The sequence below is a fragment of the Pinus tabuliformis genome, chromosome 3_2 (genome assembly GCF_031772625.1).
Source record: "Pinus tabuliformis cultivar Carrire ecotype Pingquan chromosome 3_2, CPIR1, whole genome shotgun sequence".
Classification (NCBI taxonomy): domain Eukaryota; kingdom Viridiplantae; phylum Streptophyta; class Pinopsida; order Pinales; family Pinaceae; genus Pinus; species Pinus tabuliformis.
This window is the reverse complement of record NC_142302.1, coordinates 1,096,739,877-1,096,884,055: the sequence shown is the minus strand read 5'-3', so window position 1 is coordinate 1,096,884,055 and position 144,179 is coordinate 1,096,739,877. Positions and strand designations below refer to the sequence as shown.

Genomic DNA, 144,179 nt, shown 5'->3' with positions numbered 1-144,179 from the left:
GAGTTTCGGGAGTTGCCCCTCCCTTTGTACTTGATTATTGTTGATGTTCTCGGTTTATTGTACATGGTTAATAATTGAGAATGGTTTTCACTAAAGTATAAAGGATAATGCTTTATTTAGTTACAAAATTATAAGTTAAGGATGTTCATGTTGAAGTAGGCGTAGTCCACGGGTGTTAGTATTGTTAAAAAGAAAGCGCTCGGTGGTGCCGCACCTCGCTACAAGTGGTTGGAAGATCACCGCAGGTGTAGGGGCGTGACATTTGGTATCAGAGGAAAGGTTGCTCGAGACAGAGATAAGGGTACTTGCAGGTGAAGGAAACCGTTTCACACGAAGTGGAACAAGGGTTGGTTCAGGTTGCAGGATACTCGGTGGAGTTCTTGTATGGTCGAGACTAGATCACAAAGGAAGAAGAAGCTGGTCGAGATGGCAGCCGGGTCTCAAGCCGGGTCTAGTCATGGTGGCAAAGAAACTCCTATGGAGTTCATTGAAAGGGTGTTGGTAAAGTTTGAAAATATGGAGATTTCTTTTGAAGAGAAACTCGATAGACTTCAAATGCAGAATGATGAGCTCAAGACACAAAATGAGTACACTGAATATAGGTGTGCACAACTCGAACAAAGGGTCAGAGAAGTCGAGGAATCAAGGGATCAAGGTCTTGCAGAAATTGAGAACTTGAAGAAGACTCTTGAAGATACAAAGAATGAGCTTACAATTGTGAAGAAGGTCGTGGGGCATAACTCAGGTGGAGGAGTGCCTCATATGAAGGTCAAGGAACCGTAATCTTATGATGGAACAAGGAAGGCAGCAATTCTTGGAAACTTCTTGTGGGACGTGGAGCAGTACTTGGAGCGGTTGAACCTGGTTGATGGTGAGACACAAGTCAAGGTAGCTACTCAGTTCTTGACAAAGGATGCTAAGATGTGGTGGAGAAGGAGAGTATACCAGATTGCCAATGGCAGTGCTGATGACATTACTTCGTGGAAAGACTTGAAGAAGGCCTTGCAGACCCACTTCAGTCCTCAAGATGACACATGGGAAGCAAGGACCAAACTCAAGTAAATAAAGCAAACAGGAAGCCTACAAGCATACCAGCAAGAGTATTCAAGTGCAGCTCTAGAACTTCATGACATGGCAGAGAAGGACAAGGTGTTCAACTTCATCATGGGATTGAAACCTTGGGCACGCAATGAGGTAAGGAGGCAGAAGATCAACACACTTGAAGAAGCTTTCGCTGTAGTTGATAGGATGGTGGATCACTTTGAGGAAACTTCTGATGACAAGAAGAAGAAGTCTGAAAAGCCAAAAGAGAAGAAGAAAGATGATACTCCAAAATCAGATGATGGTGCAAAGATGAAGAAACCTTTGAAGTGTTGGTTATGTGAAGGACCACACACAGTGAAGAATTGTCCCTCTAAACTAAAGGTGGCTACGGTTGCACAATCTGATGATGAGGATAATGATGCTTCTGTGGGGATGATGCAGATACTTGGTGCTTCTGCTACTACAAAAGCAGTCTCTAAGGACGATCCAGAAAGAAACAAGTTAGAGTATGTTCGAATGAAGATTGGAGATACTAATGTGCTCACTATGGTGGATAGTGGGGCTTCTCACAACTTCATGGGAGAAGATACTGCAAGAAGAATTGGGCTGAAATTTGTACCGGCAAAGGTGCAAATGAAGACAGTGAATTCTCCTCCTATGAACATCCTTGGTATAGCTGAGAAGGTGGATACTACACTTGGTGAATGGACCGGGAAGGTGAACTTCACTATAGTACGGATTGATGACTATGAGGCTGTATTAGGGATGGAGTTTATGAAGCAGTTTGATGCTATGATTGTACCACATTTGAAGAAGCTCTACATTTATGATGGAAGGGAAGATGTACCTATTGGTGTGCCTACCATTGGTGCAACAAGGCCTCATTGTAAAGTGGGAGCGATGCAAATGGAGGATAAGGAAAAGGAGAACAAGTGGTTGTCCACTGTTGAGGCAAAGCTTGTGGAACAATCATTGGTCATTAGATCACTCTCAGATAGCATCTTGGACTTAACAAGAAGGCTAGCGTTGGTGGAAGATGATGAGGTATATGTGAGGCCGGATGTCCAGAAGGAAGACCGGGTTGCTTATCTACAAAGGATGGAGATTGAGGATCCTGATAGATGGATCGAGTTGATTAGTGAGGGAGAGCCTTCAGGCTCTACTCCCTCTACATCTTCTTAGATGAGTAAGAAGATGGGCTAATTGTTAGCTGCTCATGGCAGTGAGTCCTCAAGCATATGGAGCAGGTATGATTGATGATGGCATGTTGCAGATGAGATGGATGGAGTTTCCATGGACCTGGGCATAGATCGTGGAGATACGTACTTTGGCATGGTGAGCTTGGTGGCAGTTGGTCACTAGGCCGAGACATGGTGGAGACAGTGGTTCTACATATGTTGCAGTGATGTTTGCCTTATGTGGAGGAGTCAACATCATGGATGATGGTATGTTGTCGAGGACGACAACGATTTCAGGTGGAGGAGAATGTAAGGCCTTCGGGTGACGGTGCGACGGCGCCGGGCACGAACGCGGGCGGACGCGCACACGGGCGCGCTGAACGACAGTTTGCGACGAGCTGCGGGAGAGGCGCGACATAATACGACGTAACCATGCTACGTTATGGAGTACATGAAAATTAACTAAGTGTCATGTACGCATGTTATGTGAGCGCACATGTTATGTAAACATATAAAGGTTTATATGCGTGGGATAATAAACAATAAAGTATAATCAAGCCGACATCATAAAGTATGACGTGGGGGTTTCATGATGTAAGTTAAAATGGTCGGCTTAAAAGTAAGTACACATTATGAGGAGCGTATATATATGGGAGGTTGCTCCCCATTCGAATCATCAATCTTCGCACAAGTCTTGAACACTCATACGCACAAGGGAAATCTACGCTAAGGGTAAAGGGAGGTTACGCATATCTCATGCGTAGTCCTTCTAAGGTGCAGATTTGGACTGTTAAGTGTTGTTTTGGATGAGGCAAGCGTGCTAAGGTGGAAATTGTGTGCAGGACTTGGCAGAGTGAGATAGGTAACTCAGGTGAGCATTCTTCTTTGTGCAAGGGTGCACATAATTGTAAAAGGCTACTCTATGCCTTGAATATAAAATTATTCTAAGTGTAGACTTGGTTTGGCAAGGAACACTTGTACGTTGTAAAGCTGATATTCTTAATATATTGTTGGGCAGAGTTTCGGGAGTTGCCCCTCCCTTTGTACTTGATTATTGTTGATGTTCTCGGTTTATTGTACATGGTTAATAATTGAGAATGGTCTTCACTAAAGTATAAAGGATAATGCTTTATTCAGTTACAAAAACATAAGTTAAGGATGTTCATGTTGAAGTAGGCGTAGTCCACGGGTGTTAGTATTGTTAAAAAGAAAGCGCTCGGTGGAGCCGCACCTCGCTACAAGCGGTTGGAAGATCACCGCAGGTGTAGGGGCGTGACACCGAGGACTGCTCCCGCCAAACTCAAAAGGACAAAGCCTTGTGTCATTCATGTAAAATCACTGTAATATGCTTTAAAAATAAACTCTCGTTCAGAAAGATTTGTATTGCATTAATGTCCCAAAGTGCTTCAATTAAACGTATATCCTAAGTATATTCGTAAAACATATGCAATGTAATTATGCTAGATAATATTCTTTTTATTTTTATTTTATTTTGTATATTAGAGAGATGAGACATTTAATTTATATAAATGTGCTAGTTATAATTTAGTTGTTAAATTAATAGTAAATCAATTGTTATTATGAATTATTTATAAACATTAATTAATTTGTCTCTATTAAGAATTAATTTAATACTAAATCAAATCATCCCAACTCAATTTTATTCTAATCACATCATGGCAACTCATTTTGCTCTTCAAATGAAAGAGTCATCATTTGAGAAATAACAATTCACAAACACAAATATCAATCATATTCAATTCCCATGATCTTTGTAGGAGACAATTGGTTGTGCAAAACAAGTTCATTGGAATTGACATCTCATTATTGTTGAAACTAAGTTTCTCCATATTAATTTGAACCAAACTGCCAAAAAAAAGATAAAAGTTTTAAAACTTCATTACAACCAATGAAATAGTGAGCTCACCAAAAACACAACATTTTAGTACTACTACAACATGTTCACTTTCATTTCTATTTTTTTATGAAAGTTTTAATTGATCATCTCACAATGTTAGTTGTTCATACTCTAATTAAATATATTTAAAATATCACAAAAAATAAATATTTTTAATTATTAAAAATATTTTAATATATTAAAGAACTAATAATTTCAGTGATAATTACCCGGTTTAATTGAGTTTTATTTTTAAAAACAATAATAAATTGTGTAACAAAAAATTAAATAGGTTAAAAATGATGATTTGATATTCTCTAAAACAACATTCTAAAATTCTCAATTCACCATCTGAGTATATATATATATGGTTAAATATATGTTGTGATATATGGTTAAATATATGTTGTGGATATCAGTTTCAAATGTATAATAACACTATACAATTTAAATTTAAATTTTATTTAATGATGAGATCAGATAATTTCATTTAAATTTTTTTAAACTCCAATTAATAAGATAATAAAATTTAATAACTAAACAAAATTATATTAAATAATGTAAAACTAAAAACTTCATATAATAAAACATATTAATTAAACTAAAATAAGGTTCGAATAAAATAAGATTCAAGTAAGATAAAATAAAATTCAGTAAACTCAACGGAAGAAAATATATTAAAAATAAAATGAATCATATAAATTATTCGAACTATATTTATTTCAAGTAAAATTACTTAAACTAGTTTAAATTAAAAGAAATAAAATACCATTAAAATAAACCTAAAATCTCAATAAAGGAAAGTAAAAACATTTATAAAAAATACTTAAAACTGCTCAATTAAGTGAAAACAAAAAAAATTAAAAACCCAAACCTAAAGTACAATAATTCAAGATAAAATCAGAGTGCTTTATTTCCGAATTAGCTCCTTTCGTGATATTATTACATCGGGCTTTCCCTTCCACGTCGCTTTGAACTCTGGTAATGCAACTTTTGCGATTAGTAATATTCATCTATTTTACTTCATCTGGTAACAGGAATTTTGTTACCCTTAACGAGGAGCCCTATTTTCATGTTTGTTTGTCTGATCTATTTCCGTGTGGTATTGATTTGCTGAAAACTATTTCAACTTCTAATGCTTATATTTATGGATAGTTTGAAAAATAAAAAATTTAAAGTGGATGGTTTCTTGTGGTGGAGCGCGCAATGCCCCTCCTGGCGTTCTCTTTTCATTATTGCTTGCTGGTTCTTTTGGAAGTGGAGGAATGAACACACCTTCCAGAATTCCTGTTTGCCTCTTGAATCCATCTTGATCAAAATCTCGGGATATATGCCTCCTGTGGATTAATATCTGTCTTGGCATCTTATGTTTCTTTCCCTCGTGGCATTTTTGTTGAACCCAGATTTTTTTATATCTTGCCTTTGCTGGATTCCTCCCCTGGAGATTTTGTGGCGCTATGCGCTCAATGTATTCGATCTTTCTTACAGATCCATGCGGTTCTGATCCCATGACAGTATCAGGTTTCTGTATATCTGCTCCTAAGGCTTTATGTCTACTCTTGTATCTCGACTTTTATATCCTCTTAATATAAATCATGAAGTTTTTTCTCTCTGAAAAAAAAAAAAAAATAAATAAAAAGTTTTCACTCACCTTATAATGATTTGATAATTATTTTCAAGTAATATTACATTAAAAAAAATCACATAATGATTATTATCATGTAACAATATAAAATTCGCTTAATAATTATAGTCATGTAACAAAATATATTATTATTTATATAATGAAAAATAAAGAATAATAATGAATATCAATTTCATTAAATTTTTTTAATAAAAGCCACATATATATAAAAATATTATTGATGTTAAAAAAAAATAACTATAGACCAAAAAAATATTAAAAAATATGTTTAAACTACGTAATAAAAAATAAAGAATAATAATAAATGTTAATTCCATTAAATTTTTTAATGAAAAAACTCCTAAATAAATATATATATTAAACTCGTATATAACTATAGACCAGAAAAAAGTATTTAAAAATATGTTTAAACTAAGTAATAAAAAATAAAGAATAATAATAAATGTTAATTCCATTAAATTTTTTAATAAAAAAAACTCATAAATATATATATTATAAATTATGTAATTCGATATGATAATTTAAGATATCATATTTGTGCAAGTTAAATTTTAATTTTATTAACCTGGAAAATAAGTACTTAGGTGAGTTTATAGCATAACTACAATGCTTGCTGTTACTATTGTGTGAGTTCAAAAAAAAATCACATTGACAACTAAAAAAGTTATTTTGTGTCAGTTTAAGAGAATTCAAATGTTTGCTTTTATGAGCTCAGAAGTTGAAAGAAAGAAACAAACAAAATATTTTAATGTCTACGAGGCAATAGCATATAAAATAAATTGGTTATTCATCTGCTTAATATACTTCGGTTTTTTAATAACTACAAAAATTGTCTTTTGTATGAGTTCAAGATGTTATATTATTCAAATTAATATAACAAGTTATAATATTTATGTAAGATAATCCAACGAAAAATTAATAAATGTTTCATTTCACAGAGACATTTTAGTTTGTGCTGCGAAACATTGTACATGTTCGAAAATTGTAACAGAGTCTTGTAAAGAACAGTTAGACATGTACTTCTCCAAGTTAGAGATTCACCAATTTCTTAACCTGCGCTCAAAATATCTATGAATTATTCTCAGACCTTAACCACGCAAAGAAAATTCAATGATAGATATTGCTAAACATGCAATGCCATATAGGCGGTAGTATTAAAGATTACAAAATAACATTACAAAAAGGGCTGCGAATTTACAGAGTTCGCATAGGCTAACCACGCAGAAACCTAACATTTGCGTTCCAAAATTTGGAAGAAGTAAAGCCTACTCTAGTGTTATGGATATAAACAGAAAAAGTTGGGTTTCATTTATGCTGTGAGAAATTCATACAGACAACGTAGGATTTCCAATGTAATTCCGACTCGTCTGTGTCCAGATTCCCTCACACTCCCAAGGCTTTTCAGGTAAAACTAAGCGGTCAATAACGACGGGGAGGGTTTGGTTAGCAATTAAACTCATGGAGGTTTCTTGCCAACCCACCTCATCATCTACAACTACAACTCCCCCGTCCCTACAATATTTCAGACGTATCCGTTCGCGTATGCCAAACGCGCGCCTGATATGCTCCGTAAAGCTCTCAAAAGTCATTGTGGTATCAGAGTTCTTGCGAACGAGAACTCGCCTCGTCAGCCCTTCGAAATCTACAAACTGACAATCACATGCAACAAATTACAAGGAATGTTAAACCAGGTTGTATTTTCTCAGTAAAACAGACCTGTGTTAGAGTAGAAAAAATAGAAACAAAAAAAACAGTGCAAACTGAATTTATATATCCCACATAGATGCCGGGAAGAGCAACATCCAACCTTTATCATTCCACGATCCACAGCCATAGCTTTACTCTGTTCGTCTCGCGTTACCATTTTGCCTTTGCCAGAGTGTTAATTCAAGAAGAAGTCGGGAGAATGTATATAGGAGCATCAAAACTCGCCAACGAACAAATTTTGAAATAGGTAAACCACTTTACAAAACAATGGGCCACAAAACAACTTCTGAAAACCAGGTAGGAAGAAGTTTTTTAAGTTGTTCGTGGTCACATTAGCGGTTTGGTACCAGCGCCGCCGCGTGCGTGTTTTTACAGCGGCGGCCGTGGACGAGACAGAATTTATTAAGACTAGACCCATATTTAAAATCTTTCGTAAAGAAAAATTATAAGTTTAAAGCATGGATGACTATGATGTTTTTCATTTATGGCCACAACTTAGCCCAGAAATTAATGGAAATTGATAAAATTTCCTTGAAAATTTTGAAAAGTTGATAGGATTTTGTGTCTCCCAAGAGATAGTGCGAGGGTTTTTGATATGGCGCTGAAAGGAAAAAAACTCAAACACTTAAACCGTCAAATTCTTGGAATTTGAAAAGATTTGTATAATTTTGGGTCCATCCTTCCATCTGAACTCACAACAACATCAAATCCCATAACATTAGTGATTGAGATAGGGCCATTAATGACTTATCAGGTCATTTATGACACTTTCGTTGGCTCGAGGGTTTAAATTCAGATCCATGGCAATAAGAGGAAATTGCAAAGTAATTGATGTGTGGGGGTAACTAAGTAGTAAGAGCATGATGATTACAGCCCCGACGAATATCAACATAAGAGAATAAATAAATACAATTTATTTAAGCTCGAGTAATTATCTCACATGGTGGAATAAATTGGGTCTACAACTTAGCTAGGATTGGCGTTAGCGTTAGGGTTTTGACTTTGGGTACCACGGCGGAACGCGCAAGGGGGAGTGCTGCTGCCTCCTATAGTCATGTAGTTACAGATAGAAGTAAGGAGGCGGGAAAGCAACGTTTCAAAAAACCTATGGAGAAGGTAACATAGGCAAGAAGCACAGGTACATTGGGAAGAAACGGACTTCAGGAACAGAAAGGGGATCAGCAAGAAACAAGTAAGGAGAAGGAGAATGGAGGCAGCAGTGAAAAACCTACTTCCATAAGGTCAACTGGGGTCTGTAAACCCAAGTCAAGCATTATTCCCCCGGTCATCTTAAGCGATCCAGTGCTTCAAGCGCATAGGGATCACATGACGTAACATGTGATAATATGCAAATTCATGGGGAGATGGCTGACGAAGAGGGCGCTGCATGTGTGGATAAGGAGCCATTGGAAACGAAAGGGGGAAATACACCTCCATTTGGGATCTAAGGGCTTCTTTACAGTGGTGTTCACGACCCTAGAGGATAAAGAAAGAGTGTTTGGAGGGGGACCACATTTCTACATTGCTGTAGGATTCTACATGTGGCCATGGATGATGAACTTTGTCCCGGAAAGCAAAACATTCACATCGGTACCATTATGGATTAGACTATACTCCCTTCCTTTGGATTATTGGTTACCGGAATCTCTGAAAACAATAGGCAACAAGCTAGGGCATTTTCTAAAGATCTTAGAGGCAACTTTGAAAGGAAAATATACCTCCTTCGCCCGAATATGTGTGGAAATGGACTTATCTTGAGCCCTTCCAGAAGCGATAATTTTAGAAGTTTATGATGAAGAATGGGTGTAGACTGTGGACTATGAGAACATCCCATTTAGGTGTCGTAAATGCCATGAACATGGGCATTTATTCAGAGACTGCCCAACAAACAACATGGAAGGAAATGTGAAAACTACTGCAGATAAAAATCACGAGGGTTTCACCAAGGTTGGGGGCAAAGGGAAAGGTGAAAAGCGTTCACAAAAGAAGATCAATGAAGATAGACATACAAGACACAATAGCTTCAAGATCCTAGAGGAAGAAGAGGGAAACAAAGAAACAATTCAGGATATGGAAAACACAATCAATGAGAAGGAAAAGGAAGCTGAAATGGAGGATATCATAGTAAACAACCAGCAAAAGGATGATCTGCCAAGCAGTATGGAGATAAGTAGGGACCATGAGATGACTCCAAGTGAAGCGGGAATGTAGGACCATGAACTACAGGAGATTCTAGATAGAGAAAAACTAGATCTAGAAAAATTTCTGGAACAAGGGATGACCATAGGAGTGGACTCCCTGCCAAAAGAGGATTATGACAGAGTTCAACAGCTCTTTCTGTGGAGATCACAATCGAAGGGAGCGGGAGTCAAAAGAAATCATGAAAGCCAGGAGCACAGTGGGGTCAAAATGATGGAGAATATACAGACACAATCTCCAAAGAAATCAGGTAGGAAAAGAGGAAGGAAAAGACAGGATGAGTTACTGAACGAATGTGGGAAACTCTTGATTAACTTAGGTAAGATGAAAGATCTCACCAGTTATTCTTTTACAAACCTTTCTTAATGAAGCTCACAACCTGGAATATTAGAGGCATAGGAAATAGAAGGAAACAAAGAAATCTCAGTAATAGAATAAAAGAAGAAAAACCAGATATGGTCTTTATTCAGGAGACAAAATGTTCGATGGATAAGATAAGAAAAATTCATAATAAATGGTTACTCAAGTATGAGTATCTGGAGGTTAAAGAAAACAACTCAGTGGGGGATTCTCACGCTGTGGGATCCCCAGAAATTTGGAATCGTGGATGCTGAAGCATCCAAGAACTATCTCTCGTTGGTATGTCAACCTTTAGGGGATCAGAAGATATACATGATCACAAATGTCTATGGACCTCAAAAGCAAGAAGACAAACTCAAGCTTCTCACCCCCCTTGAGGATCTAAGAGCAAGACACCTCAATATGCCCTGGATTGTGGCAGGGGATTTCAACATGATAATATCTCTTACAGAGAAAAAGGGCAGTATTAGACAGCTTGGCAAAGATTCCATGGCCTTCCAGAACTTCATAATGAACATGGGGTTAGTGGACACTGAAACAATGAATGGGACCTTTACCTGGAACAACAAGAGGGGAGGAGTTTCACAAGTAGCCTCTAAACTAGACAGATTCATTATTTCAAAGGACCTCTTTCTCTTAGGCCCTACCATAACAGCTTCTATTCTCCCCTTTGGAGGTTCGGACCATTGGCCTGTTTAGCTGGAAGCCACTTTTATGGGTACACCAAGAAACAGACCTTTTAGGTTCGAAAATGCTTGGCTCTCTAACCCTGAATTCACCAGCAATATTGACAAATGGTGGAAAGAGGATTTGAATATTCAAGGCACTAGAATGTTCCTGCTCCAACAGAGACTTAAACATATCAAATCTAGGCTTAAAGACTGGAACAAGAAGGAATTTGGAAATATATTCAAAGCCAAGAGAGAAGCCGAGAAGAAACTACAAGAGATTAATCAGACCTACATCACAGATGGCTTTACCGAGGAACAGAAAAAGCTAGCTGATACTCTGTAGGAAGAATGGGAAGACCAGTGCTTGCAAGAGGAGATTTTTTGGAAACAAAAATCAAGGGTGAAGTGGATTAGAGAGGGGGAAAGAAACACAAAGTTCTTTCATAAATCCACCATGGATAACAGAGCACACAATAGAATCACAAAGCTCAAAGATTCTCAAGGGATAGAACTCGTCTCTCACAAAGATATGGAATCAGTTCTTGTACAACACTTCATCAATATATCAGAGGAGCCTCTAGAGGATAGATCCAGATACATCAACCTTTTCACTCAGTATATCCCTCGGTTGGTTACCAGAGAGGACAACCACAATCTTAACAGACCAGTGTCAGAAGAGGAGGTCAGTGAAGTGCTCAACGAAATGCAAAATGGAAAAGCCCCAGGCCCAGATGGGTTCAATGTTGACTTCTTCAAAGCCTGCTGGAAAATAGTCAAACAGGACATCCTTGAGGTTGTGGAAGACTCAATAAAGTCGAAAAGAGTTCTGAAGGCTCTTAATGCTTCCTTCATAGCTCTGATCCCAAAACAGTAAAAGGTTATGAGTCCGGATGGTTTCAGACCCATAGCCTTATGTAATGTGGTGTATGAAATTATCTCTAAGGTGATTGCTAATAGACTCAAGCCCCTTTTACCAGCTCTCATCTCAGAGGAGCAGACGGGCTATGTGGAAGGAAGACAAATCCTCAACAACATTATACAAGCTCATGAGGTGGTACATTCTCTCAAAAGCAACAAACAAGCGGGTATGATCATTCAACTGGACCTAGCGAAAGCTTACAATAAAATAAGTTGGTCTTATATAAGGGTAGTTCTAGAAGCCTTTGGCTTCGACCAGAACTGGATAAGATGGGTTATGGCACTAGTTACCACAACCAGTTTTTCCATCCTGCTTAATGGCGCTCCTTCAAGAACCTTCTAACCCTCCAAAGGTCTTAGACAAGGGGATCCGCTCTCACCCTTCCTCTTTGTTCTCATGATGGAAGGGCTAGGCAGAGGGATCAAAATGGAAAATGTTGAAGGAAGAATTCAGGGTATCAGACTCACCTTGGATGGAGCGGCAAATACTCATCAACAATTTGTGGATGACACAATGTTGCAGGGCACACCCCTAGTCAGGGAAGTAAGAGTGATCAAACATACCTTGAATGATTTTGCTATGGTAGCCGGCACAGAGGTAAGCCTCAACAAATCAAAAGTTTTTTTCTTTAACACTGACCTTGCTATTCAGAGAAACATCACCAGAATTCTTGGATTTCAAAGGGGACAACTACCTTCCAAGTATATGGGCATACCTCTTACAGATAAACCTCTAAGTAAGGGAGTGTGGGAGCCAATTATAAATAAAATTCAGGACAAGATCAGGAAATGGACATGTAGGTATTTAAATTTGGCGGGGCATCTTGTGCTCACACAGGTTGTCTTGCAGGCAATTCCCATTTTCATGTTCTCAGCTCTTCCTGCTCCTAAAGGAATCAAGCAACAAATCAGGAGCATTCAAAGGGATTTTCTATGGGGCAGAGGAGAAGAGAAAAAGAAATGGGCTTTAGTGGCCTGGGAAAAGATTTGCAAACCCAAGAGCCACAGTGGTTTGGGGCTTCATGACCCTGAAACCCTCAACAGAGTTTTGGGAGCCAAACTCCGATGGAGGTGGATCGAGGAATCGAGTACTCCCTAGGCTAAGATTTGGAAACAAAAATATGCCAAGCATTGGCAAGAGAAGGATCACATTTGAATGTCTGGGAACATTAAGGGCTCCCACATTTGGAACCTTGTCTGGGAAAATAAAGGTATTTTTCAGCAACATAGTTTCTGGGAGATTCGAGCTGGGAACTTCGCGCGTTTTTGGGAGGATAACTGGCAGCAGGAACCCAACCTGTATAAGGATGAGTTAGCAGCTCTCAAGAATGATACCAATAACAAAGGTCTACTTTTGGTAAATGACTTCTGGGATCCGGTAAGGATTAATGGAAAATGGAGAATATGGAAGGATCTAGGCTATAGTGAAGAGAGCCATCTGAAGGCCCAGGCAGACTCTCTCACTCAGGATCTAGAGCATAGAAGGATTCTAGTATCCTCCTTGCCTGACCAACTAAGATGGGGAAGGAACACCGAAGGAAACTTTAACCTCAAAGAAGCTAAACAGATAGTCATAGGATTTAACTACCTAAACCCTGACCAAGTTTGGAAGAATCTTTGGCGAAGCCCCCACTAGATGAAAATAAAGTTATTTATTTGGCTAGTTCATCAAAGGAAAATTTTAACTTGGGAGAATCTCCTAAAAAAAGGTTTCACTGGACCATCCAAATGTTACCTTTGTGGCTCTCAAGAGGAAACAATGGATCACCTTCTCAACCTCTGCCCTTTCACCTCCACCGTGTGGGAGTGGGTGGCTTCAATCTTCAGGCAAACTGATAGGGACAGACTCAGCATCTCCAACACTTTGAAGAATTGGAGGAAAAACTTCTTAGGGAATGAAATCATTAATAAAGCCTGGAATCTGGTTCCAGGCTTTGTCATCTGGGATGTTTGGAAAGAACGCAATAGTCGAATCTTCAAGAACAAAGCAAGCAAACCCCAGAACATAATTGATCAAATCTTAAGGCAGCTCAAAGACACAGTCAAAAGCTTGTTGAGGAATCTTCCTAAGGACCCTCCTCTGCCCCAAGATGCGTGCATACTACTACATCTGGGTCTCCAGTCTATAAGCCCACAAGGCATAATCAAGGGTGTGAGCCAAGTAAATGAAGATACAAATATTTGGAAGCCTCCTCCACATGGCTTTTTAAAAGTCAATATAGATGGAGCTTCTAAGGGCAACCCAGGGTTAGCTGGTTTTGGGGGTGTTATAAGAGATGAATAGGGATGAATCAAGGAAATTTTCTATGGCCACTTGGGGAAGGCCGCCAACAACATGGCAGAACTCATGGTCTTAGAGCAATGCCTGGAAATCCTGGTGAACTCCAATTCACACAATGTCATCGTGGAAGTAGATTCGAAATTGATAATTAGAGCAGCCAAGAAAATATGCAATGGAACGTCACCAGACAAAGCTTCGAAACACTAGAGGCTTTCGCAGGTCTTTAACCGTATTTATACCCACCTGCAAACACTAAAAGCGGTAAACTTTATCCATGTGAAAATAAAAGCTAACATGTTAGTTGATTGTTTGGAAAATGAAGGAGTGATTAGTAAGGATAGGGACACTCGGCACATTTGGGAGCTCTTGCCCCCAGGCAAACTGTTTGAGGATTGTCTCTGCCAAGCAGCTGAAGATAGGGATCGATGGAACAATAGGATGGACTGATGAGGCTTAGAAGACAGGCAGAAGCGCAGGGAGGCTTAGGGAGCCAGGCGGGAGTCCTCGGTCTCCTTTGTGATTGGCAACAATCCACTGATTGCACTGATACTAGCATTACTGTTTTGCTAGGAGCTAGCATATTTTTCTTTCCAGATATTTGCCCATTGAGTCTCTGGATGCTGAACCCAACGCCACCAAAGTTTGGCCCCTAGAACTTTGTTGAGTATCTCCTGATCATCCAAACCTAGCCCTCCATGGTTCTTGGGCTTACAAATTTTTTCCCAAGACACTAAGGCCCATTTCTTCCTAGTCTCCTCCTTGCCCCAAAGGAAGTTTCTTTGAATATTTCTGAATTGCTGAAGGACTCCTTTTGGAGCTGGGAGGGCTGATAACATAAAAATAGGGATTGCTTGCAGAACAGCTTTAGTAAGAACTAACCTGCCAGCAAGATTTAAAGATCTGATGGTCCATTTACTGACTTTATCCTGCAACTTATTGATCAAAGGTTCCCAAATACTTTTGAGCATTGGTTTAGCAGTGAGAGGAACTCCCAAATATTTTGAAGGAAGGGAATCCCTTTGAAAGCCTAGAATTTTGGAGATGTTTTTCTGAATAGCAATATTGGTATTGAAGAAAAAGATTTTTGATTTAGAGAGATTTACTTCCATACCTGAAGCCAAGGCAAAGAGATTTAGAATTTTTTTGTAGGTTGTAGCTTCTTTGACTATGGGGATTCCCTGTAACATGGTGTCATCTACAAATTGTTGGTGAGTCAGGGCCTGACCATTTTCAGTTAGTTGTAGACCTTTAATCTTTCTTGTTGCTTTCGCCTGCTTTATTTCCCTACCCAGTCCTTCCATCATGATGATAAAAAGAAAGGGAGAGAGCGGGTCTCCCTGTCTGAGGCCTCTTGAAGGACTGAAAATCTCTGAGGGGGAGCCATTTACTAATACAGAAAAACTAGAGGAGGTCACCAGTGCCATTACCCATCTAACCCAATTATGATCAAATCAAAAAGCGATCAGCATTTTCTTGATGTAGGCCCAGTTTACCTTGTCATAAGCTTTGGCAATATCCAATTGCATGATCATGCCCACCTACCTCATGCTACTTAATGAGTGCACCAACTCTTGAGCTTGAATGATGTTATCAAGAATTTTTCTTCCTTCCACATAACCTGATTGTTCCCCTGAAACAAGAACCGGAAGCAAAGGTTTGAGTCTGTTAGCCACAACCTTGGATATAATCTTATAGATTACGTTGCATAGGGCTATGGGTCTATATTTATCCGGTGTATGAGCAATGTCCTGTTTGGGGATCAGGGCGATGAAGGATGTATTGAGCGCTTTCAGAATGGTTTTGTTTAACCTGGAGTCCTCCACAACATTCAAAATGTCTTGCTTAACAATATTCCAGCACGCTTTGAAAAAGTCCACATTAAAACCATCCGGGCCTGGTGCTTTACCATTCTGCATTTCTTTGAGGACTTCACTAAGCTCCACTTCCATTACTGGTCTATTAAGGTTGAAATTGTCCTCTCTGGACACCAGTTTCGGTATATTACTAGTTACCTCCCTGATGAATTGCTCTCTATCTGAATTGTTCTCCTGAGTTATACCTTGGAAGTGGTGGACTAACACAGTTTCTATAGCTTCATGGGAGATCTGAAGCTCCCCCTCCTCATTCTTGATCGAAGAGATTCTATTGTGAGTTCTATTGGCCATGGTGGCTCTATGAAAAAACTTAGTGTTACGCTCTCCTTCTTTGAGCCATTGAACTCTGGACTTTTGTCTCCAAAATATTTCCTCTTGTTTACATAGATTCTCCCATTCTTGAAAATGTTTATCTGCTTGATCACTAATGCCTTTATCAAAGCCTTCCTTGATCAGAGCTTGGTTGAGAACCTGCATTTTGTTCTCAACAGCTTTTTTCTCCTCAAAAATATTGCCAAAATCCTTCTTGTTCCATTCTTTAAGCCGAAGCTTGATGTGCTTTAGTCTTTTGTGAAGAAGGTACATTCTAGTCCCCTGAATCTGCAAATCTTCTAACCACCATTTTTCAATGTTGCTGATGAAATCTGGGTGTGACAGCCAGATATTTTCAAATCTGAAAGGTTTGTTCCTGGGAGTGCCTATACCCTTAATCTCCAACTGAATTGGCCAGTGGTCTAAGCCTCCAAAGGGAAGAACTCGCGTTGTTACCTCTTTATCTGTCAGCATAAGATTCTCAGAGATGAGGAATCTGTCTAACTTTGAGGCAACATGGGAATATCCTCCTCTTTTGTTATTCCAAGTAAAGAGGCCAGTATTCCAATTAGTGTCAAAAATATTTACTTAAAAAAAAGAGAATATTATTAATAATAATAAATTTCCCTTTTTCTTGGTCAAACTAGTCGTTATCATAGCTGTTATTTTTAGCCGTTGAGTCATGGATTCTCTGCCATGTCTATTTAATGTGCTAAATGTGATCTGCTCATTCAACTTGTCCTGACGATGAACCACACTGGATGGTTCAAAACACGTCGACATAAGTTTTTCTATGTGATTTTCGCCGAAGATTCTTCAATAAGATTCATATTGTCTGAAAAGGTTTAGAAAGCTAAGGAGTCTTTACTTAGAGCTCTTGTTCCTCCTTTTTTCTTTGAAAGAGATTTGATCATGTTGAAATCCCCTCCCATGATCCAGGGTATATCTACATGTCTGTCCCTGAGATCCACCAGGGAATCTAGAAACCTGAGTTTGTCATCTATTCTCTGAGGACCATAAACGTTTGTGACCAGAAAGGTGTCCCTTTCTCCTACCAGTTGAATAACAACTGATAAATAATTTCTGGAAGCCTCAGCATCCAGAATGCCTATTTTGTGGGGGTTCCATAGGGTGAGTATGCCCCCTGCTGTATTCTCTGCTTTGACTTCAAGAAACTCAAATTTGCTGAGCCATTTGCTATGAATTTGTCTTAATTTTTGAATGGAACATTTCGTTTCTTGGATGAAAATTATATCCGGCGTTTCTTGTTTCATTCTGTTACTAAGCATTCTTTGCTTTCTCTTACTCCCTAGACCTCTAATATTCCAAGATGTAAACTTCATTATTAAAGATTTGTAAAGGAGTAGCTGGCTAGATCTTTCATCTTACCTGAATCAATCATCAGCTTTCCACACTCCATCAAGAGTTCATTCTGCTTTTTCCTACCTCTTTTCTTGCCTGGGTTTCTAGTAGCTAGTCCAAGAGTAGTTTTCATCGTTTTCACCCCTCTGTTATCCTGCTTATTGATGGTTTTTCCTCTTTCCATCGCTTTAGCCTGCGTTTTCCATAGAAACAACTGTTGTATTCTGTTGAGCTCTTCTTGAGGTAATGAATCCACTCCTCCCGTGGTTCCCTGCATCAAGAACCCTTCTAGATCTATGTTTTCTTTGTCAAGAATTTCCTGTAGTTCATGGTCCTCCATGTCCATTTCATTTTAGGTCATTTCCTTATCCATTTCTTGTTCAACATCACTCATTGTAGCTTCTTTCTGGTACTTGATATTTTGTGTTTGTTCTCTGAAAAGGTGTCCATGTTCATGGCATTAGCGACATCTGAACGAGATGTGTTCATAGTCAATTGTTTGCACCCATTCTTCATCAAAAACTTCCAAGATCACCTCATCCGGTAGAGCTCCTGATAGATCCATTTCCACACATATTTGGCAAAGGAAGTATATTTTCCCCTTCTAGTGGCTGCAAAGGCTTTAACATAGCGACCTAATTTATTGCCTATGGCAGCTAACGATTCATTTTGGCAGTAATCAAGAGGTAGAGAATAGAGCCTTACTCAGACCAGTAATGAAGTAAAAGTTTCCCTTTCTGGAACAAAATTCATCATCCATGGTCTCATGTAGAGTCCCGCTGCAGCATAGAAGTAAGGCCCTCCTTCAAATATTTTGTCCTTGTCTTCAATATTCATGAACACCACCGTAAATAATCCCTTAGACCCAAGATGTAGATCTATGCTCCCTTTAGGTTTCCAGTGGTATTTAATCCACGACTGTAAAGCTTTTTCAGTGGGCCATAGTCCCATGAACTTACAGATGATGGCATACGTTCGCATGTGCTCCCTATGCGCCTGCAGAGCTGGATCATTTAAAATGACCCTGGGTGTTATCTCTGCTTTGGGTTTGCAGGGTCCTTTTTGTTTTTTGTCTTTAGTTCCCTATTTTTTGTCTTCTGCCTCTTTGTCTTTTGTGCCATTCTTTTCCTTATTTATGGCTTCTTCTGTTTCCTCTTCCATATTTCTTTTCCCTTCCTCCCCAATTCCTCTAGCATTTTCTAGAGGTTTCTTGCCTCTGCTGGCCATGACCTCCTTGTAGGAGGGAGTGGAGCTCCCTCCTCTATAGCCCTCCATAGGGTTCACCGACTGCAACTAACTGCATGATTTGTTGTTCGCCCTCTCCAATCAAATTGATCAAAATGGAAATTCATTCCTTATTCTTCCCAAGAATAACATCAACTACAACTCTTCTAGAGAAAATTTTCTATGTTTCTCTTTTGACTATTGACTCACCTATGTATTATTTCCTTCATGATCCTTGAAACTATTCAAAAGATCACATTGCTCCTTATCACTAATCTCCATGGTGTTTGCCATGTTCTTATTTTAGTCCAATAAATTCTGCTTTAGAAAATCTAACCCATGTCATAGAGTTGAAAATAATGTAGAGATCATTCAATATCATTTAAACCATTTTATCTTGAAAATCAAGCAAGTGTGGTCCATAAGAACTGCAATGAAAATACTATTTTTTTACATCAAAAGACCACACCTCACCTTGGTTTTAAAACAATGGCCCCAAAATCTATCAAAACTTTAAGAAAGATTAAGATCTAACCATTTTCTATTTTGAATTCATGTTTAACTTACAATCATGCTTTTTTAGATAGCAATAGCTTGAATATATTTTATGTTACAATGATGCAGGCTGTTATATATATATATATATATATATATATATATATATATATATATATATATATATATATAATTTTTTTTTGGAATCCAAAAAAAATGATTTTCTTCATTCACTCCCTCCCTCTCACTGTAGCATAAAAGAGGTGGTTAAGATTCCACATAAATTCTTCCCAATAAATATTAGTAACAATATCTTAAAAATATTTTCTACACTAATCTACATGTCTGCATCAAATATATTCATCATAAATCATGGTGGTGAACACTGAAAAAAAAAAAAAAAAAAAAAAAAAAAAAGGTTCTCACATTTTACGAAATAATATCATCAGTACATGCTTCACAAGATATTAAAATCTAGTTTCAATGCTTCTGAAGTCAAACCCATATTATCATACATCATAAAGTCGAAATAATATTAGATCAAAGCATGCATAATATCCAAACCCTTCTCAAAACATTTTGAAGCTAAAAAAAATATGCAATTTGACACTTTACAGTCAATGAATCCATCATGTCATGTGAACCCATAAAAATGTACGCTGGCAGTCACGTCATGAATATGAAATGTGGTATATTCTTTGTATATATAGAATAATTTGGTGCATTTTAGGGCTCACAAGGCATTTAGAGTGAATATCAAGTCCAACACACTTAATATAAACTCATAATATATAAAAGGTATCTCTAGAGATTCACATTCATTACTAACTGAGAAGATACTCCAAATGCACAAAATATCAAGAGAAGCGCAAATACCAATCACCTTCGCCAATTAACCTGAACAGGGATTACCTTTTTTGAAATAAAAAAATACAAAATGTCATCATTTAAAGAAATTTCTCCAAAAAAGATGAATAAAGATAAATCTCCAAATCAATTGAGAATTGACTTCCTACCAATGCTAAGAGATCAATCACTTTTTATGTGCCCCCTTGTTGATTGAACTTGTGGAAACAATCTCTAAGTCCTTGGTGATATATAATTTGGTTTCCCATTAGGAGCTCTTGGAAGACAATGTCTCCTTATTATAGGAGTTCACTTCTCCTAAACATTTGGACATGACCTTGGAGAATGATCACGAAGCTTTGCTTTTTTCGACTCAGTAGCAATCATGTAACTTGGAATCGATGGACTACATTGAGAACCATGTTCAATATGCTCAACCTTAATAGATCTAAATGAATTGCATCTTTTGGGTTCCTCGTTCTATAACATTATTTCACCTGTTTTCCTGCTTTAATAGTAATTAACACCTAGTAATAGCAACATTCTGAGCTATACAAAACATAGTATCTAAATTCCCTTACCCTTTCAAAAACATCCTCAATTCTCGTACCCCCCACCTCAACATCCCCTCTAAACATCTTAGATTATTCTTAACTGATCAGGAGTATAATTTTTTTAGGGTGGTGTTCTATGTGCTCTAAAATACCTGTGAGGTCCAGCACTATGTACAGGGTTTCGTTTTGCTTGAATACATCCCATGGGCTGCTACTCCTCCACTCAAACACATGACCAAAAAAATGACTCCAATCATCGATTATGTTATCTTAAAAAAGAAATTGGTCCTCAAGTTCTTTGCCCTTGTATATTAGTTGTTGTTGATCTACATGGATGCTTTGTGGGAGATCCAAATTTTGCTTTCATTCTTCCAGATATTCAACAAAATTTACGCATGGGTGAGGTTTTCTCAATGAGTGACTTAAACATGATTAGAAAAGTATTTCTTCAAACAATTGGCAACCAAACACTCGACATGTACCCTCTATTATTATGATCACCAAATTTGAGTATTGACATAGCCGTTGGAGATAGTCCATTTTGAACTTAACTATCATAAACAAATCCAATATGGTTTAATCCCCTCAATGGATTTCGATGACCCTTCATCACAAACATTTTCATGTTGGAAAAAACCAACCACATCTAGACTTCCATAACGAAGAAAATCACATTCTTTAAGGAAGAAAAGTTTAGTTTGTTCATGTTTCCTCTCCAAAACAGAGTTTATAGTTTTTGGCCAAGATAATGGATGGTAAATAGATGCATGATTTTATTTTCATTTGTTGTTATATTAACTTAATTTACAAATTAGGGGAATTGTAATTTCTTTTTATCTGATACTACTTACAGCATAGAATTTTTATAAAAATTATCCATCCAACAAGCTATGTAAACTTTAAACAATTTAGATCTTCAGGCTTTATTATTTTTTTCCTTGTTTACTGTCAATCCTTGTCTTTTAAAGTTGTAAAACAACTTTCATATAACTACATGTTTAGAGGCCAAACTCAACGTGCTATATAAACTATTCAAATCTTCATCCTTTATTAATTTTTCTCCTAACTGATATACAACGCATCACAACATAACATTCACTGCACCATCAACTTCTCCTTGCCTAGAAATGAAGCATAGACTTTTCTTTATTTTATATCTTTTTATCTCCTTGTTTCCATTGCTATGTCAGAATATGTTTCTCTATGTTATCTTTTCTTTAAGTACTCTTCTTACCAACCAGAAGAATCTTAAGATTGCACTATAATGAACATAGCTTTTGTACAAATCCTACTTCCATATTGATAGGGTTTTATATGGATGTCATTAACCATTTTATGTTGATTTGATTTCATACTCACTGAGTATGATTTTTCTTTTGTGGGTCCTCGACTGATTAAAGATTGTTTAATATACTAAGTTTTCGTTGTATTTTTAGTGCCTTAAAAGGGGCTAATTTATATTTCAACAGTTGGTATGATGTTGGTCACTTTTTTTATTTGTGTAGATAGTGAAAACACATCTGGCACTGAGAGAAATTTGGTAGCAGTTGTGCAATTGGCAAACATGTCTTGCTCTATGGTGTTGGCTACTGGGCATAACTTTCTTGATCTTGTATAGAAAAAAGTAAATTTGCATTTAGCTTATACTACATTAACCATGAAATTGCCAAAATTCAGGGCACACTTGCCATCACATTTATAGAGCAAACTATAAATGAGTACCACATTTTTCTTATAAGATCTAAATGCTCCTATATGCAACAGCGGTGGCTTTCATTACTTTAAGAGCAGTAAAAACAAGTCTATTGAGAAAACAACTCCAACACTTAGAGAGATTTGGTAGAAACTATGGAATTGGTGAACATGTCTTGCTCCATGGTGTTGGCTATTGGCCATAGCTTTCTTGATCTTGTACAGAAGACTGTAAATTTGCATTTAGCTTATACTACATTAACCATGAAATTGCCAACATTTAGGGCACACTTGCAATCACATTTATAGAGAAAATTATAACAGATTATCACACTTTTTGTATTAGATCTAAATTCTCCTATATGCAACAACTACCTTATGCTTCATAGTTTAAACTTGTGCAAGGAGGAGGAGTGTCAAGGTGCAAGCTAGAAAAAGAAGAGGGGAAGTCGAGATTGAGTGGTGTATGAGGAATCAACAATGAGAACTTGATTTGTTTAATGAAGGACACGGACCAAATGCCTGCTAGATGTGTAGCGGAAATAAATGTAGATTTTGGGGAAGGAATATCCATATTGGCTTTAGCAGTTGGTCGAGTATATACGAGAAATAAAGAAGCAAAGAAGTGGAGTTGGTTGCTCTCATTCCTCCTAGAATTCCTTACCAATAAAGTTTCCCTGCAAAACAATAGCAGTACAACTTCAAGAATAGGAAAATTCGTAAAAGAAATAAATCTCATAACCAAAAGTCACATGTAAATAAATGGTTAAACAAAAAAGTAAAGGCGGTTTTCTACGTCGCAGCCTAGCGCCATGGACTACGATCCGTTCCAGTTGCTTCAACGTTTCTATGGACTTCAATAGCCATTTCGTCTTGGAACCCTTAACCTTCACACCTATAACAACTTCGTCTCTGAGGACATTACTTATCATAACGTCATCCCCCCTTCCTTTGCACATATATATTTGCAAAAAAAGAGAAAATAAACAAATAAAACCCTAGTGTTAAACTCTACAAACATAAGAAAATCAACAAATAGAATCCTAACATAAGTCCCACATTCAATTCCTGGGTTCAATGTGATTTCCATGAGATTAAAGCTTTTCCCCACCTCATGTACTAGACATTGATGGTGTTGATTCTCCACATGGAAATCTTCTCAGAAGATGTGACAAGCACTACGAAATGTTAGCGAGGGGGATTGAACCACCCATGCGGGGAAAAAGTAAGTGCGATTAATTCAAAGGAAACTCAAAAGAGTGTGGATTCAAGTTAAGGGGGAGACCTCTTCTCTCTCTATAAAGAGTCACATGTAACAATTTATTTTGGTAGCACCCCAATGCACCTAACCCCAAAAACATTAGTGGAAACCCACCAACCCCCCAATCTTGGATTGGGAGATTCTGGGAAGGTAGACATCATTTCATAAAGAAAAGTGCATTTCTGCTATCTCTCGAATCTGTTGGTTGAATTTGAAGGTGCAGAGTGGTGCAAGGTGGCACCAATGGAGTCTTTCTCAAAGGGAACGTCATGTGGCGTAATTAAATAGAAAACAAGGGTTATATAAAATGATTAACAACAATCCATATCGTTTATTTAAGTGCAACTAATCGGCAGATCATGTAATTACTTGAAGAAAGGCTAACATAGATGAAGATTACAATACCATTTAATATGTAAGGATTTGTTGTAGCGGCTACAACCACCCTCCAAAAATCTTCCTTAGCCTGTTTTGGAGCCTCCCTACCAACCTTACACAAAACTTTGTCTTGCTTCGTCAAGTACTCAAGTTTCATATGTTTTTCTCGCACAAAGGCAGCTTGTCGATCACAATTGATCCATTCCCCTCACAGGCTGCTCACCCGGACTTGGTCCAGCTGCAGGCTGAGCAGCTTCCCCTTGAAAATTGTGTATTTCTGGAGGGCAACCAACCTTCCCTCCAAGAATTGTGCAATTCTCTCTAACAGCCTGTTGGGCTCCAGGATTGCACAATCCTGCCTTTCGACACTCCTAGAAAGATTTGCACAGATTTCCCTAGCAAGTTTGCTCAGCCCAGAATTTGTGCAAATCTAGGCGGCAGTCAGCTACTTAGCCTAGAAATTGTGCAAATCTCCTAAGAAGCCAACCCAGCGCCCAGCCAGAAATGCGCATTTTTCTCCAGCAGTCGAGAAGTCTCTTACATGTGTAGCTGAGTTGAACAATTCCCTCCGAGACTGAGCAAAATAGACTTTCATGCATGGGTTGCTTCTCCCAAGGCAACATGCAAAGGCATCCCTTGTTTCAGGGATTTATGTTTAGCAGTTGGAGGTTACATGCAAGGAGCAATTCTGACACCTCCAACCAAGTGTCGCTTCCCCTAAATTCGTGGCATGTGCGTCACAACCTCGATGTTATCAAAAATCATCAACGGCGCTGCAGAGCTCATTCCTCACAACAACCTTGCAGCTCTGACATCCCACATCACATCTAGGAATAATCGGCACATTCAGCTTAGCTGTTTTAGGGTAAGCTTGCTTCCCATGCCTTGTTCTGCATTTCTGTTGCTTTTGATGTTTTCGCTTATGGGAGTACTATTTACTTGATTTATATGAATGTTTGTTGTTTTTTACATATATATTAGCTTTTCCTAGCTCTATTTCAGTTTTCCTTGCTATCTCATTGTTGTCGCATGCATGAAATTGTTTTGCACGGATGTTCGCCCAACTCGAAAACTGCCTCACCCACATGCATGTTGATATGTTTGTTGAATCTTTCATTCATGTTTTGCATGCACTATTAATCACTTCTTCTATCACTTAGTGTCGCCATGCATTCACTGACTTACTTGCTTTCAGTTGCCTGTCGGCGAGTCAGGCCAACCTTGGCCGGACTCTACCTTCACCAAGTCTGCATTGCGTAATCAGGGGAGGGGAGGCTCACCTTCCTATCTAGATTTGTGAATTCCTGCCCAACACTAGCCTCCATGACTGTTTGCGCATTTCTGGAGGACATTGGCTACTTGGCCCAAGAAATTGCGCAAATTTATCCCCAGGACAGCAATCCTTCCCAGCTAGAATTGTGCATTGCGCAATCCCAGTAGGCAGCAGCCTTACTGGACTGTGCATTGTGCAGTTCCAACAGTCAGCCAGTCTCCCAGCAGCCCAGATTGTGCCTTGTGCAGTCTTGGCAGTCGGTCTCCCAACCTCCCAGCCGAAATTGCGCAACCTTCATGATCATTCACCCAAGTATGTTGCAAATCATTTCTCATGTTCATTTTGGTTTTCAACTGACAGATTGCTTGCTATGAGTGTTTCCATGTATCCAAGTATCGCAACTGTTCATTTGCCTCTCAACAGTACATGTACAATGGCTTCCAGGAGAGCAGAGACAAAGACACCGTTCAAAGCACGCTTGGGTATGCATTCAATCAAGTGTCTATGAGCTTGCCTACTCACGAAGACATAAAATTGTTCGTGGAAAAGGACATCAAGCATCACAATAACAACTAGCAGCATCATGAACAGTAGTTGAAGGCAGCATACCAAATGTAGCAAATGCAACGAATGCAACGAACACAACGAATGCAAGAGGAAGGTTGTTGACAACATAGAGGCAGAGCAAAGTTGCAAGATCAAGCAGATCCACTGATAATGAAAGAAACTTTGGAGACTCGGGCTATGAAGTGACGGTGCGACGTGAAGATCGCGCGAAGGAAGAAGATGGAACAAAGAAGGAGTTGCATGTGTTGAAGTATCAACTCAGGAAGAACATGAAGCTTCACAGATAGTCCAATGAGTTGCAGCAGGAACAGGAACAATGGTGGGCGCAACATGCACTCGCGGATGAAACTACGTCAGTATAAGTTAAAGATCCATCCCATCAGCTGACACAGAGAAAACATGGTGAGCAGTGTTGTGATCACATGCAAGGGATCTAGCATCATGCATGTCGTTGAGCACACACATACAATCCAACCCATTCAACACACTCACTAAGGCGAAGACAAGAAGCAAGTCCAACTAGGGGTTGAACAAGTACTTCGATGAGATGATGCGCATGACCACTTGCACACACTTGAAGATCAACATGGACACTATGCATCAACGTGTTGCGGGTTCAACAGTACCAAAGAAGACCATGCACATGTTAGCAAACGAGTTGGATGAAGAGGCCGAACTAATGCACCGGTTGCAACGGAGGCAAGAGTTTGCTTCAGCAAGATGTCACCATGAGGTGCATGCACACCATCACGGACAACTAAGCTTGGCATCAGCTCACCACCTTCACCATCACAAGCATTTCAAAGAGTTGGTCTCATCACAGCAGACCGAGTGTCAGTGATGTCTTGCAAGGCTTGCTCAAGCCATGTTGTCTCACATGAGTACATGTGCATTGTAATGTTGAGACATGTCAAGTGTCAATGGTTGAATGTAAGAGTCATAGAGTAGGTGAAGAGTCATGAGGGTAGTTAAACTGTCACAAAGGGGAATGTCAAGGGTCACCCCACCCTTTGTTATAAATAGTCCCTCATAACTCATTGTATAGGCTTTTGGTCAGCCAAGCTTCTACTAAGACTATTTTGAAAAAGGTTTGGACAGTATTGTAACGCGCCTTGGCTTCTCCATTGCACGGAGCTAGTATATCTCTTTGGAGGAGCAGGCAGATGTGGTTGTAATGTTCCACTGTTGGGGCTAGCAGGTTTACATGGTGTATTGTATGATTGCGACTTACACTTCTTTATATAATAAGAGCCAACACATTTTCATGCATATGTTGTTATTGTAGTTGGATTGTTCTAGTTGCCTTAATGATATATGATTGTTTAACTTACGTACTTGTGTATGAACTGATTTGTATTCAATTATATGAATCTTATTGTTAATGTGTTGCATATGTTATTAATGTTGTCACCGTCTGTGTCAACTGCTCTGCCGGACATCAGACAGACCTTTCTCATGAACCTTGCTATATCAACCGTCACACTCGTCTCACACTGATTCGTGAGTGTTGTTCGTGTTATCTTACATTGTATGTTGTGACTGTCGCATCCAAGTGGACTACTCCGCCGAAATCTGTGCATGTCCTTTGTGTGGTGTGTTCCTAGCCGAGTTGGGACTGATCCCTTTCAACTTGGAACTCACCTTCACCTTCCTCTCCCTTCGAAGTGTTGGAACCTCTCGTACACATTCCTTGACTCTCTGCGTCAGTCACACCGTTGCTACTAACAGAGTTATCTTACCTGCCTCTGTGCGACATCGCGGTCAAGGCATTACCTTACGACCCACTCCTCGAACTCCTACACCAAACGGTCTGAGGTCTAATTGAGACTTCTTACCGGGGAGATCCCCTTGACATGTTGGCGGGTCTAGCACCGTCAAAAGGATTACATTCATTTTTTATACCATCTTTAGTTTATCCATGTCATTATAATAATATTTAATTATGACTAAAAATTTCATATGTTAAATTGACTGACATGTTTATTTGATATTAGAAATGTCAAATTCTATCTTAAAAATCAATAATAATAAAATACACTTAATTTCATATATCGATCTTATTAAACATTTACAAAAATGTTAAACAATTAAATAGAAAATAAAAGTTCTATTTAAATGATTAACTTGTTTTGTAGGACATTATCTTTAATTAATAAATTTAATTAAAAGAGCTAAAAAAACATATCTACTTTGCAGCGTAATTTCATTATTTGGTTTGCGAATATTATTAACAATTAATATCAAATTATTTAAATATATTATTATTATTTAACAATTATTCTCACAATCCATAACACATTATATATAAAAATTTAAAAGAACAAAATAATAATAATGCAACCTCATAACTAACCACAACCACAAAACACATATAGGTATCTTGAGCATTTAGGAACATAGCCCAATTCCCTAAAAATAATTATGAATTTAACTAATATATACATTTACAAAAATAATATTATTTTTACAAACTAATATTATAATTTACAACTAAATTTTAAAAATTATCTTTATTTCTAAATTTTATTGTCATAAAACATTAATGTGTAACTAATCATCCTTGGTATATTTCTCTTGTTTATAATTTACCATAAAATATTTTTGATATATTTTTTAAATGTATATTAAATAACTGTACTTCAAAAAATCATTGATTGTAGTCAAATGTGATGTTATTATTATTTGTACTATTAAAATAATATTAATTAAAAACAAATATGAAAAGTTATGATTTCTAAGTATATTTAATTATGGTGTTATTCATGATCATAGTTACTTGTGATATTATTATTATTATTATTTACACTAGTAAAATATATATTATTTAAAGGAAATTACAAAAACTAATGATATATATATTTAAATAAAATTACTAAATGTGAAAGAAAATATAATTGGTTTTAACTAATGATTCATAAAACAAGCATTTACTAGTTATCTTATTTAATTTTAATAAATAAATAAAATACCCTATATATCCTTGACTTTCATACATAAATAACAAGTTTGTACAATTTGATAACCATTGTCTTTCCAGAAGCACTAATATTCCTTTTGTAATTACCCTATTTAGCTTTCAAGTGTTTTTGACCACTAGTATTCCTTTTGTAATTACCCTATTTTGGTTTCAAGCTTCAATGCAAAGATGCAAGTTTTTTTTCAATATTCCTCTAAGTTGTGTATTGTAATTTGATTTTTTAATTTAATTAAATGTTTTTTTAAGTATAAGATTTGTGTTATGCTAAGAAGTAAATGTATCTTTCTCGTGTTATATTAAAAACCAGAAATTATTTTTTATATTAGAAAATGTTAATAAATTCACCATTTTTAAGATTTTTTTTGTTCTATATCAAATATTTCAATTTTATTTTACACATATCTAAAAATAAAATAAATTCAAATGTTAAGATATAAATGTATCTTTCCCATGTCATATTAAAAACCTAAAATTATCTTTTATATTAAGAAAGAAGAAATAAAGAAATTATTTTAATGTCCACAAGGCTAAAGATAGTCTATGAAACAGATTGTTTTTTCATTTGGAATATTAGTAAATTCACTATTTTAAGATTTTTTAGTTCTATATTAAATAGTTCAATTTTATTTTACACATTTAAAAATAAATTAGATAAAATTGATATATCACAATATGTCATATGTACACTATCTTTTATAAATAAAAAAAAATAATAATAATTATTAATTATTTAAAAAATTGAGTTCTAACACTGAAATTCCATTAATTTTAAGTTAATTTTAAGTAAATAACTTCTTAGTGTTTAACATTTAAAATCATCTAATATTTAGTGTGATTCATCGACAAGAATATCTCCAAAAATATCTTCAACAATAAGAATTACATCTATTCAAATGCTACAAATTATACAAAAATAATAAAACAAAAGATAAGCGTATAGGTACTGCCCAATGTTCAAAGTTCATTGAATCAGGGAAAAGGTCATTACATCGCGCTTTCAAATTCGAACGTGGTGACTTCAAGATTACTGAGAACAAATATTGTTTTATATACTTGAATCGATTTAGAACCTTGATTATAATTTGGAAATATATTTAGAGTTGCTAAGTGGCAAGTGAGATGGCGATTTATAATTATATTTTTTCACTGGAGGCATTTTCTAAGCTTTTGGTTTAATGTTATTTTTTGGATTTTTTAGAATTTAGTATAAAAATTTGAGGTAAAATATTGATTTGTGTTATTTAAATTGGTTTTTCGCTGCCTCTCGTAGGAGTCTTGGTCGTGTCTCAGTGCCAGTGTGGCTGATCATCCTCTCGGACCAGCTACTGATCGTCACCTTGGTAAGCCATTGCCTCACCAACTAACTAATCAAACGCGTGTATATATAGATTTAGCACTTTGAAAAAAATTTAGGGCACTTTAATTGTGCATAAATTATCAATCAAGTCTGTGATTTCAATAAATTCCTATCAAATTTTAAAGAAATTAAACTAGAAAAAAAAAAAAACTCCAAAAAATCTCACTAAAATAAATCGGTATTTTTTAAAATGAACTGTTTTTTGTTTTTTTGTTTATGATTAAAATTGGAAAAACAATTTTTTATTACATTGTGATTTTTTTTAAATGAAACAACTAGATTTAAGACTCTAACGTGTGATTATTATGTGGGTAATCATATTACACCTTTTTTTAATTGCAATACAAATTTTACCGCGCAAGGAGAATCTAAGAAATTTTGAAAAGTAAAGATGTAATTTAAAAAATAGATGGTTTATTCTATTATATTTTTTATTTTTTTAAAGTCACAATACAATTTTTTCTTATAAAAAATAATTATGATTAATTATTAATTAATTAATTGTTTGTTATTAATAATTTATTTATTTATTATAATTATAATTAAAGATTATTTTTATTATTAATTAATATTAATTTTTTATTACTTTATATTAATTAATTAATATTAGATATTAATTATTAAATAAATTAAGTTAAGTTATTTAATAATCAATAATTAATTAACCATGAATTAATCAATTAAGCAATAATTAATTAATTGCAAATAATACCTGGTGTGTTGTCATCAGTATTGATTAATAGTTAAATATAATTAATAATTTAAAAAAATAAAATAATGATTCATAAATTTAAATTTAATCCATTGTAATTTTTTTTATATAAATTTATAATAATTAATGATGATGATGATGGTGGTTAACGTCTGCTGAGACTAATTAAAAATTCATTAAAAACCATAAATAATTATAAGTAATAATTAAAAATAATAATTGATTAATAATTGATGATGATGATGATGATGGTTAACGTCCGCTGAGACCAAACAATGGTCTATCGGACCTAAAGAAACAAATTATTTATTTTGAATTAAGATTTTATTCCTATACTCAAAAAGCTTGGAGAGAAGCCTCCCGAGCTCACTATAATTTTGACATTGTAAAAGGCTAGGAAGGTCAGTATTGTAACAAAGATTGTGAAACTGAGATCTAATGTGGTTGTACGCGGGGCACTCTAAGAGGAAGTAGTTTTCATCCTCGATGTTGCTATTCTCACATATATGGCAGATCCTTTCCATCCATGGCATTTTAGTAACTGCCCAACGACCTGTTTCACTATGGAGCTCATGAGAATTCGTTCTAATCTTTGCTATATTAATTTTCTTCTTTGAGCTAGTTAAAATAGAGAGATACTTTTGATCTTCTAGGGTGGGGTTGATGACCTTCTTATAATAACATAATTTTCTTTTAGTCGCTAAATCTTTCTCACACCACATTTTTTCTTTGAACTTAGAAGTAACAATATCTTTAATGTTATTTATGTTTTGCAATGCATCATTCTCATTGATCTCCCAAAAGGTTAACTAGGCCCTTGTGTCTTTCTGCCACCCCTGATTGAGCCTTAGGTTGTTTTGGCTAGAATTTAAAGCTAGCTTAGGAAGTCTATGATCATCTATGTTATTGAGTTTGTGCTTGTACAGCAGAAACCTAATCATAGCTAGGCTCTCAATAGGGGAAAGACCTGCTTCTATAAGGAGAATAGGATAGGGTGTATTACTTTTAATTTTCAGGTTATAAGTTATAAAACGCTTCTGGATTTGCTCAATCTTTCTCCATGATTCTCTGGAGATGTTGCAACCCAAACCTCACAGCCATATAAGATAACAGGAGTGACTAAAGTTTCAAAGAGGAACTTCTTTTTATCCCACATTACGAGGTTTGTTGTTTTACAATTATTTTCAAGACCAAAATAAGCTTTCCACCCCCCATTAATCCTTTTCTCAATGCTATGGTTCCAGTTGAGCTTGTGATGAATATCAATTCCTAGGTACTTGTAAGAATACACTTCCTCCAAGTTATTATTGTCATACATAAAATTAGCGTAAGTGTCCTTCTTGGATTTGATAATCATAACTTTTGTTTTGTCAGTGTTAACAGTCATACCCATGGTAGAGCATAAATTCTTAAGAACTTGAGTTGCTTATCAAGATCAGATGGGCACCTTGCAAAAAGAACAATATCGTCAGCATAGAGAAGAAGGATGATGACTATCCCAGCTAAGATCGTGCCATCACATCCTGCTTCCTCTAAATAGCCTTCGAGCTTATCGATGTAAATGCCAAATAGGGTAGGGGAGAGGGGGCAACCTTGTTTAACTCCGATGTTACACTTAATATCTTTCGACCACCCCTCATTGCTCTTTAGTTTGGCAATTACATTCTCGTATAACCTTATAGCGGCAGCTCTCAACTCGAGAGGAACCTTTAGCTCTTCTAATCTATTCCAAAGGTTATATCTAGGAACCGTATCGAAAGCCTTTCTAAAGTCCACAAAGCAACAAAATAAATTGGATTTATCATTACGACATTCCTCCGCAATGATCCTAATCGTAACGAGGTGGTCTGTTGTTGAGTGATGCCTTCTGAAACCTGCTTGGCCTTTAGCCCGCTTACCTTCACTTTCAAGCCATATGCTTAACTTCTTTTCCAAAATACTACCATATAACTTGGCTAAGAGAGGGCTGATCATAATTGTCTAATAATTAGAGGGGTTATTTATATCCCCACTTTTAAAAATAGGGATAATGAGGCTCTCAGTCCAAGGTTTAGGGAACCCTTACTTGACTGCTTGATTGAAAAGCTTGTGGATGTGGGGGATGAGGACAGGACCTCCAATTTTTAAGATTTCCGCCTGGTAATCTTCAATGTCCTTAGCTTTCCCATTAGCGAGGCGATTAACCCCAAACTTAATGGCTTCTAAAGAGAAAACTTCTTTCGTTGTGAGCAGGGTTTCCAAATTATCCATGACATTTGGAGATTCATAAAGCCTTTTAAGATAGGAATTCCAATCGTGAAGAGCAATTTTATTATTATCTTTAGTCTTCCTAGTCAAAATCTGCCTCCAAAATTTCTTAGGAGCTACCTTAGAGAGGTGTAAGAGATTCTCCTGTCTTTGACGAATGTACTGCCTCTTTTTCCTTTTAGTTAGGGCTTTGTATATTTTTATCTTGTCCATTTTAAGAGATTCATCAACAACTTCCTTAATTGCTCTCCTCACACTTTTACAATCTTTGTCATACCATGGATTGGTTTTGCTATTTCTTTTATTATTTGAAACTTCAATTGAGAACTTGTTAATAGAATATGAGAGGGTTGTAATAAAATTATGATAGAGGTCTTCTATGTTGTATATACTAGATAACGGAAGCAAATTAGTTTTTAATTCATTTAGAAAGAGATCATTTTTATTTCTATCAAATATTAAGTTCTTTTGGCTGTAAGTATTATTTTCTGTGGGAACTCTATGCATGACAAAATTGAGAGTTATAAGTAAAGGCCTATGATCAGAGTTAGGTTTGTGGTCGTTTAAGATGTCAAAATTTATTATTTTGTTGTATAATGGGAGATCAGAAATAACGTAGTCTACCACGCTGCTACCAAGTCCATGGATACAAGTCATCTTGCTAGAATTGGGCCACTTCTTTAGATCGTTGCAAATTATGAGATCCTGAGCACTACAGAGCTTGACTAGCTCCAACCCAAACAAATTTTCCCTGAGGTCTTCAGCGCTCCTTTGTACCTACTAGCCAGAGTAGGGTCTTCGTCTAACCAAAGATGATTAGGGTTGGAATGATTGCTTAGAATAATATCTTGGTTGTTTGAAGTTCGAGCATTAAAGTCACCTATTAAAAGGATATTACCGCCATTCCTTAGGCTAGAAATATCATTCTCTAAACCATTGTAAGGGTTATTTTTATCTAGATTCTTCTTCTTATAGAAGTTAGAATTGATGGGGGGGAAATAACATATTGCTATGTATGACTTTTTATTATTAATGTCACTGATCTCTATCCAACTATATTGGTTGTGAGGGTCATTTTTATAAATCCTAGCATGGGGGGCGATGTTCTTCTTAATGTAACAAGCTATTCCCCCAATGCCTCTACGGGAGGATCGCTTGTTCCAGGTAGAACATAGCGTAAAGCCATCTATGTTAGGGACCTTAGATTCCTTGTGCTCCAAAGTTTCAACAAGCAAAATAATATCAACATCATTTGAAATCCAACTTAGCTTGGGGCCTTTGTTCCATGGGAAGCCCCGACAGTTCCAAGAAAGGATCCGGAGCATGTTTAATTGCTATTGATTACTATCTTTTTGGTTTCTATCTCGAATAAAGGCTTTTCTATTTCTGATTATTGCCCATTTTCCTTCCTTTCTAGCTTATTTTACCTTTTTAACCTCCTTTCTTAATTCTGCTTGATCTTCTGGAAGGAGATCTTCATTTATGAATATTCCCATTCCTTTTAGACTTGAGGTTTTACTAAGTATGTCGTACTTATGATCAGTGGAGCTCACCTTTATGCGGATTAGTCTTCCTTTATTCTCGGTTAATTTCCCCAACCTTGTTGCTTTTGTGAGACACACTGTTTCAATTTGTAATCTATTATGTAATTCTGTCTGGGCTAAGGCTAAAGTATCCTCATCTACTTCCTCTTTTAAACCGAAGATTATAAGGTTCAAGGCCCTTTTGTTACGTTCGTGGTCTAATTCTATTAATTTTTTCATTTCATCTTTAATTGGTTTGATATCTAACTTATCTACCACATTATTTAGGGTGAGGCGGCTATTAACTTTTTCTTCTAGTTCTTTAATCATGTCTTTCATTTTAAGACTCTCTAAAGTATCAGCATCTCCTTGCTAGGATGGTTGGTTAGTATCTTGGTTTTGTTTTTCTATAACCTGCAATCTAGTCTCCATTGCCTCCATTTTATTCTCCAGTAGTTCTATTTTATTTTCTATTTGTTTTTGGATCGTGTCTTCAAGAGATGCAAATTTATTTTCCAGCATGGCTTCTAACTCTTTTTGTAGCTTGGCTTCTCTTTCTTCTCTACATTTCTCTAAAGACTCTATATACTCATAAAGGCCTTGTAGAGTAACTGTGCTAGGTCTGCCCTTGGTAATCTTTGGTAACTGTGGTGAAATATTCATACTTGAAATTATATGAGCAAATATGTATTAGAAAAAGAAAAAGATAAGGAATGTGTGCACCTGATATCAGCAAACTTGACTGCAGATCGCCCGTGCCCACCGCAGCCCGCAGACCGAAGAATATATGCGAAGAATATATAGAGTATGTTTTTAACTCTTTCACCAAGCCTTAGAACTCTTTCACCGAAGAATATATGTGAAGAATATACAAAGTACGTGTTTAACTCTTTCATCGAGCCTCAGAACTCTTTCACTGAAGTATATATAGAGTGATATGTGTTTAACTCTTTCACGGAGCCTCAGAACTCTTTCACCGAAGTATATATAGAGTACGTGTTTAACTTTTTCACCGAACCTCAGAACTCTTTCACTGAAGAATATATGCGAAGAATATATAGAGTACGTTTTTAACTCTTTCACCAAGCCTCGGAACTCTTTCACCGAAGAATATATGTGAAGAATATATAAAGTACGTGTTTAACTCTTTCACCGAGGTATATATAGAGTACATGTTTAACTCTTTCACCGAGCCTCAAAACTCTTTCACCGAAGAATATATGCGAAGAATATATAAAGTACATTTTTAACTCTTTCACCGAGCCTCAGAACTTGATCCTCTTCCCCAGGGATCCCAGATGAAGTAACCCTAGGAGAGTCGCCAACTCCAACTATCGCCTATGTACGATCTATAATTACGTCTTAATTAATAAATAGTTGGTAATTAATTATTATTATTATTGATATTAATTGTTATTAATAATAATTAATAATTTATTAATCAATAATTAATTATTAATATTTAATTAATATTTATTTTAATTATTGATTGGTGAAATATGTTCAATCATGCTTAACCATGGTCAATTACAGTCAACTATGGTCAATAATAATCGTTACATTGTGACAAAGATTGACTCTCGTTCCACCGTCACATTATGACAACCATGGTCATCCATGGTCAACCATGGTCCAATGTCACATTGTGACAATGATTGTCTCAATATGAAAATCAACCATGGTCAACCATGGCCGAACATGGTCCAACGTCTTATTATGACAAAGATAGTCTCAATATGAAAACCAACCATGACCAAGCATGGTCAACCATCATCCAACGTCGTATTGTGAAAAACATTGTCTCAATATGAAAATCAACCATGATCAATCATGTCAACCATGGTTAACCATGATCAATAATCATGGTCACATTGTGACGAAGATTGTCTCTTGGTCTAACATTACATTATGACAACCATGGACATCAATGGTCAACCATGGTCCAACGTCGCAGTATTGCAAAGACTGTTTCAGTATGAAGATCAACCATGGTCAAACATGGTTCATTGTATTATTGTGACAAGGATTGTCTCAATAATGAAATCAATCATGGCCAATCATGGTCAAAAGTCGCATTCAAACAATCATTATCTCAATATGAAAATAAACCATGGTCCAATGTCACATTGTGACAAAAATTGTCTAAGTATGAAAGTCAATCATGGGCAACAATGGTCCAATGACACGTTGTGACAAAGATTCTGACAATATGAAAATCAACCATGGTCAACGATGGTCAACCATGTTTATATTAGGGTTTATAATATTTATCTCAGGGTTTATAATATTAAACCGAAGGGTTTAATATTATTCCCAAGGGTTTAATATTATTTCCTTAGGTTTTTAGTATTAATCCCTTGCGATTATTAGTCCCTTCGGTTTATAATATCAATCCCTTGGGTTTAATATTACTCCCTTGGGTTTATAATATTAATTCATTGGGTTTATTAATCTAAGGGTTCATTTTCATAGGGTGCAATATTATTCATAGGGTTTAAAATATAAATCCTTGGGTTTATTAATATAAGGGTTAATATTCCAAGGGTATAATATTATTCATAGGGTTTATAATATTAATCCTAGGGTTTAATATAAATCCTTGGTGTTTACAACTATGGTCAACGATGGTCCAATGTCACATTGTTCCAAAGATTGTCTCAATATGAAAATCAACCATGGTCAATGATGGTCCAACACTACATTGTGACAAAGATTGTCTCAGTATGAAAATCAAAAATGAAAAAGCATGGGCAACCATGTATATTTTAGGGTTTACAATATTTATCTTAGGGTTTTTATACCTTGGGTTCATAATATTTATCCATTGGGTTTAATATTATTCCCTTGGGTTTTTACTATTAATCCCTTGGATCTATAATATTAATCCCTTGGGTTTATTAATCTAAGGGTTCATATTCCTAGGGTATAATATTATTTATAGGGTTTATAATATTAATCTTTAGATTTAATATAAATCCATTGGGTTTATAATCATGGTCAACCATGGTCCAAGGTTGCATTGTGACAAAGGTTTTCTTAATATGAAAATCAACCAATGTCGCATTGTGACAATGCTTTTCTCAATATGAAAATCAACCTTGGTCAACCATGTTCCAACATTGCATTGTGACAAATATTGTCTCAATATGGAAATAAACCATGGTCAATCATGGCCAACCATAGTCAATCATGGTCAATAACCATGGTCACCTTGTGACAAAGTTTGTCTCTTGGTCCAATGTCACATTGTAACAACCATGGTCATCTAAGGTCAACCATGATCCAATGTCTCATTGTGACAAATATTGTCTCAATATGAAAATTAACCATGGTCATCCATAGCCAAACATTGTCCAACGTCGCATTGTGACAATGTTGTCTCAATATGAAAATCAATCATGGTCAACCATTGTCCAACGTCGCATTGTCACAAAGGTTGTGTCAATATGAAAATCAACCGTGGTCAACCATGTTTATTTTAGGGTTTATAAATCCCTTGAGTTTACAAATATTGTCTCTTGGCCCAACGTCACATTGTGACCACCATGGTCATCCAAAGTCAACCATGGTCCAATGTCACATTGTGACAAAGATTGTCTCAATATGAAAATCAACCATGGCCAAGCATGGTCAAACATTGTCCAACATCACATTGTGACAAATGTTCTCTCAATATGAAAATCAATCATGGTCAATCGTAGTCCAACATTGCATTGTCATAAAGATTGTGTCAATATGAAAATAAACCATGGTCAACCATAGTCAACCATGTTTATTTTAGGGTTTATAATATTTGTCTTAGGGTTTTTATACCTAGGGTTTAGAATGTTAATCTCTTGGGTTTATAATATCAATCCCTTGGGTTTATTAATCTAAGGGTTCATATTCCTAAGGTATAATATTATTCATAGGGTTTATAATATTAATATTTGGGTTTATAATCATGGTCAACCATGGTCCAGCGTCGCATTGAGACAAATATTTTCTCAATATGAAAATCACCCAATGTCGCATTATGATAATGATTGTCTCAATATGAAAATCAACAATGGCCAACCATGTTCCAATGTCTCATTGCTACAAAGATTGTCTCAATATGGAAATCAACCATGGTCAATAACCATTGTCATATTATGACAAAGATTATCTCTTAGTCCAACGTCACATTGTGAAAAAGATTTTCTCAATATGAAAATCAACCAATGTCGCATTGTGATAATGATTGTCTCAATATGAAAATCAACCAACCATGTTTAACCATTTCGAACATCGCATTGTGACAAAGATTGCCTCTATATGGAAATCAACCATGGTCAATGATGGCCAATAACCATGGTCACATTGTGACAAAGATTGTCTCTTGGTCCAACATCAGATTGTGACAACCATGGTCATCCATTGCAAACCATGGTACAACATCGTATTGTGACAAAGATTGTCTCAATATGTAAATCAACCATGGTCAACCATCGTTCAGCGTCGCAATATGAAAAATGTTGTCTCAATATGAAAATCAATCATGGTCATCCATAGTGTAATTATGGTTTATATACCTTGGTTTTAGAATATTAATCCCTTGGGTTTAATATTATTCCCTTGGGTTTATAATACCTTGGGGTTTTAGAATTGATCCCTTGGGTTTATAATATCAATCTCTTGGGTTTATTAATATAAGGGTTCATATTCCTAGGGTATAATATTATTCATAGGGTTTATAATATTAATCTTTTGGTTTAATATAAATCCATTGGGTTTATAATCATGGTCAACCATGGTCCAACATCGCATTGTGACAAATATTTTCTCAATATGAAAATCAACCAATGTCGCATTGTGACAATGATTGTCTTAATATGAAAATCAACCATGGTCAACCATGTTCCAACGTCGCATTGTAACAAAGGTTGTCTCAATATGGAAATCAACCATGGTTAAACATGGTTAACCATGGTCACATTGTGACAAAGATTGTCTCTTGGTCCAACATTACATTGTCCAATGTCGCATTGAGGCAAAGATTGTATCAATATGAAAATCAACCATGGTCAACCGTTGTCCAACGTCGCATTGTGACAAATGTTGTCTCAATATGAAAATTAATCATTGTCAATCATAGTCCAACGTCGCATTGTGACAAAGATTGTGTCAATATGAAAGTCAACTATGGTCAACAATGTTTATTTTAGGGTATATAAATCCCTTTGGTTTATAAAGATTGTCTCTCGGTCTAACGTCACATTGTGACAACCATGGTCATCTAAGGTCAACCATGATCCATCGTTGGATTGTGACAAAGATTGTCTTAATATGAAAATCAACCATGGTCAACCATGGCCAACCATTGTCCAGCATCCCATTGTGACAAATGTTGTCTCAATATGAAAATCAATCATGGTCAACCATAGTCCAACATCGCATTGTGTCAATATGAAAATCAATTGTGGTCAACCATGTTTATTTAAGGTCTATAATATTTGTCTTAGGGTTTATATACCTTGGGTTTATAATATTAATCCCTTGGGTTTAATATTATTTTCTTGGATTTATAATATCTTGGGGTTTTAGCATTGATCCCCTTGGATTTATAATATCAATCCCTTGGGTTTATTTATCTAAGGGTTTATATTCCTAAGGTATAATATTATTTATAGGGTTTATAATATTAATCTTTGTCCAACCATTGTCCAACGTCGCATTGTGACAAAGATTGTGTTAATGTGAAAATCAATCGTGGTCAACCATGGTCATCCATGTTTAATTGAAGGTTTATATTATTTATCTTAGGATTTATATACCTTGGGTATATTATTCCCTTGGGTTTATAATATCAATCCCTTGGGTTTGCTAATCTATGGGTTCAAATTCCTAGGGTATAATATTATTCATATGGTTTATTATATTAATCTTTACTAACCATAGTCCAACGTTGCATTGTGACAAAGATTGTGTCAATATGGAAATCAATCGTGGTCAACCATAGTTAACCATGTTTATTTTTAGGGTTTCTAATATTTATATTAGTGTTTATATACCTTGGGTTTATAATATTTATCCCCTAGGTTTAAGATTCTACCCTTGGGTTTATAATCATAGGGTTTAATATAAATCCCTTCGATTTATAATATTTATCTTAGGGTTTATATACCTTCGATTTATAATATTTATCCATTGAGTTTAATATTATTCTAGTTAATTATTAAAAAAAATTAATTAATTATTATTAAATTATAATGTTATTAAATTTAATTAATAATAATAATTGAAAATAATAATATTAATTAATAATAGTGGTAATATTAATTTATAATAATAATCATAATTATACGCCTTCGGTGTATACCAACCACATTTACTAGTGTGGTTGTGCTAGTAGATATGTTTATTTTGAAATAAGTTTTTTAGAATTTTAATTTAATTATCAATTATTATTAAATGGATGGTAAGAATTTAACTTCATAAAATATTCTAGAATATTCATAGTATGATTCTAGAATATTCATAGTAGTATGCACAAATTAAAGGTTGAAATTTATCTCCAACATAGTTATGTGTTTTTCCCCTTTTAAAAAAATTGATCAATTAAATAAAATATCATATAAACAAATGTCATATGAAGTAAGTTATGGTTTTTGAAGTATGTAGTATTATAACAAAACGTATTTACAAATTAAGAATCTCCATGATAAAGAGGAGGTAATCCTTCATAATTAGAAGTCTTGTTCCATATTATTTTTTAATGTATATATTAATCCTCCTTGATGGGGTGATATCACTAGTGTTAATGAAGACTTCTTGTGAGGTATGCCCCCTCAACAAATGACTTAAACCTGTTATAGCATGGTAGAGAATTGGTGGAAGGTGTTGGAAGATGTACTACGAGTCTCATTGATTTAAATGTATGCTTGGGTCTTTGGGGTGGTGAGGGTATGTAACTTGTGGGAAAGGAGGTGAGGTTGTATATTCACCCTCCTTTTCCTTAGCCTAGGTGGCATCGATGTTATTTGCACTTCTGTGGAGTGTGGGTGAGGATGGTTTATCTCAGGAGTTTGGCTTTATGATGTCAATTGCATTTGCACTGTGTAGAGTGCTACGTAGCAACGAGATATTGTGGTTCTTACTTCATCAATTGTTCACTATACTTTGAATTTGGTTTTGTGTTTGTATCCCCTGGAGTGTCATATAATTGATGGTTGGCCCTATTGTTGAATTACACCTGTGTTATTATCTCTGTGATGTGTATTGGGGTTGTAACTGGTGCAATATCTTTGTGCTTTTTTATTTCAAATTGTCTATATCTATTGTCTGGCTTGGCTCAATGTTTTTTGTTGTTGGCTGGTCCTTGGTCTTTCCTTTGGGAACCCTTATTGTTTATCTTAGGGTTGTTCATGTTATTTTTTTTCGACCTTGATCTGGGCGAGCCACTTCATGTTGTGGGGATGAAATTGCTTCGATTGTGAAGTTGGGTACTGGTTTTTTTCTTAATCTAGTTAGGTTTTGGGGGTTTTTTAGTCTTATGTCCTTGAATTGTCTAGAATTGGGTTATTTCCTCAAATTTGGCCCTCTGTTGTGGCATTGGGGGGATGATTTGCTAGTTTTGCATTCAGGAGAGCAAGGGTCAGTCATTTGTTCATCCTCTTGTTTTATTGGTCGTGGGTTTTGTACTTGTTTGGTCTACTACCATGTTTTTGGCTTCATGCCTCCTCATCAGAGAATGTTGAGTCAGAGGGATGGTATGAGTTATGTTGGCTTCAAATGCACTCATCTGTTTCCTTTTGATTATGTTGGAACATTCTTTGATGTGATTCCTCTTGAAGTCAGAAGAGAAATGCTTCTCTTGGAGGAAAAAGAGATTGAGGAGCAACCCTATCATTCTGATTATGAGCTTTAGATGTCTAGTTTGGATCTAAAAAGGGTCTTAGAGCCAGGTAGATTTCGTAAGATGAGGTTTCATTACTTGTATTCTCTTGCTTTGCACTAGCAAATGAACACTTTGCTTTGGTTGATTGTCAAAGATAAACAAGTTGAAATATATAATTTATTCTTTGAACTGGAAGACTAAGTGCATGTTGTGCAATCAACTTTTTTGTCTTGATAACATGGATTCTAGACTAGTTCAGGTGGAGGGTTTTCTGGTGTTGGAATCTGCCTTTGGGGATCTGACTAACCCTCCTATTGATCCTGGTGATTATATTGACCCTCTAGTGGATAATGTTCCATATCTTACCATTATTTCATCTAATACAGATTAAGTTCTAAGTACTCATGTTTTTGGACACTTTTTTGCCATTATCATTACAGAGATGTTGTTGGGTATCTCAGAATCCTATTTTGGCTTTTGATGGTTTTACAATGGTCTCTTTTCTTGTCATGGAAATTGATGTGTCATTCTGCAGCTTTGCCGTATTAGAGGATGTTCCCTTTTAGGTGGACCTTCTCGTTTGGTTTGCATGGCGCAAAGTGTTGTCACTCCTTGGCCTCTTTTTGGAGTTTTAGTTGCGTTATATCTAGGTCAAGACTCTCTATGGTCCGATAGTTCAAGCTTGGAACTTGGTTGTTGCACATTTTTCTTATGGCATGAAGGTGATATTGATCGAGAGGGTAAGGCCAATATTAAATCTCTCCCTTTTTGTGGGCTTATTAGATATTTTCGTATTTGTGGCGTGTGCTCATGGGTAGTTTAGTTCTTGGTTCTTTTCATTTTGCTAGTAGTATGGTTGTTGCTCCTTGTATCTGGTAATTCCTTCTTTAGGTCTTTGCGACTTCAAGCAATTGGCAAGAACGTTGGTGGTTGTTATTTCCTATTGTGTTTATATTCACCATCACCAATGGTGGACTTCTGGTGGCTTGATGCAACTATTGCCTTTGGACTAAAACTGATAATGGGCCTATTTTTGGCTTTGTAATGTTATCCTTCAAGGTCCAAATGGTTCTTCTATTTATGATGGTGTCTGTATTGGTAATGTGTATCCGAGATGTACCTTTTTTAAATTAATAAAAAGTTTTGTTCGCAGTTTACAAAATATATATATATATATATAGACACACTTATTATATATATTTTATAATTAATAATAATAATATTAAATAAAGTTAGTCTTTATGATTGTTTTAAAATTTGGCAATATGAAATGTATCATGAAATAAGTGTTTTGACGCTTATTAGGCCGATAGGCCTTTCTTTGAAAGGGACCTTTCGTCGTCCTACTCCTTCTGACGCTGACACCTGGCGAAATTCGTCTCTGTTCAGGAAACTACTATAGGTTGACACCTGGCGAACTTAGTCTTCGTTCAGGAAACGACTACCTCAGACACCTGCCGCTCTTCGTCTTTGTTCAGGAATATCGGCCTGCATATCGGCCTCTCTGCAAAGAAGGGGCGGAGGTATTCATGGATGCCGCCGCCCCACTGACTGAGCCTTGGCATAGTTGAAGGATGCGCCCGCGCCTGGCGGAACAGAAAACACCCGGTTACCACTTGTCACGTTCGCACTATCATCTTCCATACGCCACCTTGAGGCGCCTTAAAGCATTTCTTTATTGATGAGGCGTGGAGAGAAGCGACATCACCCCGCTACCATTAAATCCCTATTCGTATTTCCCTATTCGGTTCCAATCCGATCGTCTTTGTTTGGTTCAGACTAGCAACAAATGATCCCCTGCGATATTAAACTTCATATTTTCTCCGCATCTTTGTGCTCCTCCTCGACCTGAAGCCTGCCACAGCAAATTTGAACTCCTCAGACGTCTCACTGCATCGATATCCGGTATCCAAGGTATGTAGTTTTTGCCTTTTAATGTCTAGCTTCATAATCTCTGAATCTGAAATAGGTTTTTAACGGGTTTTTTTGGGGGTTCTTCTTTGTTTGATTTACTGGTATGTGCACAAACATCAACACTGTTTACCCTGTCACCAAATCAACCTGTTGCTCACATCCTCGTTGCCCGTAATAATCTTCCTGCTGAAAATGCCCTAAAACTTGCTTCCAATATTCCATTTCTTGGAGTGCTTGCTGCTGCTGTAGGAAGACTTTCTTGCTGAAGAAAGTGTGATGAATGAGTCAACACTGTTTACCCTTTCAACTGCAATTTATGCCATACGAAGCTCTTGGCAGTGTTATAAGACTCTTCGCAGTCCAAGTGGAGTCGGGAGTTTGACTATGTTTTAAGAGGAAACAGAGTCTAATCAGCAGAATCTGAATCAATCCCGATACTCCAAAAACATCACACTACGTCCCTGCATTAGCTAACCAATGCCCATTGCTAATTTTCCTGTACATTTATCTCTTAAATTATATGGTTAGCGGGCTTATACCTAAGGTTTCCTCTTTGGGTTCAGTAGCTTTCATTTGGATTCGAAGCTTGACGCGCCAACAGTGCCAAAGGCATTCTTCATTTCTTTTAAAGAATCTTTTTGATGTAAGGGCTGCTTCACACAGACTCCATGTTTACAGAAATGGGAAACAACAGCGTAACTAAAAATGGGGACCAGAGTGTTTTGGGATGAGTAGTTCTTCTTGCACACTGTGTATTATCAATGTAATAGATAATTTAGTGAATTCAAATCCATACAAGACTGAAAAATAATCTACCATATCTAATTTTCTAGGTTTTGGTGTTATAAATCATACCACATTCATTTCTTAATGCTCAGTTATTTTTTAATAAAATATGGTTCTTTTTTTTTATCAAGTGCCGATCCTGTGCAGAGAGATCCCCAAGAAACAACATTTCCGTATCATTTCTGTTCCGTTTCTGTTCCTTAGATAAAGTAGGACACAACACCATTTGTTGTAACATAGCACAGACCTATATTTCCAAGAAAATTACATGAAATAGTTCCAGTTAGGTTCTGTTTTCTCTAATGCTTGGGCTACTTTGCTTACCCATGTTTCCTCTCTGATGCTAGGGCTACTTTGCTTACCTATGTTTCCAAGAAAATTACATTGAATAGTTCTGACAAGTTTCTATTCTTTCTGATGACAGAGTTACTTTACTTTCTGGTGTTAAGGCCGCTTTGCATAGACCAGTCTCTTCAATTTTAATAGATTGAAGGTCTTCACATAGAGATTGAATTAGTAGGCTCACTAAAAATTATAAAGCAAATCATTAGCTAAATTTTGAATGGTTAGTAGTTTCAAGTTTCAACTAACTCCAATGTCCAGTAAGCTACTTTCTGTCAACATTAGCTAAAATAAGTTTCGTTGTTTTATTTAAAGTAGGTCTTAACCTTCTTTAGTATTTGGGAAAACTCGGTTAAACTTTGGCAAACCTATTGGAACTAACATAACTCACTAACAGATGAAATGACAGGTTTTGACTGACGACTATTTTAATTTAAGTTTAACTAATATATAAGTCTGAAATGGCCCTTAGTGCAACCAAACGGATTTTTTCAACAGAATCATGTATAATGTTGAACCTTCTTAAAGGAAATGCTGGGCAGATTCTTGATTAACGCATAAAGTGGTGTGATTCATCTCATTATGATCCGCAGTACATAGTTTTTTATGTTCAATTTTTTTGGTCTATTTATGTTCATTTTTTTGGTTTATTTGATTAAAGAATTTGAGGACTTAAGTATGTAAAACAAAATACTTTGAAAAATACAATACATGAATTTAAAATCGGTTTCAAAATTTTAATAATGTTAATGTTTTACTTCTACTGTCAACCAGTAATGTAAGTGATTTGTTTTAACATTTGCAAATCACAAATTTCTCCACTTTTCATTTACCATGTACAACGTTGTAATTTACTTTTTATTTAGAAAAAAACCGTGCTGCCAATAATCTAATTAACCTATTGAGCTTTAAGTATGAACGCGTTCTACACTTACTATATTAATATGAATGGTTTGGTTTTGGTTCTGTTCTTCTAATATCAAATGTACTGGTACAGGATGGTCAACGTGGTTATTGCCTTCGTCACTACATACCTTTACATATGATTGACTATCTATAGAACTTTCTTCCTTTCTCTAGAAAATGACTATGAAAAACCACAAATGCTGCATAAACACTAAACAGATCTGGTCACCAAATCAACCTGTTGCTCACATCCTCGTTGCCCGTAATAATCTTCCTGCTGAAAATGCCCTAAAACTTGCTCCCAATATTCCATTTCTTGGAGTGCTTGCTGCTGCTGTAGGAAGACTTTCTTGCTGAAGAAAGTGTGATGAATGAGTGAAAGAAGTGCTTTTTTATAGAAAAAGAGGATTTTCGACTGCTTGCTGCTGCTCTACGAAGTTTTTCTTGCTCAAGAATGTGCGAGGAATGTGTGAATGAAGTGCTTTCTTATAGAAAAAGAGGCTGTTAGGGCTTCTAGAGAATTCTAAATTTTATTTTTTAACCGACTGTAAAAGTCAGTTAATTAAGTCTGTTGAGTGATTAGATCTATTTATTAGTTATTATTAAATGATCTAAGGGTTCCATGCCTTTCGTGGGTGCTTGGATGGGGCCCAAAAGCCAAGCAAAAAGTCACAAAAACACATCCTTTTTTGGCTGAAACAGCATGCAAACGCTGCTTGTTGTAGTGTTTGACACTTTTGTTTGACTGATTTCTGGTTGGCAGCAAAGTAAGTTGTCAGGGTTCATGGTCATGGCCAAGGGGATTACAAGAGGATTTCTATTTGTGGAAATTAGGGTTTGAATGAATGTTAAGGTACTTCGTTGATATTAAAATCTCAATGACAATTATGGTTCAGTGATTTTGGGTTCAAATTTCAATTCTCAGTCATAAATGACAATATTATAATGTTCATAACTTCATCTTGGTGGGTCGGTTGGTTTGACATCGGTTGAACATTAGAGTAGAAGAGTTAGAAAACAGAAATTCTGATCCTGGAAATTTGAATTTGCCATTGGCCCAATAAAGAAAATGTTGATTACTGCTTTCTGTTGCTACCTACTACAATGAATATCTTTGTGCCCAAATGAATAAATGGTAGTGGCTGTGGGAGTGTAAAGACAATAAAAATTCCCAATAAAAAAGTTGCAGGTTTCTATTGCCTAAAAATAGGCTACTCAAGTGTTTCTTTTTTTAAGATTAAGTCTGTTGAGTGATTAGATCTATTTATTAGTTATTATTAAATGATGTAAGGGTTCCATGCCTTTCGTGGGTGCTTGGATGGGGCCCAAAAGCCAAGCAAAAAGTCACAAAAACACATCCTTTTTTGGCTGAAACAGCATGCAAACGCTGCTGGTTGTACCAGTTTCTGCATTTCTGGGCATTTCTGGGACTGGTACATAGCCTGGGCAAGCATTTTGTGCAGCTTAGTGCAGAACCAATGCCTTACAGAGAGGAATGACCTTGAATCAATGGCTCATACGGATGCTAAGAGCTGATGTATAGGAAGGATAATCAAATCTATACCTTGATTAAAATGGTGGTTGAAGTTTGTGTTTGACACTTTTGTTTGACTGATTTCCGGTTGGCAGCAAAGTAAGTTGTCAGGGTTCATGGTCATGGCCAAGGGGATTACAAGAGGATTTCTATTTGTGGAAATTAGGGTTTGAATGAATGTTGGGGTACTTCGTTGATATTAAAATCTCAATGACAATTATGGTTCAGTGATTTTGGGTTCAAATTTCAATTCTCAGTCATAAATGACAATATTATAATGTTCATAACTTCATCTTGGTGGGTGGGTTGGTTTGACATCGGTTGAACATTAGAGTAGAAGAGTTAGAAAACAGAAATTCTGATCCTGGAAATTTGAATTTGGCATTGGCCCAATAAAGAAAATGCTGATTACTGCTTTCTGTTGCTACCTACTACAGTGAATATCTTTGTGCCCAAATGAATAAATGGTTGTGGCTGTGGGAGTGTAAAGACAATAAAAATTCCCAATAAAAAAGTTGCAGGTTTCTATTGCCTAAAAATAGGCTACTCAAGTGTTTCTTTTTTTAAGACCTGCCTAAATATTTGAGGGTCCACATTGGATCTGTTAATGGCTGAACAGATGCTAAGAGATGATGTGGAGGACAATAGAATATAATCATTTGCAGTCCAGATTGCATCTGTTGATGGGTGAGCAGATGCTAAGAGATGATGTGTAGGAAGGATAATATAATATTATTATTTGTAAAATAATAAAATTTATTCTTATGTTTTTTCACCAAAAAACTACAATGAATAAGCTATATGAATATGTCAAGCAAACCAGACATCAATTAAAATAGTTGATAAAAGGGTAAGAGCCATTGGTGCTCCCAAACTTGAATGAACATAAGATATGCCCTCTACATATATTTATTTTATGCTCAATTTTTTTGTTTCTGGGTAAACACGACCTTTTACATGTTGATTTACTGCGCTGCTACACACGAGCTGTGAAATCCATATGTCTTCTCTCAGTATAGAAGGTAGTTATCTTATTTTTTTCCTTTTTAGTATTTTATTTTTTCCCCAAAACTTTCGTTTTATTTCAAAAAAATTCAAAGCTTCATTTACGGTGACATGTTCATGTTTTATGACTCCTAACTTTCAGAGCGCTGTAAATCAGAATGTTCCGTTGTAGACTAAAACCAAACAATGTTTATACATCTGTCTCATTTATTAGAAGTTTCAATCTTTATCTACCAAGAGATGTACATTGACATGTTGGTTTGCAGAAGAGCCATGGCCTTGTTCTCAGAATTCTGTTATTCGAGTGTTTTCTTAGTGTTCTCTTCTGTGTTTTTCACTGGCAGGGACAGAGCTGTTTCCAGGTTCATAAATTGTTCGCCCAAGTTCCCAGTTTCTCAGAAATCTTTTGTTTACCTTGCAGGTTAGTGATTACATAAGCTTTATTGTCTCGGATGCTTCTTTACCTATTCTGAAATAAACCTAGAATAAACTATATAATGTATTGATTTAATCTGATTCCTCAAAGCATTAGATGGAAAGTTCTCCTATTTTTACAATTAGGTTATTTCTATTTTTCTCTCAACCTATGCTGTTGCTTTCATGGTTCTATTTCCAAACATTACGGAGACTTTAAAAAGGACTGTTTAATCAATAAGTGTGAATATGTGAACTGAAAAAATTATGCGGTCGATAAAACTGTAATTCGTGGGGTGGATAAAGTGTTAAAATCTGTCAAATTCACCTAAGAGTTACCTAGGAGTGTCGGATGCTTTAATTACCATTTATATACGCCAGTGCTTTCAATGTGATTACGAACCCTGCCCCTACGGTTCACTTTGCACATAGAAGGTCGGAACTTTACTTCTCCCATGGTCCTCAAACTGCACATGGGCTTATCATGTGGATAACTCGCAAAGGCATCGTCTGAAAATTGATTCGGGTGCTTTTAATATTACCTTCTTTGTTTCAATTTCATCTGAAATCCATGTGGGCGTTCGAGAATAAGCTTCTAATTGCTTTGAAATTAATCTGGGTATTTGGGTATGGCCAGCCTTGAAATCTAGTCTTTAAGAAAACAACACTCACAGGCCTTTTGATATCTAGGTGATCGAGATTGTCACAGAGATTTTCACCACTTGTTGGGATTGAACTTGTAGTCCCACTAGAACATATGATGATGTCAAGGGAAGAGAACAAGGATGTACAGGCCCCGGACTCGTCTGCCATTGAGGCTCCATGCCCTCTTGCAGAACCAGGAGATGGTGGTGGTGATAATAATAACGATGGAGATGTGGTTGTTTCTGCTTCTCAAGAAGAAGCCAAAATGATCAATAGTAACATCAAGAAGGATGGGTGGGAAGCAGCTCGTGCATGGTTGATGACATTGCCCAGGCGGAGGAATGTCATGCACAATGAGATCGAAGATTGGCTTCATAACAACAAGCACAATCTCTCTAGAGAAATCATCACAATGCCGCGGCAACATCTTTACCGATACCTTGTCAACCAGCACAAGCTCATTCGCAGAGCTGACCAGCCACAGTCGCCCCAACAACAGGTACTCACTTTTATCTTTTTTGTTTTTTGATAAGTATGCTTTTGCTTAAGTCACTAGGAGATATGAACCCCACTTCATAATACAGGACAATACCCACTTTAACAGGAAGAGTGATTTGAACTTTGTACCTTTACCGACTGATCATGCAGTAATACCTTTAATCTCAATCTAATTCTGAATTTTCATTTATATGGGTGTACTACAGTTCTGATTTTCCATTTATTTGGATGCGGTGTAATTCTGAATTTTCATTTAGTTGGCTTTCACAGGATAGATTTATGCCTTTTCTTTTCCAAAATTTCCATATAATATCTCGTGTGAAACCCAATAATGGTAGATTATGTTTTTATCAACAACCGTTCTATTATTTTTTCAACTCTTTGTGTGGTCATGGAGGTCCTCTTTTTGGTCTTTTTGGTCTTGTGCAACTTAAATCTATTTCAATTTCCAGGTTTTATATTGGCAAGTTTTTGCAGTTTTTTTAAATCTGATTTATTAAATTTTTTAATAGGCAATTTTGAAATTGTGTTCTCATAATTGAGTGATTTAGTCAGATGGGTTAATTTGAGTGGTTGAGTGCTTTACCCTTCTTGCACAAAGTTTTTGGGTAGATCCCAGCTTGGCTGTCTCTGTTGCATGCCTCACTTGATATCTCTACCAGGTCAGGTACTATAATTTATTCTACCAGGTCAGGTACTATAATTTATTTTGATGAATTTATATTATGTACCATCTGCAAAATGCAAGAGAAAGTACCTGAAGTTTCTCTATGAGTTTTTCGAAAAAAACATAATTGCATTAAGAGAGATGAGGTGCACTCTACAATTAATGCAAAAGATTTATTGCTTCTGTGACATGCATGCATAAACCAGGAAAAAAACTGATCGAAAAAGCAAATAAGGTATATCACATATATCATGTGCATACATAACCCAAGATAAAAGTGCTGACCAAACAAACAAAATAAATGGGCATATATCCATCATAACCTATATACTTTAAACATTGAAAATTTTGTGTAGAAGCTTTTTTAGATCTCTTTTTTGTGGTTAAGAGATTTAAGAAAACCTTCGTACTATTCGCCTTGCAGGCATGTAAAGGACAGACTCAGTATTGCATTTCTAAATTTGCACCTTCTGTTCTATTTAGGTTTGAAGCTATTTTGCGTAGACACTGCCTTCTTAAATGAAAGGTTACTTGTCAGAAAACAGTTGAGGATAAATTTTGTGTAGAAACTGTTGAACTTTCCATAAGAAAGCAAAACAGTGAACACTTTGCAGAAAGCGAAAGTGAAGGAAAATCATTCTCAAACATGTAGTGGCAATTTAACTAAGTACCTTGAAATTAAGAGTTATTACCTTGAAATTAAGAGTTATTTGAGGAAACAATTTGCATGTAATGCTCTGTATCGGTGAGAATATGTTTTCACTTGTGCTATAAGTAATGTGCCGAGCTGATTTGGAGGACTCTGGGTGTCACTAGGACCAACAAAATAATACCCATGGTGCCTTGATTGCCAGTGTATATGCCTACAGCCATGCTAGAACTTTTACTTTCACATCAAGTTGATGTAATTCCATGTTTATTAGGCACCAATATGTTCTCACCAGGGCTTGGGAGGTCTGTACTAGCTGCTTAAATTTTTTTGAACATTACCTGCAGGCTGCTCCCTATTTTGTTCAGAGGCATATTTTCCTGTTTTTCTTGGGCACAGCTAGGGCTAGAATTTCGTCACCTAAGAAATATGGTGTATCGCAATGCAAACACAAATGGCAGACAACATTTGTAAATGGATAACCAAGAGATTTTTCTTTCAACTTTCCCCCTTACAGTACGGGGCTTAAGTTGAAACGATTTTAAGTAGTTTCAATATCATCCTCACTTAACACCTGTTCTGTCAGCGCAATTGTTAAGCACTCACCCCTACTTTCCTCTGTGGTGAACATGTCTCCAACATCAACATTTGCTGGTTTTCAAGGAGAACACAGTCCGTAGTAGGGGCATGTTCTCATGATCTATCTATTTATTGGGCTGAGGCTCCTCCCTAATTCTCTTCAACACATGTCATTCACCTCTGAATTCTGCATGTGTGGTGCATAAGAAACTGACATACTAACAACACCAATAGACAAAACATGGTGTGAGCACACATTTTTAGAGCAAATTTCCATGGTCCACACCTAAGGATAGGTAGGAGGCGAGGTCATCGGAAGCCCTTCATTTCAGTGCATGAAATTACATAAGTTAGTAATGCTAAAATTATATTGAAACTGCCCACATCCTTTCCCCTTTCACATCATACTCCATTTGCCTCTTTTTAACTTTGTACAAAAAGAAAATGGGAATTGATTTACTCCTCTTCTCCAGATCGCTGCATTTAGATGGGTTGGCCAAGCTGCAAATAAATATAAACTGCCCATCAACATTTAGCCTTCTTAGATTAGATTCCGCATTCATGTCACATCTTCTTTGACTATAATTCTGTATTGTGGTAAAATTGATGAATTGCAGGTACTCCTATCACAAGAAAAAGAAACCTCTTGTTCTATTATGGAGACAACCTTGACACCGAATGCCATTCCTCTATTGCTGAATGGTTGCACCGAGATTCAACCACAACTTCAGATAATCGATGTGGGTTCCGTTACCTCATTGAAAACAACATCCTCGCACTTCCACATTACTCTATCTGATGGAGCACATCAACATAAGACTTTGCTACCATCCGCATATGGCCCACAAGTTGTCTCTGGAGACATCCAAATTGGATCAATAATTCTGCTCAAAAAAGCAGCTTGCACAGTGCTCCAAAATTCCTCGTAAGACCCACCATTTGAAATCACCCTCTTTTACTTTACCCGCCTAGCCGTTTTTTGCAACAAAAGAAGGAAAATGCAATCTTTATTAATTCATTTCTTACTTGTTTACATAAGGTCCATCCGAGTCGTCGAGCTTGAAGTTGTGAAGCGCTCAGCAGTGTTGATGAAGGACACATCGACGCTGCAACATGCACAGGCGGGTTCAACCCAATTTAGCTCTTCGTCAGCTGAAGATACCTTGCCCTCTTTAGTTACTCCACCACCTACGGCAACAACTACAACAATTCCGTTCACGGCACTCAACCCTTACCGAAAGTATTGGTCTATCCAAGGTCGAGCATCTGCGAAGACATCATTGAAGGCATACAACAATGTGCGAGGCTCAGGAAAAGTTTTCGGATTTGACCTTATCAACCGTGATAAGGAAGAGATCCACCTTTCTGCATTTGCTGAACTGGCCGAATCCCTTTACAATCTAATTCAGGTTGGGCAACTATACATTGTATCAAATGGCACAGTGAGAGAAGCAAATCCAAACTACAACCATCTCAAGAACAAATGGGAGATTTACTTGTCTGCTGCTTCCATTATCAATCCATGTCCTACAGATGATCCAACGTTTCCCTACCAAAGCTTTCACTTCAAGAATATTGCTGAAGTAAGAAATGCAACTCCAAATACAAATGTAGATGTCATTGGTGTTGTTACTTCCACGTCACCTGCATCAACAATTCGACGAAAAGATGGAAGTGAGACATTAAGGAAAACACTCATACTAAAGGACATGTCGGGTTTTAGCATTGATGTAACATTATGGGGAGACCACTGTGACTATATCGGACAACATCTTTCTGAATTCTACTCTTTTGACAACCCACCAATTCTTGCAATCAAAGGAGGCCGCGTGTCTGAATTTAATGGCACCACAATAGGGACAATACCAACGAGCACTCTCACAATAAATCCACAGGTTGAAGAAACTCAACAACTACATGCATGGTTCCGTGAAACCGGCTATAGCTCTTCTTCTCCATCTTTGAGTAGAAACTATGGTGTTGCTTCGAAACGTGCCCTGCCACGAAAGACGTTTCATGAAATTGCTTGCATGCAGCCCTCTGATAAAGCGGTCTGGGTTTCAGTTCGAGCAACAATTACTGCTCTTCATATGGATGACTTCTACTTTCTAGCATGTCCACTAGATTTCAATGGCAAGCAATGCATGAAGAAGGTTGTGGAGCATTCTAACAATCTTTGGCATTGTACAAAATGTAACGGTGACTTCCCAGAATGCGACTACCGTTACAAACTCAAAATTGAGCTACATGACCACACCGGGAATCTACAGAACGTCACAGTTTTCAATGATGCAGGGAACGAGCTCATGGGCATCACGGCTAAAGACTTGTTCCTACTTTCTATCGAACCAACTGATCTACAACAAATTTGTGGCCGGATTTCAGGGCATCGCTTCCAGCTAACACTTTCCATTAAAACAGATTACTTCAACGGTGTTCAACGCTTGCAACCAATACTGATCAATTCAGAGGAAATTCAATATGCCTCTGCATGCAAGGAAGCGCTCACTGACATTCAAGCACTATCCGCTTCAAAACGACCTATTGTTCGCCGCCTGTGAAATTTTTATTAGGGCTTCATCTACCACGCCTGTTTGTACATAAAGAAACATTTCCACACAACTAATTGTCTCATCTTTGTAAATTACACACCCATGTTATTATGATGAACCTTGTAGTTTTTTACAGGTTTCATTGCAAATACTCTCTTCCAGTCATTCCAACATATGTATGTTTGCCATTTACATTTTACGTAATATAAATATCAACATTTGTAAAGAGTCACTATGTGTCTCGTTCGTTCTCTACATGCTAGACACTGATCCCTTGCTTGCTAAGCTATTCATTTTATCGCTCAAACATAAGAAATAACATATGATTTCATAGCATTCCTAATTGCATGTTTTCCCTTCTACCTAATCTACCTATCTTCACCGATGTTGAACTAAGAAACATTTAAATCTATGTTCAAAATATAATGTTCCAATTTCACAATGGATGTGCACCCAATAAAATGAGATACCAAACATGCACTACTTGTTTACGAAAACTAACAACTATTACTTGTACTTGTTTAGATATGCCACCCAACAATCAACTTGCGGCCAAAAACAAGCGGCGGCGTATTCTTTATGCACAACAAAAGGATCGAATAAATGCACGGCGTCGACTACTTTATGAACAGCACAAAAACCCTACTACTTCCTCTACATCCCTTCCCACCTCAAATGCTCTCCCACCTATACAAACCAACCCAGCACACGTTCATCATATCCAATATAACCCTCCCCTTAACGAAGAGCACCGTCGCTTTCGAGAAAGGATTGATGGACTTTCTACCTTGCATGTTTGCACAACATGCAAGGAAGCATACCCAGGAATGAAAACAAAGCTCTTCAACAATAGACTCTCTTGTTTTCGCTGTGCGTCATCTAAATCGACCAATCGTTTTTCTGAACTGAACAACATGGACCCTGGAGAACAACCCTATGTCCTTCACCAATTAACCCAAGTTGAAGAAATGCTCATCGCACGTGTCAACCCCATTCTACAAGTCACTCATTCCCGTGGTGGTCAATATAAATATAGTGGCCATACAATTAGCTTCCCTCAAGATATTACCAGTATTGCCAAATACTTACCCCGGATGCTCTCTGAGTTAGACATCCTCATTGTGAAAAGGCAGAATCCATCTGAAAAGGCTTACGAATTCTACGTTTGCAAATCACGTGTCCTTGCAGCCCTTGAATACAAAATAAAATATGACCCTTACTACCGTGATGTTCAATTGAATTCATCTACAATTTCTACACTGCCAGATCTCCCTACAGACATTTCTTCTCTTCTCCACAGTGTAACCACCTCCTCTTTTGAACCCCAACAAACCACTACTGATTCCACTTATAATCCTGATGATGTCATGCTACCTCCATTAGAAATCCAACCCTCTTCTTTCGTTCCAGTCCTCCCAAATTCATGTACCGAGCGTGACCACATTTGTAACTATTTGCACTCGACCCATTCAAGTTCAACAAGCTCTATCGATTGGCCTCCAATATCTCCAACCGCTATAAATGAATACAACACCATCGGCCTCCTTGCCATGGCATTCCCCACGCTCTTCCCTACAGGCATTGCAATGATCATGCAACCAAGACTTACAAAAGTTGAAATGCATGAATATGCTTTGCACTTGCTTCACTACCATGATAACCGCTTTGGCCAACACCCAAGATTCCGCTACTATCTTTATAACATTCTAATGCGCCATCGTAGCCAAGCAACAGCCAATGTCTTCGTGAAGAAGTACATTGAGAACAACTTGCCAACAACGGTATCAGACCTACGCCAATGTCTTCATGACTCTCCAGATTCAAGGTTGCCAGAGCAAATAATGAGGTTTGGGTCAGCTCTACGAGGAACACGGTCTTTCTGGAACAAACGCCGAGCTGAGCTTACTGACATGATCACGCAAATAGGAAGCCCAACATTCTTCTTCACTCTCAGTGCAGCTGATACTAAATGGCATGACTTGCACACGATCATGCCCACAAGTGTTCATTCCACTCCAGTCAACCCCTTCCAATGGAAAATCCAAAACATAATTAAAAACCCACATCTAACAGCACAATATATGCATTGTAGATTTACAATTTTCCTTGAAGAAATCCTTCAAAAAGGCCTCCATGCAACCGACTACTGGTGCAGGTATTATTTAATATCCATATCCCTCTACGTTAATTTTATACATTGCTTATACATGTATTAACTGAATGAACCCTTCATGTTATATTCAGATACGAATGGCAACATAGAGGATCCGCACACATCCATGGCTTCCTTTGGCTACAAAATGCACCAGACATGGACACACTTAATTGGGACAATGCAATGGAAGTTGCTAATGCACAGAAATATTTCGACCACTACGTCACTGCTTGGAATCCACGTCAGGCAGAACACCGAACTATTCCGCTTCACCAGTCAACAATTCATAACCCGTGTTTCCTTGACACAGCAGCAATATTCGCATCCAATCAATTTGAAGACTACACAGAGCTTGTCAACTGCGTCCAACGACATACAAAATGTCATGAATCTTCCTGTCTTCGTAAGAAAGACAATGTGCTTAGCTGCCGATATGGAGTACCGTGGGAATTGAACTCCACTTCTTCACTTTTCATTGATGATAAGGGTCATAAAACCTATGTCCCTGCTCGCAATGATGAAAGATTGAATATTCACAACGCCGATCTACTCTCTATTTGGAGAGCAAATGTTGATTGCCAACCAGTCCTTTCTCGCCATGCTGTATTGAAATATATTTCAAAATATGCAACAAAAGCAGAGACAAGATCTGAGAGCTACCGTCAAATGCTATCGCGACTATCACAAAGTGCCCTTCCAGAAGCACCTACTAGTGGTGTCATCCGGAAACTCCTTACAGAAACCATTGCAGATAGAGACATTTGTGCACAAGAAATATGCCATATGTTACAAAAGCTACCTCTCTCTCTTTGCAGCCGTACATTCCGTTCTTTGAATGTCAACAGGACTGTTTTCAAACGTGTTTCCCAAGATACTGAAAATCCTGGTTCGACACCAAACTTTATCGTTGCGTATATGAACAGGCCTGCCTCACTAGAAGCACTGCCCCTCCTTGAAGCTGCTCGCTCGTGGTCATATTCTTCCCAACGGAGAAACAACCACTGGAAACACATATTTCCCCCAAGGATTGTACATGTCTTGCCCCATTACAATGTCATTCCTTCCTCTACTAATCCTTCTTATGCCACCTTCTGTTGGAGTGAATTACTCTTGTATTTCCCCTTCCGAACACTCCCTGATGATATCGGTTCAACTGATGCAGAAATTATTGCACATTGGGAACAAAAAAAGGGTGCATATACACCATGGCATGTCCATCGCGAACCCGAAAACCCACAAAGCCCACCTACTGAAGATCAACCTACACCACACACCCCCCCTGATTCCATTCAGCTGGATGAATGGCAAATCCTCTCTCAACTACACCCAGGTTACAATATTGCAATTGATGACCTCGACATGATTGGCTACCGCGACTTCGATGTCAACCACAATTGGTCACAAAATACTGTCCCTCCCCCCTTGCAAGAAACTGCCATCAATTTCATTGAATTCAACCGCTCACCCATTCAAAACCAACATCAATCATTTTCCAACCTTCTCCATGAGCATACATTATCCCCTACCCAAAGAATAGCTTTCACCGCTGTTTTTTCACACTTCAAAACCCCTTCGCCAAAAACCCCACGGAAGATCATCGTACAAGGAACAGCTGGCACAGGAAAATCCCATTTGATTAAATGCCTTCACCAAGCATTTGTGGAAAACTCGCCAGCCAACAAAAACCCTTTATTGTTACTTGCACCAACCGGCGTTGCAGCTTTCAACATAAATGCCCTCACAATTCATTCTGCCCTTCATATCCCTATCCAGACAATGCATCCTCTCGAAGGCCAGCCGCTCCTACACCTGCAAGAGCAACTCCGTCATGTAGAATACATCCTCATTGACGAAATGAGCTTCATTGGTCCAAAAATGCTTTCTCGCATTGACGATCGTCTAAGAGAGGCATTCCCTCTTCATCGGAATACACCATTTGGTAATCGCTCAATTATCCTTGTCGGAGATTTAGGCCAGCTCCCACCTGTAAAAGACATTCCTTTATATGCTGGGACATCGCGTGGCACTGCACTTTGGCGCAGCTTCGACATATTCATAACACTTTCAACCGTTTTCCGTCAACAGGGAGCTAGCTTGTCCCAGGTTGCTTTCCGGCAAATACTTGCAAATCTTAGGAATGGAATATCTACACTTGAAGATTGGCAACATCTAATGTCAAGAACAAGTTCCTCTCTTACACCTGAAGAGAAATGCTCATTCAGCGAGTCCATGCACCTATTCGCAACAAACAACGCAGTTGTCTTGCATAATAAGAAAATGCTCAAACAATTGAACATCCCAGTAGCACTTTGCTCTGCGGAACAACAAAGACAGAAAAATCCTACTACAACAGAAGATGAGCACCTACCTGCAAAGGTGCTCTTATGCAATGAACAAAAAGTTATGCTCACCAGCAACTTATGGGTACATGCAGGCCTTGTCAATGGCGCGCTTGGGAAGGTCATCTCAATATTTTATTCAACTGACTCACAGCCCCCAGCATTACCATCCTTTGTGGTTGTTGACTTTCAACAATACAGAGGCACACCGTGGGACATTTCACACCCAACATATGTACCCATTCCTCCCATCACAAGGGGTACACGGCGTCAGATACCACTTCAAATGGCATGGGCTTTAACGATACACAAGTCACAAGGAATGACATTAGACAAAGCAACAGTGGACATCGGGACCAGAGAACGCCAAGGGCTAACATTCACTGCAATTTCAAGAGTGCGGTCACTATCGGACATACACATCAATCCAGCATTCCCATTCTCCCGTATTGCACAAATGCACAAGAATCCATATCTTAAGCGTAGACAGCAAGAGGAATCATTCCTTGCATCAAAATCTATCCAGGATAATACACTTTAGCCAATAATACAGCCTGCCTTCCAGAATTACCCACATGGTAAACACCAGTCACTACATACAGAAGTTTCACATAGATTCCTTGCTATTACATTTAATTTCATATGATTTTAAACTCATTTGGAATCGTTTAATTTATTTCGCATTTTTAAACAAAATCGTCAAACATATTCATTGCCAATTACAGTGTTCCCTTTTCTGATGCCAACAGGTATGAATACATGCTATTTACGACAATTGTACGAGTGTTGCGAAGAAATCCAGCAACAAGAACTTACATTACAGGATATGCAGACAAGGATCCTGCCACAACCATCCATGCCACTATACCGTTTGCGCCCAGCAATTACGTTGTTAAAGAATATAAGGAAACTACTTAAGATTACAATTCACATCCATGAAAGGGATGCACACAGGCAGATGCGACATCAACTGCAGGAACAGCTCGCACAACATGGCACCACAATAAACACTAACTGGTGTTGCCGATGCCATGGCCCATCATGCATATATGATTAGCGGCTCATTCTTAATTACATCTCTACATAATGCTTTTATTGTACATATACTTACAAGCCAACAAAACTTTCATTGTATATATCTTTACTTATATATGGCATGTTTAGTTATATCTTAATAGAACTGTTCTCTGTTGTATGAACAAAGAGTATTCAAGTACATGCTCCACTGCTCTTTGTTTTGGGTTTTCTGATTCAACCAACAACTTTTTGTATAAAGAAACACGTTTCTGACTTTAGATAGGTCGATGTTTATAACAACCTATTAGGGAAATTTTCATTCAGCTCTTTAATTCTTTCTTGCACTTACCTCTGCCCAGTAGTTGGTACCTTCTGCCAATGCAGCTTTGAAACAGAAACTATGGTTTTCCTTCAGAAAAAACACACGTCCAGCACCACAAATCCCTGGAATTTATGGGAATTTCATGTCTCATGCATGTCAGATTCATATTTGCAATTAAAATACTAGAGGTGTTTTCTTTATAATGAACTATTTCTTTTATTCTGGGCTCTTCGCATGCTTGCTGATGCATGTTAGAGTGCCAAGTTTTCTGAGTTGAATTATTTTAGTTTCATCTTGTCTACATATGGCTCTTGGGCCTTTACTCCGTATGCTGTGTGGTCAGTTTTTCATCAAAGATTGGCTCATTTTATATTTTTATTTGGTTGGTAAATATTAACTCTTCACCTTTGCTCATCAAGTCCCTTGGGATGGACAATACGTTTTCAAGTATGTCACTTTCAGGTGTATTTGGATAGTATTGATATGCCTTGTGTGGAATTTTAGCTGTCTGGTTGCTTTGACCGCTTAACCATGAACTGCTGTCCCTTTATTTTCACCATTTTCTATACCAACCAGAGGCACTGAATTTTTGGTGACACATGAGTAACTGGATATTGTTTCGCCTGATGGTATGTCTACTTTCAGGCAAGTAAACTTGTTTGCCTTAATGAGTCTACTGCTTAAGACATGTCAGGTGGTGGTAAAGGAGTATGTACAGCCCTGGCAATATCTAATGCTATTACAAACCTCTCAGGTATAACATTTTTATTTCTGTTCTGGAATCACACAGGATTTCATGCAAGTCTTAAGACACAATTTTTTACTTAATCTTAAGACATAAATTTTCACTTAATTTCAAGATACTAACTCCTAACATGGGGATCTCTTGTGGCAGCTACTGTTTTTGGACAGCTTTGGAGATTGGAACCTCTGGTGCAGGAGAAATTTCAAACAATGTGTATAAATAGAAAGATGTAGGGCAACGGCATGAGATCAAGCTTCTGCATTCAACGTATTACATTCTTTTTAAAGGATTACTATATTGTTTTATTTCCTTTTCTTGCATCCTAATCTTTTACTCTAACAATTATGGTAGGATACCAAAGGGGAATAAATTACATGTGTTCCATTAGTTACCCTGTTGTGCTGGAGGGGAAGGATGGTATTATACCTAACCTAGAGTGTCATGTTCTGAATAATTCAATGGTGTCTGCTACTGGTAAAATGCAATGTGAGATCAGATATTACTTAGTGAAGGTTAACACAAGAGAGATAAAACAAAGTGGTGGTTTGTTACTCGTTTCAATTTGTGTGAAATGATGATAAGCAATGTATGCATCTCCAATTGCTTTTCGGAAATGGGGGAGATTTTGACACGGGGCTGCATCTGGATTAATGTTGCCTGCAGGAGATATGATCTGACAGAAGGGTTGAAGAAATTGCAGTGTAGGACACTCATATCTGTAGGAGAAAACTCTCCATTTCATTCAGAAGCTCTTCACATGTGTGCCAAAATGGACAAAAAATTCAATGCATTGGTTGAGGTGATAACATTTCACTTTCTCAAAGTTGATCTTTAAGATACTAAAACTTTCCTGTAGAGGCAAACTGACATCAACATGGCTGACATAATTGTTATTAATGCATGACAGGTCCAAGCTTGTGGATCACTTGTGACAGAGGAACAACCCCATGCAATGTTAATCCCAATTGAATACTTTCTGATGGGATATGGCTTTTACAGGCCTCCTCCCCGGTTATTTTGCAGCTATGGGACTAGCCCCAGTCCAACCAGTCCTTTAAGTCCGTCTTGCATCTCAGCTGAATTGCTGTCTCCTGAAAGTTTAGGTCTGAAGTTAAAACCGATCAAAACACGTGTTGCAGCTATGGATGATTAAGGAGCACTCTCAGACATGTAGTGGCAATTTAACTAAGTACCTTGAAACATTTTGCATGTAATGCTCTGTATTGGTGAGGGTCTGTTTTCACTTGAGCAATAAGTAATGTGTGGAGCTGATTTGGAGGACTATGTGTCTCATTAGGACCAACAAAACATTACCAATGGTGCCTTCACTGCCAATGTATATACCTGCAGCCATGCTATAACTTTTACTTTGACATCGAGTTGATGTAATTCCATGTTTATTAGGCACCGATATGTTCTCACCTTTCAGAGGCATATTTTTCTGTTTTTCCAGGACACAATTGGGGCTACAATTTGGGCACCTAATAAATATGATGTATATGCTTTTGAAACCTAAAAGTCTCCAAATAAAAAGCCTACAAGCATGAGTAAGATATATATTCATAATCCTTTCTGATACATTTTTTATTTTCACTTTTTTATTTTCACAGCTTCAACTGAGTAAATTATTAACCAAGTTGACCTGTATGACATCTTCTTTTCAGTCCACTAATGCCTTTACTGCTTTGCAATTTATGCCATACGAAGCTTCTTGGCAGTGTTATAAGACTCTTCGCAGTCCAAGTGGAGTCGGGAGTTTGACTATGTTTTAAGAGGAAACAGAGTCTAATCAGCAGAATCTGAATCAATCCCGATACTCCAAAAACATCACACTACGTCCCTGCATTAGCTAACCAATGCCCATTGCTAATTTTCCTGTACAGTTATCTCTTAAATTATATGGTTAGCGGGTTTATACCTAAGGTTTCCTCTTTGGGTTCAGTAGCTTTCATTTGGATTCGAAGCTTGACGTGCCAATAGTGCCAAAGGCATTCTTCATTTCTTTTAAAGAATCTTTTTGATGTAAGGGCTGCTTCACACAGACTCCATGTTTACAGAAATGGGAAACAACAACGTAACTAAAAATGGGGACCAGAGTGTTTTGGATAATTTAGTGAATTCAAATCCATACAAGACTGAAAAATAATCTACCATATCTAATTTTCTAGGTTTTGGTGTTATAAATCATACCACATTCATTTCTTAATGCTCAGTTATTTTTTAATAAAATATGGTTCTTTTTTTATTATCAAGTGCCGATCCTGTGCAGAGAGATCCCCAAGAAACAACATTTCCGTATCATTTCTGTTTCGTTTCTGTTCCTTAGATAAAGTAGGACACAACACCATTTGTTGTAACATAGCACATACCTATATTTCCAAGAAAATTACATGAAATAGTTCCAGTTAGGTTCTGTTTTCTCTAATGGTTGGGCTACTTTGCTTACCCCTGTTTCCTCTCTGATGCTAGGGCTACTTTGCTTACCTATGTTTCCAAGAAAATTACATTGAATAGTTCTTTCTGATGACAGAGTTACTTTACTTTCTGGTGTTAAGGCCGCTTTGCATAGACCAGTCTCTTCAATTTTAATAGATTGAAGGTCTTCACATAGAGATTGAATTAGTAGGCTCACTAAAAATTATAAAGCAAATCATTAGCTAAATTTTGAATGGTTAGTAGTTTCAAGTTTCAACTAACTCCAATGTCCAGTAAGCTACTTTCTGTCAACATTAAGTTTCGTTGTTTTATTTAAAGTAGGTCTTAACCTTCTTTAGTATTTGGGAAAACTCGGTTAAACTTTGGCAAACCTATTGGAACTAACATAACTCACTAACAGATGAAATGACAGGTTTTGACTGACGGCTATTTTAATTTAAGTTTAACTAATATATAAGTCTGAAATGGCCTTTAGTGCAACCAAACGGATTTTTTCAACAGAATCATGTATAATGTTGAACCTTCTTAAAGGAAATGCTGGGCAGATTCTTGATTAACGCATAAAGTGGTGTGATTCATCTCATTATGATCCGCAGTACATAGTTTTTTATGTTCAATTTTTTTGGTCTATTTATGTTCATTTTTTTGGTTTATTTGATTAAAGAATTTGAGGACTTAAGTATGTAAAACAAAATACTTTGAAAAATACAATACATGAATTTAAAATCGGTTTCAAAATTTTAATAATGTTAATGTTTTACTTCTACTGTCAACCAGTAATGTAAGTGATTTGTTTTAACATTTGCAAATCACAAATTTCTCCACTTTTCATTTACCATGTACAACGTTGTAATTTACTTTTTATTTAGAAAAAAACCGTGCTGCCAATAATCTATTGAACCTATTGAGCTTTAAGTATGAACGCGTTCTACACTTACTATATTAATATGAATGGTTTGGTTTTGGCTCTGTTCTTCTAATATCAAATGTACTGGTACATGATGGTCAACGTGGTTATTGCCTTCGTCACTACATACCTTTACATATGATTGACTATCTATAGAACTTTCTTCCTTTCACTAATCCTATCGGCCTCTCTTTGTACCTTTTGGGACAATTGCTAGTTATATGGATAGATGCCTACCAACACACACACACACACAATTTATTCATCTCTTATCTTTCCTCGTAACAATGCATTTAAATTTTCTTTTAAAAACAATTAGATTAAAACATTAATATTATTTATATAATATCTTCATATGTTATTCTTTCTATGATTTCTTCATCTATCATCTTCCCTCATAACAATACATTTAAATTTGTGTTTAAAAATAATTAGATTTGAATATTGATATTATTTCTATAATATATCCAAATATCACCTTTCATTTTCTTTAGCTACTTGTTGATTTTCAAATATGTTCAACCTTAATTATCATTAATAACTAGTGCAACCATATAAATTAAATGTCTTTTAAATGCCAATAGGCATCATTCTATGATAAGCATTAAAACACTTGCCCCATAATACATTTCACAGTACCCATAATAATAATAAAAAATCATAAAAATTAACTAAATTATAAAAATTTTAATATATGAGTTAAACAATATTCTTAATCATGAAGATCCACCCCACTTTACCATGAAAATTCTTAACTTGTAAATAGCTTTTGTTACAATACCATGAGCCAATACCATGGTTTATAAATACAACTTACGCAACATAACATGTATTGACATAACATTTTCTTTAAATAATTAATTTGAAATAAATTAATTAAAAGAGCATAACTAACTTGGAGAAGCACAACCAATAGTGTTCTTGGAGACCTTTCCAATAAAATGTCAATCGACCCTCCTCCATGATTTATGATTGCATTATGTAAATGTATTTATTTATGTGGTCAGTTTTGTGTGCCTATAGTTATTGTACTGTTAGTTTTATGTATGTGCCTATAGTTATTGTATTGTTATCCTTATATATGTTCGAGGTAGTAAGCTAAATGTAGTTTTTGAAGATCTTGCATCTTAGAACTGAATGTAAGAATTTATTGAATATTTTGCTATGATCGTGCACAAATTTAATGCCATAATTACTCATTTTGGGTTAAAAAAATAAAAATTGAAAATAAATCTCTCTTAATATGTGAATACTATAAATGTTTTTTTTTTAAGAAATGGGTAGCAATTTTATAGCAAAATCTGGAAATATGCCAGGTCCCTTACATTCTTAAGAAGAGAAGTCTCAAAGATTTGTAGGAGACTTTTCAGTGAGACAAGACTGCTACCTTCCTTATTTCTATTGCATAATATTACATTACATATATTATAGATTCTCCAAAATACTCTGTAGAGCTTAACTGTTCAACATAACATAAATATTCAAAGGCAAAATACTCGCGACCAACATGCTCCTTGGTATCCTAAGCAGCTTCAATCAACTAACTCAGATTTGCAGTTTCCTCAACATTAGACTCTTGACCACTATTCACAGCATCCCCAGCTCTCACCTCCATTGGTCCAGGTGGATCGCACAAGCCAAACACCTCCTCCAACACTCCCATCGTTGTCGTTTCGACCTTGACTTCTATATTTTCCATTGAATACCTCAGATTTATCATGCCTACATTCAACATTTCCATAGCCTTCTACAGAAGTTCCATATATTTTCCAAACCCATTCATATGCGTTAGCAACACCATTATCTGGTCTTGAATCTCTTTTACTACTAGCTTGGTTGAATTATCGATCAACTGCATTACGTTCCGCTACGCCCGAAGTTCTCAGCTTCGTTTCTGCTGCCTGAGTTTGTTGATGCCATTTTCTTCGCTATTCTTGCCTACACCAAGACTATTATGCTCTCGATCTGCATTGCCAAACTCTTATTTATAATCAAGAGGTTTGGTTGCGATGAGACTCCCATCACTTCACAATTAAATGAGTTCCCAACCTGCAAACCTGTCATGGCACACTCCTCTAGTCGAAGCATCGTCACACAACAAGCGAGTTGATATGCCAAAGTATTGGAAATAAACTCACCTAAAACACCATTTAATAAATTGCTTGGTAAATTCCACTTGTCTTGTTTCATGGTCACTAAACACTGTCGCACCCACCTGTTATTAAATACACTGCGTCCCTTGACAACTACCCACATTCTCGTAACCAACCACAAGGTGATAATTAAGGAGTTATACCTCTGAACCACTCTTATCCTAATAATCCACATGTACTCCACTGTAATTTTGATTAATTTGCTCATTAAGGGACGTGAAAAATTGATACCTCGTGATCTGAGTGCAATTCCCCTTGGGGTAAAATCACACCCAAATTTTCTTAATGGTTCATCATTCGATTATTCCCTCTTTTAACATGATAAAATTTGAAATTATCAAGCTATTTGAATAAAAATAATAATCCTTGTTATCAATGGAGAAGGGTCGTCATCAAAAGGTTGGTTGTTTCTTGAAAGCCTTATGCAATTTTGTATCACCACCAAAGAGTCGCCAACAATAATCAATTTTTTTATGCCTTTGGAGATGCTTATCTTCAGACCTTGTGAAAGAGAAAAAGCATCGACTTAATTATTTAAAGTTTTCCCAAGTCCCATGCATACTTTGTTTCATATTTTTCTTCAAAATTAAATATCACCCTACAACTCCTGCCTCCTTGTACTATTATAAACATTTTGACATATTCTATAAAAATAATTAAATCAAAAATAAATATTATTCTTCTTTTATTTCTTAATCTATCACCTTCCCAAATTAACTATGAACGTTGTTTTCAAAAATAATTCACATATATCTTTACATGTGAACCTTGCTCTAAAAGCTAATGCACATCTATATTGTGTTCTTTGAACACATGGGGTTAAATTGAATGAAAGTTAAAGTCACTATGGACTTTATCTAATTCCCTACCATTCTTAGGAGTTGGATGTTTAGGAGTTGACTTCATTCATTCATCCATTTAAATTAATGCCTTAAAAGCCACTATATTTCTAAGGAGTTGGATGTTTAGGAGTTGACTTCACTCATTCATCCATTTAAATTAATGCCTTAAAGCCGCTATATTTCTCAATCTTTTTTCCACAACACGTTTGAGTAAAAATCTTAATACCATTCTTGATCCTAACGCCAAACATAGCTTTATCTTTATCAGTGCCAATCTACCTTTTTCGATAATAATTTATTATACCAATCGTTTATTCAAGGTTCACACTTTTCAATCAACTATTCACAATTCCATTATTGTAATAACTCCGATAGAAAAAGTTATCGCTTATTTCGGAAACATATTAACTAAATCCAGAAGAGTTATTTTAAGGTTATATTTTGTTTAGTTGATTTTAATATATAAAATTATTATTGAGTTGAAAAGTTAATTCTACTTAGTATAAGGAATGTGTAAGTTTATGATAGATTTTTTGGCGAAAATCACATGAGAAAACATTTGTCGACGCGTTTCGAACCAACCAGTGTGCTTCATCATCAGGACAAGTTGAAGAACAGATCCAGCTTAGCCTGTTTAAATAGCTAGAGCAGAGACACCAACGGTTACCTGGGCAAAAGGTTGACTTAAGGAGCAAGGTCAAATTTAGTTATATTAAGTAAAAAATAAATAAATAAATATATAAATGAATGATAAATTATAATATAATAAATAAAAATATATATAAATTTATATATAAAAATATAAATTTAGTTATATTAGGTGTAAGATAAATACATAAATATATAAATATATAAAAGAAGAATTATAAAATAATAATAAATTATTTATTTATTAATAAATAAATGAAGAATAATAATAAACTATTTATTTCTTTATTAAAATAAATAAATGAATGAAAAAATATAAATTAGTAAAAATAAATTATCTATTTAAATTTATATAAATGAAAAATAAAAATAAAAGGTTCAAGATAAATAAACAATTGAAGAATTATAAAACTAATAATAAATTATTTATTTATACAAAAAATAAAAATATAAATGAAGAATTAAAAATAATAATAAATTATCTATTTATTTATTAAATAAAGGAATAAATATATAAATAAATGAAAAATGAAAAAATATAATAGTAAACAAATTATTTATTTAATTTTTATAAATGAAAAAATAGTAAGGTAAAATTAAAGAAGTTACGCACCGGGTTAAATTAGTTAGAATTAAATAATCCAATAAATAAATAAGAAGAGGAAAATTAATTATAGCTAGTTATAGGTATTAAAACCAAAAGGGGAAGTGGAAAAATAAAATACATAAAATTAAAATATTAAAAGCAATAATGGACCTTTCCTTATACTAAACAAATAAAAGGGTTAACTAATTTTAATTTTCTCCTGTTGTTAAAATAATAAACATAATACTAAACATAATAATAAAATAATAAACATAATAAACATAATAATAATAGAAAACATAATAATAATGATAAAAATTATAAAAGAATTAAGTTAAAATAAATAAGAAGAAAAATTATTACTAAATTATAGTTTATAAATAAATAAATAAAATATAATAAATAATAATAAGTTAATAAAAATATCCATACTAATAATAATAGAAAAAAGTTATTAAAAATAAATAATAAAATAAACGATTATTAGTTTATTGTAAGTATAATAAACACAGTAATTGATTAATAGTTTCTTATTTGTATATTTAATAGTAATTGTCTAATAAATAATAGTAAATAAAAGTACTAATAAAAATAAAAGAGACAGAAAAAACGACTAAGAAGAAAGCGCTGGGACCCAGCACCTGCTGATTTTCCAGCCATCATCTCTATTGAGATTGTTGGGTCTCTTTTCAATCTCAATAGCTTCCCTAAATTTCCGATGATGGAAATGCGAAACTTTAGCGATAACACTAGCTTCCTCAATGCAAACATGATGATTGGTTTTTTCTACATGCTCAGCCAAAGCGGAAGATTTAGCTCTCCTATGCTTAAGGTCAGCAGCGTGCTCACAAATCCTCTGATTAATGGAGCGACCGGTTTCACCAATATAAGGGGTCCCACAGGAGCAGGGGATCATATAAACCCCTTTCATATCTTTGGGGTCAATAGGATCCTTAACTGATCTGAGGGACGAACGAATGGTGTTAAGGGGCCTAAAGGTCACAGGGACACTGTGCATCTTGAGAATCCTTGCAACCTTATCAGTGGTCCCTTGAACGTAAGGAAGATGAACACCTGGAATTCGTTCCTTCGGTTCCCTTTTTGTCAGAGAATTCATGGTGCCTTTTCGGAAAGCTTCAAGACCCAAGTATCTACTATAGCCATTCTCAACAAAGACATCAAGGAGATGGGATTTTTCTTTCTCAAAACTCTTATTATCTGAGATCCTTAGGGCCCGAGTAGCAAGGGTATTGAGAACACCCATCTTTTGAGCTGGGAAATGGTGAGAACTGGCATGGAGATACTGTTCAGTATGAGTTTTCTTCCGAAAAACCTGGTGGGCGATGGAACCATCACCATTCCTTGAAATAAGAATATCAAGGAATGGGAGGCACCCATCAACCTCCTGCTCCTTAGTGAACTTGATGGCAGAGGATTGATTGTTGAGATGCTCAAAGAAAAGATCTAATTCTTTTTGGCCATGAGACCAAATGACATTAGTATCATCCACATACCTTTTCCAGAGCTTAGGCAAGAGACGAGAAGAATTCAGAGCCTAATGATACCTTTTATTTTTATTTTTCATTTATATAAATTTAAATAGATAATTTATTTTTACTAATTTATATTTTTTCATTTATTTATTTATTAAAATAAAGAAATAAATAGTTTATTATTATTATTCATTTATTTATTAATAAATAAATAATTTATTATTATTTTATAATTCTTCTTTTATATATTTATATATTTATCTTACACCTAATATAACTAAATTTATATTTTTATATATAAATTTATATATATTTTTATTTATTATATTATAATTTATCATTCATTTATATATTTATTTATTTATTTTTTACCTAATATAACTAAATTTGACCTTGCTCCTTAAGTCAACCTTTTGCCCAGGTAACCGTTGGTGTCTCTGCTCTAGCTATTTAAACAGGCTAAGCTGGATATGTTCTTCAACTTGTCCTGACGATGAACCACACTGGTTGGTTCGAAACGCGTCGATAAATGTTTTCTCATGTGATGCTCTAGCTATTTAAACAGGCTAAGCTGGATATGTTCTTCAACTTGTCCTGACGATGAACCACACTGGTTGGTTCGAAACGCGTCGATAAATGTTTTCTCATGTGATTTTCGCCGAAAAATCTATCATAAACTTGTTATGGATCACAGAAGCCTCAACTCTACAATGTGTAAGTTTGTTTATCTACTTTTATAAAATAAAAATAAAATATGTTCTAAATAGAAAAATAATGTTCACTATAATAATAATAAAAATCAATATGCTCTAAAATAATTAGTAGTAAATTTTTTTTATCAAATGTTTAAATATTATACTTTTCAAAATATTTCAACTATAGATTTAAACAAACTATTTGAAGATCTATTTTAGTTAATTTATGTCGATATCAAATTACTTCATATATATATATATATATATATATATATATTAGGGGGGCGGGGCCCCGCTGAAGAAGCTATATATTGTCAAATACATTCTGTACATAGTACATACATCACTGGCCATGGCCCAAATACGCTGCAGCGCAGCTCCGCAGGACTCGATACTGGCCGGGGGCGTGTAAACCGACCGCCCCGACCATTACATCATGCACTCATGTGCATCAAATTACTTCATATATATATATATATATATATATATATATATATATATATATGAAAAAATTGTTAAAATAAAATATTTTAATGTTATATATAAAAAATATTCAATGTGGGTTATCAATAAAATATTTTAATACGAATTAATATTAACATATACTGTTGTAGATCTGACCCAGAAATATATGATAACAGAAATAAACCCAAGAATAATATGATTGAAATAGATAGAAATGCTTCTTTATTGATCAAAACCCTTAAGGTAGGGCAACACTATACATTCACTCCTTAAGGAAGGAGAATACTCCACAAGCCATATGCCCTTTCATACAATAATCCTTCACTATCTCCCATGTGGAGTCTCTAGCCTCTATATAGGCCTCATACATACAATACCATGGGTCATTACCATGGTTCCCTCATACCATCAACTAATACCATGGGCCCATTATATTATTATTAACTACGTGTGGTCCCTTACATGACATGGGTTAACCACCTTATTTATTACTATGGCCCATCCCATTATTACATTATTACCTTGGGTACCTCCCTTAGTACCCCATATTATCCCCCCTAGGTATATAACATATACTTATAAAGACATTAATTAAGCAAAGAGGCTCACTCTAGAGCCCAATGTTGAGGGGATGTGTAAGTATATATGTCTCTCTTAAAATAAAAATAAAATATTCTCTAAATAGAAATGTGCGATAATAAAATGGCTCAATGCACATGTTATGCAATTTCTATATTCAAAAATACAATTTAAACAATAAAAAATTACAGATTATTTTTTCACTCTAAAATAAGTTTGCACCCAAAGAAATTTGGTCCCTCTTTGCTCATGTTAGATCCGTGGTTAAGAGGGATGTATGCCTAACAATGCCTTCACCTACTTTGTAGTCAAGTTGGACATAAATATAATTATCTTATCTTTTAGTTCTCGGACTTTGTATGAACATCACTGTACTCAACCGTCCCTTTAACCTATTTTGTGGTCATTAATTGGACATAAACATAATTATCTTATCTTATCTCTATGAATAAATAATAACAATTATACAAGCCTTTTGGATCCCTCGTTGCCTCCTCGCTCCTGGAGGGTACAACGGTCCCTTTAACCTATTTTATGGTCACTAATTAAACATAAACATAATTATCTTATCTCATCTCTATGAATAAATAATAACTTTGCTTCTTCGCTCGTGGAAATTTTGCTTTACGAAAATTGAGAAAACCTACTTTGTAATCCTTAATTAAACATAAATATAATTATCATATCATATCTTAACTTATTGTTTTAGTTTAAAATTTTGTATAAACATTATTGTATTCCAGAATCTTTAACCTATTTTGTGATCATTAATTTAAATATAAACATCATTATCTTATTTTATCTCTATAAATAACAACAATTATGATCCATGCTCCTCGGTGCCGCCTCGCTCCGGGAGGGTTTTCTATGCGGAGATGGGGAAATTTTGTATTTCTTTTGTTCGGCTTGCAGTAGAAACCTCTACCAGGTATTTTAAATTTAACCTTTTCTGTAACTATTAGGTTCTTTTAAGAGGATACAGTGTCATTTTGTTCTATTCTCGTTGCCAAAGAAATTCATTAGACCACAACTTGTGGTAACAAGTTCCCTTTTCGGCATACGGAGTCATGCCTCGACTTATGGGATTCGGAGACCCTTCTTACTAGCGGCTCCTCCTTCCAACTTGCATTGCTGGTAACACATCGTCTTATTTATTTTCCTCTGGTCTGTCTTGTCTATTGGTTAAAATATCAAAGGGTTTCTGGCTAATTTCCAAAGCCCTCTGTGCAGGTAGAAGGTTCGTCATCTCGTCAATTTATTCACAGGTGGGTTTTATTTATAAAACCCTAGTTGATCGGATTCGTATAACATTGGCTCTGAGAGTTAAAACAAATGAGCATGTACTTATTTGTTTTCGAATCGGCTGGGACAGGTTTGCACACCGTCTACCCTGGCTAACGGATGTGAAACGCATTTGTGATCTCGACTTGAGCATCAATTTCCAGGTTTAATAAATTCCTGTGGTGCGGTTCTTCCAGGTACTGGACAGCGCACAACAGTATCATGCTTCCTTTTGCTTTAAGAGTCGAATGTTAGCCCTACAGTTCTATATGTTCTGTTGACAAGCCTTTACAATGATACCTAAAGTTGGGTCTGGGATGTTAATTACAGGCTTAACAGTGGAAAACTTACGGCTACGGCCTTTTTGGTGATAATATCTTTGTATTGATTCTTCAGATATTCAACTGTTCCTGTATATAATTATCGATTCTGTCAGCCCTTCTCGAAATACACTTGTGATTGAATCTATTTGTTTTGATAACCCTAAAAAGGGTTTGAATATTCGATGAGTTCTGAACTTATTACAGTCTGTTATTGTTTATAAAGGTTTTTGTGGACCGATTTTATGTTAAATCCCAGTTAAACATTTATATTATACTTTCGGCATTTCTTTCTGAAAATTTATTGTGCGTTGTTAATGGCTTCGTTTACGGAATTAGTTATAGGCATATGTTTAAGGATTTATTTGTATAGAATTTTGGCTCAACCCCACAGGGTTCCATCTGTCGGTTCTCATGTATAAGAAATTCACCGTTACTACAGTCACGAGTTATTTATTTTCGGTTGCTCTTTCAACAATATGTTTAGTTTTTTTCCAAATATGTGTCTTGGAAATACTTTGCTGTATCAGTCGCTAAGATAATCTGCTATTTTATTATCAGTTCTTTTATGTACAGAAGCCATAAACAGCCTTTTGCTTATATTGTCTTCACTATTTTCTTGGATATATGTGTCAGTACAATAGCTCCTTTCTCTACCTTTTAGACTTAGATTTGAGATAATTCCAGTTTATATTTTCTTACACAAGTTTGGGGTAATCTGTGCAGGTCTGGAAACGGACCTCTCCGGTCTTTTTTGCCGGGTTTAGAACCGTCTCTAGGCTGTTGGTTTCCATCCAGCTTGGTCTGAGGCTAATCTAACTCTTCCCTAACTTAAATGATTTCTTTCCTTTTGGTTTGCCAGACTCTAATTTATTTAGAGTCCTCAAGCTAGGCGGAGGAATTGCCAGGACGGTCAAAAGTAGTCGGAATTTGGGCAATTTTTTTCAAAAAATCTGGTAGAACCAGTGTTCTAATCGTGTTTTTGATGGTGGAAATAGAATCAGCACCATCAAAAACGTTTAGGACACCTAAAATTTTAAAGTTTAACAACTATAACTTGGATTTACAAAAATCTTGGCCAGATTTTCTCTAAATATGACCGGAATTTCCGGAATTTCCATAACTTTTTCCCGCCTCGTTAGACTACTATTTATTTCCTGCTCATTATTTCCAGTCCCCTCATCCTAAAGCCAGGCCTGTTCTAGGCTGCTAGTTAATTAGTTTGACATGACACGATCATCCTAAAGCCAGGCCTGTTCTAGGCTGCTAGTTAATTAGTTTGACATGACACGAACCTCCTCTAGGCGGCTAGTTAATTAGTTTGGCCTGACACTAACCTCCTGATTCGCTTGTTTTTCTTTTTTTTTTAATAAAAACTACAACCAGCATCCATGCAACAGAGTTCATGTTACATACTTTGAAGGAAAGTAGTTATTTATGATGGTAAAATAAAAACTGCAACCAGCATCCACGCAACAGAGTTCTTGTTACATACTTTGAAGGAAAGGAGTTCATGTTACATACTTCGAAGGAAAGTAGTTATTTATCTATGATGGTAAAATAAAAACTGCAACCAGCATCCATGCAACAGAGTTCGTGTTACATACTTTGAAACAGAGTTTATGTTACATATTTGGAAGGAAAGTAGTTATTTATGATGGTAAATATGAAGCATCATAATAAATGATTGGTTTGATGTCTTTTCATTTTGGCTATTAAATATTTACTTTATTCCCATCCAATTAACAAAATCGCAAAACACTAAATGTTACTTTATTGTTTTGCAGAGTGGTTTACCCATTTCTAAAAATTGGTTGTCTGAGCATTGATATCAAGCTCCTACATATTTTGTTAATCTGTCCTGCAGTCACACCCTGGTATCGGTCAGAGAGGGTAACGAGAGGCCAACACAGTGAAGCTATGGATGTGGATCTTGGACGGATAGAGGTGTGTAGTCACTCTTGCAGGCACTATGTGGGATTTAGAAATTCAGTTTGTTTTATTTTTTCAATTTTTTTTTTATTTTTATTTTTTAACATTTTTAGGATTCTTATTTTGTTTCAGTTTTTTAGTGTGATTTTTTGAAAAAAAAATTAGTTTATTTTTTGATTTAATTCGTGTAGAATTAAGCAAAGATTTATTGAAGGTACAAGTTTAATGAGTGAAATGTTCTTAATTTTTTGAAGTGCTGAATTTATATATGTCGTAAAAAAACACCAATTTAAATAACAAAAATCAAGATTTTGACCACAAATTCTTTTCACCCTATTCTAACTAAAAATTTATAAAAAATTCCAAAAAATTCCCACTTAAAAACTACCAGTCCTTTTCTGTTTTAAAAACCCAAGATTTAACTTTACTTCTTGGTTGGATGTGATTGTCAGTTTGTAGACTCGGAAGGGCATACGAGGCGTGTACTCGTTCGCAAGAACTGTCAAACCGCTATCACTTTTGATTGTTTTAGGGAACATGTCAATCGCGTGTTTAAAAGGGGCAGTCAGATACGGCTAAAATACTTGATCGACGGGGTAGTTGTAGTTGTAGATGACGAGGTGGGTTGGGAAGAGACGTCCATGACTTTAAGTCCTGACGAAATCCTCTCAGTCGTTATTGAAGGGTGGTCATTTACAGAGTGGAAACGGATTAGCAAGAACTCGTTTTTGTTTACGGATTAGCCAGAACTCGTTTTTGTTTTAAATGTGATAATCTGCCTCAAATATTAAGCTTCTGCGTGGTTAGCCTGTGCAGGCTTTGTGACTTGACAGCCCTTTTTGTTATGTGACTTGTTATATCTACAGGACTGCTAATATGACATATTCATGCATTGTATTTTGGGCAACATATGTGTCATTGAGTTTCTATGGGCGGTTGAGGTTAAATACGATTACTGTGTCAGAGGGCCGTGAATACTTCTTTTAGTATATTTTAATGCGGAGTATTTTACTTATTATTATTATTTTGATATTTGGTTATTTAATTTTGAGTATATTTTTAATTTTAATTTTTTAAAATGTATTTTTGAATATATAAATAAATTTAGTATTTTGAATTTTTTTTGAAAATTTGGTTTTTACAAAATTGAAATTATTAAATTGTATTTTTAAATATATAAATAAATTTAGTATTTTGAAAAAAAAAATTAGACATTGGATTTTTATAAATTATATAATTGAAACTAATAAAAAGTTACTGTATTCCAAAAAAAAAGGTAAATTTGAACTATATTATTTGCAAAATTTAAATGGTTAATTTTTATATTTTAATCGAATCACATCTTAAACTATTAGACGCTTACCCTTTTTCTATAATTTAAAAATTTGAATATATAAATAGATTTAGTATTTCGAATTTTTTTTGAAAATTTGATTTTTACAAAATTGAAATTATTAAATTGTATTTTTAAATATATAATAAATTTAGTATTTTGATAAAAAAAATTACAAATTATATAATTGAAACTAATAAAAAATTACTGTATTCCAAAAAAAGGTAAATTTGAACTATATTATTTGCAAAATTTAAATGGTTAATTTTTATATTTTAATCTAATCACATCTTAAACTATTAGACCTTTACCCTTTTTCTATAATTTAAAATTTTGAATCTATAAATAGATTTAGTATTTTGAATTTTTTTGAAAATTTGATTTTTACAAAATTGAAATTATTAAATTGTATTTTTAAATATATAATTAAATTTAGTATTTTGAAAAAAAAATAGACATTGGATTTTTACAAATTATATAATTGAAACTAATAAAAAGTTACTGTATTCCAAAAAAGGTATATTTGAACTATATTATTTGCAAAATTTAAATGGTTAATCAAAAAGTTACTGTATTCCAAAAAAAGGTAAATTTGAACTATATTATTTGCAAAATTTAAATGGTTAATTTTTATATTTTAATCGAATCACATCTTAAACTATTAGACCTTTACCCATTTTCTATAATTTAAAAAGCAATGTAAAGAAAATTATATGGTATTTTTTTATTTAATAGAAGTATTGTACTTTGGAGGCAAGGATAGCTCTCTTTTCAACGGTTACCTACATGCTCTACCTACATGCTCTAATTGTTGGCTATACAAGTATGAGAAAAAGAGGACAATTAAGCTAGAGTATTTCCCCTATAGGAATCTACACCCCCAAGCTTTGATATATCTCTGTAATGGTGGTCAAAGCTTTAGCAAATTTGAAATGGTGGTGGAAAACGGTTTGGAAATTAAAGTGCCCTACAAAATCAGAACTTTTGATGTGGTGTTTGATGGAGAAGGTTCCCACTTGGGATATCCTGCAAAGAAGATTTATGGTTGGGTGAGGATGGTGCTCCTTGTGCAACAATAATGCATTTTTTCATGACGTGCCCATTCTATTAGTGGGTGTGGAAAGAGTGTAGAAATGTTTTGGGGCACATTGTTGCTTGGGAAGGGGAGGACTTGGAAAGGACTTGGTGGGCATGGCTCACAAATCCTAGGTGTTGTACCTACAAAGTTCTCCCCTTGATCATAGGCTGGGGGTATGGCTGAGTAGGAACAAAGCCATTTTTTGGACAAATTTTCAGTTCCTAAGCACATAGCCATTGCATTTTTGGCGATTTTGGACCATTTCCCACAGGAAAATGGAATTGCCCCCCTTAGAGTGCTTATTGTAGAAATAATTGACCGATCTAGACCGTGGGCTTACTTTGATGGAGCCTCAAGTAACTCAGGGTAGAAGAGTGAAGGAGGATTCATCTTTCTTTTAGAAGCTCATTCCTTTCAGGTAAAATTGAGCCTTGGTTTCGGGACTAATAACCAAGTTGAACTCTTGACATGCAAAAACTCACGACTTCTCGCTTTATAAAAGGGATGCACTTAGATTCATGTTTATGGGGACTCAATGCTTATAATTCACTGATTCAACAAAACACAAGTATGCAAAAACAACTTACTCATTTCTATTATGGAGGAAACCATGTGGCTCATTGATTCTTTTAATCTTTTCTCGTCTTCTCATATTTACAGGAAGCGCAATTCAGTAGCATATCGCCTCTCGAAGTAGGGACTAGATATGGATCAAGGACTATGGGGAATCATGGAGCAGCGAAATGGACATGCTTATGGGTACAATCTATTTGGGATAGAAAGAGCATAAAATTTCTAGGGTCTTATGTGTTTTTTCCAGCTAAATAGTTTGCCTTCTTTCTTGCAGGGTGGAACCTAATTGTTATGCAACCAAATCACAAAATAGAAGAAAATATAGATCAACGACTTGAGAAATAGTATCTTCGAGGGGGAAACCTCCTTTACATCACATAAATGAATAATTGTTGGATGATACAAATGACAATACTTATTTGATATATATAGGAGTATAAGTGGTCACAATAAAATCAAAGTCTACATAACAATAATAATGTAAGGGCATGCAACAATAACAATATGGGGGCTATATGGGCACAACAATAATAGGAGGCTACGGTAACAATAACAGTAAGGGGGGCACACTAGTATTAGGGACTTAACATGCCCATTTCCTTCAAAAAAATGTTGTCCTCAACACTTGAGTAGTTTTGAATGTTTTCGTATAAAATTATCATCTTCCCATGTGGAATCTTCAGTGGGTAAGTTCTTCCACTTAATGAGATACTCTTGAAATTGATTGATTATGTAGCTGTAAGGTTCTTGTTTCTTTGACTGCTTCAAGCTCTATTATGACTTTTCCTTCTTTGTCAAGTTCTTGCAACACTGTTTGAACTAAGAGCTTGTCACTCATAACCTTTTTTAAGCATGAAACATGGAAAACTGAGTGTACGCGGGAAGATGCAGGCAATTCCAATTTGTATGCCACGATACCAATCTTTTGCAACACCTTGTAAGGACCATAGTACTTGGGTGATAATTGATTATCCTTCTTAGCTTGCTTGAGGGACGTTTGTTTGTATGGTTGTATCTGTAAAAGTACCTAGTCGCCTACATCAAAATTTCTTTCACTGCAATGCTGATATGACTGTTGTTTCATTTGATTCTGCGCCAAAGTGAGGTTATCCTTTAGGAGGTAGAGAACTTCTTGTTGATGCTCGATGTCATCTTCCACTGCTTGAACCTTAGAATTTTATCTTAAAGATGATTTGATAGAATGTGGATGATATCCATAGTGTGTCATAAATGGTGTCATTTCTGCTGCAGTATGGAAGGAAATGTTATACCACCATTCAATGAGAGGTAACCACTTAACCCATTGTGTTTGTTTATAAGATACAAAGCAACAAAGATATCCTTCTAAACATTTGTTCACTATCTCAGTTTATCTGTCAAATTGAGCATGGTAAGATGAGTTATGAGCTAATTGAGTACCAAAACAAAAAAATAATTTCGTCCAAAAATTTCCAGTGAAAATGGGATCTCTGCCACTTACAATAATCTTTGGGTTTCCATGTAGCTTTTAAATTGTTTCCATAAATGCAGTAGCAATCGTACTGGCTTTAAAATGATGAAATAATGCGCAAAAGTGTGCATACTTGGTAATACTATCAATTACCGCCATGATGACACATTTTCCTTCAGACTTGGGTAAACTTGTGAGAAAATCCATTGAGACGTCCTCCCAATGTTGACTTGGAATGGATAAAGGTTGTAATAGATCCGAGTTTTTAATTGTCTCAACAATATTTTGTTGGCAAACCAAACATTTTGCCACAAACTTTTGAATATCATATTTAAGGCCATCCCAAAAATATTCCTTCTTGACCCTATAGTAAGTTTTTAAAAATCTTGAGTGCCCTCCTAAGGGGGAGGTGTGCAATTCCAAATGAATCTTTTGTTTGAGTTGGGAATTCTTACAAAGATACAAGCAGTTTTTGTACCATAATGAATATTTTTTCCAGATAAATGTATTTGATGTACTAGGATCTTGTTCGAACTTTTGAATGTGTCCACACCTCTTCGTCATTCTTCCATTCATCCCTTGCTTCAGTTATCCAATAAGGTTAGATAATACAGAGTAATGTTTCCACATCCTCGTCCTTTCTTGAGAGTCCATTTGCAACAACATTTTGCTTCCTTTTTTGGTAGATGATTTCAAAGTCATAACCCAACATCACCCAACATCTTTGTAACCCATTTTTGTTTCTCTTCTAAATATAATCTTTGTTCCAAAAAGTATTTAAGACTATCGTGATCTATTTTTACCTTGAAGTGTCTTTCCATTAGGTAAGGACACCATTGCTTTAGTGGATGTAGTATTGCCAACATTTCCTTCTGATGAATAAGTTTGTGTAAATACTTTCCCTTGATTGGACGACTTTAAGAAATAGTGGGTCTTCCTTCTTGCATTAAAACATCACCAATTCCATTACATGAGGCATCACATTCCACAATAATGGTTTTTGTGAAGTCTAGTGTAGCTAAGATCGATGTTTGGAACATCACCTCTTTAAGATGTTCAAAGGTCTTAGTTTCTTTTGGAGTCCAAGAAAATGCATCTTTCTTCAGTGATGTTGTTAGAGGCGTCATTATTCTCTCATAATTTTTAACGAACTTCCAATAATACACTGTCAACCCGAAAAATCCTCAAAGATGCTTTAGGGCTGTGGAGATTTTCCACTCCTTAATGGCTTTAATATTGTTAGGGTCTACCTTAACACCCTGATGAGATACAACATGACCCAAATATTTCACCTCTTGTATTCCAAAGAAACATTTGGAAGATTTTGCATATAATTGTTTCTCCTCCAATAGTTTGAGCACCCTATCAACATGTTGAACATGATCCTTCCAAGACTTGTTGTAGATTAGTATATCATAAAAAAATATTAACACAAATTTTCTAAGGGTGGGTTTGAAAATGGAATTCATCAAACCTTGAAATGTAGAAGGTGCATTAGTAATGCCAAAAGACATGACCAAATATTCTTAATGACGTTCATGAGTTTTGAATGTTGTTTTCAGAATGTATTCAGTCTTCATTTTAATCTGATGATATCCTAAACGAAGATCTAACTTGGTGAAGTAAATTGCTCTATGTAATTCATCAACGATAGGAATGAGAAATTTATCTGTAATAGTGAGTTTGTTGAACTCTCTATAATTCATAAACATATGTTATGATCCATTCTTCTTGTGCACCAATACTACTGAAGCAGAGAAAGAACTTTGACTAGGTTGAATTATACGGGCTTTTAACATTTTTGCAACCATACGTTCAATTTCACTCTTTTGGGCATAGGGATATTTGTAAGACCTGATGTTTGGAGGAACACTCCCTGGAATCAAGTGAATAGCATTATCATAATCATGAATTGGTGGGAGGCCTTTGGGAGTCTCAAACACCTTGAAATGATTGTCCAAAACCTTTTGGAGATCTAGAGAAATGGACGACTTATATGTTTGAACATATAATGAACATAAACGTGCAATTACCCTTCGTTGTTCCTTCTTCAAAAGCTTTGTCATGCCATTAGAGTTGATTATCTTCCCAGGTTTCCCTTGTTGGCATTATGATACATGTGTTGTCTTTGATGGAAATTCACATAGATGACAGTTCATAGTGTAACAGGTTAACAACAAAGGATTACAGATCAAATTCTAGAGATTGAAGAAAGAGAGGTATACGCTGGTTCATTTTGTCCAAGTAGCGTGTACAAACAGGTCCACAGAACAAAAAGAGCATATACGTATGCACGCACTTTCACAGAAGGAAAAGCGCGTATGGGATGGAAAAGCAAGGTTTTGGTCCAAGGTATTTGGTCCGAGGTATTGAGAAAGACCTAAAACTATATAAGGAGGAGAAGATCAAATGGATAAGTGTTCAAGTAATAAATATCTTATGAAGAGTAAGATCAAAAGCAAATATGTATGTTATGGGATTTTGATGCTTTTCTTGATCTGAACTAAGGATGCACATAAGTGGATGATGATGGATGAGATCTAATGTTGGATCAGGATCATAAGGCTTGAAATGAATTATCATTATGTGGTTTGATCATGGATAGTCTAGATCTGATTACTAATGCATATTTTATTCTGTAAATGTTATGATTTGGGTATGATTGAACTCTGGAATAGATGTGAAGTTTTAAGTTAGTATTTGCAGATCTGTACGCAGGTTCGCTTTGATAAAAGCACATATACACACTAGTTCGGCACATCCAAGTAGCATATACATTATGAAATATGATGTTTGAAGTTGCAGTTGGTTCTAGTTGTTGTTGCAGAGTTATGGGTTCTGCTCTGTGTTTTGGTGACAGTGTTCTGAATGTTCAGATTGATTGATTGTGATTTGCTTCAGTGATAATGGGTTTTCAGTGATTGGTTGTATTGCAGTATGAGCTTCAATGTTACTAATTGGTCTAGTGTGAAAATTTGATGAAGCGTGGCCTTCAAATTGTGGTGTTGTGTTCCAGGAGTATCCAGGCTGAAAATTTATGAAACGTGGTCCCTAGAGGAAGAGAGAAGGTCATAGTAGCCTTCTGTAGGTTGGCGCCTACGTACTAGTAAGCATATCGGCCAATACAAGAGCCAGGGGTTGGAGCTCCCTTCCAGTACAGTTGGAAAACAAGTGAAAGTTGGAGCCTTCTGTAGGTCGACGCATACGTACTAGTAAACAAATCGGCTAGTAAAAGAGTTAGGGGGTTGTAGCTCCCTTCTAGTAGAAGCTGGAGAACGAGAGAAGGTTGTAGCCTTCTGCAGGAGGGTCCCTATGTACTGGTATAAGTCTGCACTTGTACAAGATTGTAAACAAGTTTTTCTTATATTAAAAGAAGACAGTAACATGTGGTTTTTGTCCCGCATTGGATTTCCACCTTAAATCTTAGTGTTCATGTGTGTCGCTGATGTGTGATGCTTTTTTCTGTTATTACTGCATATGGTTATTGTTTATATGGTTAATGAAGTATTGATGCACTGATTAAAGATCAACATATGATGTATTAACTGAATCATAAGTTTGATGGATATACGCTGGTTGTTTGCGAGTTACCTTCATTGAAGTAGCGTATATAAATATGAAAAAGTTATTGATTTGACTAATACTGATTAACCCCCACCCCCCCCACTCTATATTATTTCCAACAATTAGTATCAGAGCAGGTCCTTTGGCAGAAGCTTGATTGTTTGAAGGAGATCCATAGAAACAATGGGAAAGAAGCTAAAGAAGAAAGTGCCTCAGAAGAAGAAGACAACTCAAAGGAACAGTGAAAACAGGAGAGACAATTAGCCGTTAGGTGGAAGCAAGTATTCAGATTTAGAATCACCTTGGATTGAAGATGAACAAGCAAAAGAAGTATCAGGGACAATTTTTTGGTCTTCTGGTGATACTTTTTTCTGTTCATGCAATGTTGAAGATATTGAAAGTGATAGTGAAAGAAATATAGAGGCAGAAGTTTAAAGAGTCACAAATTAAATTAGATATCAACAAGATCTATTTAACAAAATAGAGTGTGCCTTCAAAGAAGAAGTTACTAGATTAAAAGCTCAGTTGAAGGAAGGAAACAAAGTAAGGAAGTAGAACAAGGAAAAGGGAGATCAATGTCAAAAGCTGCAGGATGAAGTGACATCATTAAGAAATGAAGTAAATGAAAAGAGCACAACAATCAAGAGACTTAAAGATAGATCCAGTTACTATGAAAGTCTTGAAGCTAAGATCCTCTCTCTAAAAGAAGATTTTGAAAAATCAAATAAGCAGAATGAAGCACTGCCTCAAGCAGATGATGAATAAGAAAATGAAATTCTCAAATTAAGGCAACAAGTGGAAGAAGGAAGAAAGGTTGAAGAAATCATGAAGAAGCAATATTTTGAAAAGGAAGAAGAATATCAGGTTGAAGTAAATATCTTAAAATGTAAATTAGAAGAAAATGATAAACTGTTACGATTTCAAGATAGTAATAAGATTTTGGATAATATTCTTAGTAATCAAAGGTCTCCTACCATCAAAACTGGTCTTGGTTTTCATGAAACTGTTGAAGGTGAATCTAGCTCACAAGATGAGGCAAAGAATTCTAATGCAAATTCTGAAATGATCAACAAGGAGATAAGATGTCAACCCCATCAACAACCAAGGAAAGAATATCTTCAAAGAAAATCATTTACTCCTAACTATGGAAGTGATAGTAGGTTATTTCCTCTGATGAATAATGTTGAATGTTTTGTATGTCATAATTTTGGACATGTTGCAGCTAGATGCAGAAGTAGAATGGTTCAAGCTAATAACCGTCACATCGAAAGATCATCAGTTTCCAGGTACTTTAAGGGATATTGTTTTTCTTGCAATCTGTTTGGTCACAAAGTCATTGACTGTTATTGAGGGAATATGAAACATATAAGATGTTATGCTTGTAACAAGTTTGGGCACATAGCAAAAGAATGCATGAGCAAATTTCGGCTAACATACCAAAAGGAGAAAACACCATCACACTCCAAGGTATGGAAGAAGAACGAAGTACAGCTAGAAAGATGTGGCATAGCATAGTATACAGACATAACAAACTCAGGGGGAGCTGAAAGTGTAAAACTTCAGTGTTCTAAATCTCATACGTAGTTATCATGAAAACAAGTCGCGTATACACGCGAGTTTGAAGCTGGACAGTCGCGTATATGTTGGTTTGAGGAAAAAGCAGTGGGATGGACTCAGAAAAAGCGGTCTAATATGGTTTAGTCAATTATCAATTATCTTTTTTGTTTTGATTGATGATGATTACAGTTTAATGATGATATGTAGAAGTGATTTTGGCCCTCATAAGTCGTTGATGACTTGATGTATATATGGTTGATGATAATGCCTTGATGATTCTTATTGACAAATGCAATGACCAGATATGACATTGAACAGATGACACAGGTTTAAGGGGAGCATATGCTTCTAATAATGCATTGTTGGCATTATAATAGAAGACCTTGGTACATGATGATACTTATACTGCTTGATTCACATAGTTCTTTGATTCAAATGACTCTTTTGATAATGGACATATATAGGTTGTTGATCTTGACGCTGTTGACAGATACTTATGGTGCAAATCATATATTGTGTATGATAGTTGTTGATGACTATAATGGTCTTGTTTAGATTGTTGGTCCTTGTTATAAATGTCATATATATCATTTGATGTAAAGGTCATGAAAATATGTAATTTGTAACCCCACTATGCATGGGAAGGATGATGTAATAATTAGTTATGTATAAACATTTGGTATATCCCCACTTGGTTGGCTGGATGAGTCAAATTTGGTGTATCCCAACTTGGTTGGGAGATTGATGTATGTATGAGTCATTGGTGATAGGAAGGTCATACTCACATAGTTGAGTTATAGAGTCGTGTTATTCTTTTGGAAAATATTTTTGCAGACTATGCATGTGCTCAGGGGGAGCATGGATGGTTTAGTGCATCTCATCATGTACAAAGGGGGAGTTTAATCATAGAATTCATATGTGCCTAGGGGGAGCATGATCAATGTTCATATTCAACTATTTAGATATGGAAGTCTTCACTTTGGTCAGTTTTTTCCCCTTGATTTCAAAGGGGGGAGAATATCTTGGCCCACCATTTTTCCTTGATGTCAAATGGGGAGAGTGTCTTGGTGTTGTTGTTACCATCAAGTCCAAAGGGGGAGATTGTTGGAATTATGGTACAGGTGTTGTCTTTGATGGCAACTCACATAGATGACGGTTCATAATGCAACAGGTTAACAACAAAGAATTACATATCAAACTCCAGAGATTGAAGAAAGAGAGGTATACGCTGGTTCATTTTGTCCAAGTAGCATGTACACGCAGGTCCACAGAACAAAAAGAGCGTATACATATGCACACACTTTCATAGAAGGAAAAACGCGTATGGGATGGAAAATCAAGGTATTGATCCGAGGTATTGAGAAAGACCTAAAACTATACAAGGAGGAGAAGATCAAAAGGATAAGTGTGTAAATAATGAATATATTATGAAGAGTAAGATCAAAAGCAAATATGCATGTTATGGGTTTCTAATGCTTTGCTTGATCTGAACTAAGGATGCACGTAAGTGGATGATGATGGATGAGATCTAACAGGATTATAAGACTTGAAATGAATTATCATTATGTGTTTTGATCATGGATAGTCTAGATCTGAACATTGACGCATGTTTTATTCTGTAAATGTTATGATTTGGGTATGATTGAAGTTTGGAATAGATGTGAAGTTTTAAGTTAGTATTTGCAAATCTGTACGCTGGTTCGCTTTGATAAAAGTGAATATACACGTTGGTTTGGCACATCGAAGTAGCGTATACATTATGAAATATGATGTTTGAAGTTGCAGTTGGTTCTAGTTGTTGCAGAGTTCTGGGTTCTGCTCTGTGTTCTGGTGACAGTGTTCTGAATGTTCAGATTGATTGATTGTGATTTTCTTCAGTGATTATGGGTTTTCAGTGATTGGTTGTATTGCAGTATGAGCTTCAATGTTATTGATGGGTCCAGTGTGGAAATTTGATGAAACATGGCATTCAGATTGTGGTGTTGTGTTCAAGGAGTATCTAGTCTGAAAATTTATGAAACGTGGTCCCTGGAGGAAGAGAGAAGGTCGTAGCCTTCTATAGGTCGGCGCATACGTACTGATAAACATATCAGCCAATACAAGAGCCAGGGGGTTGGAGCTCCCTTCCAGTAGCAGTTGGAAAACGAGTGAAAGTTGGAGCTTTTTGTAGGCCGACGCCTACGTACTAGTAAACGGATAGGCTAGTACAAGAGCTAGGGGGTTGTAGCTCCCTTCCAATAGAAGCTGAGGAATGAGAGAAGGTTGTAGCCTTCTGCAAGTGGGTGTTTGCACATTGGTATGAGTCTGCACCAATACAAGATTGTAAACAAGTTTTTCTTATATTAAAAGAAGACAACAATAGGTGGTTTTTGTCCCGCATTGGGTTTCCACCTTAAATCTTGGTGTTCATGTGTGTCACTTATGTGTGATTGTTTATTCTGTTATTACTGCACATGGTCGCTGTTTATATGGTTAATGAAGTACTGATGCACTGATTAAAGATCAACATATGATGAATTAACTGAATCATAAATTTGTTGGATATATGTTGGTTTCTTTAAAGACAGTTGCGTGTACAAACGAGTTACTTTCATTGAAGTAGCGTATGTAAATTTGAAAAAATTATTTCACTCACCCCCCCTTTTCAGTATTATTTCCAACATCCTTGTGATACCTCTTATTTCAAATTCATTTTCTCCCCAAAAAATTTCAAGAAAAGTTCTTGAAAATTAAAAGTTATTGTCCCCAAAGATTGTAACCATTGTACTCCTAGTACAATATCAACACCACCCATTGGAATGGAAAGCATTGGACTATTTAATACATATTATCCCATGGTTAGCTTGATATTATGGCACTTTCCAGAGCAATTTATAGTTCCTCCATTTGCAACCATCACTTGACACTTGGGAGCTGGATATAGAATGGAATTAAATTCTTTGTCTATCTTACAAGGAATAAAATTATGGGTACTACCCGAATCCATCAACACTATTACCTTTTTCTTCTTGATATATCATTTTATCTTGAGAGTTTGAGTGGTAATTCCTACCAATGCATTACAAGATATCGTTAGATTCATTTCTTCTTTTTTCTGGGGTTAGTTCCTCGTGTATATCATCTTATTTTGATGCTTCTTGTTCATTTTCTTCCTCCTCTTCGCCATCTATGTAAAATAGTTTCTTCTCAGCACACTTATGACCTTCAGTGTATTTGCTATCTGATGCAGCCTAAGCTGCAGATACCCACTATATGAAAATAAAATTGCATGTCACACTATGTCCCAGGAATTTTAATTCCATACTTAGGGAAAATTCTCTTAAATCAAGGTTTAAGGCTCCTTAAATAAACTCTATGCGGAAACATTCATTTAACTATCCCACAGGTTTCGACTTTGGGTTATTTTCACCTTCAGCGCTTATCAACCATACCCTGGTCTTTAGACTTGGGTTAAAACTCAAACTCAAACCATAATACATTAATCCTGCTTATTTCTATTATAATTTCCATATAATAGAAATATTTCATAACCCACACTCCAAACTTTACCTTTCCGCCATTCTTCAAACCTTTGCACATATATCTATGCTCTCCTTAGCACATTAAATCTCCGTCGTCGATCTCATTCCTCAATTTTATGGTTATCGCGTCACCCGATCGCTAATTAGCTTAGTCGATCTCCACCGTTAATTTGTCTCGTCAAATCCAACGGTTATCGCGCAGTGTCGTGTGGATTCTTGCACGACCGATATAAGGTCGAGAGCGCGCGAGATTTCTGGTTTTCTCGTGCTACGTGTCACTCACTTAGGCTAATCGCATGAATTTTTGGAATACCATTTACCGCTTTTAGAGCGCGCGAGACACTGCTTATTGCTTTCAAAGACCACGCCACTATTCTGCTAACACGTGGTTTTAATCTCTGCCATTCATCTTCTTGACTTTATTTTGCACAACTTAATCTTAGCTGTCTATCGCACACAATCTCGTTCGTTGATCTAACTGATCCAACGGTTCCTGTGCACTGTTACGTTCTTTTGTTTCTTACTGTGTAATAGCCCATTCGGCTTTCTACCTGTGTATTTGTTCTCGCCTTACGGTCTTCACTTGTTCTGATCTCGATCTCCACTCTGTTACTTCATTTCTTTGTGCCTTTACGCTTCCTTCATAAATCCTTAGGTTTTAGGAAACCTTACAATTATACCTTCACTGTAACATTGAAGGTTTTCTCCAATACTGTCTGTGTGTAAACTCGTAACACTCTTCTCTACACTTCTTCTCTGATTTTGCACACCTGCAACCTATGTTATGCAGAATTACTCTAGTCCACACACAATTTATAATTCAATTACTCAATACACCACACAAATTCAAAAATCGAGTTATCTGTATTAATAAAGAAACATTTACACAAGAATTTCTTTCTCGACCTGATCTTCAATATCAGTGGTCTTTCCTTTACTGCCCGTAGGCTTACAGTCAAATCCTATCTAATATCTGAACTCTATTTCTCACTCTAACTAACTCATTGACTCTTTCTATGCCTTTTAGGCTTACATTTATACAAAAGGTTCTGTTAACCAATTCTGGTTCAGATCTTTAATCCGCTGAACTAAATCCCGAATATCCTCTAAGTCCACTTTTGACTCCACTAGTCCCTACGAATCCTCTCTAGTTCCACAAACCATGAAACCAATTTCTAATCTAAGATTTACAATTGATTTCCAAATCTCTCAATCATCACTAATCACTCATCATCACTCATGTTCTCCTACATTCGAGAGCATTTACAAATATTCTCACAATATCTAATTAATTCCTATTCCAATCACTCAAAACATTAATAATTACATTAATTTGATACATAGGAATCCAACTTCCTTGAAAACACAAGACCCTCTAAGTTAACTAGAACATAATGAAATTGCTGAGCTGGATGCTCCTGCATCAGACTCCCAAGGTTAAAATAATCATGATCTCCTGATCATGTGCTTTAGATCTTTGTCCTCCTGGATCCCATATTTTGTTCTGCAATTTGTCTTTGGTTGTTGCTGTTGTTTGTTGTTGTTCTCCAGGTTTCCAAACTTTATGTTGCTTTGCCCCACTAGCTATGCTTTCACAGTCTGCTGTTGCTTAACCTTCTTACTGTTGTTTTATTCTAAGGCACCTTCATCATCAATCTTATTATTCTTTCAATCTCTATGTCCAATTCATTTAATGGCTGATAATTACTTTGCCATTTGTTGTTGTATTTTGTCCACTCATCTTCAAACTGTTGTTTACTGCCTTCTCTTTGAAGTTGTTGGATTCTTACTACCGCCTTTTCATCCTTACCCTCTTGTGACTTTACAAACAACTTCTATTCAATATCTGTAAATTTACTTTCAAAAAATAAATTGTCCTCCAATTTCCCTTGTACTTGATTCCCCTCAAATACATCACTATGTTGTTCATCAATTCCATCATATTTTCCTTCCTATTCTTTGACAACCCTCACTAATTGTCCTTCACTTCCTTGACTAATTCTAACAATTAGTTTAACTTCTCCAAGCATGGTATCTTCATGCTTTTCTTTTTCCTCATCAGCATGTCTGACCTGGCAACTTCCAGTCTTCTTCAGTTCTAAAACTGACTCTTCAACTTGAAACATGTCTATCTCATTTTCATCAAATCCTGTAATCATAAAACAATTATCAGAATTAAAAATATAAGGCCTCATTACCTTTTCCTTCTCTGGCAACATTTCAGTATGTTGCTTTGATTTTTTCTTCAATTCCTTTGTCAACACATCAGTGTGTTGACTTAAACTCTCCTTCATATCATTTGTTTCAATGATATCTCTTTGCTCTGATTCACAATAATGAACTCCTCCTTCTGTAATGTCAATTTGCTGAACTTTTATTACCATTCTTTTTTCCTTATGATTGTCATTCATGACAATTTCTTTGTCTTCCTTTTTCAATAATTTATCCCGAGTATACATCCTTTGCTTTTCCAACTTTTTTCTTTGAAAGTCTAATTTTCCATATAACTCGATAATTTCAATTAGAGTAGAATTTGGAAATTTTACACAATTTTCGACAACTTCCTTTGTTATTGACCAATCATTAGATGTTCTTTCTCCCTTTGCTAAATCTTTTCCATAGACTTCTTCTTTGTTCAATTCTGTGATTATCTTTTCTTTGTCTTGAGTCAAATCTGCCTCCCTTTGTTCTTCAATACACTTTGCCTTGTTGTCTCTTTGTAAACCTTCTTCAAGAGCTATCCTTGTCCCATCATCTGCATTTATATTCTCCTGCATTTGTTCTTCATCAATAACATTAATCAAATTCATTAGATTACCTCTCTGAGACAATATTCATTCGTTTTTCATCAGAATAAGATCATGATCTTCCATCTCTATGACAACTTTAAATGACTGTCTTCTCTCATTAAGTAACTCATCCATCGACTCTTTCTGCTGTAACCAGTCAAATTCTTCCTCTTCTGAGAAATTTTCTTTGTTACCTTTTACTTCAAGATCTTCATTTATTCTAAAGACATCTTCACAAAGTTGTTTTTCTCCTACAACACTTGCAATCATACACAAATTATCAGTTTTAAAAACATAAAACCTTGTGGTATCACTTGATGCTTCAGTCATCATATTTCCTTGCTGTCTTGAATTCTCACAATAATTCATAAGATCTTCACAAGATCCCCAATATTCATCTTCACCCAGAACTTCACCATGTTCTATTTCACAAATGGAAACTTCCATTTTCAACTCAGTTTCTCTAAGCTTTTCCACCAACCACTTCACTTGCTTTTGTTGTAGCCTTCTCTGTAACTTAGACCACTTCACTGCCTTTTTCCTCAAGACCCAACCTTGTCTTTGGTTTTCCTCTAGTAGCATCCTTAATACATTGAGTTGTTATTTTAACTCCACAATCTCTTTGTCAAGCTCCTCTTGACTCATTCTCTTGCCATTTGCCTTGGCATCCTCCTTTTTCACTTTTCTTTTGCTGTGATCTTCCTCAGAACCTTTGTTATCTCTGTTATGACTATCAATAGTCATCTCCTTCTCTATCTTCATGAGTTCCTCACTCACTTACTATGCGCTCAATTAAAGCCTCGTAACAGCAAGTCCTCCCCGCTGCAACCTACCTCACCAAGCTCTTCTCTGTACTTGGTCCTTTGGCAAGCACTTGGTTCACTATTCTCTCGAACCTCTTTGAGCACTTCTCTACACTCCTTCTAGGCTTCAACTCATCTGCACCTTTTAAGAACACAACTGTCCTCTTGTATTTCAATCACAAATGAAATACTAGGTTCTGACCACCTCTTCTTTTACTCAGAAATTCTTACCAGCTTTCTTCATCCCTTAGCAATTCTACCCACATCCTCTATGGAATTGCCTTTATGATCTTTCTGTGAGATGCAACAAAACCTCTGCAGTAACAAGTCCCCCTTGCTACATGATACCTCACTAAGCTTCTCTCGTCTAAGCTCAGTCTTTTGGCATCTCTTTGGTTCTCTCCTTGGAACCAATTGAGCACTCCTTGCTCTAGGTTGCTACGATCTTTTCACCTTCTTATGTCGCTACCTTCAAGACCTCTGCATGATCTTGTTCTACCATTCACCTGCAATTTGAATGGATTGTTCTACGTTTCCTTTTCATCTGCAAATTCTTCTACACTTTATCTCTGTGTGCCCACTGTTTGTTAGATTTAAAATCTGATCTCTTCTTGCCTGCATACACACCTTCAAAACATAACTTTGTTCTAATTTTTCTCAAATAATTCTTACACGCAGAATTTCCTTATTCTGCGCTGATACCAAATAATGCAGCCTAAGCCGCACATACCCACAGTATGCAAATAAAATTTCATGTCACACTATGTTCTAGGAATTTTAATTCCATACTTGGGGAAAATTTTCTTAAATCAAGGTTTAAGGCTCCGTAAATAAACTCTATGCGGAAACATTCATTTAACTATCCCACAGGTTTCGACCTTGGGTTATTTTCACCTCTGGCGATTATCAACCATACCCTGGGCTTTAGACTTTGGTTAAAACTCAAACTTAAACCATAATACATTAATCCCGCTTATTTCTATTATAATTTCCATATAATAGAAATATTTCATAACCCACACTTAAAACCTTACCTTTCCGCCATTCTTTAAACCTTTGCACATATATCGATGCTCTCCTTAGCGCATTAAATCTCCATTGTCGATCTCATTCCTCAATCCGATGGTTATAGCTTCACTCGATTGCTAACTAGCTTAGCCGATCTCCACCGTTGATCTGTCTCATCAGATCCAACGGCTCGCGCAGATTCTTGCACGACCGATATCACGCTGAGAGCACGCGAGATCTCTGGTTTTCTCATGCTACGTGTCGCCCACTTAGGCTAATCGCGTGAATTTTTGGAATACCATTTACCGCTTTTAGAGTGTGCGAAATACTTCTTACTGCTTTCGAAGACCGCGCCACTATTATGCTAACACGTGATTTTAATCTCTGCCATTCATATTCTTGACTTTATTTTGCGCAACTTAATCTTAGTCATCTATCGCACACAATCTCGTCCGTTGATTTCACTGATCCAACGGCTCCTATGCACTGTTACGTTCTTTTGTTTCTTACTGTGTAATATCCCATTCGACTTTCTACCTGTGTATTTGTTCTCGCCTTACGGTCTTCACTTGTTCTGATCTCGATCTCTACTCTGTTACTTCATTTCTTCGTGCCTTTACGCTTCCTTCATAAATCCTTAGGTTTTAGGAAACCTTACAGTTATACCTTCACTATAACATTGAAGGTTTTCTCCAATACTGTCTGTGTGTAAACTCGTAACACTCTTCTCTACATTTCTTCTATGATTTTGCACATCTGCAACTTATGTTACACAGAATTACTCTAGTCCACACATAATTTATAATTCAATTACTCAATACACACCACACAAACTCAGAAATCGAGTTATCTGTATTAATAAACAAACATTTACACAAGAATTTCTTTCTCGACTTGATCTTCAATATCAGTGGCCTTTCCTTTCCTGCCCGTAGGCTTACAGTCAAACCCTATCTAATCTCTAAACTCTATTTCTCACTCTAACTGACTCACTGACTCTTTCTATGCTTTTTAGGCTTACATTTATACAAAAGGTCATGTTAACCAATTCTGGTTTAGATCCTTAATCTGCTGAACTAAATCTTGAATATCTTCTAAGTCCACTTTTGACTCTACTAATCCCGAAGAATCCTCTCTAGTTCCACAAACTATGAAACCAATTTCTAATCTAAGATTTACTATTGATTTCCAAATCTCTCAATCCTCACTAATCACCCATCATCACTCATGTTCTCCTACATTCTAGAGCATTTACAAATATCCTCACAATATCTAATTAATTCCTATTCCAATCACTCAAAACATTAATAATTACATTAATTTGATACATAGGAATCCAACTTCCATGAAAACACAAAACCCCCTAAGTTAACTAGAATATAATGAAATCGCTGAGATGGATGCTCTTGCATCACTTTCACAACTGTAACAAAGTCTTTTGCTCTTTTTTCCTCTAATTGTTGTGGTGTCAACCTTGTAAATTTTGGAAGGCTAGCAACAGCAACACTTCCATCTTTATAGTTGTGAGTGGTAGACTTCCTTGGTAGACTTCCTTGTTGCCATAATTTTGTTTTCAATTTTTCTTTCCACCTTGAATGCTTTCTCTAATGAATCAGGTTGCCAAAGTTGAACCTCATGTTGGATGTTATCCTTTAAATTCCCTATGAAAAGATCAATTCTATGCTCATCTGGAATATCATTTACTTTGATATTCAATTTTTGGAAGTCCTCAATGTGCTCCGCCATTGAACCCTTTTGTTTGAAATTTATCAATTGGCTAAAGAAGGTAATTCCATTTTTATCCTCATAATGTGCCACCAATTCCTCCACAAAAAATGTCCAAGTGAATTGATTTACGAGAACAAAACCATCAATTCCACACAAACTGATGTTATTCTAAATATAAATATGCAATGCGTACTTTTTGTGTGTTCGACACATCTCGTAGATCAAATAATTGCTCCATCTATAGTATCCATGTTATCAGATACTTTCCAACTTTCGCATATCAATATTTAGAGTGTGGTTAGTCTTCAATCCAAAGTTAGAGTCTTAAAATCGTGATTAACATTTTATTTTCATCATGAGTTTCATGGAGTACGTTGTCACCACTAGGAAACATTTCTTGTAGCAACTTTGTCAAGCCTTCCTTCAAACCTTCCATTTCTACATTTAAACCATCCTTCAAACCTTCCATTTCTCTTTTTGTTTTTTATTTTAAACCATCCATGTTCCATTTTAAACCATTGATCTTAACATTGATCATCGCTTCTAATTCATTTTTGGTTACTTTTTGTGAGTGAAACTTGTTGCACTTGGTCTCATAATTTTGATATATCATGTTGCATTTATTCCTCTTCTACATGTGTCATATTAGAGCTTTCTGGTTGCTTATTGGGTGTATTAGAGCTTTCTGGTTGCTTATTGGGTGTGTCCGTTTTTTTTGTTTTGTTTTTTATTTTTATTTTTATTTTTATTTTTTTTCGAGGTGTTGTTGCCTTTCATCAATTTTCCAAGAAAGATGAGAGATAGGAGTCAAGGATCCTAACTAAAAATGCACTTTAAATTAGCTAGGGAGGGAAACTTTCAAGCCCTAGAGTCGTAGCAAAAGGTCTGAGGTTAAAAACACCGTTCATGGGACCCCCATCGGGTAACCGTAGCTAGGAAAAGAGGAGTTTTTGCATAGGCGCACATCATTGGTTAAAGGTCGAGCGGTTTCGGGGCATATCGTCGTTCGTCCCTGCCCGACCACCCCCTGGAAGTAGTTTCGGGGGCAACCAGCATAAACAATAAGCAAGCGCCCCCTCCCCCGAAGTTGAAAATTCAGACTAGCGGGCTCGCCGATCCAACGACCCAAATTTGTTCCGGGGGGTAGGCGCTGGATTCAGCCTCTCGCTATCCTACCCATTAGAGGATGGTGGGGACCATGTGGCATGTGGGCCAACCCACTGACGCCAATCAAGCGAACGTGAGTTTGATGGTAAACGATAACTTGACTTCCCCCGCTCCCGTCCACCTATTCCCCGTCATCACCTAATCTCACCCAGCCACGTGTCCCTCCCGTGACATCATCCCACATCCGTTGACCGTTGCCCCCTCTCCACTTATAAAAAACCTTCTCGCCTCGCATTTTCAAACATGCATACCAGTTCCCGGTGCAAGCTCTCTCACCAGTCACCTATCCAAAACGTCATTCGAGCTCTCAATCGGCCGGGAACCTCCTTGCAACGTCATTTTCGACGCGCTCCATGACAACCAGGTAACCAGTCGGTTCCCTCCACCTATAAATCGTTCGAATATTCATAGAATATGAAGAAGGCGACTCCCAAGACCCTTAAGGCCCGTGAGGCCTAATCCTCCTCCAGTGTCGACCCTCTCATGGACAGCACAAATTGTCGACCCCTCTTGTTCCTACCACATTTTCAACCTCCATTTCAACTTGTAAGCAATTTCATGGGAGAAGACTCATTCTGGGTGTTTGAATCAGACCTATACTACCAAATTTCACCCTTTGTGCAACATTTCCCTGAGCTTATCTCCTGGTTGACTGCAACCTACATAGAAGAGAAAAATTGCTTTGTCTCTTCTACTGGGGCCAAAATCCTTGAAGTAACCCCAGAGCTGATTCAAAAGGCCCTGCTTTACCCTAGCTCTCCTGAACCCCAACATTTCACAGAAACCACACTGGTTTATCATTACTCCACCCTTGCAGCTAATGAGCAACAATCCTTCTTGCAAATGGTCCTAGCCCTTGGCTTGCAGTCTTTGCCTATTGTTGACAATTTCCCCATAACCCTCTTTGCAGAGCCCATTCAACCCATTTTATCCCTAATTTCTCATTTGCTGGGGGATGATGATGTCAATATTGCTACTAAGGCCACTTTGGGTTTCCTGAGGCAAATGATGTAGCCTAACCATTTATTTGACATTCCTTCCTACCTATCTGGGGCCATAATATTTTAGCTACACCATTTTCCTACCACATCCTTTTTCAAATATTATTCATTGATGTTCTATTTGTTTGTGTACACTCATGTGGATGAGTTCGAGTGCCTGGGTCTCAATTTGGTGTCCAGTAACAAACAGAAGAAACATGTGTTCCACTGGCATGTTGTTGTTAGGAAGAGGCCAAATTTTGATGGTTGTTCCCAGTTTATATCCTCTTATATGTCCATTGCATGTAATATTATCCATGGTGTTTCCCCCCCAAAATTCTCCCTCAACAAAAAGAGATTCCCTAGCTTATCAAGAACACCAAGGTAGGAGGCTGATACCTTTTTTAGAATTACACAGAAATCAGAGTCTATGGGTGTGAGCTCCCTCCTTACCACTTACTTGTGTTCATTCCCATGAGGATTTTTTCTCTGGAATTCATCATACAGAGCCTTAATGTGGACCAAGTCCACTTTGTCCCTATAAAGAAATGATATATGTTTAAATTGGTAAGGCCTGTGGGGCCTTTTATTGTCAATTCCAGGCAGTTAAAGCATTACTCAGAAAGATGAATTTTGACTTAGGGGATGTCTGACATTATGACCCTCATGGTGTCATTTCCCAAAGAAGAGAGAAGATAAAGGCTTCAACTTATGATCATGAATCTAGGCCTAAGATCGAATGGAAAACTAACTTTTATTCATGACCTATGAACACAGAGATGGAGATCAAGACTCCAACAAACAAGGACAAAGCATAGAAGAGGACCGTGTACCAAACTAGAGATACAAAGATGGAGGATGTACACAGTTAAAAGGGAAAAAACCCCAAGAGTCAGAAGAAGAAGAACTTGAGACTAGGTTAGTGGAAACGAGGCCAGATCAACCGGGTTTCCTAGTGATCTTGGAGGATCCATTAGAGATTGTTGCCTCATCCTCTTCAGAGGTAGCTACTTTAGGTTCAAAGGGAAGTGCAACTTCTACTGAGTTAAGATGGCCTACGGGAAAGGCCATCGAAGAAAGAAACAAGAAGGTGAGGGAAGAGATGCAGTAGCAAACGAAATCTCATTCAGTTCCATATCAGACCAAACTATTGGCCACTATGGACTTAGAAAGAAATCAAATGAAGTTCTCACTACAACATCCACTGGCATAGTCTTTGCCTTCAGGTTCTCAGTTCAAAGCCTTAGATGTTTCTCTAGATTTGACAAGTGTTCGTTTGCCAAATAAGATGAATTTCCGTAGGTAAGTTGGAGAGATGTTATACAGTGAGATCAATAGGAATGCAATGACTATCAGCAAGGCCGAGAAGATGCTAGAAAAAACTGCAACTAGGTTATAGCAGGAAAGAGCCAACTCCAGGGCTCTCTACATGCAGAATGAGAGCTTCAAAGGGCTAATTGTGAAGCTAGGTGTGAATCCAGAAGGAAAAATTTCTTTTGAATCCCTCCTTCAAATGTATAATTTATTTTAAAGGTAAATTCTTATTAATAGTAAAAAATTATAAGACTAAATAGCATATGCATTCTTTGGTTTCTCAATAAGGAAACTTGTTTGCCATTAGGGAAAATAGACCAATGGAAATGCATCAATTTCTTGCTTTTTTGAGTTCAAGATCCAAAATTCCAAAGAAATTAGCATAAGGTGTGTGACCCAACTAGAGACTCGTAACAAAATAGCATAGGCTAGGTTGACAAACTGGAGATAAAAAGAGATAATAGGTAAATCGGTAAAACAACATGAAAACTTTGTAGAATCGGATGGCTCCACCTCTATAGGTTCGTTTCCCTTCTGAGTGGAGCTGCATGGACATGGAGTGTTAGGTAAACTTGACTTGGTGAAAGATTCAAAGTTGATCGGGTTAACAAAAGTAGTTTTGGGTGCATGTTTTTTTGGTTGCCCATGGTTTTGTGGTCATGGATTGTATGGAAAGAAGCCTTTAAAAGGCTTGGAATACTTCATTGTAAGGGTCCAGGAGATGTGATTTTTGAAGGCTCACTTGGCTGGCTTGGCCAGACATTTGGCCAAGGATCTAATAGAATTTCGTTAGATGGGTTTTTCCTCAAAGTTTGGATTTTCCCAGAAGAAATATTGTGTTCATTGTATTTATGCTTTGTGTTTTGTTTCTGGTTTAATTTTCATCTTCGTAAATATATTATATCTCTCCCCTGAATTTTAACATTTGGTATTACAGTGGAAAATGGATATGTCAAAGCCAAGAGTTGGTTTCAAAGGGATGCCTCTATTGTCGAGGGTTTATTTGGTTTTGGTAGTTAACTCAGAGTTAATGGAGGTGGGGAAGGAATACGATGCATGCAAGATGGAGACGGTGTTGATACCAATATTATTGTGCTCAAGAGTCGAACAGACAAAGAGGCTAGGATATGACATGTGTGTCAAATGTTGGAAGGTAAAGTGCATGTACGTAACATGAATGTTATGGATGAGTGTAGAGTAAGCGTCAATGTAGGGGTTGTTATTGTCAATCCAGAGGACATGCTTCTTGCAAAATTTTGATCGGAATCAATTGAAGGGATGGCTCATTTAAAATCTTTAATCTCTTCATTATAATCATTATCCCATCAACAGTTTTTGTTTAGGGTTTTCTTATTATATAAGCATGCTAAGCTCTGACGAGTTCAGATTTGGTGTCCGACTATTGGAAGTTGTGTGCGGGAGGAAACTCGTGGACTTTAACAACGAAGGACCATTCTGGTAGAATGGGTGTGGGATCTATATGCCCATGGAAAGTTGCTAGTAGTGTCCGATCCAGAGCTAGAAGAAATTATATTCTCAATGGGTTGTCGTGTTGAGTCACAGGAGCGGGGGCTCATGATGAAGGAGGTAGACATGAATGGGGATGGGTTCATAAGTTTGGAGGAGTTCATCGCTCTGAATACTAGAGGGAACGATAGGGCCCCTCGGTTAGAAGTATTTCGATTTGTGAATTTTGTTGAATATAGTGTGAAGAAGCATGGGGAATATCTACTCAGCCAATTGTCTCATAAGAAAATCAAAGCTAGAGGCAAAGCAAGTGGCGGTGGCAACACAAGTTCCTTGTTGAGTTCGATTACAAAATCACTCACTAGAGCATTGCACAACTGAGAGAGAGTTGCGTACATGTTGAACGTGGGTGCTGCAGATAGCAAAAGAGGTTTGGTCCATGAGACAAGTAAGCCCCAAATGAAAATCCCACAAGAAATACTATGGTGGACAGTGATGACAAGAGAGAAGCAACTAGTGAAGAGGCTCAGAAGGATCATGGTGAGTAGTGGAGACAAGGAGTACATCATGAGCAAAGTGAAGAACGATGATATTTTGGGTCATATTTAGCAATATGAGTCGGTTAACAAAAATGACCAAAGTTTTCAATGTGTGGTTAAGTGGTTGGAAACTTATTAGGGCATTGGTCACAATGTGAGCATGTGTGGTTGGTTGGTTTTAAGAGAAGAGCAATGAGACAAAGGAGCATCATATGTGCGAAAACAAGAGGATTGTCATATAAGGGAGAGAAACAACAACAACAAAACATATTATAGCGGAGTTCAAAATTTATTGTATATAAATGGGCATATTATTGTAGAACCCAATAAGGTATGCGTACCCCTCGGAAATTGTTGGTAAAGTTTGGAGCTAGAAGTAGGTGATAGGGGCATGAGAGCTTAACAAATACTGTGTGTCTAAACTTTGAGGGAGGTAATGGCTAGAGTGAGCGGTGTTGGCTTACTTGGATAGTTTGGCCAGATTTGTTCAAGGGAAACCCCAAGTCAAGGATTAAGGGGGAATTATTAGGTAAACTTGACTCGGGGAAAGAGTCAAAGTTGATTAGGTCAACAATAGTGGTTTTGGGACCATGGTTTTTTGGATGCCCATGGTTTTGTGCTTTTGGATTGCATGTAATGAATCTTTTAAATCACTTGGAAGACTTAATTGTAAGGGGATATGGGATGTGTGCAGTGAAGACTCACTTGGTCAGCTTGGATAGTGATTTGGCCAAGGATCTAATGGAATTCCATTAGTTGGGTTTTTCCTGAAATTGTGGTTTTCCCATGGAAAATACCATGTTCATTGTATTTATGCTTTGTGTTTTGTTGCTAGTTTAATTTTCCTCTTCGTAAATATTTTATCTCTCCTATGAATCTTAACATAGAGGGGGACACATGTGCCTCAATTCTTTCCAAGTGCATTCCATATCCTTCACCTAAAGCTAGACCTTGTCTAACTAGAATATGGTCTCATCCTTTGCATCATGACGATCTAACAACACTTTCGCCAATAAGAAATTGATTTTCCAATAGAGATTGATTGTTTGCAAATATTGGTTATATCGTCCATGCATATTTCCTATATATGAGATCCATAAAGCTACTACGAATGTGATTTTTGAATGGAAAAAATAACCTTGGTCCTTACCACTTATTATTTCACCGCTTAAAATTCACTTTGCATGCTGAGAGGAGCGTGTTCAAAAAACCAACAAGCTGATGATTATGTCTTATATGAATCCCAAGAACCTCCATGCACCTCATAGTAGGTTTTCACATGTTGACAATGAGCTCATTGGTGAGGCATGGGAGTGAACAATGACGAACATTGATGCATTGGCTAAAGGAAACTGATGGAGAAAGATTTCCTTCTGAGATCAAAAATCAACAGAGAGGAGTAAGACTTGTCCCACAACCCCTCTCCTCGACTAGGGAAATTTACTGAGGAGACATCCCTTTGCAAATGAAACAAGAAAAGAAAAATGGTAGACTTTTCCACTGGAGAAAGTGGAGTTTTGAGAGGAAATAAATTAACAGAATTGTGGAACAAGCTAGCTGAGATTTTCCCTTAAAATTCTTACCTTCGAGCTGCTCTGGGATTAGGTGGCAAGTCATCATTAAGATTGTAGTCTGTAGTAAACTCCCCCACATAATTTCTTCACATGGGATCCAAATCCCACCTTCTACCAGTGCACAACATATACAAATAAGGTAGCATGGAAATTGGGTAAATTTATGACCCATGGTGTTGCATACCTAAAGTATATAACCATCTACTATAATTGACGGAGGGTGTCATGGCACGTCCCTTCCCATCATTACTTGGTAGGACTACTATCATACACCCTCCCACCTGTCACCTCACTTAACATACCATACGCAACATTTTATTTTAGTTTATTTATATTGATTTCTTTTATTTTTTATGTTAATTAAACAAAAAATTATTTCAATTTTTTTTTTGAAATTACAATTTTTTTATTATTTTTTAAAATGTTTAAATATATATTTTCAATCATTTAAGAGGAGGTGGATTTTTGTTTTTTTAATATGCGTTTTTTCATCATTTTGGTATTTTTCCTTTAATTTGTTTAATTTTTATGATTGCGTTTGACTTTTAAGTTTTTTTTTTTTTTTTTTTTCCGAAGGTGGTAAAACCTATCAACTCAGGTGTCAAACCAACAGTGAGGACAGCCATCTCTGGCTGCTATCCGCGAATGCTGGGTTTGACTCATCACTGTTAAATAGGAAAACCACGCCACCTGGCATAACCCTGCTGGTGGTCCGTAATCGGGAGCAGGCTCTCACTCCTGCCAGATGCCTCTGGGTCTTGGGCCGTTAACCTGTTTCCTTACGTCCGAGGAAGACGAGCTCTTAGCCAAGCAGAAGCAGTTTTACGGCATACTCCAGGCCGAGTTTGACTTTTAAGTTATTATTTTAACAATGTTATATTTTTTTTTTTTTTTTATGTTTAATGAATAATTAAAAATAATATCATTATTTTAATTTTAATTTGGGTTGATTTTAAGGTTTTAGTTGCAAGGTATTGATTGTTAATGTTACGATTTCCAAAAAATTGTGATTTTTAAACCCTCAAAAAGGTTGTTATTATGAGCACCATTTTTATGATTCGATGGTTGATTTTAAAACTTTGGTTGTGACAATTACTATTGCTTAGATTAATGATTTCAAAGATGTTGTAATGTTTACCTCAAAATAAGATTGTTGGTGTTAGCGCCACTTTTTAATTCAAGGATTGATTTTAATATTTTTGTTGGAAATATCATGAAACTATTAAGACCATGGTTGCTAAAGTTAGTAATGTTAACCATAAGAAAAAAAGGCAATACCAATAACACCACTTTTTAAAATAGGTTAAAAACAACAACTAAATGTAACTTCCAAAAAAAGGAGAAATATAAGTATTCTCATCAAGTGAATAACTATGTTAATTTTATACCAACTTGTTCCTTAGTTGTTTAAATTTCCAATATTATAAATTGAAATTCTTTTCATTTAACTTATTCCAATACCCTTCCAACAATTTTGCACAGGTTCAATCAATTCTACAATGGCCAATTTAAATCTTGAGTTGCTCTTAGTTCCCTACCTTCAACTATTTTTAAGGACTCAGTTGAAAGAACTTGTGACTTTCTATTTTTTCCATATTATTATTATATTTGTTTTTTCATAATCTCATTTACTATTGTTATCATTTTTGTGTGGCTCCTCCATATTCCTAGAGCAGGAGAAAATTATTACACATTGTGTGTTGAGTTCAACTACCCATATTGATATGTTTTCCCAGTTTGAATACTCCTCATACAATTTCTCTGTATGGATTGGTAGATTTTTACAACTCAATTTTCATAGGATTATTCCTTTTTTATGTTGAAATGAATGATAATAAATTCCCTTTTCTATTGCTTTCTAGATTCATGCAATGACATATACCACAATAATAACAAATACAATTTCAATGAGAATAAGCATTCAATACATAAGATTGAAGAGCGCATTTCCAAGCATCTTTGAGGGAAGGGGGCTTTGAAGCTTGAACATGTTTACAAGAAGCCTCCATTAACTTATAACTGGAGAGGGATAACTTACTAAAGCATGCCAATAGCATTATATTGCTTGGTTTAACAATAGTGTTTGTGCTCATGTATTAAGCTCTTCTTTAACTTTGAGAATCTGCATAAAAAATACAAAGTATAATCAAGAAATTATAAATAAAAAAATGGGATAAGAAGAAGTATGTGTTGCGGCCACTACAAAAAAATAAACTAAATAACCTTGTCATGGAAAAGTGTAATAAAAAGAGAAATAAAAACAATTAGAGAAAGGATCTAAAAAGAGGATCAAACATATATTTTTGTAGCAAAGACAATATTGAAACAAAGGTAAAAGAGGAAACACTAAAGCCTGCTATTGAGTTGGTTGATAAAAGAAAGGATAAAAGTCATTATGACATTTTCATTGACAATAAGGTCACTTCACTATTAGTGTTCATTCAATATAATTTGGAACTATTGATTCAGTAAGAGATGTTTTCACAATGGTTGCCATTTCCATTTCAATGTTATCAGTAGTCTTCGTAGTAGTCCTTGAGATTTTGTCAAATTTAGATGTCAGGGTCCAATGGGCATGGAAAAAATTCAATTGCTGACTTTGCTTCATGCCCACTAGATGCACAAAATTTGCAGTCGACATTAAGATAGGTGATAGTAGTCGGGTGGTACACCTCTTCACTGAATGCCAAAAACTGAGAGTTTGTTGATAACCCTACTCTTAATAATGGAATTTCAAGCCACCTTTGTTCATTCTTATAGAGATTGGAAAGAACACTATTACCTTGCCCTTAATAATGGGATTGCAAACTGTTAGGATATTCCGACACATAGGATATAGTTAAGTTCAACTTGGTCTAGTATAGAGTTAGGTTAGAGTTAGGTAAAGTGTGTTTCTTTACCGTTGTACATTTTGTAACTTACAATCCGACAGTCACGATATGTAGTGATCCGACGGTTCACTCTCACCTCGGTATTACCGACACTTGATCCGTGGCTTGACACCCGATTGGTCCATGAGTTCTATTTAAAGCGCATGGAGGGTCATTGTTCGGGTAATCCGTGCATGAGAGAAGCTTATGTAAATTTTCATTCTTTGATTAATAAATTGCCTGTAGTACCCACGTTGGGACAGGCCGTGGACTGTTTCCCTCCTTGCATTCTGAGGGTTTTAACCACGTCAAAAATACTGGTGTATTGATTTGAGATCTGGTTGTGAGCGGTGTCCTTTTGGTACACTTTCTATGGAACTTACCCTGTAAATTCCTACATGGTATCAGAGCGATTTGAGGGCCGCGTCCGTTGGTGATCCAAATCTGAAGCCGGTAGAACTGCATGCGGCTGTCGTTTCCTAGATCTGCTGTTTCTGACTGCTTTCGGGCCGAGAGGACTGCTCTGTTGCGTTCGGAGCATCTGTTCCAGTGAGGAAAAGGTTTCCGGTAGCCCTAGCTGCGTCATTTTTCAGATCGGGAGGTATACAGTGTTTCTTTTGCAGTTTACTGTTATTTTCTCTCTGCTTATTTCGGTCTCAGTTTATTTAGCCTTTTTTTTTAACCGGATCTATACCTTTCATTTCTGCGTATGCTCTTTGCCCTGCGACTCTGTGCGATCTGGGCAAATCAGAAACAGAAAGGAAGGATTTTTCTCATGCGTATGCTCTTTTCCCTGCACCTTAGTGTGATCTCGGAAAATCAGAAACATTGAGAAAAATATTTAGTTTTTCGGCTAAAGCTAACTTTGAGATTTTTTTTAAAAATTTCTAGTTTTTTGGCTAAAGCTAACTTCGAGCCGCAAGGTTCGTTTTTCTTTGCATATTCGTGTTGGGTTTTGTGTTTTGTGTTTTGTAGGGAAAAAGAGCTTTCTCAAGGCAAGCACGCAAACCAAGGCCCCCCCCCCCCCCCCCCCTCTCTCTCTCTCTCTCAAATTTTTTGTATAGATCAATTGGTTCAAAGCTATTTTAAGAGAGTAGAGGTCTTGGGTTCAAGTCTCCATTTTGTGGGGGCGGATTTTTTTCATTCCCGCACATTCGCGCACTTTGCCGGCAACGTCAACAATTTCTTTTCAAAAAGCCATAACTTCTTCATCCGGAAGCCTTTTTCAGAGCAGTTTTTTTTAAAACCGCCTATTTTTTCGAGATCTATCCGTTGGAACACTTACTTTCAGCATCTTCAGCTTCAGTTTTTTTAAAATGGAAAGTCCATGCCAAGTCATTCTTGACAGCACTAACTACTTCCAATGGGTAGAATACATGGAAGATTTACTTAGAAGTAAAGGTCTCTTCAGAATAGCCACAAACCAAGAGAAGAAACCAAAAGATGAAGACAAGGCGGCAAAATGGGAAAATAGACAAGATCAAGCACGTGGTTTGATAGGGATGTCTATTTCTCCTGATCTTAGATTCCACATTGCAGGACTTGAGACTCCTCATGAAGCATTAGAAAAACTTGCTAAAGTTTTTGGGATTAAAAATGAAATTAGAGCCCATCAACTTGAAAATGAGCTGCTTACTTTGGATCCTAATAATTTTTCTTGCATTGAAGATTTCTTGTCCAAATTCAAGACCCTTAGATATCTCTTGGAAGGTGTTAAAGTTAAGAAAGAAGATGGTAACCTTATTTATTCCATCCTTACTAAGTTGGGACCAGCCTACTCTGTATTTGTTTCCACTTTCCATTCTACAAGGGAAGCTTTCATTTGTCAAGGACAAGACTACAAGGCCCCTTCCTTTGACTCCTTTTGTGATTCCTTAATAAGAGAACAAGAAAAACTCTTACACCTTGGTCTTCTTAATCTTGGAAACTCTTCCACGAAAGCGTTAGCCGCCCAGCAGCAACCAAATTCAAAGAATCCTAAGAAGTCATATCCTCAAAAGAATGGTCCTAAACCATCTCAGCCTCAAAATGAAAGATCATTTCAGCAAAATGATAAGACCAATAAAAACAAATGGAAGAACACTGATAGACATTGTAACTTTTGTAATCGAGATGGCCACTTAGAATCTAAATGCTTTAAGAAGATGGAAGCCTTGGAAGCCGCAATGAAGAAACATAACATCCATGTGGAGCCTACTTCAACTTCAACTTCCGGAATGGCACTTTCTGCATCTCATTGTCAATCATCTCAGTCTGGTTATGCATTAAATGTATCTTCTTCTCCTTCTCATTCTCATGAGTGGCTCATTGATTCTGGAGCCTCTTGTCACATGGCCAAAAACCAAGCCATGTTTTCTTCTTTAAATGATTGTAACACCAAAAATATATATATTGGTGATGATAGATCTCTTAATGTTGTAGGGACTGGAACTGTTCATCTAGACAATGGTCAGTTTAATGATGTATTATGTGTTCCAACCTTATCCTGCAACCTTCTATCTGTCTATCAGATAACTCACTCAGGTGAAGGTAAAATTATTGAATTTTCACCTCATGATGTTGTAATCAAGGATCTAAAAGATCCTAAACAGATTCTAGCTACTGGTCTTGCTGATGATTCCAAAAGGTTGTATAAGTTTCACAACTTTGGGTCATCCAATCTTCCCTCAGTATTTGTTGCTCATAATGATGAAGTGAGCAAACTTTGGCATGAGCGATTTGGTCACTTAAACTATCGCTCCCTTCAGCATCTATGTAAAGAAAATATGGTGACAGGTCTTCCTATGGTATCTTGCAGAGATGGTGTTTGTTTCGGATGTGTACTCGGAAAACATCATCGGGACAGTTTTGACAAACGTGCCTCTTGGCACGCCTCAGCCCCTTTACAGCTTGTGCACAGTGATTTATGTGGTCCTCTTCCTGTTGCTTCATTCTCTGGCTGCAAGTACTTCTTAACTTTCATTGATGATTTCTCCAGACGCACTTGGGTATACTTCTTAAAACTCAAGAGCGAAGTATTTAACACTTTTTTGGCCTTCAAAGCCTTTGTTGAAAAACAATCTGGACATCAAATTCTTAAGCTAAGAACTGATAATGGTGGAGAATATGTTAAAAACACATTCATCAACTTTTGCACCGAAAATGGAATTCAAATGCAACATACTGTTCCATACACTCCACAACAAAATGGTGTAGCTGAAAGGAAAAATCGCACCTTAAAGGAAATGGCTAATTGTATGCTGCAATCTAAAGGACTCAGTCTTAGTTTTTGGGCCGAAGCAATTAATTGTGAAAATTATATAATCAATCGCACTCCTACTAAGGTTCTAGAGAATATCACTCCAGAAGAAGCTTGGAGTTCCATTAAACCAGATGTAAGTCACTTTCGTGTGTTTGGAAGTGAAGCATGGGCCCATATTCCAGATGAAAAGCATAAAGCTTTAGAACCTAAGAGTGAGAAATGTACTTTTGTTGGATATTCTGAAGATGTAAAAGGTTATAGACTTATTCCATTTAAGTCCAAAAATGTTATCATTAGAAGAGATGTAAAATTTGATGAAAATAAATCGGCCTGCGAGCCTAGTCCGCGGATGTGCCACCTCTTCCTATCTCTTCTACTTTTGAAAACCTTTCTTCTTCAGATGATGAAAGCGAGGATGATAATCCTCCCCCACCTTCTCAGGATCCTCAACTTCCAAGATGGGTCCGTGCTACTCGGGATGCAGCAGGTGATCTTGCCGGTGATCCTACAGATCAGCGACGTACACGTTCTCAGTTTGAAAGAGCCTCTTCTTTACTGGCTCAAGCTCCAGTAAATCATGATCCTGACACTTTTGCAGAAGCTTCAGGCCATCCACATTGGGAAGTAGCTATGAATGAAGAATATCATTCATTAATGACAAATGATACATGGGATCTTGTTCCTCTACCAAAGGGACGCAAACTTGTTAGATGTAAATGGGTTTACAGAACCAAGTATGGACCAGATGGGAAAGTTGATAAACATAAAGCTCGTCTCGTTGCTAAGGGCTTTTCACAGGTTAAAGGCATTGACTACACTGAAACCTTCTCCCCTGTTGCCAAAATGAACTCTATCCGCCTTGTTCTTTCCCTTGCTGCCTCTTTAAAATGGGAAGTCCATCAGATGGATGTTAAATCTGCCTTCTTGCATGGGGACTTGCAGGAAGAAATCTATATGGAACAACCCATTGGCTTCATACAAACAGACTCCAGCCTTGTTTGTCGACTTAAGAAATCCCTTTATGGCCTCAAGCAAGCTCCTCGGGCTTGGTATGCCAAAATGGATAACTTTCTTTTAGAATCTGGCTTTTCTAGGTGTCATTCTGACAATACTGTCTACACCAAGAAAGTGGGCAACTCTCTTATCATCCTTGTTCTTTATGTTGATGATCTTATTCTTACTGGTAGTGATCCCAACCTTATAAACCATGTGAAGTCCAGCCTTAAAAAGAAATTTGAAATGACAGACTTAGGACATTTACACTATTTTCTCGGTCTTCAAGTCTTGCAATACCAAGAAGGTATTTTCCTTTCCCAGTCCAAGTATGCTTGTGATATTCTTCGTCATTTTCACATGGAAGACTGTAAGCCAGCCCCTTCTCCCTTTCAGTCTGGAGTCAAACTTTCAGTCTCTTATACTTCTCCTGAAGTTGATGCTACCTTATACCGTCAACTTGTCGGAAAACTCTTGTATTTAACCCATACTCGTCCTGATCTTTCCTTTGTTGTTGGCCTTGTTGCTCTTTTTATGCAAAACCCCTGTGAAAGTCATTGGAAAGCAGCTAAAAGAATACTTCGTTATGTTCGAGGTACAGTACAGTTTGGGATTCATTACAGTGCCAAAGCAGCTCCTCTGTTAGTTGGTTTCACTGATTCTGATTGGGCTGGTGAACCTGATGATCGGAAGTCTACTGCCGGTAATGTCTTCACTCTTGGTTCAGGACCTATTACATGGGCTTGTAAGAAACAGGCTGCCATTTCTCTTTCGTCAGCAGAAGCAGAGTATCGTGGTGCCGTGGAAGCTAGTAAGGAAGCCTTGTGGCTTCGTCAAATCCTATCAGAGTTTGGCTTTGAGCAGCAGCATCCAACCACACTTTGGTGTGATAATCAAAGTGCCATTCAGCTATGCAAAGATCCAGTCCAGCATCAGCGCAGCAAACACATTGAACTACACATGCACTTCATCAGAAAGCTCATTCATGACCATGTTCTTGAAGTGCAATATTGTCCAACAGATGATCAGGTTGCAAACATCTTCACAAAGGCTCTCACAGAGGCGAAGTTCACTAAACTTCGATAAATGCTTGGAGTTCAGGAAGTTGTCACTAAGAGGGGATAGGCTCTAGTGCCTCCTTCCTTCTCCTATTGTGTCATATTTGTAAATCCTTCAATCCTATCCCAAGTTGTTCTTAAGGGGGGATGTTAGGATATTCCGACACATAGGATATAGTTAAGTTCAACTTGGTCTAGTATAGAGTTAGGTTAGAGTTAGGTAAAGTGTGTTTCTTTACCGTTGTACATTTTGTAACTTACAATCCGACGGTCACGATATGTAGTGATCCGACGGTTCACTCTCACCTCGGTATTACCGACACTTGATCCGTGGCTTGACACCCGATTGGTCCATGAGTTCTATTTAAAGCGCATGGAGGGTCATTGTTTGGGTAATCCGTGCATGAGAGAAGCTTATGTAAATTTTCATTCTTTGATTAATAAATTGCCTGTAGTACCCACGTTGGGACAGGCCGTGGACTGTTTCCCTCCTTGCACTCTGAGGGTTTTAACCACGTCAAAAATACTGGTGTATTGATTTGAGATCTGGTTGTGAGCGGTGTCCTTTTGGTATTCTTTCTGTGGAACTTACCCTGTAAATTCCTACACAAACCACCTTTGTTCATTCTCATAGAGCTTGGTAACATCATTATACTCTTACTATAGTCGTTCTCTCATCCCAAGTCAGTGGTAGGTAATTTGTACCCCTATATCTCTTTGATTTTTATTCATTTTATTTTAATTTTTAAATGATTTTATCTTGTAATCCCAACATTATTAATTGCAAGGCATCATTTTCCCATGAATCCATCCTTTCATTTTGTGCAGGTAGATAGTGTCTTCGAGTTGTCTTGAAAAATTGATCTAGAGTTAAGAATGTGAATTGATGTTTTGAATTTGATCTAGAGGTAAGAATGTAAATTGATGTTTTGTTTGTTTTCTATTATTCAATAGGAATGGTTCATGTTTTGTACTAAACAAGGATGTTATTAATCTCAAGCTAGTGTTATTTGTTAGCTATTCCTTTGATGTCGACAAAGGAAGTATTCAAGACAATTTGAGCTGTGAAACTGGGGATGACCATGATGAGGCAATTGATAACAATATGAATGTTTCGCATGAGGATCCCATTAAAGTTTGGATCTAGTGCAAGCTTTTTGCTAAGTTGACATTAATGTTTAAGTTTTATTATCGACAACATGGCCATGTTTTATATGTTTTTTTATTGGTATTATTATTGTTACACTTATCGTGATAATATCAAAAAAATTATGATATTATCACCAAAATTTAGCTCGTCAATAATATAGTGATAAATTCCAATTTTGAAATCATCATGTCAATTTCTTTAATTATTATGAGATTATACATGTTATTGTCTTATTGATATACAACCTGCTTTTAGATGCAATTCTAGGTTTCTTAACCTCATTTTGCAAGATTTGTTAAGGAGGATTGAGCTTTGAGGATACTATGACCATTTTCCATCAAGAAAATAAAGAGAAATATGTAGTTTTCTATTATGTACACACACACACATAATAATTTTGAAAGAACATGTCTCAAAAGACATGATTGTTCATGAAAGAGCATCCCATCTATGTATATATATGGGGCCCTCATTTGTAATTGAACCATATCATTCTTTCATATATTTATTGAATATATTACTTCATAGTCTAGGTCTTTTGGTTATTTTGAGTGTGAGCGAACTTTGTTCATCTCATTTGGTATCAGAGCCTCATTGTCTTATCCTGACCCTTGGCCATTAAACCCTTAATCTAGGAAAAAAAATTGTTTCCCTTGGCAACATATCTATTGGTTTTTTGCTACAACCATAGTTTTCATATTTCTCCAATTTTCTAGATCTTTGAACACAATAGGTTTTTTGCTATTAAGACTCCAGAAGTCCGAATCACTAATAATAACAAGATCACTCATTCTAATATGATAACAAGTTGTTTTAAGGTTTTAGAAATTGTTGAAAAATATCATTTGATTCCATACATTGTAGTTTGACTCCACTGCCATACATTGAAGATTTGTGAAGCACAACTAATTAATTTGGAATTAACTAGTACATCCTTAGAGTAGGATTTCATCTTCAATAATTTTGACCTCGATGTTTTTGTTCTATAAAATATAAGGACAAAGAGAAAAATTATGGCATAATATGCATAGTTAATGTATGATCTTATTACCAACTATTGCATTTGTGGTTGGATGCACATAACATGTTTATAAAAGAGCATGTAGAATTAGTCATGGGTACCCTTGTTGTGAAACCCATGGTTGTATACCTCCATGTTCTCATAAACATTAACCTTGTCAACAAGGGAATCCAGGTTAACGAGGGCATGGTGAAAGGAGACCATAGGTCAGCCTGGCTATGATGCTTCTACCTATAATTGGTGGTTTGTTGGGTTTGTAAACCATTGCACCTTCAAGCATAGGTTTCAAGCACACATGATAATCAGAGGAATAATATTCACAGGGTAATTAAGCATGCATCATATGATGAGATCGTACTAGTTTGTAGTGCTTGTATAATCATGACTGGTAATCAAAAGGGATTAAAAGGTTTTTATTTTTATTTTTTAATTTTTAACTTTTGTAAATTACACTATTTAAGTATTTTTCACTGAGAATAATAATAATAATAATATGATCAAGGAGGATATTTATGGTTACTTGTTTAATTCCACAAGGACTTCCAGCTGGTTTCATTAGTTTCCTTGATTATAGGACAAATTACTATTTTTAGCAGTTTTTTCGGGTCCTGAACTTTCGGAGTTGTTTTCACCCCCTAAACAACATTTTTTGGAGGTCCACAACAGGTCCATAGCCATAGGTAGGGTCCTACTGCAAATATTGTAATACTAGGAGAAACTTTTCTAACAAAGTATCGTACGCGCCAAACAGAGATCATATGACCAAGTTACAACCCCAATAAGTTGGTTGTCCAACTAACCCCAATGGGGCCCACAAACTCTTGGTGTTCCATCTCCTAGGGTTATGGTTTTGGTTTTTTATGGTTTCTCTTTATTGTTCAACAATAAAAAGGCCCTTGAGCCTCATTGTAACACAATTCTGAGGCATGTAGTTGCCACATCTCTTCTCAAACATAAGCTACCATCATTTGAGCTAGTTTATTTCCATTATGCTTGTAACAATTTTTCAGTACTTTGTTATTAATGAATTGAAGTTTTGTTTTCGTTTTATCTCTGTGTTTTTGTTCGTGTATGTATTTTATTTCGTTCCTTCATAAATCTGGATTAGTGGTATCAAAGTGGTCTACTCTTTCTTTCTTTTTTGTGCACGTCCCCAACGAGGTCGAGGTATAAGGAGTTAGGGCTCGAACTAGTTGAACCTTTGCAAGGCCAGCGTCACTGACCCCAATGGCCTCACATGGCGGAAGAAACGAAAGACAAGGGAGCAGGAGATCCTTTCAAAATATTGCTCAGAGAATCCCTCGAGTGACAAAGGAACACGATGATGGATGAATTTTCCCAAATCCTTCGGTAGATGCCCACGGGAAACACATCTTTATCCAACAACCACTCTGGAGGTGCCACTTCTTTTAAGGTACAATTTAGCATTGACATTCTTGTATTTGAAGGCCAGATATATGCAGATGTCGTAGATAAATGGTTAAATATATTGGAAGGATATTTTTCAATTCATGATTTTTGCAATAGGGAAAATATTACTTTTACACTCCTCAAAGTCGGCCCCCATGTCAAGGACTGGTGGGAAACCTACTATGAGCAAAGGGACGAGAGGGAGCCCTCACTATTTTCAGCCTCACCCACTTGGAATTTTTTTCGAGATGCCATCAAGGAACAATATTACCCTGTCGAGAGCTATGAAGACAAGTACATATAATGGACTACGTCGTGGTAGAAAAAGGATCAAGATGTGTAAAAGCTGACGAATTTTTCACATACCCTGCGCACAAAGTTGGGTATCAAAGATTATGAGAAACATCTGGTGCTCAAGTACCCTGTATGGGAATCCAGTGGCATATCACAGTGAGACACTTTTAGATATCGTCCAAAAGTATCCCACCTATGATAAAGAGATGTATTCCATTGTGCAAGTTTGTCAACAACAGAAGCATTACATTCTTGGGAAGGAAACAATTATCCACACAGAACACCGACCCCTATAGTTCATATAGATACAAGGAATGTTGCAAAATGATCGCCATCAGAAATGGTCCCCATATCCGCAACATTTCCATTTGAACATAAAGTACAAGGAGGGTAGCACCAATCATGTTGCAGACTGACTCAACCGACCATCAGTTATGGCGCTGACCAGTGTGCTCAACTCTTGTGGACACGAGACTTCGGGATGACCACATCTTTACAAGAGTGATCCAGAATTCAGCACGACATACTAGATGCTCCTGGAAGGCAAGCAAGTTCTAGACTTTCACCTCCGTGATGCACTATTATGCCACCTAGGACACCTATGTGTTCCTTCAAGTGAGCATGGAAAGATGATTTGGGACGCACACTACAATTGGTTCGCTGGAAATTTTGGGGTAGAAAAAACAGTGGAAATGTTATAGAATTATTTTATTGGTTGAACCTTCCACAAGATGTTGGGAAGTACATCAAATCCTGCATTGCCTGCACCATTGCCAAACCTACAATCAAGAAGAGGGGCCTGTATAATCCTCTGCCTGCTCCTAGCTGGCCTTGGGAATCCATCTCCATGGATTACACGTCAGGCCTTCTTTCTACCTAACATCTCAACAACTGTGTTTTCGTGGTCGTCGACAGATTCTCTAAGTTGATCATTCTGGCGGCCTACAATAAGAGTATCACAATAGAAGCCACTGCCAAAATCTTCTTTGAATGAGTATGGATACACTTTGGTATCCTACAGTCCATTCTATTAGATTGGGACAACAGGTTCCTAAGTAAATTTTGTTCAATCCTCTAGTCTGTGTTGGATACTAAGCTCACTAAGTCCACGGCCTTCCACCCCCAAGATGATGGCCAAACAAAGGTCATTAAAAGGATGATCTTGCACATCCTGTGCATGTACAACTTGAAGCATCCACGCACATGGGATGAAAGCCTCCCCTATGTCCAACACAGCTATAGTAGAGCTCTCCACAAATCAACTGGCCGCAACCCGCCAATTCCACTTGGACCCCCACCATTGCTTCTTTCAATTTTTCAGTTTCCTTAATTGTAGCACAGTTTACTATTTTTAGTAGTTTTTCGGGTCCTAAACTTTCGGAGCCGTTTTGAGGCCCTAAATGACGTTTTTTTGGGAAATCTACCACTGGTGATTTTTTGTTTAAAATCGTCTTCTTCGTCGTAGTCCTTGGAGAGATCTTTCCAACGGGCTATAATGCACGTCAAACGGAGATAATATGACCAAGTCACAACCCCGGGAAGTTAGCTGTCCAACTCACCCCAACGGGGCCCATAAACACTTGGTGTTACATCTCCTCGGGTTAGGGTTTTGGTTGTTTAGGGTTTGCTCTTATTGTTCAAGAATAAAAAGGCCCTTGAGCCTCATTGTAGTTTAGTTCAAAGGCATGTAGCTGCCACATCTCTTCTCAGAAATAAGCTACCATCGCCCTAGCTGGTGTATTTCCATTTCTGTTTGTAAGCATATTTCAGTATTTTACATTAATGAAATGAAATATCATTTCCGTTGCATCTCTGTGTTTATGGTTATCTCTGTAATTTGTTGCGTTCCTGTTTAAATCCGGATCAGTGGTATCAGAGGCAGTCTGCTTTTTTTTCTCTGTTTTTCTTTGCATGTCCCCAACGAGGTTGGGATATAAAGAGTTAAGCCTTGAATTGGTCGAACCTTTGCAAGACTAGCCTCACAAATCCAGACGGCCTCCCATGGCGGATGAAAAGAAAGACGAGGGGATAGGATATCCTATCAAAATCTTACTCGAAGAAGCTCTCGAGCGATAAAGGAACGCGATGATGGACAACTTTGCCCAGATCCTTCAGCGGCTACCTAGGAGCAACGCATCGGCTTCCAACAGCTACTCTGGAAGCGCCACACCGTTTAAGGTACAAGTTAATTTTGAAATCCCTATATTCGAGGGTCAGATAGACACAGATGTCATCAATAAATGGTTAAATCTGCTAGAGGGTTATTTTTCTATTCATGGTTTTTCCAGTCGGGAAAATATTATTTTCACTTTTCTCAAAGCAACCCCCCACGTAAAGGACTGGTGGGAAACCTACTGCGAGCAGAAAGATGAAAGTACAGGCTCACTATTTTCAGCCGCACCCACTTGGAATTCATTCCGGGATGCTATCAAGGAGCAGTACTACCCTGTCGGAAGCTATGAGGATCAATACATAAAGTGGACAACACTGCGGCAGGGAAGGGACCAAGACGTGCTATAGTTTACCAATATTTTCCATACCCTTCACACAAAGTTGGATATCAAGGATTTAGAGCAGAATTTGGTACTCAAATACCGTGGCTGCCTGCACAAGTACATCCAGGAAGAAATAGGATTCTTGAACATCTCCTCGCTCGGCACGGCATACCGATATGTCATCAAGGTCGAGCAAAAGTTTAAACACAAGAAGCGAGAATTTGGATTGCGAATCTGAAGCAAGGGAAAGGTGCCCCCAAACCGCAGAACAAAGGACAAAGCCAAGGCGGGGCGGCCCAAGACAACCTGCCAAAGCTGCAAGCAAAGAACAGCGCCGTGAAGCCGAAAAAAGACACGGGAAAGTGGTGTGAGTTCCATAAGAGCTCCACTCACAACACGAGTGTCGGGCCAAGCAGTCACTAGTGGCTGAGCTAAAGGTTTCAGAATCAGATGCATGTTCCGACTCTGAGTCAGAACCCGAAAAGGGGAATGACAAAGGGAAGCAAATTATCTATGCAGAGCCCAACGCCACCATTGCAACCACGAAGATCCAGAAGGAGGAACCCAAAGATCCAGAGGAGGAAGAGCATCTCTTCCACTCCCAGATGTGGGTAAAGGGCTCCTTGCTATAGTTCATTGTCGACAACAGGAGCCAAAAGGACCTCATTTCGGCAGAGGTCATGAAGCGGCTGGGCTTACTGACGACAACACATCCACAACCGTACACCATTGGGTGGATTCACCAAGGACGAGATCTTCGCGTGAGCCAACAGTGTCGCCTTCCATACAACATCAAGCCCTTCACGGATCAGGTATTGTGTGACATTGCTCCCCTTGAAGTTTGTGATGTATTATTAGGACAACCATATTTGTGGAAGCGACATGTTGTGTATGAATCAAGGCCCCGTGCTGTTATTGTTACTTTGGGAAATAAGTTGTATAGGATACCGGAGGTAGCACCGCCTACTGCCATATCTTTGGTTACTGCAAAACAATGCTGTAAGCTCATTTCCAAAACTAGGAAATTTGTTTTCCTGATGATACGCCCTCAAGGAAAGAAGAAGACGATGGCCACAACCTCCAGACAAGGCCATTCTGCACGACAACTACAGATGGACAAGGTCGTGGAGGAGTACGAGGACACCTTCACCTCCCCCGCAGGGGTTCCTCTACACTGTTAGGTCAAGCACTCCATCGATCTGACCCTAGGTGCATCGCTGTCCAATGGACCAATCTATCGGCGCTCCGTTCTAGAGAACGATGAAATCAAGAGGCAGATTCAGGAGCTGCTGCAGAAAGGCTACATTCGTCCAAGTTCATCACCCCGTGGGAGCCCGATCGTGTTGGTACAGAAGAAGGATGGGACTTGGAGACTCTGTATTGACTATTGGGCACTGAACAAGATCACTGTCCGTAATAGGTACCCGATCCCACGGATTGATGACCTCCTAGACCAACTGAAGGGGGTGAAATATTTCAGCAAGATTGATTTGAAGTCAGGATATCACGAGGCACCAATCGAACCCTCCGATGTGTGGAAAACTGCTTTCAAAGCCAAGGAGGGCCTTTTCGAATGGTTGGTTATGCCTTTCGGATTGATGAATGCTCATGCAACCTTCATGAGGCTAATGGATGACATCTTGCAGCCATTCACCAACTCATTTGTAGTGGTATACTTGGATGACATCCTGATCTTCAGCTAGAGTTGGGAAGAGCACCTCCACCACATTCGACAGGTTCTCCAAACACTGCAGCAACACAAGTTATGTGCCAATTTGGAGAAATGCACTTTTGGCATGACCCAGGTTCAGTATCTAGGATACATTATTGATGAATAAGGGGTGCATGTGGATCCATCCAAGATCCAATTCATTTGAGATTGGCCATCTCCAACCACTCTGACAGAGCTCCACAGCTTTCTAGGTCTTGCCAACTTCTACCGCAAGTTTGTGTTGGGATTTTCTCATATTACTTGGCCCTTGAGTCAAGTCAACGAGGGAGGAGCAAAAGCAAAATTATTTTGGTTTGAATCTCAACAGAAGGCATTCAGAGTTAAAATATCGCCTCTGCTCGGCACCAGTGCTCGCATTACCAGACTTGCAACAACCATTTGAGGTCGGGATAGATGCCTCTGACTATGTTGTTGGGGTAGTCCTTACTCAACACGAGCATCCAGTGGCATATCACAGTGAGACACTTTCAGACACAGTCCGGAAGTATCCCACTTATGACAAAGAGATGTATTCCATTGTGCATGCCGACAATGGAAGCATTACATTTTGGGGAAGGAAACAGTCATCCACACAGAGCACCGACCCCTGCAGTTCATACAGACCCAAGGGAAATTGCAGAATGATGGCCATTAGAAGTGGTCCACATTCTTGCAATAGTTCCATTTGAATATCAAGTATAAGAAGGGCAGCACCAATAATGTTGCATATTGCCTTAGTCGATCACCGATCATGGCATTAACCACTGTGCTCAACTCTTGTGGGTACGAGACTTCTGATTGGCCACTTCTCTACAAAAGCAACCCAGAATTCGGCCACACATACCAGACACTCTTGGAGGGTCAGCGTGTTCCAAATTTTCACCTCCAAGATGCCTTGTTATGCCACCTGGGTCACTTTTGTTTTCCTTCAAGCGAGCGTGCTAAGATGATTTGGGAAGCACACTACAGTCGGGCTGTTGGACATTTCGGGGTCGAGAAAACAGTGACAGTATTGCAGAAGTATTTCTATTTTCTGAATCTTCGACAGGATGTCGGGAAGTACATCAGATCATGCACTGCCTATGTCATTGCCAAACCGACCATGAAGAAGAAAGGCCTCTATACCCCGCTACCTACCCCTAGTCGACCTTGGGAATCCATCTCCATGGATTACATGTCAGGCCTTCCTTCCACTAAGCATGGAAACGACTGTGTTTTTGTGGTTGTCGATAGGTTCTCAAAGATGGCCATTATGGCGGCCTGCAGGAAGAATATCACAGCCGAAGCCACTGCTAAACTCTTCTTTGAATGAGTGTCGGTACACTTTGGGATCCCACAGTCTATCATATCATATCAGGACAACAGGTTCCTCAGTACATTTTGGTCTAGTCTCTGGTCGATGCTAGACACCAAACTCACTAAGTCCACAGCCTTCCATCCTCAAACTGATGGCCAGACAGAGGTTGTCAACAGGATGATCGTACACATTCTGCGCATGTACAACTCAAAGCATCCACGCACATGGGATGAGAGCCTCCCCTATGTTCAACACAGTTATAACCAGGCTCTCCACAACTCAACTATCCACAGCCCTTTTCAGGTGGGCTTGGGATTCCAGCCACTATGTCCCATTGATGTGGCCATGCCATTTGCAGCTACTCAGGCATATTCGACTCATGTCTAGTCCGCAATAGATAAGACAAACAACTTCATTAAGCACATCCAACATATCCACCAGCAAGTCCACAACATTCTGGAGAAATCAAATGCCAAGTACAAGCAGTGACATGATCAACATCGGGTGCCACACAAGTTTGAAGAGGGCGACAAAGTTTGGTTGCATTTGCAAAAGGAACGCCTTACCGGAACCTATCGGAAACTCAGACCACTTCAATATGGTCCTTACACCATTAGGAAGGCTATGGGGGACAATGCATTTGAGCTCAGCATTCCCCCATTCCTTGGCCTGCACCCAATGTTCAATGTGGACCGCCTTCGGCCATACTTTCCACCATTACTAGACACATCTGACATTGTAGAACAACTCACACCAACAGAGTTAAATCCATATTGCATGGAACAAGCTACAACTGATCTAATCATGGACACGCAGGTCAAGCACACTCGCCAACAGAAGATCCAACTGTGTCGAGTTGTCAAAGCAGGCCAACTCCTTCACCAGGGCAAGTGGCTCACTAGGGACCAAGTTCAGCAAAAGTTTCCTCATCTCATGGAGGAACTCAACACAATGGGGACCATTTCTTCTTAAGGGGGGAGGAATGATCCAAGTGGATATTGGTGGTCACCTGCCAATTCCACTTGGACCCCCACCATTGCTTCTTTCAGTTTTTCAGTTTCCTTAATTGTATCACAGTTTACTATTTTCAGCAGTTTTTCGGGTCCTAAAATTCCGGAGCCGTTTTGAGGCCCTAAGCGACATTTTTTGGGAAATCTACCACCAGTGATTTTTTGTTTAAAAATGTCTTTACCATCGTACTCCTCGGAGAGATCTTTCCAACGGGCTATCATACGCGTCAAATGGAGATAATATGACCAAGTCACGACCCCGTAAAGTTCGTTGTCCAACTCACCCCAATGGGGCCCATAAACTCTTGGTGTTACATCTCCTCGGGTTAGGGTTTTGGTTGTTTAGGGTTTGCTTGTATTGTTAAAGAATAAAAAGGCCCTTGAGCCTCATTGTAGTTCAGTTCAGAGGCATGTAGCCGCCACATCTCTTCTCAGAGATAAGCTACCATCGCCTTAGCTGGTGTATTTCCATTTCTGTTTGTAAGCATACTTTAGTATTTTACATTAATGAAATGAAGTATTATTTCTGTTGCATCTCTATGTTTATGGTTATCTTTGTAATTTGTTGTGTTCCTGTTTAAATCCGGATCATCCTGTGCATGTACAACTGGAAGCATCCACGCACATGGGATGAAAGCATCCCCTATGTCCAACACAGCTACAGTAGAGCTCTCCACAAATCAACTGGCCGCAACCCCTTTCAAGTGGGGTTAGGATTCCAGCCACTATGTCACATTGATGTTTCCATACCACTTGCATCTACTCAAGAAAATTCGGCTCATGTCCATTCTAAAGCTGACAAAGCTACCAACTTCGTTGAACGCATTCAACACATCTTCCAGTAGGTCCATGAAATATTGAACAGAGCCAATTCTAAGTACAAAAAATGTCATGATCAACATCGGGTGCCACACAAATTCCAGGTGGGTTACAAAGTTTGGTTACATTTGCAGAAGGAGCGCCTTGTTGGGGTCCACTGCAAGCTTCACCCACTTCGATATGGGCCTTACACCATTACTAAGGTTGTAGGAGACAATTCTTTCGAGCTCAACATTCTACCGTTCCTTGGCCTGCACCCAGTATTCAATGTGGACCGGTTGCAGCCATAATTTCCCCCATTGCTTGACATATCAAACATTGTTGAGCAACTGACACCAACAAAGCTCAACCCAAGCTCTATTGAACATGTCACGACTAATAGGATCATGGAAACACAGATCAAGAACACTTACCAGCAGAGGATCCAAGTATATCAAGCTGTCAAAGCAGACCAAATCCTTCACCAGAGCAAGTGGCTCACCCAAGACCAGGTTCAATAAAAATTTCATCACCTCATGGAGGCTTTGCATGCAACGGGGACCATTGCTTCCTAAGGGGGGAAGACTGATCCAGGTGGATATTGGTTTCCACCCACTTATTCCACCTACACCTCGAACTCGTTTCATCAGTTTCCTTTATTATAGTACAAATTACTATTTTTTGCAGTTTTTCAGGTCTTGAACTTCTGGAGTTGTTTTGACCCCCTAAATGGGGTTTTTTGAGGTCTGCAACAGGTCCATAGCCATAGGTAGGCCCCTGCCGCAAATATTGTAGTACTTGGAGAGACCTTTCTAATAAGGTATCGTACGTGCCGAACGAAGATCATATGACCAAGTTACAACCACGGGAAGTTGGTTATCCAACTAACCCCAATAGGGCCCACAAACTCTTGGTGTTACATCTCATAGGGTTAGGGTTTCCATTGGTTAGGGTTTCATTTTGTTGTTCAATAATAAAAATTCCCTTGAGCCTCATTGTAGCACAGTTCAGAGGCATGTAGCCAACACATCTCTTCTTAGAAATAAGCTACCATCACCTGAGCTAGTCTATTTCCAACCCGCTTGTAACAGTTTTTCAGTACTTTGTTATTAATGAATTGAAGTTTTGTTTTGTTGCATCTTTGTGTTTTTGTTCATATTTGTATTTCATTTCGTTCCTTCATAAATCTGGATCATAATATCACCAACGAAAAAAGTTATATAAATATTATTGGAACTATTAGAAAGAGCCAGTAGCAGTACAAGAAGCCAAGAGGGAGAGTTTCAATTTAAGACACGTGAAAAAAAGAGATTAAGGTGTATAAAGGTAGTTTTAGTACAAATTATATATGAAAAAAATAAAAATAAATAAAAGAAGATACTATAAAAATACTACTTAAATTATAAAGTGCCAAGCTTAAACTACTATCGAATTTTGACGTAGCAAAATGGAGTTTATAAATGAGACCTAAAACTTTAGCAAAGTTATTTTTGCATTATTTAAAATCAAAGGAACTATTGTAGGGAAAGATGTTATTATCTATATCGCTCCTACTCAATGTAATAATTATGTTAGTACCAAATGTGCTAACCAATGCAATAGTTCTTGACTAAAAAATAATTGAAATGATAGACATGGATGAAAAACAATATGACATAAGCAATTTAAAACTAAGTATTGGAGACTATACTTTTCTCCTAATTGATCACCACTAAATCTTTATTTTGTGATTATAATGACATAGTTATTTGATCGCCCTAGATGGAAGCATGACTATTAATCACTAATATTCCCCCCTTATCAGATACAAGGTGAGAAGTTGAGATATCTCCATTGAAAAATATATCAATACTCAAAAATTAATTCTATATTATGATCGATATATCTTCTTGGTTGTTGATGACCACTGCCAAGAAGCAATCCATCCAAGGCGAATCTTTTCTCTTGCAGTTTTCTTATGATTAGAACACTTGTCTGCATGATGATTATGCTTTCCATAATGGTTACACAGATGAAAGTCAAAACATTGATCCTTGACGTGGCCAACTTGGTGATAATGTTCGCATTTGAGAATCTAATGTGGAAGTGGAGCAAGTAAAGATGAACTTTCTGAAAGGAACCCAATGCTCTTGAACTAGATTGGTTTGAAGTAGTTTGGAGTGTGAAAGGTCACTTCCTTTCTGTATCCAAAATTGGTTATGTGCTTCTTGTTGATTACTTCTTCCCAAAATCTAATGATGGACTTAGGAAGTGCAAGCAAAACTCTGCATTTTCATTTGAATATACTCTTAAAGTGGTATAACTAATATGATAATGTGTTGGCTCTAGGCAAGATTCTTTCTCAGACTCAAAAAGAGAATTGTTCTAAACAAATACTAGTTTAGAATGTTGATTCCTTTAATGTAGTTCATATTGTTTGAATTTTGATTCAAGCTGGAAAAACTTAATTTTTTCCTATGCATCATGTAAAAAAATTCAAACATTGGTGAGAGTGGCTTTATTGATTTTGACAATTTCATTAACATTATAGAGTATTAAATTATTCAATAGCTCTAATAACTCATCAAATTGAGTGATTTTTCAACAGTTCTAGCTCAACAAATGAAGGGTTTTGGCTTCTATCGAAAATGCACTTGTTTACAATACAAATTCAACTTAATTCTTGAAAAGTACAAGTGAATTTACAAAAAAAATAAAAAATAAAAAATTGCTAGTTACCAATAATCTTGATGCTAAGGTTGAATTGATTTTTAGGATTGAATGTCTAGTTGATGTTGATGATCCTAGAACACCAATGATCTTGGGATTATCAAGGAATGCAAATAATATTTTTTTAAGCCCAAATAGCAAATCTAGAGAGAAAATTATAAACTCCTTATCATATGTAGTGTCTACCTTTACAAGATCATCCTTTGCAACTTGTTGGGTTCATATTAGGGTGATACATCTAAAAACATAGGTTCAACATACTAAGAAAATTTAGGCCCTAGTGCCCAAGCTATTAAAGTGAAGCATTCAAGCGACGAGAAAATTTCCCTGCCAAAGTTTGAGTGTTGTTGCCACTTTGCAATCAGTGGTGGCATTATAAACTCAAGATATTTATCCTTATTGATCTCCTCTCCAATAGTATTTGTAAGTGTACCAATTGAATCATACACAATTCTAATATTCCACCTCTTATATTTACCTAAGGTATACAAGAGGTGTTGTAAAATGAGCTCCAACCAATGTGTAAACTCTTCTACAACCTCCTCTTCAAGAATAGCAAGGCTAAACAAGAAACCTCTTGGACTTTCTTGTCATTGTCTAAAATTTGTCCCTAAATAATCCATTTTTAGTAGCTAGAAAGGGTCCAACAATAATAAGTGGCAATGCTTCCTAGCACTAAACATATATCCATGTGAATGTACAACAACAATGTAAATGACATTAATCAATGAATGACAACCTATGTATAACCATGCAATTTGCTCCCATCAGCAATTCGTGCAGTTTGATTAACTTCTAATCATTCCAACATTAAGGATAGACATAAAAATTGTAGAAGAATCATGCTCCAACATTATTATATGTGAGTATTTCAATACCAAACAACAATCTTAAATGATAAATTACTCTCTAGGTTTACTAAGGGAACAAATGTGTTTTATTGCCACTTTTTGTCCCTTCAACAACTCATTGTTTTGATGTTTTAACTCAAGACAATATCATCCAATGGGATCCCTTTAGTATTCACAAAGGAAAACTTTCTCTATATGAAAGGTAGTCCTAGTGTTGGAATATCCATACATATATATTCAAGGATAACGACAAATTATATGACCTTGGTGAGGGAATGAATAGGTTGGTGTATTCAAACAAGACCAACACCCTAAATGGAGTTAATAAAGAGATGAGTGACCCACAAATCCATTTGTATTAATTCCCACGTTTAGTAGTATGGTTTCATTAATTCTAATGCTTTTTCTTTTCATTCACATAGAAATAACACCCAAATTCCAATTATTTTCTAATGGACAATAGTCTATTAACCACAAACTAAAATGGATGGAACAATGAAATGTCAATTAGTTGTCTCAAAAATATATTGAGATAAGAATAAATGGTTGTAGGAAATCATTCACATAGATCACTAAGTATGAGCAATAAAATCATGATTTGGACAATGCCCAAGTAGCAAAAATAAGGTATATGACCATACTAAGTGCCAACTACCCTCATGGGAGTGGCAACTATTTCACACAAAGCATGAGACAACAAATTGACACACTCAAAGCCCAATATACTTAGAAATAATGGCACCCAAATTGAGGAAGGTGACAAACCTGTGGTCAAGGATGGCCACACATGAGAGCATAGGGTCTCTTCAACACAAATCACCTAGCACACAAGAGTACACAGAAAAAGGGGCACTCAAAACTTTGAGATGTTACGGAAGGGCATCCATAAAAGGAAGAACACTTGGAGCTTTGATAGGTTGCAGATAGACATGGAAAGGAACAAAAATTCAAGTTTAGGCAAGAACACATTCCCATGTTGAGGGGAACTCAATGACGACTCACAAACTATCAATCAAGGTAGGAATATGCATGCATTGATATCACTATTGGAACACACGAAAATCAATAACACAGTAAAGTAAGTGTGTGATATGCTTTTTTCGAAGGAAAAAAACATGTATTCTATTTACAACCAAAACAAAATACATATAACGTAGAAGTTGTAGCATTCCAATGGCCCAAAGGCCCCAAAAATAGGTCTGGTATGATGAGTACATTTTTTCATTACATAAATAATGCTTCTAATTCATCTATTGTTGCTCCATAACTGGCCTAATACATCTACATTCTTCTTCAAAAGAAAGGTCATGATAAAACCATATAACACCATACATTTCCCTACAAGGATTATGCTATCATTGTAAAACATGTTCTTTGAAAAATTGATGGGAAAGAAAGTGGTGGAAGGGATGATAACATGTCTGTTTTTAAGTCCCTTTCCTTCCATAATAAAAAAGACCAAAAACCTGTGTGCCCTAGCAAAAAAATGTTATATAGCGATAAAAAAATATATTGAATTTGTTGTCAAGTAAGGTGTTGATAAACCATAGTAAAAATATTGTAGAAGGGAATAATTGAATGATTAAATATGCTCATGGACATAGCTAGTGGTGGTTGATTAAGCCTTCATTAATTTCTTTGATTTTGCATTATCCCTGATCTAGTGCCAGTCCTCCCTTCGAAAGTTGATCAATTGTTTTGTTTTGTTCCCTATAGATATATGTGAAGGAAATGTGAGCAAAATTTCTTTCTCTTTGGATAACATTTTGATATAATTGAAGGAGAACACATTTTTTCATTCTAGTAGTACCATGCATCTATTTTATAACAATTAGGGACTCTTCAAAGATATTGAGATAAGAGATATGCAGAAAATTAACCAATTATAATAGTAATTTAAGTACAAATATTTCATCATAGTTGTTTGAGTCCCGCCAAATATTGCATGAGAAAGAGAAAAAGTGAGAACATGTCAGAGAGATAATGCCTCTTGGGCCACCCAAGGAAGAATTTTGTCGTGATGCTCCATCGAATAAAGCCCACGATTTGTGTTTTGAAATTTCATCTTCAAAACCATTTTGAATTCTTATATTGGGCTAATGAATTGGAAGAGAAGTCTGGAGGGCTAGACTATTTATAACAACTTTGATATAGGATTGTCCTTAAATTTAAAAAATTGAGCTATTTTTTCAAGATATATGCCCCAACAAATAGTTAAGGGGAGATATTTCATGTTGTTATGGGGCTTCCTAACTAGCCATACTTTAAGACATTCATCCACAGAGTTCCCTTGCCAAGTATGGTTTGTTCTAATGTATTTTTGAATTTCTCTCCATATGTTTACTATGAAGGGACATTGATTGAAGAGATGGGGGATATTTTTTGCATCCTACAAACATAGTGAACATCTATTTTGTACCCATATTTTGGGCTATAGATGCATTAGGAGAATATGACCAACCCAATGTGTCTTCGAGGGTGAGAGAGAGAGACTATATTATGGTGAAGAGAATTGATATACCAGTTACATTCAAGATATAAATCACCCTCAATATCTAAATCCTCGGCCCTCTGCCATGCTTGTTAACCCAGGAAGCCCATCCAAGTCGAGCCCTGATTCAAGAAGAAGATACCTTGAGAATTTAGATCATGAATAAGGTTATCTGAGAGGATATGAGATTCCCTGCTTCCAATCCAAGGGTCCTTCCCAACAAGAATTTTTGAACCATATCCAATTTTCCATCTTAGGCCTTGTATAATGATATTTGTATATTTTATTATAGCTTTCCAAACTTTAGAGCTATTATGAGATGGTATTCTATGGGCTTTGAGCAAATCCATAATATTCATTGGGTGAATGTACTTCTTACCATAGATTCAATCTAGAGTATAGTGCCTTGAATCAACTACCATACTCATTTATCAATTAATACTTGTGAGAACCATATGAGGTTTTTTAGTCCCCATCCTCCTAGAGGCTTTGGAAGGGCAATGGAGGATGAAGAAGTGAGAGAAAAGGGTCTATAATCATGTTTCCCAGCCCAAAGGTATCATAAGGAGATTTGTTAATTTTATGAAGGATTCCCAATAGAACCCATGCTAGAAAAGCCCAATATACAAGAGTTGCTTTAATCACACTACCTTGCAAAGGATCAACCTACCAGCTCTAGATAGCCATCAATTCCACCAGTTTTTTATTCTAAGCTCAATTTTGGCAATGCACAAAGCTTGATCCTATTTTTTATAATTGTTAGGTTTTAAAATGAATCCCACATATTTTAGGGGGTCTCCAATAGTCAATAGGAAAGATGGGAGAATTCTAAAGAGAAGGTCAAAATATTCTTGATCAAGTGCATTCCCAAACAGAGTAGACTTTGCATTATTTATATATTTACCTGTAGCCATGGAGAATAATTCTAGGATGTGGTTTATGGTTTGAAAAATGCCAACATCCATTGGAAGAAAGAGGATGCTATCATCCAAAAATAAGAGATATGTGAGAGAACATGCAAGGGAGATCTCAATACCTCTAATATGATGTTGTATGTTTCCATCGAGGATAGCCCTACTGAGAGATTTAACCACAAGGAGAAAAAGGGGAGGGGACAAGGGAAAACCCTGCCTAAGACTTCTTTGAGAATTAAATAATGATGAACCCAATCAATTGATCAGAACATCCATAGAAGAAGTACTTATATAACTACAAATCCAATTTACAAAATAAGGGTTGTAACCAAGATGAAGGAGAATCAATCTAATGTAGAGCGAATCCACTCTATTAAAGGCCTTTGACAAATCTACTTTGTAGATAATTGCTTTTTTCTTGTGTATATGGTAGAGTGGTGACCACCTTGAGCAGCACTAATCACCTTGTGGATTTGTTGATCCTTTAGAAAACCAAATTGTTCTAAATAAATGTGTTTAGAGAGATGACTTTAATTGAACAACTATTATATTTGAGATGATTTTATAAATATAACTGCATAGATAAATGGGTCAAAATTGATCAAAAGAGATAGGTTTATCAGATTTTGGAAGGAGGGTGATGAAGCTAGTGTTGAAAAGGGCTAAAAATATCCTAGCTTTCCTAAAGTATTCCAACACTCTCCGTAAATCATCACAAATAAAATTGAAACAAGCCTGATAAAATTCAATGGAGAGGTAATCTAGGCCTAGGTTTTTATCCTTTTGGAAGCTATGTAATATAACTTCTCACTCTGGTCTGGTGATTTCTTTCATAAGCTCACCATTGTCATCTTCATTGATAAAGCAGGGGTGGAAGGTAACCATTTTAAGGATGTTGTCTATGTTTTCTCTTCCAAGCTTTTTGAAAATGTCCTTGAAGTATGACATACCCTCCTCTACAATTTTCTTGAAGGAAGTAACTTTGGAGTCATCAACCTTATGGATTTCTGATGTTTTGCCATTATGTGTAAATATTTCATATTTTCGTCCCTTTCCTGAAGCCAAAGGCCTCTACTCTTTAGACACCATTCCTTCTCCTTCTCCAAAAGAAGGACCCTTTTTTCCCTTCCAGGTCTTTTTGAGCAATTAATTACTCATCAAAGAGGGAGGAGTGGTTCCCATTTTCTAGGAGATCTTTTAATTTGTCCTAAATTTTAGATAAGGCCCTCCCATCCTAGAGTTTTTTCTCCTTTTCCCATTGTGATATAGTTTCTTTCATATTTTCTAAGTTTTCCATGGAATTGTATCAGAGGAGATGATCTGAAAGCTGGATCATAAATATACTAAACCTCCTTGATTTTTTTCATAAGGGATGGGTGATCAAGCCAACTAGCAATCAATATGAAGGGCCCCAAATGATTTTGGGATCCTGGTGTCATGTCCAAGATGATTGGATTGTGATCTGACACTCCCCTATAAGCAACCCATTGGTGTATTTGAATATTTTGATCCAGAATATTTTCTGAGATGAGGAAGTGGTCAAATCTCTTGAAAATGTATTCAAGACATGTTCTATTATTTGACCAAGTTGGGAGAAGTTTTATAGGGAGGACATCCAATAAATCTAAGTCCTTAATACTATCCACAAAATAATCTGCTAGAGGGTCAAGATGGACCAAGGGTCCCCAAATTTCATATTTCCCTAATGTGGAATTTAATTCCCCCCCTGAGCCAAATAAAATATGTTCCAAAACAGGGGAAATTGAAATGTTTTCCTATAAAATCTTCCTCTCTAGATAAGCACTGTAAATGTTTAGGCTAGTAAAAGAGAAGCCATCATCCCTATAAATAAAAGTAGTATATCGACAAGACCTGGAGTCCCATGTGGGTGAACAATGGAGAAGGGTGGTATTCCATCTAGTACCCAAGCCTCCCAATCTTCCCATAGAATTAGTGTAGTGAACATGATGCATATGAGATAGATTAGACTCTTCCCTAGGTCCATCAACCATTATTTCTTGAAGAAATCATTTTCATAATCATATGGGTTTATTATTATTATTTTCCAAGTAATTTATTTTAAGTATTTTAAGTGAATTTGTGATTAAATATTAGGAAATTAACATATTTTCATATATATATATATATATATATATATATATATATATATATAATTGTTATGAGTTTTGTGATATTATAGGCCTACTTGGAGATTTTAGAAGGGTCATATTTGGCCACCCAACCACAAATTCGAATTTCAAATTTCAACTCATGAAGATTTGTGGAATAATTGTAGAAGATGTGGATCATTAACTATTCACATTCAAAGGAGAATAATTATGGATGAGAGGATTTTGTATCTTACATTTTTAGGTGATTGGTTCTAACCACAAGAGATAAATGTGGATTTAGAGAGATCCAAGGATCTATATTTATTGTATAATTATCCTCAATTTTTGTATAAATAGGAGTGCACCCTTCATACAAAGGGTTGTTGGTTGTCAATTGTAAGTTTTTAGTAGTAGCCAGTGGTTAAGTGTTAGTGTTAGTGTTAGTGTTAGTTGCCAGTTGGAGGTTCCAAGTTCCATCCAAGATGTGATTTGTAAAGTGAGGAGAGAATATTCTTGTAATATATTGTAACTTCATTTTATGAAATACATACTGCTACTTTGATCTCCAAGATGTGACCGTTGTTCGGTGTGCTTGCTGAGGAATGGAGGGCCCCCATCAACCACATTTTTCACATATTTGTACATATTGGTAACATAGTATAGTTATGTTATTTCATTTCTTTTCAGTACGTGTGTTTTCATTTTATGCAAGTGTTCTTTTCCTTTTAGCAAGTGTGTTTTCATTTCATGCAAGTGTGATTTTCCTTTCAGCAAGTGTGATTTCATTTCAGCAAGTGTCAGTGTGATTTCAATTATGCAAGTGTGGTGTGATTTCAACTATGCAAGTGTGAGTGTGATTTCAATTCTGCAAGTGTGATTTCAATTTCAAGCAAGTGTGATTTCCTTTATGCAAGTGTGATTTCAATTTCTTTATGTTTGGTTTGGTTTGGATTGGATTCATTTAATTAACTTTGTAGTTAGTTTCAATTGCATTAGATTAATCTATTCTGATAAACAAATGCCTAGTACATATAGTACAGTTATACCTCATCATTTCTATGAACCTCGGGTTGACAATTAATGACATGGGTTTAACTCACAATTAAATCACCCAACATTTTGGTGTCGTTGTCGGGGAGGTATTAATAGGTGTTTATTTTGAAGTTTAGAAAACTCATAATAGTTGCATTCATTCTTAGATGCATGGTTAAAATCATATTAAAATCATTTTTCTTATTAGATTTCAATACTTTGTACTAATATGTGTGCACGACATAAATTATCAACCAGTTGAAGTAATTCACAGACAATTAATGTTGAAGAATCTAGGACAGTTAGTATTAGATATATTCTTCTATACTTGATAACAATTTGTGAAATGATTTTACTATTTATCTTATCTTGATCTTCTTATTATGAGTGCGTGTGTTTACTTCATCAAACTGCTACCAAAACAAAGAGACAAGAACACAAGAAGTTGACATTCTGCCAAGGCAAAAACCTCTCCCTCTTGGAGAGGAAAACCCACACATAATTCTTCTTATAGAGATTCTTATTGATGAACACCAAGACCATTATACTTGACCCTCTATGCCACTCCAAGACCAAGACACCAATCCTCTTCCTTCATTACAACTGAGATTATCATCATAGCTGCTTCAGACATGAATTATCAACCCGTTGAAGTAATTCACAAACAATTAATGTTGAAGAATCTAGGGCAGTTAGCATTAGATATATTCTTCTATACTTGATAACAATTTGTGAAATGATTTTACTATTTATCTTATCTTGATCTTCTTATTATGAGTGTGTGTGTTTACTTCATCAAACTGCTACCAAAACAAAGAGACAAGAACACAAGAAGTTGACATTCTACCAGGGCAAAAACCTCTCCCTCTTGGAGAGGAAAACCCACACATAATTCTTCTTATAGAGATTCTTATTGACGAACACCAAGACCATTATACTTAACCCTCTATGCCACTCCAAGACCAAGACACCAATCCTCTTCCTTCGTTACAACTGAGATCATCATCATAGCTGCTTCAAGACTACTCCTTTATCGAAATATTCAATGAGGTTTCCACATATATGACTAATGTTTGTCCTTAGCTTCATTGAGATCATGATTGTCTCATGGTTGCACCCTTAACTGATATTATAGTCTTATGACTATGTCTTCAATGAGATCATATCACTGCACTCTTGAGACAAAGTATCTTCCTATCATGTTTATGCCGAGATTTTTTATGCCACTGTGGTTTACTTCAACGAATTCTTCTCCGTCACCGAGACTGTGTCATTAAGGAGGAGGCTTTGCCATCATTTCCGAGATCCTGTGAGATATATCAGACAAGTCTGAGATATTGTCTTCACTAAGCTATCCGAGATTTTCTGTCTTATTGTGCCATTCGAAGTCTTGAACTATACCTTTGGAAACTTCAGAGATATCCGATATTTTTTCTATATTTTTTCGGATACCTCAGCTGGGTATATATAGGAGTTATGACTAGATTTGAGCCGACTTATCGAGGTGAAACAACATGTCATCTTTTAATTATTTAATTTATTTTTATGCAGGCCGACATGATGTTATTCATCGCTTTGCTTGCAGACTTCTTTGAAGGATGGTGCTTGTCTTGGAGGGCTGCTAGACACTAGGTTGACCCATTTTCATTACATAGATGCTCAAGTAGAGCTATTAAATATAATTTTAACTCTTTGACTTTCCTAGACCTATGGAATGAGCAAGAAACTCATTCATATTATTTATAAAAATTATAATTCTTTTTCTTGACAAGTACAAAGATCAAAATTACATTGACAAATACCGAACCTAGTTACACTTTTCTTCAACACTCCCTCTTAACTAGGGAGGTATTTACAATGGTACTTGGTCGTTCTCAATCTGAAGATTTTCTCATAAGAAGAATCAGATTGGAAACCCCATCTGTATACCATCATATCAATCAACATTGTCATAATGCAAGGCCTTGACTAACATCTCCATCTCTCCATGAGACCATGAGCTACAATGCTCGCGAGACCAATGATTTATAGATTCCTTCGTCATTGTCTCTCAAGGTACCTACCGACCCGGGTGTTCACTGAGTATGACCTTCTAGGCCTATTCTTATCTTGGGTTCCAAGCGCTCAAATAATATTGTTCCTCTTTCCTACTCTTATCTTGGATGCCCTACACGTCTTCAAAGAGTATCGAATGCCAAATGATTACCCAACCTTCCATTTTTCTTCCCATGTGAAGACAAGAATGTTGTGTCTTTCATGTTTCTACATTTCCATTCATGGCCTTCATCTAGACTTACAGTTGTTAGTCCTGGTCTAGTGCATGACACATGAAATAGAAAAACATAATTGTCACTCCTTTGTAATCAGGGATGATCTAATTCAAACTCCCTCTTGATTAGGGATCCATGAGAGCTCCCTCTTAGCTAGGGACTCTTCTTATATATCATCAACTTCTTTTTTGTGGGTTCTTCAGTTGCTTGATCAACTTCTCTTCTTAATTTCATGAAATTTAGTTGAGCTTCTTCTTTGTAGGGCATTAGCCATCCATCACTTCCTTCTTGGTTTGTTATGTCAATCCTTTCTTCATGGAAAGTGGCCTTTTTGATACATATCTGGAACCTTCATCATATGGCTACTTCTTCCTCATAATGTTTCTTTCAAGAAATTCCATCCACCACATGAATGCTAGTTCTACTTGTACTTACAACTTTTATGTGAGTAGCCCTGCATGAATTCATCCATATATTATTCAATAAATCAAAACATTAAATAAAGTTGTACCTTTCGAGATGGCTCTTCATCATGACATCTTCATGTTGACACATCTCCCAAATATATCTATTGTTAAGGATCTTCATATTTTTCAGACTTTCATCAGAGTCTTCATATCTTTCTAGGATATTTCCTAATCAAATCTTCTTGGTCTTTTGGATGTTGATTTCCTTCATCATGGTTGCACATCTCATGATATCTTCCTTCCTCACACATTCCATTTCCAGGAGCTTTCAATCAGAGTTTCTTAGTCAACTACCTCATACTTCATATGAGGACATTTTATGTTGATTTCATCTAGTGTGACTTACGCCTTCTCGCATTCTTTCTTGATAATGCTTCTCAAAATAGAAGTAATGATTCATGTTACTTGCAACCATATGACATGACATGACATTATAACATACAAGCATACATACCTTATTTTACCTTTAGGTCATCTAGGCTTCTTCCAGTAGCTCCCTTCATTGAAAAGATCTTCAATCCCTTGATCCGCTTCATGTCATCACACCATTATCCCATTAATTTCATAAGTTGGAGTTCTTGATGAAACACTTGCTCCCTATCTAGATTAGTGAACCCTCTAATGAGGATTCCTTCAAAGAATCATAAGGATCTTCCATATCCCTATCTGGCAGATGTTTCCTTTTTGCCTTAATGTATGATGAGCCTTGTCCTGTATGTCATCTTTCTTTCCTTCAATGTTCAATGAGATTCCCAAGAGCTATATCCTTCATGTTTGACCACCATGGATTTTGTCCTTCATGATAATCATGGTGATGTCACGAGCCCTTGCTTCTAATGCTTTCATGATGCCATGATACATCTTATTAACAATGTCATATCTTATAACACAAGCTATAGGATCTTATGATAGGATCCTTTTGTGAGGGATACTATCTTACTCATAGGAGAGATTTGATAGTCCCTCTTTCCTTGGACCTTTTCTTTAGCTTCCTCCATCTTTCAGTGATATGAACTTCCAAAATCTTTAGATAGCATTGAATATTAAATTTACTTATTTTTGTCTTTGCTTGAGGACTAACCTTGCCTTTCTTTTTTGCACATGGTTCAATTCTTTCATCCTTTAATACTATAGACTGCAACTTTCCTTTCTCTATTTAGCATAGAGACCACAAATTGTCGGGTGAGGAAACCTTCTTTGTTCATTGATATTTGTTACCTTTCCCATCAATTATGACTTCCTTCTTATCATCCTTCCTAGATCTTCATGAAGTTATTCCTTCATTATTTGATACCTTTACTATTGTGTAGGTCTCAGTGATATGACCTTCTTTACGTTAATTTCCAAGAGACTATCTAGTATATCATATATCTCTCTTTATGTCTTCTCTTCTGCTATTTAGGTATGAGAGGACTTTTGAGTGATATAATATGAATCATATGAGTCTCTTGATGCATTCAAACAATGCTTGACCTCCATAGACCTTTTCATAGATATCAATGAGTTCTCTTTTCTATGAGGATTATGACAATCCTCCTTATTCTATGCAAGGACTTTCGATTATTTAACCGATTTAATAATCCCCTTGCATGAAATCATTTAACCAAAATTGAAATATACTTACTTGGTGTGTGAAGAGGAGATCTACACCTTGATGTCTTTTTTTCTTTTTTCTTTTTTAACTTGAGCTACTCATCATTAGTATCCTTTCATCACGAACTCATTGGAGGCCTTCTAGCACCATGACAACAGTGGTTTTGACATCACCGAGATTGTTTCACGACCTTCCCAATTCATTTTTAAAGTACTTTCGACTTCAACATATTGTTGACATGTTAGTGATACTATGTTCTAATCCGAGCACCATGCCATTGAGATCATAATCATAGACAGAATTTGAGACTATGACAATTATATTGATATGGCATTGTACGGTGATGTCTATGTACATTGTGTAGAGAGGGAATGTATTGACAGCCCAAACTTGTCAATGAATAACATAACTAAATTGTGGGTGGCACTATATATATAGACTATCTCATCACCGAAACTGCCTTGATGTAATAATTGTACTGAGACAATGATGTAATCATGGATTGTGAGAGGTATTCCTTGGATTACTTCTGCAATATCTATATATACCCGACACTATCTTTTATGGCATGGAGAAATTTCAATGATCAAGAAGTGAGGATCACAAACACACTCCATCAAACTGAGCATGAGTTGAGTGCATGACTATAATTACTGAAGTTAATTCTCCATGACTGTTGTAGACTTGCTTACTGTATACTTCCTCCTTTAATCCTTTCAACCTGCTTTGATGTCCTTGAAGACAGATCCTTGTATGTCTCTTTCACTGCCCTTCACTTGACTTCAGCACCTTAGCTCTGATATCATGTTGAAGAATCTAGGGTAGTTAGCATTAGATAGATTCTTCTATACTTGATAACAATTTTTGAAATGATTTTACTATTTATCTTATCTTGATCTTCTTCTTATTATGAGTGTGTGTGTTTACTTCATCAAACACTGCAACAAAACCTTGTGATTAGCATCCCTTTTTGCTTCCTTTTTTGGCGTCCAGAGCTCATTTTTTGTGCTATTTGTGTCCATTTATCAAATATTGTGCAAAACATGATGCAAAGTTTGCACCAAGTCTTACAACAAGTTTAGCACCAAGTATTGTAATAGGTTTTGCACTAGATTTTACACCAAGTTTTACACCAGGTTTTATGCCAAGTTTTATGCCATCCTTTGCACCAATTTTTGCATCAAGTTTGGCACCTAATTTTGTTTCACCAACTTGTGCATCCTCTATTGTATCCACTTTTTGCACCTACACTTGCATCAAATTTTGCATCATCTCTTGCATCTTCTTTTGCATTATTTTTTAAATCATTTTTTGCATATATTTTTGCATCATTTTCTGCATCCCCTTTGCGCCAAGTTTTACATCGAGGTTTGTCTCTAGTTTTGCATCTAATTTTACATCTACTTTTGTTGCATCCACTTTTACATCTTTTTTTTCATCCATATTAACATCCTATTTTTCATAGGTTATCATGTCCACTATTGCATACAATTTTCTTGTGCCATAATTTTCACCTAGATTCACACCTCCCTTTGCACCCATTTTTGCTTCTAAATTTGCATCCGCATATACATCTAGATTTCATCGACTTTTACATCTATTTTCGCATCCCTTTTTGTATCCACTTTTGCATCAAGATTTGCATCAAGTTTTGTTTCTCATATTGCATCTATTTTTGCATCGAATTTTGTTGCGTCAACTTTTGCATCCTATTCTGCATCCATTGTTACACCGATGTTTACATCCAATTTTGCATCCCTTTTTGCATCTTATTTTTCATCTTCATTTGCTTCTTTTTTTGCATCTATCATTACATCCACTTTTGTTGTGACACAATTTGTGCCACGTTTTGTACTTACTGTTGTACCCACGTTTTCTTCCAATTTTGCATCGATCTTCGCATCCTCTTTTGCATCAAATATTGCATCTATTTTTTCATCCACTTTTGTGTTGGGTTTTGCGTCTCATTTTGTATCTTCTTTTGCATCTACTTCCATTGCATCCATATTTTGCATCCAATTTTGTTTCTCCTGTTGCACCCATGTTTGCATCCACTTTTACATCCCTTATTGCATCTTGTCTTGCATCTAAGTTTGCATCTTTTTTGTGTCTGTTATTACATCCACTTTCTCATCCAATTTTGTTGTGCCATATCTTGTGCCTATCATTGCAACCCACATTTTCTTCCACTTTTGCATCCACATTTGCATCCTCTTTTGTGTCCAAGTTTGCATCAAATATTGTTTATGTTTTTTGCATCCCATTTTGCATCTACTTTTACATCCACTTCTGATGCGTCCAATTTTGCATCTAATTTTGTGTCCACTATTGCACCCATGTTTGGTCCATGTTTACATCCCTTTTTACATCCAAGTTTATGTCTTTTTTTGTGTTTGTTGTTGTATCCAAATTTGTTTCACCACAAATCATGCTAAGTTTTATGCCTACTATTGCACCCATGTCGTCTTCCACTTCTTAACTGGTGTTTGCATCCTATTTTGTGTCCAAGTTTGCATCAACTATTCCGTCTATTTTTTTATCCACTTTTGTGTCAATTTTTTTGTCTTGTTTTGCATCTATTTATGTTGTGTCCACTCTTCATCCAATTTTACGTCTATTGTTGCCCACATTTTTTTTTGTTCACTTTTACATCCATTTTCCAACACTCATCATGTTTTTTGCGTTGATGATATTTCTTATGACATTGACAATGATGAACAACTGATGACAATGTTAATAACTATGACGATGATGATAATGAAGATGATGATGATGACATGAATTTTGATTATTATGATAATGACAATGAAGATAAAGAAAATGGGGGTTACAATGACAATGATGATGATGACAATGCTAATGACCTTGGTGAATCTTCCTAATTTTTAAATGTTTTCATGGTCATAATCATAATCATTATCTTTGGCGTCGTCTTCCAAGTCATCATCCTCTGGTCATCATTATCATTATTTTGATATTGGTCATCATCAACAACAATAATGGAATGAATGATGATTATGATGTTCATGACGAATATGACAACAATGATGATAGAAATCACATTAATTACGATGATGGGGATGATGAAAATTATAACGACGATGATAATGGTAGTGATGATGATGATCATCGATCATCTCTCAAAAATAAAGTTGTTATTTCTCTTGCATATATCATGTGTCCTAACAACCCTTTTCGAGCACTCATAACATTTTTTGGGTCGATGATATTTCTTACGACACCTATAATTATGAACAATTGACGACAATGTCCATAATGGTGATGATGATGATGACATGAATGCTGATTATGACGATAATGCAATGATGACAATAATGATGACGATAATGAAAATGATGACACTCCCTCTAAACTAGGGAGGTACTCATAATGAAACAAAAAAGTACTCTCAAGTTGAAATATTCATATAAGAAGGGATCTGGATTGATAAGCATCAACGATGATTTACATCATCATAAAAAACATTGTCAAAATAGCAAGGCCTTGACTAACAATTTCTATCTCTCTATTAGATCAGACCAAAATTTTGGGAGGCATAAATTTGGACACCACTTCCTCTCTAGGCACTCACCCCACCACGATGTTCACCAGGTATGTCCTCACATGATCATTTCCTAATACACTGTCATAATATTTGACACCAAGAAATGTTGATCCTCATTACTATTCTTATCTTGGATTAATGTATTGGACTTATAGCGGTTAGTCGTAGTCAAAGTACAAATTCTCAAAGAATATTGGTCCTAGATGTTTATCCACTCCTCCATTCTCCCTACTAATGTCTTTACTAGGCATACGATTGTTAGTCCTGGCCATAGTACATGACACATGGATAATATGGTGTCCACCCTCACTCCATCTCAATCAGAGAGGAGACATCCTCAAACATAAGATTTTCTCAAGAATACCCATCATTTTCATAGAGAATAACATCATTAATTTGTTTTCATTGCATGACGCCTTTATGATTAGCATTCATAGATTTGTGGAAAAATATTTCCCCTTTTGTCATTTGTGATGAAAGAAAATCAAAAAGTGAAAGCCAAAATCATTAAAGATACACTATAATGATTTATCTACGTCTAAACTCTAAGGTTGAAATGAAAATTCATGTAAATTTTATATCTATGAGTTGTGCCAAACTTATGAAAACCTTGTTCCCTAAGTCCTATATATAAGAAAAATAAAAAGAAAGAAAAATGAGGCCCAATGAATGGTAACTCATGTATTCACTCCCTATTTGGAAAACATATGAATATATACACTCCTAGTCACACTTGATCACATGTTTGTGACAGTTAAATCATGAAGTCCTCTTTTCACCTTGCATTCTCACTTCATCATTTAAGCACCTAATTGAGGATCTAGGGAATGTTTGTTGCCTAAGGGCTTCATGTCTACTCTTGGTGCACTTATGTCACACTTCGATCAATTTATGTGACAGAGTGAAATACTTAAGTTTGTGGAGTTATTAGAACAGTGTATTAAGTTAGTTACCACACACATATGTATTACATGTCATTGATCCACATGTGTGGGTTGGAGATAATTGCTTGAGAACTTTAATGGAGACTACTTTTGGGATTTGATGGTATAGATTACAAAATCTCTTGGTCATTGTGATTCATTCTTTCTTTTCCTTGAGACACTTGATAATATTGAAGTCACTCCCAATAATTCATGGAGATGGGGAGTATAAATTACTTGTGATGGAAATAGAATTGGGAAATAGAGGTTTTCCATTTGCGTTATTGGGGTCATAGACATTGGATACATGGTAGTAGTCCTCGATGTCAATTAACTAAAATTGTATTGTCATAATGCAAAAAGAGGTAAACATATTGGTAACCTTGATTTCCTGATCATTCCAAATAATAGCCATTCCACCCAAGTATCTCTAAGCATCAATCGCTACTACTTGGCAATTCCTCCCCCATTTGTTAATTATATGATGTAGAACTTCACTTAATATTTTTGTTTCTTATATCAACATTATTAATGGGTGCTTTGCGTACCATTTTTCTTTTAGGAGTATTTGTTTTACTTTACTTTTGAGGCCCCTCATGTTCCATGAGACTATTTTCATGGAGAATTTACACACAAAGGAAGTATAATGTGACTAAAAAAAACATGTGTTCAATATTTAGGTGCTTGGACAATGCTACTTCATGACTCCTATATTTCCTCAACTGGGGACCGAATGGTAAACTTATTGGCCTTAAGGGAAATTGACCAATGAAAATCTCAAAAAGAGGTGACTTTTGACTTTATCACATACAAGTTAATATATTGAAAAAATATCCATAATAATTTCATCAATCAATGAATCATTAAAAAAAATATCCAAAACAATTTCATCAAGGAATGAATCATTACATTATAAAATACAATCTATAAACCTTTTGGGAACTTTTTTCTAAACCATGCTCAAAACCAACATACTTAATATTAATATTTAATAATAATATGGACAATAGCACATTTTCATAAATCAAATAACATGTTATCAAGCCTAAAAATGTCACTAATAAAAAACTAAAAAGCATGCAAGTACTGGGAGTGACCAATCAAGGCCACCATAAGAAAATTAATATATTAAGACCAAGACTAATGGGCACAAAGATCTACAAAGGACAAAGGCAAACCCGTTTTAACGTTATTATTTTATTAGGTGCGAGTTGAACATCTCAAGATATAATGAGAAGAGCAGAATTAATTTTATTGCATTAAGAAAACCCAAGAGCATTCTATAACTTAGCAAGGAAGAGATGTATAATACCCATCTCAGTGACACAACACATGGCATTAAGTTACTTTTTTATATACAATTTAAACTTCTATCATAAAATCACAAATTTAGTGTCATTGGAATGATTAAAATCCATTTTTATAAAAACAAAATATAGTTTTTGTTATAAAAAAAAATACCAAAAACTAAATATCTTTTTTTAGAAAATAAAAAAATACTAAAACTAAATATATGTTAAAAAAACAAACTAAAACATAAGAAAACATATATTTTTAAAATTTAAAATAATTTTTAGAATTTTTTTAAACACTTCCCTCTATTCTAAAAAGCAAAAATAATAATAGAAATAAGGACCGACCAAAAATCTTCCTTTCCCTTGTAAGTGTTTCCCGCCATTCATTCCACTCACTCAAGTTATTTCATAAAACAGAGATAAGTGTTATTTTACACTCTCTTGGCAAAGCCTATTAATCTTCGCCTGCGATAAATCTATTCCTTGATGGAGTCTTTGATATATTGATCAAGTTTTGATTCCTTGGAGATTAATTAGAGCAAAGAAAACATGAGGACTCTTAATTCCAAGTTCAATGCCTATGATGGGGGACACAAGGCAAGGGAGGGGTTGTTGTCCTGGTCATAACTCCAATTTCATTGTCTCTGATGGTGGACGAGGCAAGGGAGGGCATTGCGGTCGTGGTCGTGGTCGTGGAGTTTTCTGTTTTACATTATATTTAGGGATTTCAAAGCAATTTGAATGGAATCATTATTGTCACTAGGTATAATGGATTAAGTGTGATAATGGATAAAATGAAGTAATTGTTTGTGAGCATTTGTTCTTGAACAAACGTTAGGATCCATTTTATCATATAGGAAAGTACATGCATTAAAAACAACTCAATATTTCATGTGACATTCATATTGTATGTGACTTATTTTTCATTAAAGACAATTTACTTTTTCATGTGACATTCTTTTTTTGTTAAAATTTCTTCTATTTCATAGCTGAATTACAATTGTAATTTGAAATAAAGCTTCCAGTAAATTTTAATTTACAAATCATGCATGGACATCATAAGAAACATTCACAATATAATATGAATAACAAATGGGTACCTACTTCATATGCATTAAAAAACAAATCTACTAATTAATGTAAATTACAAGTGTAATCTTAGTTGGATCTCCAATATATCTTAAACCATATTTTCATTTTGTTTTTTAGTACTATTAAATTTTATTTTTTCCTACCTCATTTTATGGTTAGAATTGCAATAAAAATATGCATTGTGTTGTAGAATTAGTACTAACATGTACTATTGAATTTTTTTCTAGAACGCTACAAGTAATGACCACAAAGATGATGATACAGACTATGTTTTGATTACGTCATATATCAGAGACGATGATGATGAGGATGGAAATGGTGTTGGTGATGATTATTTGGATGATATTATCAGGATGGTCAGGATGATGATCATGGAAACGATTGTGAGGATGATCTTGACTATGACTTTTGTGGTGCTAGCTAGCCATGCATTATTTTTTATATTTAGTTGGGATGTATTAATATGGTAATCATACATTTGAATTTTAGCTGATTTGAATAATGATGATGATACTATTGGTACTATCTTGTTACCTTATGAATATGTTGAAAATTGTTTACATTTTTTTATGGAAAATTATTGTGTATAATGAGATTCCTATTTTTTATGGATGTTGTGAATTTAGCTTAGAATAATGATATCTATGAAAAAATTATTTGGTAATCATACATTGACTTTTAGTTGATTTAATTAAATATGACGATGATATTATCGTTTTTATCTTGTTACTTTATGTATATATTGAAAAATATCAACATTATTTTGATGAAGAATTGTTATGTATGATGATATTACTATCTTTTGATGGATGTTGTGAATTTACTTTAGAATAGTGGTGTTCAGTAAAGATTTTGCTCTGATAATCACACATTTGAATCTTAGTTGATTTGATTAAAGATGATGAGGATATTATTAATCTTATCTTGTTACTTTATATATGTGTTGAAAATTGTCAATGATTTTTTATGGAGAATCATTATGTATGATGATATTACTATTTTTGGATGTAATGTTGTGAATTTACCTTGGAATAATAATATCTATGATAAATGTTGATTTATTAGTCATATATGTATATTGAAAATTGTCAATGATTTTTTGATGGAGAATTGTTATATATGGGGATACTACTGTCATTTTTATGAATGTTGTCAATTACCCTTAAATTTGTTTACAAATATTAAGTTATAAATTTGAATTGTGATATCTTCTTAAATGTGTTATACATGAAAATACCTCCTCATCATCTTGGA

General features: G+C 36.4%; 4 protein-coding genes across 12 annotated transcripts; all 4 read left to right on the top strand.

Moving 5' to 3' along the window:
• Positions 1-43,836: 43,836 nt before the first annotated feature.
• Positions 43,837-63,004, top strand: LOC149184495 (protein NDL3-like). 3 transcript variants are annotated; one of them, XM_089417539.1, is made up of 7 exons: positions 43,837-44,326; positions 45,537-45,605; positions 49,244-49,320; positions 61,382-61,490; positions 61,632-61,710; positions 62,145-62,280; positions 62,389-63,004. In XM_089417539.1, exons 4-7 carry the CDS (start codon positions 61,424-61,426, stop codon positions 62,632-62,634), a joined length of 528 nt encoding a protein of 175 aa, XP_089273665.1. In that variant the 5' UTR covers positions 43,837-44,326; positions 45,537-45,605; positions 49,244-49,320; positions 61,382-61,423; the 3' UTR covers positions 62,635-63,004. The 3 variants fall into 3 exon arrangements, with proteins under 3 accessions (XP_089273665.1, XP_089273664.1, XP_089273666.1); XM_089417538.1 differs by lacking the exon at positions 45,537-45,605; XM_089417540.1 differs by lacking the exons at positions 45,537-45,605; positions 49,244-49,320.
• LOC149184496 (uncharacterized) lies at positions 49,869-60,566 on the top strand. Its single transcript, XM_089417541.1, has 2 exons — positions 49,869-50,457; positions 60,147-60,566. The coding sequence occupies exons 1-2, from the start codon at positions 50,071-50,073 to the stop codon at positions 60,150-60,152; spliced, it is 393 nt and encodes a 130-aa protein (XP_089273667.1). The 5' UTR covers positions 49,869-50,070; the 3' UTR covers positions 60,153-60,566.
• On the top strand, positions 52,130-54,927 carry LOC149184497 (replication protein A 70 kDa DNA-binding subunit A-like). Its single transcript, XM_089417537.1, has 2 exons — positions 52,130-53,276; positions 53,391-54,927. The coding sequence occupies exons 1-2, from the start codon at positions 53,008-53,010 to the stop codon at positions 54,910-54,912; spliced, it is 1,791 nt and encodes a 596-aa protein (XP_089273663.1). The 5' UTR covers positions 52,130-53,007; the 3' UTR covers positions 54,913-54,927.
• A 10,099-nt stretch (positions 63,005-73,103) lies between the features above and the next one.
• Positions 73,104-143,495, top strand: LOC149184494 (uncharacterized). Of its 7 annotated transcripts, XM_089417534.1 has the most exons (6): positions 73,105-73,213; positions 73,330-73,415; positions 73,520-73,657; positions 75,674-75,833; positions 78,890-78,988; positions 79,077-79,410. In XM_089417534.1, exons 1-6 carry the CDS (start codon positions 73,115-73,117, stop codon positions 79,086-79,088), a joined length of 594 nt encoding a protein of 197 aa, XP_089273660.1. In that variant the 5' UTR covers positions 73,105-73,114; the 3' UTR covers positions 79,089-79,410. The 7 variants fall into 7 exon arrangements, with proteins under 7 accessions (XP_089273661.1, XP_089273660.1, XP_089273657.1 ...); XM_089417531.1 differs by lacking the exons at positions 78,890-78,988; positions 79,077-79,410 and adding an exon at positions 143,153-143,495; XM_089417529.1 differs by lacking the exons at positions 78,890-78,988; positions 79,077-79,410 and adding an exon at positions 76,271-76,848.
• Positions 143,496-144,179: the final 684 nt, after the last annotated feature.

Excerpts from the sequence above, each read along its gene's own strand:
- LOC149184496 (XM_089417541.1), top strand. The coding sequence starts at position 50,071 with ATGATGATGTCAAGGGAAGAGAACAAGGATGTACAGGCCCCGGACTCG.
- LOC149184497 (XM_089417537.1), top strand. The coding sequence starts at position 53,008 with ATGGAGACAACCTTGACACCGAATGCCATTCCTCTATTGCTGAATGGT. Across the intron at positions 53,277-53,390 it reads ACAGTGCTCCAAAATTCCTC|GTCCATCCGAGTCGTCGAGC; the intron begins GTAAGACCCACC and ends TGTTTACATAAG.
- LOC149184495 (XM_089417540.1), top strand. The coding sequence starts at position 61,424 with ATGTCAGGTGGTGGTAAAGGAGTATGTACAGCCCTGGCAATATCTAAT. Across the intron at positions 61,491-61,631 it reads TGCTATTACAAACCTCTCAG|CTACTGTTTTTGGACAGCTT; the intron begins GTATAACATTTT and ends CTCTTGTGGCAG. Across the intron at positions 62,281-62,388 it reads AATTCAATGCATTGGTTGAG|GTCCAAGCTTGTGGATCACT; the intron begins GTGATAACATTT and ends AATGCATGACAG.
- LOC149184494 (XM_089417529.1), top strand. The coding sequence starts at position 73,115 with ATGCTCCTCGGTGCCGCCTCGCTCCGGGAGGGTTTTCTATGCGGAGAT. Across the intron at positions 73,416-73,519 it reads TCCTCCTTCCAACTTGCATT|AAGGTTCGTCATCTCGTCAA; the intron begins GCTGGTAACACA and ends CTGTGCAGGTAG. Across the intron at positions 75,834-76,270 it reads TGGATCTTGGACGGATAGAG|TTTGTAGACTCGGAAGGGCA; the intron begins GTGTGTAGTCAC and ends TGTGATTGTCAG.